This window comes from Anolis carolinensis, chromosome 6, assembly GCF_035594765.1.
Source record: "Anolis carolinensis isolate JA03-04 chromosome 6, rAnoCar3.1.pri, whole genome shotgun sequence".
Lineage (NCBI taxonomy): Eukaryota > Metazoa > Chordata > Lepidosauria > Squamata > Dactyloidae > Anolis > Anolis carolinensis.
This window is the reverse complement of record NC_085846.1, coordinates 74,307,254-74,429,149: the sequence shown is the minus strand read 5'-3', so window position 1 is coordinate 74,429,149 and position 121,896 is coordinate 74,307,254. Positions and strand designations below refer to the sequence as shown.

The 121,896-nt window shown below is 37.8% G+C and overlaps 1 protein-coding gene and 1 long non-coding RNA gene across 10 annotated transcripts; one reads left to right on the top strand and one right to left on the bottom strand.

Annotated features, from left to right (window-relative positions):
- Window positions 1-1,579: 1,579 nt before the first annotated feature.
- Window positions 1,580-94,942, bottom strand: slc4a7 (solute carrier family 4 member 7). Of its 8 annotated transcripts, none has more exons than XM_062958025.1 (27): window positions 94,728-94,941; window positions 56,858-56,939; window positions 51,610-51,753; window positions 47,386-47,524; window positions 46,373-46,533; window positions 45,317-45,505; window positions 43,730-44,086; window positions 38,125-38,240; window positions 35,932-35,991; window positions 35,241-35,398; window positions 34,581-34,668; window positions 33,178-33,324; window positions 31,350-31,453; window positions 28,394-28,568; window positions 25,861-25,994; window positions 23,705-23,950; window positions 22,813-22,918; window positions 21,768-21,929; window positions 19,189-19,302; window positions 18,434-18,595; window positions 17,590-17,841; window positions 15,021-15,089; window positions 14,095-14,268; window positions 13,807-13,938; window positions 12,600-12,700; window positions 9,710-9,817; window positions 1,580-7,967 (listed from the first exon to the last, which is right to left on the bottom strand). In XM_062958025.1, the coding sequence occupies exons 1-27, from the start codon at window positions 94,773-94,775 to the stop codon at window positions 7,886-7,888; spliced, it is 3,810 nt and encodes a 1,269-aa protein (XP_062814095.1). In that variant the 5' UTR covers window positions 94,776-94,941; the 3' UTR covers window positions 1,580-7,885. The 8 variants fall into 8 exon arrangements, with proteins under 8 accessions (XP_062814095.1, XP_062814096.1, XP_062814097.1 ...); XM_062958026.1 differs by lacking the exon at window positions 94,728-94,941 and adding an exon at window positions 78,738-79,616; XM_062958027.1 differs by lacking the exon at window positions 9,710-9,817 and having other exon boundaries at window positions 94,728-94,942.
- LOC134292589 (uncharacterized) lies at window positions 16,061-42,579 on the top strand. 2 transcript variants are annotated; one of them, XR_009999840.1, is made up of 3 exons: window positions 16,061-16,259; window positions 22,368-22,444; window positions 42,309-42,579. It is a non-coding gene; the product is annotated as an uncharacterized LOC134292589 (long non-coding RNA). The 2 variants fall into 2 exon arrangements; XR_009999839.1 differs by having other exon boundaries at window positions 16,061-16,666.
- Window positions 94,943-121,896: the final 26,954 nt, after the last annotated feature.

Here is a 121,896-nt window from a genome sequence, read left to right as displayed (position 1 = left end):
GAACCATATCTCAGTAGATACCAATGGCCCACTGTACCTATCTTTTGCCATTGTAATTGTGCTTTTCAGAAATTGTGTTTTTGTGACTGGTGATGCTGGCTTTCACCCTGAACAAGACAGAGTTGGCATCTGCTCCTTGGAGTAGGGAAAGGAAAGATACGTTCCTGAAATAGAATGAGGGTTTTTTTTGAAGGGTGTTCCATCTGATCTAAACAAAGGATGCATCACTGATGGCTATAGCAAAAACCAAGGAGCTTGAAAAGGTTGTTCTGGGCTACAGCTCCCAGAATCTCTCAGCCAAGCTTTCTGATTAAACCTGTTGGACATTTACACTCAGTATATTTCTTTCATTTAGAACTTCCATAACATCAGTTCTCCATGCATGCAACCTAAGGTAGTCGGCCGGGCTGTGGCGCAGGCTGGAAAGCAAGCCAGCTGCAACAAATCACTCTGACCAAGAGGTCATGAGTTCAAGGCCAGCCCGTGCCTGCGTCTTAGAATCATAGAATCATAGATTGTCTTGTCTCTTTCTCTGTTCTAGGTTATGGTATTGAATGTTTGCCTTTATGTGTGCAATGTGATCTGCCCTGAGTCCCCTTCGGGGTGAGAAGGGCAGAATATAAATGCTGTAAATAAATAGATAGATAAATGAGACAACCCCCTTCCTGTCTGGAAGGGCCCTCCGTCTTCCCTGTCCTAGTATGTTCTGGATGAAACATTAATTGATGCCATACATTATGTATGATGGCAACAAAGTATATTGGAATGAATAATTCTTGATATGCGTAAAACCATTGTTCCTGCAAATATTCCTCAGCATCTTTAAATGCTATTCATTCAGCCTTGTGGTATTCATTATGGTAATTCAGCTAAATAGTTGCATTTAAAGCACTTCTACACGAAAAAGGGATGAAATGTGCAATTAATATTTTTCTTTTTTTCTTTTTACTTGTTTTCAGAATCTGAGTAAACTCTGCTGAGGGCTATAATATAAAATAGATTTTTCTTTTGTACATCTAACATTTCTGTTCTTGCCTTTTCACCAGTCCTATGTCACAGGGAGATACTAGAAGTTGGGAACAAAAATTTCAATTTGCACTGTGAATCAATATTAAAATAGCATCTCAACAGTCATAGAAGAAATTCCAGTTTTTTTTCCACTTTTTGCATAACCAACAAATGAAATTTTGTGTGAGAATATAAGAGTTTCATGAACCATGCACATATTACAACTGGCAACTCTACTAGAAAAAGAGGTAGAAAATTATGGTCAGCTTAACCCATCAGCATACGTTGTGTCTCTAGAAAGGCATTCCATTCTTCAGATCCTTAAATATATATTGGTCATTTTACTATTTCTCCTGTTGTGTTATGTAATATTATAGTAAAACTGCTATGATGTAGAATCATTGTATTTTATGCCTTTATTTGCTGGTTAAAGCAATTCTTCAAACAGGAATTTCTAATCTGGAATATCTAGAGAAAAGCAACAAAAATATCATTTTTCTTCATTTATAGCAATATATTTAATCCTACAAAGCAATGTATAATATTAGAAATTAGAGATTAATTCAAACTGTTCCAAGTCAGTGTATTTTATTGCTTTTTTGTCAACATTTTAATACATTACAAAAAATAGTTTTTGCAACTGTCATTAAACAAATTATAAAGGCTGAATTTTAATGTTACATATTAGAGAAACATTTGTCACCATATAAAATAAAATATTGTATCCACATCTGAAGCAGTATTAACTTGCTCTAGATTTTTATTATAAAATGAAATCTTATGCATAATTAGAAAATTGTCATAAAAATTGGAATAAAGTGTAGAGTTACACCTCAAATCAAGGTACAGATTTTTGTTCAGCTGGATGTCCTGAACCCTGGAAGACATACTTACAAAATAAAACATTGGGAACAAAATATTAAAGGAGTTGTCTCCTTGGTAATAAATTCCATTATAAAAACGTGGCTATTCAATAAGTTACTCCAAGACTGCCAAATAGTGACAATATGTACTAAATATGAAAAACTATTTTTACACCAATTGTGATCATTTCCTATAATTGACTAGTTTACTCAAAAGTTATAAAATAAAAAATCCAAATAGTAAAATTACAAGACACATATTATATATTCAGAGTACAAGTATATAGTGACACAACTATGTGTCTATCTATTCACTAAATTAAATGTTTATTCACAATATTTGTACTGTATTAGGTAATAGATTGCACCTATGCCATTACCTAATTCTAAAAACATTAAATTACTGACCAAACTTAACAAAAGCAAAATACATTCAGTATGTTACACTAATATTCAACAAACAAACTGGTGACTTCAAGACAATCCATTTACAAAACATATGTATAATACAAACCATTTTAAACAATGCAGACCAGTGCATTTTTATAATGCATTATATCTATGCATGATATTTTACACTTGTAACTTACCTTTACAAAGGGCACATTTTATAAGACTATTGTACATATGGATCAATGCATTTGAAATAAAAGGGGGAAATACAATTTTCTTTTGGGTGCTATGTGATTGACATGCTTTGCACACTACTTTGTACAGTTTTTGTTGATTCTCTCAATAATCTGGAATAACGTGCCTTACATAGTTTGCCATATGGAATACTGTAAGAACAGGGTTGTGAGCAGTTTGTGCATATCTATAGCAGAGTTCTTCGGGTTCCTACATCAAAAAGCATGTTTTATATTCTAAATGTGATAATAAAAAATTACAGACGATGCCTACATCATATTAAAATCCTTCTTGTAAAACAGTTTAAATATTTTTTTTAAAAAAATCAGAAAAAGCATATTTTCTTGGAGGGAAAGTACGGCTACTTGAACAGTTAACTAGGAATGCTCTCAGATAAGGCTTTTATTTGTGCATTCACTCAAACACAGACTTGCAGAGAGATCTAGAAATCAATGGCTGAGATCCAGTATGTTGGCAAAACAACATTTTTTGCCAGCATATGCATGCTGTTATGTGGGGTGGATGTTGCTCCTCTTTCCCACTTCTTCCTAGATATGCCAAAAGAGCTCCCTTTCATGACCATCTCCATTCTCTTAGCCACTAATCTGCTAATGGGAGGGTGCTTAGAAGGATGAAAGAGCAGCCTATGTCTTGAGGAACATCCTAGATGTGCAAGGGCAGCTGAAAAATGCCCGGCTGAATCCCTGTGGACGGTCAGTGGCCAGAGGATATACTTTAATTTCCGAGTACAACACCTGCTGTTTAATGGCCAGGGCAGGGAGCACTGAGGATACCTTTCTTCCACAATGTTAAAATATATGTATACACAGGTATACATTTGGATATGTCACCAAGAGGATTCTAGCATATGTCTTCTTGTCTATTTGCCCTTCCCAATTTCTTTCTTCCACAAACAAAAAAATTGGAGGATGAAGACATCGAACAGCGGCACAATGCCTTTTGATTAGCAACATGAGGAGCCCTCTGTCCAGAAGCACCCTAGTTTATTACCCAGGAGGCAATCAAGGCATCTAAAAAGTGCTCAGCTATTTATTCCACTAGTTTAATGCAAACATACTGGCTATAAATTAGGTTTCACCACAAGGTGAATCAGTGCACAGTAAATTTATTCATTTACACCTTTTAAGGCAACATTTGTATACATGTACAGTAGAACCTATTTCCTTCACTATTTTACTTTAATACTATAGCTTTTAATTAGAGATTAGGAAATAATATTTAGATAAAATAAAAAAGCAGTAGACTACTTTAAACCTAAGTTACCACTAGGGTGTTCAGCACGTCACCAGAATTTATTGACAATCAAAGAGATTAAAATGTGTAACAAGACACTAATAACCAGCATCGGAGTAGTTACTGTTAACTACAATATGAGTCAGGATATTTCTGGCACTGGAAATATTTTTACATAATTAAAACAAATAAATATTGTGGTTCTAAATAAATTTCAGATCTTCGTTTAAATTAAACAAATTGTGAACCCCTTTGGCACTGAAAAGTATGAATGAACTGTTCAGCATTATGGAAGTCTGTACTCTGAAAACAAAGGGTTACAGTTCAAGGCAATCTGTTTGGGTCTTTGCAAATTACTATGCGCAGCTTTGAATACAGAAATCTTCAAGTAAAACAAGACAGGTATAAACAACTCCATAAAAGTCACAGATACTAGATATTGTGATTCTCTCTTGGCTATATCAGGTCAAAAATTTTGAAACGTTACCGCAAAAAACAGGCCATACATTTATAAGATGAGGATGGGTGACAGATGATCATGATTTTCAAATAAACAAAGTGCATATTTCTTGAAGAAAGAAACAGAAGAAACTATCAAACACCTAGGAAAGAAAATAACAGCTCTACTGCTCCCAGAATTTCACATTAATGCTAACTACAATGAAATGTTGATGGTGACCATAAACCAACTTTCGGTCTAACATGATTACCCAACCAGCTACATAAGACTCCTGATTTAAACACTTTTGTGAGCTCACTAAGCACCAATTTTGACAATGAAAATCATACTCACTATTCAATAAAATTGTAAGTTCTATTTCAAAATGTGTGTATAGTACAGCCCCTGTATCCGTGGGAACAATATCCATAGTGCCAGTATTCACAATTACCAAAAGATGTCCTTGGGCATTTTCAAGGTCCTCCAGTGTGACTCCATGATATTTTTGGGCTAGAAGTCCATTCCAATACAATTTGCTATTATAAATGGTCTCACACTGGTAAATAGCAAATGTATCATCCACGGATACAGAGGTGGTACTGTATAAACATTTTATGTTCTCACTTTTTTAGTTCAAATTTACACTTGCTTTTGGTATGTTGAAGAATTTGCTTTTACACTGCAAATCTTTTTTAAAATGTGTTTATGGCCAGTTGCAGTTGAAGTACCTACAATTTTAAAACCATATTGCTAACCATTAGCCAAGCAACAGAGACAACATAAATGATACACACTTTTCATAATCCTAGTGAAACACTGTGAGATTCCAGGAGATTGCCGAAAGAAGAGAGAGAAGTATTTTTTCTGTTGGAATTTCAGGGAGCGTTGGCATTTTGACTTTTGTTGTTGTTAAAAGTTCTTTATGCTGCAGTTTTATACTAATAGATTTCTTCCTCAACAGCAATTGGTGAAGTGGTTCCATGGTAGAACTAACCAAATTCCTGGAAATCACCAGGTTGAGGTGGAAACATACTGGAAAATATTGAGAGGTGGTCCATGCACATTGGTGGCTCCTAATAAGTAGTCTGATGTTTAAACAGTGTAGACCCTCCTCCACTATCACTTTGCCTTGGCTGTCACTAAAAATAAGTTCCAAATCTCAGCATCTCTGACAGTGGTGGCAGCTAGTAATTTCTGCCAGTGAACTACTTCCTTGGCTATTGCTGTTCCAAGTGATAGCAGGTATTATAGACATCATCTTTAGGCAAAATGATTCAAGTTCAAGTTGGCGTATTGATACTATTCAGCCACAATTAAAAGTTTAAAAGTTATTGTTAACTTCAGTGAGATAAATGCACCATTACTTCACTCTGCCATTGCAATATATGGGGAGTTTAGTGGATAAAACTGGATGGATGAAATCCTGATGCACCCAGCAAATTGACTTGAGTAAGATAATAAAGTAATATGTTTTGAAAATAGGTGATCCCTCCCATTTTAATATGCCCTTTATATATTGTTTGATGCTAGTGTGCATCATTCTGAAGAAGTACAAGTTATTCTATATTTATTTAGAACTTACTGATGTAAATGGAAACACACGCTTCACACAGAGAGTACTTTATCCAGTTCCTTCAGCCCAAGTTCAATGTGGAATCAGATCATGAAGTCCAAGTAATTAAGCGAAAATTTGTCACACCTTTTCCTCCAGCACCAGCAATGGTTCACTTAGCACTAGTTATTCTATCATTTGTGCCCAAATAAACAAGGGTTACTATGTACATTGGTTGGCATTCTCATGATAACCCATTAATGAAAGTCAGTAAAGTCTATTTAATTACTTAGCAGGTGATGAAATGTGGGTTATTAAAAATTAACAAAATAGATGTTTCATAGGGGAAAGTGAATGAAAATAGATTTACAAGAAAAGAAGCTTGTATTTTTGAAGTATTCAAGGAGAAACGAACAGTGAGAATACAACTATAAGGACATGGTGGATGTAACTAGCGATGGTTATATTTTACTTTTCATGGTATTTTTATGCACAGAATGAAAAAAAATGTTTAATATCCAATATATACAACTTCACATAAAATTCTTACATTCCCAGATTAACAAAAAAGGTATCACAATTCAGCTCCAATTATTAATATTATTAATAGCCTTCCTTAGTGTGTATGGGATTCTATGACAGGCACAGAGCTTCGGCCCAAGGAAGGCTTCACCAACTTCAATATTGGGGATCTCTTCAAATGCAGATTTCCAACATCAAAGAAGGACTGTATATACATCAGGCATGTGCAAACTTTGACCCTCCAGGTATTTTGGGCTTCAACTCCCACAATTCCTAACCGCCGGTAGACTGTTAGGAACTGTGGAAGCTGGACATTCAAAACATCTGGAGGGCCAAAGTTTGCACATGCCTGGTATACATGGCATAACTGTAGGATTTTAAACAGAATTCATTCTGTTTTCTTCAATGAAATTTGTTTCCATTTATGTTTACTCTGCAAGTTCCAGTCACTGCAACTTACAAATAAATGTTAGTTCCAAACATGGTAGCATTAGGACTGATATTCAATTATATGCCTTATGGATTAACTGTCAGTATAAAGTATTTAAATAATCTAAGTTACTATGTACAGTGGTTCTCAACCTGTGGGTCCCCAGGTGTTTTGACCTACAACATCCAGAAATCCCAGCCAGTTTGCCAGCTGTTAGGTTTTCTGGGAGTTGAAGGCCAAAACATCTGGGGACTAACAGGCTGCGAACCACTGATGTACAGCATTTGACATTAAAGTACCTCCCTTACTAAGGAAGGAATCTTGGACCACACAAGCTAGAGCTTAGGATCTTATACTACATCCAAAAAATACTTGGCCTAATTTCATACTCTAAATAAAATATGCAAGAGAACCCAGAGTACAATCAAGATGTGGAGATGTAACTAAAAATAGAACCATGTTTACAATTTAGAAAACAGGTACATTTGTGTCCCAATCCATACCCCAGAATTAGTGACCTTTCGTAATTTATCACACTGGACACAGTATAATCTATCTACAAATATGCAGTATGAAGAGGAAATCCTGATGACATATTACTGAATGAGGACTATTAGGCAACAGACTAGAAATTAATACTGAAAATTACACTCTTTTAAAGCGACAATGAAACACTGAGCGAATTTCGGATTTCAGAAATGGATACCTACAAATTTAAAATATATCCCACATAAAAATAACATTATGAAGTGAGAAAAAGATTTTAAAAATGCAGTCATTCACAAAATGGCACATTTGGATGTTTGTTCCATGGAAATGGAGACACATAACATTTTGCAAAAACCCAAACAGTAACTGCCTGAAACGAGGTTATACATACTGCAATAAATTATATTGTTTTAAAAAAAAACCAGCTACATACTCAAAATGTATACATATGGAGATCAATAATTTACAATTAAAGGTGATTTGACATGTACTGGTAACTAAAAGCAATTTTAATTTTTCTATTAAAAAGGAAACAACCATTCCATTAAAATAAATACTTCCCAAGTGATTGCCACTTATTACCTGAAACATTTGTTGCTTCATCTACATGAGCTAAAGTTCAGTTTCAGTACTCAAGAGAAGCTTAGAAGTCACCTTCTTACAGTATATCCTATAAAATGATATATATCCCTTGTTTGCTTCTATAATGAGGTTTCCGCATCTACATACTTCGTTTCTGGTGGCTTTTCAATTTCTATTTTCACAGCCTCTTCTTTTTCAGAGCTGTTAAGAATAATCCACAAAGTTAAAGAGGTATGATGAATACATAGACTAGTCAAACCTGATAAAGAAGCATCTGGATTTATTCCATACATAATATAATGCTTGTTATTAATATGTATGGTACACACACATGCACACATTTCTCATTGAATACATTTGCATAGCCTATACTACACTGGCTAAATTTGGCCCAAAATGAATTACTGTATTTATTTGAATCTACCACTCACCTTTTGAGGAGCTAAATTACCTTACCAAAATTAGAGTGTGTATTAGATTCAAGTAATACGGTAATCTTAGTAGTGAGCCAAAACCAGGGGGAAAGCTGCTTCAGGAGCACCTGGAGCTTCTATTTGAGTGAGGATCATCTGAATTTCATTGTCATAGCTCAATTCTATATAATACTGGAATGTGTAGTTTGGTGAGGCATCTGTACTCATTGGCAGAGCAGGCTCAAGGCCTTGTAAAACTACAGCCCCCTCGACTCCATAAAATTGAACAAAGGCAGTAAAACTGGATTCATTCTATAGCATAGATGCACCCCAAGGTTTATTTTCTATTGCTGAAAGCTTTGGTGTTCCAGCATAATTATTTTTAAAAGGAATTCTAAGCAGGCAGCAACTGTAATGAGCATATTACAAAGAGTATACCTTTTGCCGCTGTGCATTACATTCATCAGCAAAAACTTCTTTTGGTTTCATGGTTTTGAAAATTGAGGTGCGCATACGATTCAATGGTGCATTAGACTAAAGTAATTAGGGGTACTTTGATCCAAGTTGTTTTTTTACCTAACTAGAATTGAATTCAGGATTTAAACTCTAAGATAATACATAGTCATTTTCGCTTCCCCGTGTATAGAAGCATGTAAAATGTGTACAAATGGAAAGGAAATAGTAATTATTTAGTTTGGAGCAGCCATTGTTTGCACAGTTATTGAAGAATAAGTCCCACTCAATTTAATGCGACTACATTTTGAGTTAATCTTAATAGGATTGTACTTCCTATTAGATAACGGATTACATCTAATTCTTAGTACTAGTTAGAGTAGATTCATTGAATGAATGGAATTACCATATATACATTTGTATAAATTAAAATATTTTTTTATTTTAAAAGTTCCTAAAAAAAACTTGGATTAATTTATCAATGCTGGAAATGCCCTGAGCCCCCCACCACTTTGGGTACTTCATGTGGAGAAGCAACAGCAGCCATTTTAATGGGGTTTACTGTGTAAACTAGTCATTCTCAACCTGTGGGGTCCCCAGGTGTTTTGGCCTACAACTCCCAGAAATCCCAGCCAGTTTACCAGCTGTTAGGATTTCTGGGAGTTGGAGGCCAAAACATCTGGGGACCCACAGGTTGAGAATTACTGATGTGTAAGCCTTGAGAGACTAAGTAAACTCCTACTTAAAATGGCTCTACTTCATTCACCTCAAGCATCCAAGATGGCATGGATCATCACAAAATCCATTGTTTTGGTTCCCAAGCCTGCCTAACTTATACACAAGTATATATGGTAACTCAAAGCACTAGTTTACGATTCTTGGAATCTGCTTCTTGGGTTTAGAAACCAGTGCTCATCTACTGTTGCCCCACCTGTCTTTACTTTCCCCACCTTTTCACTGTTCAAGTGGCCAATACAGAAACTTCATTGTGTATTCAACATATAAATACAGACGAAATAATTTCCACAACACAACACACAAAAGCAGAATCAGAAAGTGTGAGTAATTATAGGCTACCTCAAGTTAGATCTTGCTACTTTGGCATTCTCTGTGTTCATGGAAAGAGCCTTCCACTGTGCAGTTTTGGCCATTTCATCTGATATGTTTACAACAGAAGGATCAACACTAAACAACAAACACACCATGATTAGTACTCCGTGCCTTGCAATAGCATTAATATCATGCTCTTTAGACCATTTGAGCCTTAGGTTTTCTATTTACACAGCCACTAGTGACATGCTATACGAAATACTATATTATGATCCTATATTAATAAGTGTAAGGATTACACAGTCTGATATTAGTTCTGAGCCTGCTGACTTCTAAAGATCTGAACATTTATACTTCCAATATTTTTCATTTGCATTAAATGAACAGCCAAAAACCTTTCACAAGAATGTCTGTTTATCTTCTCTATTTTCTTATCCTGAGTATATCAAACAATTTTAAACAATATTTTATAAAATCATTTCAGCATAAAAAGTCTTTAAACAGATTACCAATAAACCAAAGGATAATTCTACACTGTTTAATTAACTGTGACACACTTTTAAAATCTATCCCAATAATTGACTACTTAAAAAAAGACTAGCATGTGTTTTGTTTTAAAGAAAACCTGTTGAGTGCATGTCAGAAAATATTTAGGATAAGTTCCTAATTTATATGGCTAGCTGTGGGATAATCTGGCTAAGTACTACAGCTTTATTAGCTTATGTATTCTAGATGAAGCAAAATATGTATATATGTTAATTTCAGTATACTGTATATATTCATGTATAAGTTGATCTCACATATACATCAAGGGAAGGTTTGGGGGGAGGCAAAATTATGAATATTGATATGACCCATGGATAAGTCGAGGGTCATTCTGCAGAGAAGGGGAAGCACTGGTGCTGTGTTAGAGGGGCCAGTCACCCCTGGACACTACTGAAATTTTCACATCCAGGCATTCAAAAAGGTCAGAAGCAACACCATGATCGAGTGTGTGTGTGTGGGGGGGGGGGGGGGTCAGTGCTCCTTTAGGTTCTCTCGGGATATATTAATCTCTCATCTTTCATCATTCTACACCAATGGTTCCCAAACTTATTTGGCCTACCGCCCCCTTTCCAGAAAAAGTATTAGTGCCCCCTGGAAAGGGGTGTGTGGCTTAGAGAGGTGGGTGTGGCTCTTGCTCAAGAGGGCGGGGCTGAGCCTCTCCCCTAGTCCAAGATGCAGGGCTGGGAGGGGGAGAGGGCGGGGCCACAAATGGGCAGCCAGGACTGGGATGGGCAGAGTTACAAGCTCTGAGGCAGGGCTGAGTTTCTATCCTTGTCCTACAGCACCTGCCAGGACATAGGAGGCAGGGCTAGAGGAGGGGCGGGGCCTCTTCCCAAGTGCCTGATGGGGCTGAACCTCTATACTCTGCCCCTGTGTTCTAACAAGCGCCTCAGGGGAGGTATACAGAGGCTCAGCCCTGTCTCGTGCTCTTAGGAAGAGGCCCCGCCCCTGCCCCAGCCCCACCGTTTAGTCCTAAAAGGCCTCTCAGGAGAGGCTCAGCCCTGTCTCGGGCTCTTGGAAGGAGGCCCCGCCTCTTTCCCTAGCTCCGCCCTCTGTGTCCTAACAGGCGCCTCAAGAGAGGTTTAGATAGTGTCTTCAGCCCTGTCTCAGGCTCTTGGGGAAAAGCCACACCCACTCCTCTAGCTCCGCCCCGTGTCCTAACAGGTGCCTCAGGTGCTCAGCCCTGTCTCTGGTACTTGGGAAGAGGCCCCGCCCCTCCACTAGCCCCGCTCCCATCTCCTAATAGGTGCCATCACTGCCCCCCTGGATCGCTGTAGCACCCACTTTGGGAATCACTGTTCTACACCGAGAAGGAGATAGTTCCTTATTATGAATATATAAGAAGATATAATATCCACATTTGCCTATGGCTATGTTGACCCAGATTTTTGGGTTGCTATTTTAACTACAATTTCTAGACTTATACATGAATATATAGGGTAAGTGATGGGATGGAAAACTGTGGGTAGTTAGCCACATCTTTGTCATAACTGAAGGGAGAAATGAATAAATTGAGAATAGAGTTTGTTTCCATTAGTAGGCAACTGAAGTTACACGTTTTGTGCCTTTCGGGCTAATATGTGTTATTCTGCACAATATTCTTCCTGAAAAAGTATCCTTAGTTGTCTCCACATTTATGCAAGCCAATCTACAAACCACAAAACATTAACTGGCTCTTCCAGCAATTAATTTGATAATATAGCAAAGACCAACTAGAAAATTCATTTTACATAAATGTATGTTATTTAGAAAACACGTTAAATACATTTGTCACATTTTTCCATGTTCTCGGTACAAAAGGTTCATGTTTTTAGGTTCAAGCATATTTTGACTTAATAATGAATTGCCCTATGACACTGAAAATATTTTGTCTGGCTTTTAGTAGCTGGTAAATGTATGGCTCAGTTCAACTTCTATTTAGTATATTCAGGTTTTTTTATATTAGCCATGCACAGCAACACACTAGATAGAACTGACCAAAAATACTTCTTCTCCCTGAGAACAGCTGGTTGAAAGTGAGTCCTCTGATCTGTTCAAAATGGTCACATAAGTGAGTTGGGTGCAGTTTAATACAGATACATATAACTGTATTATAGACACAAAGAGGTCTCAATTTCTTCTTCTGTCCTTCTTTTTCAAGTAGTAGTTGTTGTTTACTGCTATCATATTGGCTTGAGTTATGACAACCCTCTGAGTGAGAGACCTCCACAGTAATCAACAACCCTTTTCAAGCCTTGCAAACTCATTCTCAAGTCGGTAAATTCCAAATGTATTTGTCAGTGGCCAGACAAAATCGTTAGAATGCATTAACTGCACTGAATACACAACAATGTAACAAAATAACAATAATTGAATTAATTATATGTCACACCTGTATTTTAGAGCTTTCACAGGAATCTGTAATACATCGCCTCTTTCAAATGGAAGGTGTACAATTTCACTGTCCACGGTTTGAAACATTCGTTCTGCTTCCTGAAAGTTACACATTATCCAATTGATATTTGAGAAACTATTTTAAAGTATAAGGAGAAAGGCTTTCAATACAGTTCTCTTATTATATTTTGGCTACTGTTGTGACAGTATTAAGCCCATCCCCCTGATATTTGGGGCATAAAAGTAGATGATTATCTAAAAAGTTAAGACACCAACAATGAAACAAGACTCACTTTCTGGAAGCTATTCCCAATACCATCCAACAACCATTTTTCAATACTTAGTTGAACTTCAATAAAAGTACTCAGTGCAGTCCAGCTTCTGCTAATTCAGTGGTAGTTCAACATCTCAACCCAAACCATTTGAAAGTTTGAAATCCTATTTGAAAGACACATGGGGCAATTCTTCCACTTTTCTTTTCCCAACACTTCGGACATCTACACGAAGGATGGGTGATGAATTATGAAAACAAGCAAAACTGTAGGTTGTTTCCAAACTGAAGGATCACTATATGAAGTCATCTAAAAAAAGCTTCCCCACAGCACATGTATTTTCCATGTTTACAATAATCTTGTAGAACCTCAGAAAATTCTGGGTCACAATATATAGAATATATAGTAGAATATATAGTAGTATAGAAAGGATGGAATTCAAAGTATTATAGTCTCTAGTCTGCTAATGGATAGGGATATTTCAGTTATCTTTTCCAGTGATAGCCTCCCTGTGCTCTGAAGACCATGCTAAATGGGGAAGAACTTGTAACAACTTCCAGATACTGTACCCAGATTTCACAGATATTGAAACAATTTTAGTGAGAGTATAAATGTAATTCTTGTATATTTTCTCTCTCAAACCAATCAGACGGCTAACAATCATACCTGATTCTATGTTTCCAGGCACAAATTATGTGTTGCAGGACTAGGCAAGCAAGTAATAATGACAATAGAAACATTAGGTTGGATCCAGATTTAGTCATAATTACTTGTCATCCATTAAAATCAATGGAACCTGTTAGCCATAACTAATTTATCCCAACAGCTTTAATGGGTCTACTTTAAGCATAAACAAGTCTGAATTCAACTCAGACTTTCACAGAACACTGTTTTAAGTTGTTTATTTTAGATATAAATTAATATTATATGCACCTCCTTTGCTTTTTTCTTTTTGTCATCTTCCTTCTTCTTCTTACTTTCAGGCATAAGATCATCAAGCCAACTGAGCTCCCGTTTGGTGAAACACAAATCCATAAGTTTGCGAATGAAAACAAGAGCTAAAACCTTTAAAACAATGTTTTAAAATGACATTAATCACAGAAAGGTCAGGAGACTAGTGAAAACAATATAGGTTGAGTTATATGAATAAAAATGATTTGACATTGCTGCACATTTTCAAATTGTGCATAGCATTCCAAAGAAACTTGAATTACAGCTTACCATCATGGGAAAAACAACAGCAGCAGCAGATGCTTTAATTGCCCACAGAAGGACAAGGCAGGTCAGCTGAACAACTGTAAATATGTGGACCTTCCAGAGTGGTACATAACGCAGATAGATCAAGTCTGGCTGATGTTTGGCAGGCATTCCAAACAATTTGATACGGTCAAAAAACTGAAAAAAATTGAATTAAACATTTTTCCCATGGTAAATTTAGGAAATAAAGATTAATTATAAATATAAATGGACAGAACTACAATGTATATAAGGTTGCTTATTTGAGTAATTTAAATACTTTATCAGATTAACAATAGGCAAAGATTTAAACTTGGAAAAATTGCAACTCATGACAGCTACAAAAAAAAAAACACCTTATTCCTAAACATAAAAAATGACTAAATATAAAATAATATTTCAAGAAAGGGACAGTTCTTCTCTCCTCATTCACAAGCTACATCCAGTATTTTTTTCCTGTTTAACTTGGCTCTTGGAAGGTGGAAGAAATTTCTTGTTGTGACTTCAAATCACTTCCAACTTACCTTTACCCCAAGATGAACCTATCATAGATATTTCTTAGCCAAATTTGTTCAGAAGTTTGACATTGCCTTCCCCTGAGGGTGAGTGAGACTTGTCTGAGGTTACCCACTGGCTTTCTATGGTGGGATAGGGATTCAAATATGGGTTTCCTGGAATCCTAGTCTAATACTACACCATTATACCATGCTGATTCTGTGGAAGAAAAGAAGTGCTCTCTTCCTCGCCATCTTTAATCTTCCCTCAAAATTCTGATTTTCACCCATTTTTCATTACACATTGTTACATGCTATGTATTTCCCAAGGTCCTCCAACCCTAAGAGGAAGTAGGATAACCAAATCATATATATTATTCAGTATTACTTCAGAACCTGTATGATAACAGTACTTACCTGGATGCCTTTTAGTGAGGATGCTCCCATATAAAGAAAGACACCATACAAAACTGGCATTGGAATAAACTGTGGAGAAATCATAAAATTAAAACACAAATTAACCAATAAGAAATGTAAAACATAAAACATGCAAAACACAAAATAGAATTTTCTCAGGCTAGGGTTTTTCATTCAAAAAGAAACAGAATTCAGAAACACAACATGCTTTCTTTCAATTAGATATGGAAATACAATTCCAACTGAATTTTTATTGAACTTGTGAGGGAACATAATTGCACACTATAACATATATTTATAGGTTAAACACAAGATTTTAAATATATATTTGCATTAAAATGTGAACAATTGTTAAATTAAGTAAATATAACTACTTCCCTACTCTCTTGACCATTTCATTATCTTTATATAAGGGAATAACTAAATGTTTCACACAAATAGTTTTAATCCAAACTACAGTAGTTTCCCTTTGTTACAAAAGAGTAACAGGGACCTTCAGAAGTTTTGGACAACTATAGTGATTACTAAGAAGTACATGATTTTCTCAGCCCTGGTGGATAGTGTACCACATCTCTAGAAACTGCAAACTCCGTATTAAAGGAAAGACATTTTGGGACAGCCTGGAGAAATATGTTGAAAACAATTGGTCTCAAAACTGGCTTGAAAACTTCAGAATTGAAGCAAATTTAGGACTAAGACTTATGCCCACAATCACCTATCAAGTTTAGTACAAATCAGTTTTATTGCATTAAGAGGTCTAGAGAAAAACCTTACAAAGTTAGCAAGTGTGGAAATATGGACTTTTTCTCTGAAAAAAAGGTGCATGTGTCATATTTTGGTTAATAAGATTGCAGTAGACCACCTTGGCTTCTTCTGCCACTACCTGAAGTAAGAGTACAATCTAGAGCCTCTGAGGAAGAGACAAACACCCCAGTACAGCTCCATTTTCACTTGGTGCCTGTGGATGGTAAGGACATCCCTTCTGTTTCCAAGGCCTCAAAGGGCAAAAGACCAACCAGGCACAGTTCCAATACACATGACTCAGCAAATAAATAAGAGGCCCTCTCTTCATTATGACTACCACTGCTCTGGCCTATAAGAGAAAGAAAAGCAGCAGGCACAGCTTCATTATGACTCAGCCCTGTGGTAATGGAGGTGATCTCACACACTTTCTTTACATTCCAGCTGCCACTGAGGGACAGATGTGTGGCCAGAATCTGTTGGACTTCCAAAGATAATGTAAGAAACTTCAACTTCAGGACCTGGCAAGTTCATAATCTCTATATGCTGCTGGACAATTTCTGCATACTTAAAGGAACTTTCCTAATTCATACTTAGTTTTTGATGAGCAAGCTTTGTCTCAAGATCTAACCACTATTTCCATAAAACATAAAGTACCCTAATTTTTTCAACAAAGTTTGGAAGTCTACACAGATGCAAGAATAAAGAAATTTAATGAGGCTGCAGTACTTGGGTTTTTCAAATACTGAGCCAGATCCATAAAACAAAGTAGGCACATTCAAAGGGAGCTGAGTCAGTACTGGAATAAATTGTTCATATTTTTAGATGAGAATGGGATTTTGTTAGAAGTTGTTTTTGGCATCTTCATCTTCATGGGAACACAACATCACTGCAAAGAGGTGAAGGTTGGTATCTTTTCAGCAAAAGGATTCAAATGTGTTAAACAACCACATGATGTGAAATGTATTATTGTAGAATACTGTTGGCCCTCTGTATTCACGGATTCTGCATTCACAGCTTGAAAATAATATTCTCCTCTCAAACTCCAAAAATCAAATCTTGAGGTTGCCATTTTATATAAGGGGTATAGTTTTATTATGTCACTGCATATAATGGGACTTGGACATCCATGGATTGCGGTATCCACAGAAGGTCCTAGACCAAAACCCAGTGGATACCAAAGGTTCATTGCACTACCATTAAGGAAGAAAAAACAGTCTTAATTTTTCATACATCTTAGTGGAGCCTATGTGCAATTAACTAAGTCCATCTTAATAAATTCAACTATTTTAACTGAAATGCGTTTCTGAGATACACATAAATGTTGTGACCAAAAATCAACTCCTAACATTATCATTTGGGAAACAAAAGAAGTCTCCCTTGAATAAGTAAGGTTTGTCATTTCAGTCATGATGACCTAAAATTTAGGACGTTCAAGAGAATCATGATGTTCTATATTCCTGAATATTCTTGTGATAAAATAGAACTAATGCAAGTGTTCAGCATTGTGATAAATGATCTCCCAGTTTGCTTCCTCCAGAATGTTTCTCCTCTTTTACTCAGCAACATAGTAACTACAGATGAACTCTAGGTTGTATTTCAATTGGAAGCAGTTCAAACAAAATATCATGGCCAAATTTTTCTTTCTCATTCCACCCTCAAAGATGAAGAAACTGAAATGTCAGACAGGTATAATTTTCTTTTCTATGCTACAACTTTCTACAGAGCCAAGATCAACTAATCCAAGCCTAACCAATGAGAATTTTAAATCTGTTAACCAACATATTAAATTTGCATGATTTTACAGCATGAAGGATTTCTGACTTACCTTTAATACAGAGGTCATGAAAACAGACATACCCATCAGAACAAAAATCATTAATCCAGTCACTCTCTGTTCACGAATTCCCAAGAACTTTGGCTGTTCTCCTGGAGCAGAACACTCAGATTCGACTTTTAAGCTGTTCACGTGACTTATCGAAAGAACAGTTGCAGCCACAAACCAAGGCAAGCCCATGATAGAGCATATACCAAGCATAACACCAACCATGAGCAGATCAAGATGATAACCACAACCTTTCTGTGAAGTGAAATAGAAACATGTTACATACTAATGAAATATCAGAACAAATACATATTCTGCTAATGAGGTCTTAGAAATTGCTATACAGACATTAATGTAAAAACACACACACTGAAAAACATTCCAGTGGCGGAGGATTTTCAGAACAGTATGACCTCTGTATCTATGAGGGATATGTTCCTGCACTTCACATGGATACCCGAAACTATGTATACAAGTGAACTCTATTGAAATGACCTTTGCTCTAAATCTAAACAACCATCTAAGTAGACTTTTCAGTAATTCCAAGTTTATTATCTACTTCCAGTCCTTTACATACTGCCTTTATAATGCACTATCTTTTTACGAAGATTTTCTCCTGTTTACCAGTCCTTTGACAGTCCCTTCTCATAAATTTCATCCAGAATATGATTTAACTTATAAACCAATTACTGATATGAATAAGTTGATTCCAGTCTCTGTATGCTGAACATAAGATATTAACTGCCAAATTCACCTTTTCATATCTACACTAAGCATACTGTGGAAGTTAGTACTGCAAAAAGTTAATTATCACATTTACAATAATAAAATGGAAAGACATTTTCACCTTGAGTTTATGCTCTTTTCTGTTTATGATAACTGCTGTAATTTGCTGGTCCATAAAAATGAGAATGGTACAGAGTAAAGCAGGAACTGCAGCTATCAGAAGGGTCCACCAAGGATTAGAACCTAGAGGATCTATAAGCCACCCCCGGTCTTTTCGTGTGGGCTGCAAAAATGGACATACATCAGAAAGAGTACTATTTGTTCTTTAGTTTTCATTAAAAACACTTTAAATTGCTAACCCTGTATGCATGCTGTTTTATATAGTTGCTATCATTTTCCACAATTTCCCCCCAATTTTTTAAGAATACTTTAGGATGATAATCAGACCTTTTTAAAATTAAGCAGAAGGTAAAGAATGGAAGAAGACTTCCACTGAAATGGAACACAAGCCTCCTCAACCTGATGCTCTCCAGATAATTCCCATTATTCCTGACAATTGAACATTCAGGCTAAGGCAGATGGAGCACTAGATTCAGGAAGATTTGATAATATAGCAGAATAGTGAAATCCTTTGTACACATGTACAAATACCAATGATATTTAATTATTTAAATATCATTTAATCATTTATTTAATTCTGTTTAAATGTTTGTCAATTGTTTGTGCAATCTATGTAAGTGAACAGTGGTAGAATGGGATTGATTTACATAGATTGCACAAACAATTGACCACAACTACAAGTGATTCCGAAAACTGAGAGATGTATCCAAAGAATATACATCAAGAGTTATACTTAGAATTAATCTATTTGCTTACCTCAAATTTTTCAGGCACATGAAGTTTAGGAGAAGGAACTCCTACAAGATAATCTATGATAACCATGATCACGATTGTTAAAAATACAGCAAAGTCACTTATTGTAGAACGCACCTTTAAAAAAAAGAGTTGTGTGTCGTAATATATTTTATTTCTTGCAAACTAAATTTTTATATTTACAGTGATAAGAATTTGTCCATTAATACTGTATTTTGTGAGATTTATACTTATTTAGCCCCTGATGTGTATATTAGCATTAATTTTAGAGAGATCTAAAATACAAATCTTATTCCTGTGTCTAAAATATTGCGACTAAAGACAAGACTTTACATTTAACTTATTGACAAAAGAGGTGGCTCCTAGTCAGGCAACAACAATCACATGATGACAATGTTACTATCCAGCACTGTACTAAGCAGCATCTAATAAAATTGCCACAGAACATCTGAATTAAAATAACACTGACCTTTAACTAGAGTTAAAGGAATGGGAGCAGGTTTGAGGAATGTAAACCTGTAGCCTCCTCTCATTATCATTGTTGAACAAAAAATCTGACAAATGTTAATTAATTAAACCAGTAACAGCTACTGGTTCCAGTGTCAGTGGGACTGTGAATTTTCACCAAATTCTAGTCCGATCTTTAAAGGAGCTATGCAAGGTGCCAAATCTATTTCAGGGAAATTATTTGTTACTTTAAATAGCTCATTTCCAGGTTGGACTAAAGGTCAAAACAAATGCACAAATCCACTAATGTGAAAGCCATCAGCTGACACTGCATTCAGATCCTCTCAAGTTTTAAATTTTGAATTTGCAATATGATTTAAAAAGACAATATGATTTTAAAAGTGTTGCATTACATCTAGACTGATATTTAAATAATTGCTACTATTAAACTAACATTAATATTGGTTCAAATGTGTATCTGCCTCATGTAAGAGGAGCATAACACAAGCTGTTAAGTTGAAACATCGGACTAAATCAGTCTACTTTGTTATGTCTGAAAATTTATGGCAATAGCATGAATTGAATAGGGCAGTGGTTCTCAACCTGGGATCCCCAGATGTTTTTGGCCTACAACTCCCAGAAATCCCAGCCAGTTTACCAGCTATTAGGATTTCTGGGAGTTGAAGGGCAAAAACATCTGGGGACCCCAGGTTGAGAACCACTGGCATAAGGTTTTCTTAGACAAGGAATTCTCAGAGGTGGTTTTGTCAGTTCCTTACTCTAAAATATAGCCTAGCGCAGGACTTCTTAAACTTTCCTACTTGGGACCTCTTTTGGCCTGAGAAATGTTTACATGACTCTGGGCATTTAGATATATTTACTGATTAAAAAATTAGCATTTGCAAGGCTTGCTAAACAGACCGATTTTCTTTTTTTATGAAGTACAGCTGAAACATCTTCTGCAGATTAAACACAGCACAACCAATTTGTGTAAATGTCTAAAATCGTCACTAAGTGATGTTCAGAAAACCTCTTCTGGACTCCAACATTGATTTAAGGGAACCTTGGGACCCACAGTTTAAGAAGCCCTGGCCTAGAGGATCCAATATGCTTTAGGCTAGGGTCTCATATCAGAATTCTAACCAGATCTGGTCCTGCTTAGCTTCCAAGATTAGGCAGTACCTGGTCTCTTAAATATTTCAGAAATTGTGACATATAAAGATGTTACTAAGTCGATTTCAACCATTTTCCTAGCAATTTATGCCCATTTGATTACTGTTTCTAATCAAGCTGGTTTCATTTACACATCATCTGTTTCTCCCTGGGATATCTGCTATTTTTGACAGTGAAAGTAACTTAATTGTAAATGTTCAATTTAAATTAGTGCTTCATTACTTTTATTTTTAGATGTATGTCTTCCAGACATACAATTTCGCAAAAAATGTATTTACAGGCTTCTATGTGTAAATGACTCTGCTAACATGCAATTAGGCTATCATTATTATGACAATAGGAAAGAAGTAGGGAACCACCACAGGCTCTTCACTTCAGAGTCACTTGCAACAATGTGCTGCATTTTTCCTCTTTTCCACTAATAACACAAAAATACTCCTTATGTGACTGGGCTCGACAAGCCTTTGTTTTTTCCCCAAGAATTATGACTGGATCACAAATATCAAAATGTACTTTATATGCTCATGTATAAGTCAACTTCATGAATAAGTTGAGGTCAATCCACAGAGAGGGGGGAAAACCCAATGTCCCTGGCTGCTGCCATCATTTCCCCACCCAGGCATTCAAAAAGGACTGAAATGGCACCATGGCAGAGAGAGTAGAAGGATTCGGTGCTTCTTTTAGATACTCTCAGGATTGACTAACCTCCACTCAAAGAAGAGAATAGTTATTTTTAAAATAAGAATTAAGGTACACACTGACTCCTGGACAGATCTATCCAGGGTTTTTTGGGGGGTTGATTTTTTGACCAAAAATTCAAGACTTATAAGTGAGTATATAAGGTATGCAATAAAATCAAAGTTTCTACCTTCAGCACTAATTATCCAATGTTTAGACATAAAATATGTTTTTCCCTTTAACGAAATAATATGGACATCCATGAAATTTGAAATTATGATTACCTTAGTTGGAAAATAGCGTTTGGTCTTAAATTGCTTGAGGAAAGAGGAGAGGAAAAATGTTGTAAAAAATAAAATGACAGACCAAAAAAGAACATCTGGATAATATGGACCATGGTGACCACATGCTGATCCAACAAATATTCCATGAAGATCATTACACCCCTGCAAATTAAGTCACACATAAAACACTTCAGTGTTATACTAAGTATTTTCAATTTTACAGTAAGATTTGTGCCTTCCATTTGATATACAGGGAATCATATTAATTATATCTACAAATGTATAGGCAAAGTTTAAGTAGACGATATTGCAAAGGCTGTTTAGATTCAACAAATTATCAACACAAGAAATTTCCAGTTCAAAAGATAGTAAGGAAATGAAGTTATTTGTTTTTCTTACAACATGTATTGTTTTCATTTATCTGTTTCATTTTTTTTTTTACTTTCCTAGATTTTTCTTCACAATTATTAAAAAATATTTAAGGAAAACCATTTTGTTCTCCAATAACTGTTTTCTGTCCCAAAATTAAAAAGATTATATATATATGATAGCACAACACTTTCAAAATCTGAATAAACAATATAATCTCCTGCTCCCTAGAATTTTGCAGCAAGACCCAGGCTTCTTTACTACATCTATTCCTGAGGCCCAAAGACTACCATAGCTGAATAAGTCAAGTAAGTGCAGCATTGTGTTTTGTGTGCTACAAGTCTCTCTAGGTCAGACAGGCAGAACACCTGATGAGATTAACCATCACTCTCCAAAAGAAGGAAGAAAAAGAGAGAAATGAATGGGGATTACTCCTTTGGAACCAAGATATCAACAGTTACTTTAAACTATCTTTGTGCCCACTCTTGGCAGAGGGTGAAACTTCACTAGTTAATTTCTCAAAAAAGTAGATAGTTATGAATCAAAACTAGTAATACTAATCTCAAACAATGTGAGAAAAAAAGAAAAGGATTAATATTGCTGTGCAATATTGTTTCATTTGTAATCTACTGCATTTTGGAATATCCAGTTTTCTGTTGTCTTCCACGAAATTCACCTTAACTGTGAGGTTAGCCCATTCTATAGACTCTATAGATTTGTTAGCCTTCTTCCATTCCATCACTGTCTCATTGCTGGGATTTGGAGGCTCTGCACAAACACATCTGTCAAGTTGAAAATGTCCAAATATTATTCAATGTTCTATCATACTGCTATAAATCTCCATAACATTTAACCTCATATTTTGATAGCAGAAGAAGTAATGGCTACATATATTTTGTTTTGAGATAATGTGTCTATCTAAATAGTGAAAAGAAATATAACACAGCAACAAATAGGTTTAATTAAAGTACCACAATATTAATTCTAAAAAGAATTCATTGTTCCCCCCTTAAATTGACAATTAAAAGAAAACAAGGACAAATAGAAAAAAAATATCAGAAAATTATCTGGATGCTAAAGAACTTCAATGTGAATATAGTAAATGTATACCCCCTCAATTTGTCATTCTCCCATTGACTTCTACGTATAAATGGCAATTTTCAAAAGAGGACAGCCCCTTCTAACTGTGGAGATGCTTGATGCAATTTTACATCTTGATCAAAAATATCCCATTCACATAGTTACAAAACCTACAAGTCTGACTAGGGCTAATACAGAATCTAGAATGGACCAGTTTAAAAATCAGGATTATTAATCCAAGTCAGTCCTAACCTAACCACACTCCACATGATCTAGACAGCAGTTACAAGGTTTCGAATCACTGGCTATACTAGAGGGAACAGAGGGGAGTTGAGGTCCAAAACTTCAAGCGATCATCAATATATGCAAGACTGCTCTTGATACATCACAATGTTCTTGATGTGTTTCTGTAAACATTTGTGAAGACCTATATTGTAAGAAATATTGACCATTCTCTCACACGTATTTTACTAAGAAAGCCAACTTACGAATACATTGTCAGTTTATTGAGGTCATTGTGCATGTTGAAAGGGTATACTTCTCCCAAGTGAAAAAGCTTTTCCAGCGCTTCGTATATAAATATTATGCAAATAAGAGCAGCAAAAGCCTCCTCAGTAAATCGAGTGATGTAACACACCAGGCTGCTAGCATCGGTTGCTACTAACAATATGCATAAAAATGATGTCCACAGGCCAATGCTGGTTCGTAATGAGAGATAAGAAAGCCCATAATCCCTGTATTTTTTAAAAAAGAAACATCCAATCAATTAATGGTTTAAAATATAAAATAAACAATCACAGCATCATTTGTGACAACACAATAATATTTTTTGACAGAGAAAGCCTTTCAAATATATGGTTCTTTATCAGCATTTCCGAGGAAGCCTGTATCACACACTGTTGTTGTTGCATACATTCAAGTCATTGCAGACTTATGGTGACCCTGAGACAAAGTTATAACGAGGTTTCTTGGACAAAATTTGTTCAGAGAGGATTTGCTTTTGCTTTCTTTGTGAAGCTCAGATACTATGAGTTGCCCAAAGTTGTTATATGCCTGGCCATATAAACAGCTCATATTCAATACTTCTATACTTCCCTGTAGGTAGGTAGGTAGGTAGAAGAAGCACACTGTGTCCGCTATGCTAACTCTGGATGTGCATCTAAAGAATTTCCAATTCAAAATGTTGGTACATATTTCTATTATGTGAATACATCTTCAGAAGCCCATTTTCTAAGTAGATTGCCAAGGAAAGTGATTTTAAAAGGTAAGATACACTGCCTTATCAAGCTGGAAGAAACTACATGAGCTTGCCTGGCTTTTTAAGATTGTCAAAAGGGAACTTTCTCCCGATCTTATTGCAATTTTTAGGCAGTTGGGTGAAATTCACCTTTTGTACTAGTAACTTTAATGTTTTTTGAGGCATGTAAGCCTTTTAACTCCACCTGCTCCTAGTTTATATTGTAATATATTTCTTTTAAAATGGGTTGTTGTATGTCTTTCGGGCTGTGTGGCCATGTTCCAGAAGTATTCTCTCCTGACGTTTCGCCCACATCTATGGCAGGCATCCTCAGAGGTTGTGAGGTAGTGTAAATGGCAATATGCATTACTAATCTTCTCTAACCTACTGCATCTCAGATGTCTTCAATTGTAAAGGCCATAATCCTGTTGGCTATGAGGTTATAGAATTTATAGACCAACAATTTGGGAGACCCCAGGTTGAGGATAGCAAAAATTAATAGGGACTATATACACCAGGGGTCCTCAAACTTTTAAAGCAAAGGGCCGGTCCACAATCCTTCAGACGGTTGAGGGGCCGAATTATCACTTGAAAAAGAAATACGAACAAATCCCTATGCACACTGCACATGTCTTATTTGTAGTGCGAAACAACAACAACAACAATGAAAGAACAATACAATATTTAAAAATGAAAACAATCTTAACCAACATAAACCTATCAAGATTTCAATGGGAAGTGTGGGCCTGCTACTGGCCAATGAGATAGTCAAGTTAATTGGGATTGTTGTTGTTGTTGTTGTTGTTGTTGTTGTTGTTGTTGTGTGCCTTCAAGTCATTTCAGAATTTGGGTGAGCCTAAGTCTGAAATTAATTATTTATTTACTTACTAAATTTATTTACTACATTTATATCCCACCCTTCTTATCTCGAAGGAGACTCAGAGCAGCTGTATGTACATACAATATATTATATTATTAGCATAGCACAATATTAGCATTATACATTACTATATTGAACTATACCATTATACTGTAATACTATATGTAATATATAACATATAATTATTATATATTATATTATATATAATAATACCACCATATATTATTATATGGTAGTATTATTATTAGTATTATAATGTATAACATTATAATATTTTTATCAATATTATATGTTTATACAATATATTATATTATTAAAACTGATATAAAATATATTATAAAACTGAGGGTGGGGGCCAGGTAAATGACCTTGGAGGGCCGCATCCGGCCCCCGGGCCTTAGTTTGGGGACCCCTGATATACACTTTCATGCACTTTAAATATAGGAAGGATTAACATTACAATAAAGATACTTTTTTTTTCAAATTACAAAGATAATTCAAAGCTTAGTTCTTATGAATACACTTACTTGCAGAATTTAAATAATATTTTTTCAAATACTAGGACTGGTCCAGTGCTTCCCAATATTGTTAGAGGTTGCCCAGCAAAAACAGAATAGGCAATCCCAGTTAATGATGCTCCAAATAAAGACTCTATTGCACTCTGAGGAAATAAAGAAAAATATTTTATTCACTGAACATATGATTAATATAACAGTTGTATTTTTAGAAATACCGATTTATAAACAGAAGTAAACGTCTGAATATTTTATATTCTTAGCAATGTCATGATCAGCAGCATTTGGAGTGCTTTACTTAAATGAAGTAAAGCTATCCAAAAACCATGAAAAGAAATTATGCATTGGCAGACTAAGAAAAAAAGCATATGTCAACCATTGCAGTGCATGAAATCTAATTAGAGGAGGGCAGAAGGAAAGCAAAGGGTCTTCTCCTGTATTAAGAAATGATGTTGCAAACAAACTTTTCACATTTGGGTATGGCATACTATATTGAAACTTCATTAATCAAACCTATAATAAAAAACAGAAACTGACTGAGGGCAAAAGAATAATGATGATTTTACATACAAAGGAAATGAAAGGACATAGGGTATAAATGAAGCAGATTATCATAATCCCACCTGGTAATGCATTTTCTCAGTTACACTGTGATATAACTGTCAATCTAGTTTTTTAAAATAATCATTTAGAAAAAACACCACCTGTGATATAACTCATTCACAGGAAATGGGAAGATTTGCAGTTTGTTTTAAAATATCAATATTAATTTAGAAATGCATAGATAGGCAACATATTTTCAGTAACCCCAATTCATTTCAAGATATCTGAGAACAATAAAAGGGCAGACAATAATAAGCACCAAGAAACAACAATTTTCAAGAAAACATGTCCAAAGAAGAACTATGTCACAAATGATCCACAACCTGCAGAATTTCATAGCACTTAAAATCAAACTAATATTTTAAACAATAGCTACAAGGTAGTCTTTTCATTGATCAATGCATTAACCTTGGGTTCTCAAGGCAGGATGGAAAGGACAGGATTACTCTGGAGATGTGGGGAAGTAGTGTGAACACAAGTGTGTACCTTACAAGTCAGTTACTGTGCTTGAACATATGTGTGCAGTAACTAATTTAACATATTCATTGATGCACACCAAGTAACTGAAGGCAGCAAACAATCCCAGACAGCTAGAAGAAAGAAGGCATTTTTTTCGAATTATACACCGAATGTAAACATTTTAACCAGCTGCTTGAAATATGCTTAGATACCTGCTTTAGTGTACTCTATTACTGAAAGACACTTTTCAACAAGCAAGTAAAGTATAAGTTTTCATTTTGTTTGTGTTTAAAGTCAGGACAATCTAATATATAAAAGTATTCAAGTGTGTGTGTGTGTGTGGTAAATAAACTGACAAAATGAGTAGTAATACTTTGTGGAAGCATATATTCTTGTTCTATTATACAGTGCTGACATTTTGAAAAAAACATTTGAGAATCACAGTCAATTGCACTTCACTCACACTGACATATTAAGATGTAAACAAACATTTCCTGAAATTGTATGATAGATGCCCATTATACAATAAAATGTTGGGCTGTATCAAAAAGCAACAAAAGTAACAAAAAGCAGTTAAGACTCTTATTTATTTCATCGTATAAGAATTAATTTAAAACTATTTTCTAGGGCATCAAATAACTGAAGAGCAAATGGCATATTACATATAAACATGTGCATTTAAATTCAGCCAATTTTAAAAAGCCATTGTAATAAGGGCAGCTTGGAGAGGAGAAGGGATGGGAAGGGGTGATTCACCTTTTCCCTGCACATCACTCCTGTAATGCACATCCCCACCCTATGTTTGGTTTCTCTCACCTTAATTGGAAAATACATGTCTAGAATGACTGCGAAGGGGAAAGATGAGAGAAAAAGTGCCTTTGGTAGAATTGCAGCAGGAAATTTGCAGGCAGGGAAAGATCTAAGCATCCTTTCTCCTCCATTTCTCTTTTCCAAACTGTGCCACCTTCAAATAGCTTTTTTCTAACAAAGGTACAAAACATCTGGATTTGCTTTCATCCACATGTGCAACATTTAGCTTAGACCCAAGTACTTAATTCTAAACTTTCTTCTCAAAACAATTTTCACAAGTCTTTTATACTATAACAAAAACCTCCATATCAACAATGCTAAGCAGACATTCAAAGTAAGTCTGTTCTGATACTGGACTTTTTTTTCTTCTTCCCAACCATTTTCAACTTTTGCAAAATAATGACAATTCAAGTTGTTTCTCGGTTCATGAAAAGGTTCATTAGGGTAGGATTTTTTTTTTACCTTAACTGTGCATCTTCTCCTGCTTGTACATACATGTCCTCCACATTTTCCACAACACTTATTACCTTAGGAACATCTACTATGTGGCAGGACTAACCAAAAGCTGTGGCTAAAGGTCTTCAGATACAGGTAGAAATAAAGGAGACAAATGAACACAGTCACTTGCCTCTGATAATCTAAAAGCCTGGCTACTACCATTCGTTGTACTCACTATTCTGCCTTCTGTAGCTTCTCCAAGGAGCCCTCCAAAAGTGATTACAGGAGACATACAGGCACAGTATAGGAAAAGAATCGAGGCCAGGCACTGCAGATTAAATGCATCCTTGATGTCACTCAAGAAAAAAGGTGCTTTCCTTTTGATGTCAAGTATCAAACCACCAAATAGCCTAAATAGGTGAGATGAAACTCGTCAAACTGTACACTAAAGGACTCCAGAATGCTTAAAACTATGGGATACACAAAACTGACAGTGCAATGTTTAGCACAAATTAGCCTTATTTTATATACTCCAAGCTTATTGACAAAACATTCTGCAAATATACCAATTTAATCTATTCATTTTCAATACATAAGACTCATTTAAGAATTTAATTCCATAAATACAGATACATATTTAAGAGCAAACTGATTTTTTTTATTTATAATTGGATGAACACTGGGAAAAACAGCCAATATTCTATGAAAATCATTCATAATTCAAAGTAGTATTAAATCAAGATGCAAACAAACAGAAAAATGTTTTATATCTAATATTTGTTTTTTTAATGCATTTACAACTTTGGTACTTATAGTAATGAAGTTTATCTCTAGTCATGTACACATTACCTGAAAGTCTTATTACAAAGAAAAATGCTTTTTCACATTAACTGCCAGAATCAATCATATCAACCATGTTCATGTGAAATGGTATACCACTATTCTTGAAAACCATCGCTTACTATGAACTAGTTGCTTCCTTAATTTCTTTGTGGCTCCTCTCATTAGGTCAAGTAGTTGAACAAATTAGAAATCGTTCATTCAGCAAGTCATCTGAGCTGAATATCCAGTTCCAGAAACTCTTACTTCCAAACAAACCAGGATTTCTTACTTTGGGATTATAGTGCTGGCCAGGACTCCCTGTTCATTTATCTTGTTTCTTTAGCCATATGATTAAAGAGACGCCAAGCAGAAGCAAACCAGTTTTGTGCACCAGCATAGAGCTCCTTTGTGGTAAGCCACGACTCATGGTAAACCAGGCTATACACAGACAAAGCTCTCACTGGCAACCTGAATCAGTTGGTTCACATTACAATGTTTCCAGCTTTAAATATTAGTTTCAGTTTAAAGGTATCATAATTACTTATTTTTATCTATTTATCTATCTATCTCACATTTTTACTGCTGTGACAACACTCAAGACATCTTACAATTTTTAAAGGGGGATCTGCCAGACCTTGCAGCTGGGCTTGATGTGCATTTCTGTCTAGTAAGAAGACCTTCCACCCTGACATTTTCCAAAAGTGGGGAGGGGAAAAAGAACACAACTTTCTGCCAGCTGGGACTTGTCAGTTAGTGAGAAGGCAGTTAGCCTGATAAACTACATGATTTGATTTGATCCTGCCCTTGTATCACATATAGCTGTTCTACTCTTTAAATAACCCTAGGATTATGGGTACTGTAACAAGAAATTGTAACCAACTTGTTTCTTTGAAGCTCTAATAATTATTCTATACTCCTATTTATTCTGCAACCATATATTTTTAAAGGATTTTGTTATAATTCTTGCTTTCTCTTTATTTGCAATTTCTTCCCTAAATTTCTTGTCCATAGCGCCTTACCACTGAATTTGGCAACAGGGTTCAGTTTTTAAAGTTAAGGAGTGCTCCAAGCCCAGATAAAACAATGGATGTGCTATGAATGGACGTGGGGGTAGGGGGTAGCACTGATATCTCAACTGTAATTTGCTATAATTTAATCATTCTTTTGACATTTGGGAGCTTCTAAAATCACAAGAAAATATTAACCATCAAACAGTAATTCTACAAAATTAAAAAAATAGAAAACAGTAATATCAGGGCTGTTGATACTTATATTGAACAATTCAAAAAATGTGCAATAAAACGTCTGACTCTTTGTTGTGCACAGAAAGAAGTACTGAGGTCCTTCTTTGTTAGTCCCTGTAGAATAATAGAATCAAAGAGTTGGAAGAGACCACAAGGGCCATATAATCCAACTGCCTAAATCATACTCAGCCCCATTTCTAGGTTCCTATATTCACCAGATATTCACCTATATTCATCCATCTGCCTTTGAAATCATAAGGGGCAGAAAATTCTGAATGCTAAGTTTTACACCTAGTACCAAATTCTACACTTAAACATTGAAGTGAATCACAAAAATACAGTGTTTTATAATTGAGGAGTCTGCTATTATACAGCTGCTGCAGCTACCAAGGGAAATTTCCAAATATTTAAGGAAAGCAGAAACAAGCTGCAAAAACCCGTAGCACTATTAACAGAAAAATATTGTTGGAAAGGAAACCCATGAGATCTGCAGAAAAAAATGAACAGAATGGTGAGCATAACATTGGGCTATCATTTTATCATATCTAAAATGTTTTAATCAAGTAAGGTATTCAAACTAAGGGGAACAACTTCCTATAATATTCCATTTTATAATATCATATTATAAAGCTTCACTGGTTTTTTTTTAATTTGGAATCTTCTATATGTTCAACCAGAGTTAGGATTTAGAGATATTTAAACAAAATATCCTTAGTGGGAGAAATTTAATTGAGGATAACTTTACTTCCTAGAAGACTCGTCCTACATGGAGGTTCCCCAAATTGGGAATTTCAATTTTCACAGAATACTTTATGGCATGTTTTAAATATGTAGCACTCCAAAGCCAACTTTTAGTTTTAAGCCACTCTAAGGATTAGCATAGGAAATTGTTTTAGAAACTTTATCTCAATATAAACAGATGTTTGGTTAAGGAACCACCACATACTAAATTCTTCCTACAACTGTAATGAAGGATTTTTAAAGTCTAAAATAAATCAGCATATATAGTGGGAATGAAGCATAATGATGTAAACATTTTACACAGAATATCCTGCAAATCTCTAAAGCAGGAATAATTTAGTTTGTTACTTCCAGACTGCTAGAATTCCAGCAAACAGTACAAACCTTCCAGTCCTCTGTAGTTCAGGTCCAGCATGATGACCTTCTTCTTTAAGAGACTCTCCAGGAGAAGGAGCTCCATTTGGAAATTTAGGAATCTTTCTTTTCTCCTGCATTATGAAATGAATGAGGTTTGCATTAAAGTCAACAATGATAGGCATAATGTCAAGGTCCTCTTATCATGGATAGGGAGGATCCTGCAAAATATTTGATGTTGTTTTCCTGCAAAATCAAGTTTAAAAAATCCTATATAAGAAATTCATGTTGATAAATGAGATGTAACCTTTAATACTGCTCCCAACATTGCAAGCAGTATTAGTAAAATCATGGTAATTAACATCATTTCACAGATTTAATGGATCTAGTAGTTTGGACTAACAATTGGATTCAGCCCAAAGTACATAACACACCAACAATTTGTACATCTCTGAAATAAACAATATCAATGACACACCCCTCATTCTAGTCAAAAATCTGTTCTGTGGATCATTTGGTTAATTATAATAATTAACTGAAAGAGCACTTTAGTTTTCTTGATGTTCAGCAAGAGGCCAAGCTTGTTTCTGCAAAAGGTGTTTAGAATGGCTTGTAGGTCTTCTTCTGAATGAGCACAGATTACATTATCATTAGCATATTGGAGTTCTATAACAGATGTTGCTGTTGTAACCTTGGTTTTTGCTTTCAGTCTGCTGAGGTTAAATAACTTGTCATCTGTCCAACATAGTTTACCATCTTTCCGACAGATGATTTCCATGCTGGTAGGAAGCTTCCCACCAACAAGGAGCAGTATCATAGTGATGAAGATGGAGAATAAGATTGGGGCAATAACACATCCCTGTTTGTCACCTGATTCCATCTTGAATGGGCCACTTTGGGAATCACATCATCATGGTTGCAGGATGTTCGTGAATTTGTCAGGGAATCCAATTTTTGCAGGATGGTCCAGAGATCGCTATGATTCACTGTGTCAAATGCCTTTGCAAGGTCAATGAATGCCATGGACAGGGGTAGATTTTGTTCCCTGTAATTTTCTTGGAGTTGTTGTGCAGTGAAGATCATATACCCATTCCTTTGGAGGGGCGGAAGCCACTCTGGGATTCTGGGAGGATGTCTTCTAAAATAGGGAGGAGGAGGTTTGCAAAGATTATTGCGAGAATTTTCCCGGCAGAGGTTAGAAGGGAGATACCTCGATAGTTTCCACAGTCTGTTCTTTCCCCTTTTTTGAAAAGGGTGATAATGGGGTTTTTTTCATGTCAGAGGCAAATTGAGAAGATACTGCTTCTGGTGTAAGAGAATCGGCTGTCTATAGAGACATTGCCCATCTTGTGGGAGGCTTCTCTCATGTCCCCGCAATGGGAAGCTGTGGGTGACAGATGGGAGCTCACCCCATCTCATGGATTCGAACCACCCGCCTTCGGATCAGCAGTTCAGCCAGCATTAAACAAGGGTTTAATCCATAGCGCCACAGCGGCTCCAGTGGTGATGGTGGCATCTTTGAAGCCTTCTTCCGCCTTCACAGTCATTGCAACATGTAGCATGTTATAAGTAGTACCATGGAATATGTAGAACACCACTGACCAGACCAATTATAGTCAGAGAACACCAGCATGACAATGTGTTTGCCTTAACCAATCCACAAGATTATAAAGTACTTACTGAAAACTCTGGGCCTAGTGAGTGCTGGCAATTTAAGAATCACTTCACCTGATTACAGAAGTAAGATTCACATACCAGTCTAAGGTTTTTGTTCTTCACAATGAATTAATGGTACCTGTTTTATTTTTAAGCATATAACCCTCACTGTATCATACCACTAAAGCACAAATCCTCTTACCTGAGAAGGAACACTTTTAGGTGGCTCAATTCGTATAGATGGATCCCACTCTCCTGGAGGCAGAACAGTCACTTGATCTAAAAATTCATCTACGCCAGATAACAGATCATTTCGGTCTTTGGCTTTATAAGCAACATCATGGAATACCTTCGGAAAACACATATGCAAGATTATCTCTGACTTCCTTGCATAGCAAAATAGGTCACAGAATTATTATTTCCATATTTTAAAGGTTCAAAATGAAGAATTAAAAGAAGGAAAGAAGATAAATTAAAGCTGCAATCCTGCATGCGTTTATATATGAGTAGGTCCAATATCTACATTAGGACCTTTAGTACTGAGGAAAATACTTTAAATAAAAAAGAATGCAAGTTATAGAAAGAACAACCCTGCTGTCCTGTTGTTCCTACAGGAAAAGGCCAACTTCCTACAGTTCTAAAAACACAGAAGTTAGATGCCCAAATAGCTGTAACCCAAAGGGAAAGGTTTCAGAAATGGATTCCTATGACACCACAGACTACACTAGTCTGAATATTTCCAGGTTTTGTTTTTCCATTTTTGAAGTCCACACAGTAGGGTCCTAGTGCAGAAATTTAGCCTCAGGTGCACAGCTGTCCTATCTCATCTATTCTATGGGTCAGCAAACCTGTTTAAGTTGGGGGCTACCTGGGATATCTGTCAGGTATGCCTCAGGGCTTCTGAAATTATGCTAAGGGTTATAAGAGATCAGTGCAAGAGTTACGTTTGTCCCAGCACTTGTAGGTGCCCACCCAATTCACACTTTTTTGATAATTAAGAAATCAAAATGCTTTATAAAATTTAGTCTCTCAGCATTGCCAATGAAAATCAAACCCATCAAAGTTGCTTAAACCAGTAAATATACTGCCACATTACATGACTGCCAACTTTTTACTATTATATGCTAGTTCTGACCTATAAGACGACAAGAGTAGCCTTTGAGGGTTGTACTAATAATATCACTTCTTTCTGAAGCGGTTAATTTCAAATAGACAATCAACACTATTCAATGAATGTAATATAAAGAAATCCACCATACTCTCCATATTAAATTAAGGCATGAAACAAACCAATTTAATCCAGAAGACGTTGCCCTATTAGTCTGTAATAGTGTTTCTCAAAATGTTCTCCTTCAGGTGTTTTGGACTTCAGCTCCCAGAAATCCCAGCCAGTTTACCAGCTGTTAAGAATTATGGGAGTTGAAGTCCAAAACATCTGAAGGAGCACAATTTGAGGAACTCTAGTCTACAGAAAAGAGAACAGAAAACTAGACTGTAGCAGTCTTAACTCCAAACATGGCATAAAATAAATACTGTGCTAATGGACCAGAATTTGGCCTAATCATTTTTGTGGCTGTTTCATTATATCACTTATATAGTACTCACATCATCAGTCATAAGTGTTGCTATTGATCGTCCAATTTCATGGTACTGAGGTGCTTTGCCTGCTGGACCCAACAACAAAAAAAGGAATCTGCAGAAGAATGAAGCAGATGACGTGACAAAGATAGACACCCTCCCTAAAGCTATTAGAGATTCCAAATGCAATTATTGACTCAAACATCTGTTGATACAAACATGTTTAAAATTTTAAAATCAAACCACTCCAAAGTAAGATTCCATGACACTGACCCTTTCAACCTGCAGCCTTTAGATCCCAGAATTCCTGACCATTGAACAAGATAGCCAGGGCTTATGAGAAATGGAGGCTCAAACACCTGGAGGGCCGCAGGTTGAAGAAGCCTGAACTAGAGTATGTGGAATAGTTATTTTAAAAAAATACATATCAATTCAAACAGTTTTAGAAATGATAGAACAAAGTAATTAAGTGCTATAACCAAAACACAGCTTTAAATTTGAAGAATTTACCACTAGTCGGAAGGAGAAAACATTTATGCCTTAATTTTAAAATATAAAGAAATATATCAAAAGAAATACATTATTTCAGAACAAAATTAAGATTTTTCTGCCCCAAGTCACATAGAACTACAACTCCCCCCACCCCAAAATATAACTCAAGCTTTGTTTTATCAAATATTCCCTCACCGTGTAGGAACAGGAACCTCTGTGAGACCTGTGAGAAGTACAGCAGGGGACAGCCTGATAAAAGCAATAATTGGTCTCTCCAAAAAATCCACTTCTCCCACCAACACATTTGATGCTTCAGCCCCTATAGGAATCTTCCGCATAAAGTTCATATCTACCTATTTACAAAAGAATGATTTAAAATTATCTTGGTTTATAGCTGTCAAAGCATTTCTGAAATTGACAATTAATGGTAAGGGACTGTGCTGCAAGCAAAACATATGGTGTTTCTACGTAAAAATGTGTTTTGAAACACATTTAGTAATGCTTCAATGTTGCCACATATACATATATTGTATTTAAATATTTTATATTTAAATACGTAACCAAAGCTACTTTCTAAAGTTATCTCTTGGGAGTGAAATATTTGTTTTTATATAAATCTACAAATGCCACTAAACAAGTAATTATATACATAGTGGTTTTATTTCATCTTCTAAATTCAACCTGTAAATGGAGCTTTACCTTTTTGGAGTCATATTTATTGATAAATTATCCAAATAAATTTATTGAATAAACTATGTATATAATTACAGAGGAACATCACCATATGATACAGCACATGAACTACTAGGTTCACATACAGACAGATACACAAAAATCACTGAAACTAAGACGCCAGTTATGTAGCTATCTAGGAAGGAGCACTTACAGCTGGCCTCTTGAGTCCCACACCAAGTGTGCCACAACTACAGTGCCAGGAGGCAGAGTCCTGCCCAACGGGAAACAAGGCAGGTGCAGAGAAGAATAGGCCAAGTAAAAACATAAAAACTGTGATAGAGGAGCAGGAATAGTGGCATCGGCCATGATTAAACAACCATAATGCAAAATAGCTTTGTCTGTACAAACATATGTGGTGCCCTAAGTCAACTTTCAAAACCAGCAGTCATATTTGTTCAGTTGATTAAAAGCAATGGGAAACAACCTTATTGTGTTGTCGAAGGCTTTCATGGCCAGGATCACAGGGTTGTTGTATGTTTCCGGGCTGTATGGCCATGTTCCAGATGTATTCTCTCCTGACGTTTCACCCACATCTATGACAGGCATCCTCAAAGGTTGTGAGGTATACCTCACAATATCTGAGGATGCCTGCCATAGATGTGGGTGAAACATCAGGAGAGAATACTTCTGGAACATGGCCATACAGCCTGGAAAACATACAACAACCCAACAACCTTATTATTTTGCAGGATGACACACTTGACACAAAGGAGAAATAGTGTATTAAATGGTACTGGGATATATATTTCAACAACATTTTTAGAAAACTATATGCACATTACACGATTCTACTAAGAATTCAATTATTTGAAAACTCAGTTGTGTCCTTTTTATTAGCAGCAGTAGCATACACAAGGTTGCACTATGCAACTGTACTGACTTCTTACAGTGTTCATAGGAGTACATTCTAGCCACCTGACCTATTTCTTATTTTAAAAGCTCCTTACCACACTGAAACTTAGAAGTCAGAGTGTGCTAATTCAGAGATATGCTGAATGGGCTTTTGCAAGAATCCTAACCAAAGCACCATTAGGAGTTTGCTAACATATTGGATGGCCCACCACACTCTATAAAGTAGGTGGTAATAGGCCCTACTGTATTTTGATCCATTTCCATTTGTATTCTTTAATTTATTAGAGCACAGATAGAGAAGGCTGGAACATATTGGCTATTGTAGCCAAGAGCAACTTGAAGTGTTTATATAGAGGAGCTTGTATTTTTTCAGTTGTCATATTTTCACTGTAATGTATTGAAACATTCAGCCTAAAAAAAGTTTTAAAACTTAGTGTACTACTATTGGTTTTGAGGCCTATATACTTGTGGAAGAATGATTTTTAATTTAAATGGATTCTCTTCTCCCATTGCACCCTACAAATGCAATAGCTTTCAGTTGCATTTGGGGAGAAATAGATAGATAAATCAAATAAATAGGTAGATGAATAGTGTTCTTGGTAAATAGGGAGCTGCAGCAGAAAGCGGGTGAGGAAGTACCATTTTTGTTGTAGTTTTTGAGAGCAGTAACTACTGGGGTTTTTTAAAAAAACAAAACTACTATTTTTCCTTCCCAAATTTCAACAACTGGGATAACATGTACCCATTCTCAAAAAAGTAGTAACTGAAGATTGTTAAGCATCAAAATAGAGAACAGATTTATGTCAGTATCTTACTAGTTTATAGAATTTTATTTATATTTTGTAGAAAATGATACTATTTTGGTTTTGCCACCCATTAAGCACACAGTTTTTGGGACTTTAGGAGATATCTTTGTTCATTTTTTTTCTAGGAAGTACAGAAATATCCAATGTTAATCCTGTACATTGGTATATTACTGATATATGCCTTGACCGGTTTCCATTTCTTCCAGGAAACATTACAGGTCCATTAGTCGCCTTGAATCGCAGCTTGGGTAAAAGGCAGAATGCAAAACAATTCAAACAATCAATGGATTACAACAAGAAATAAACCAGTATACTCAATAGAATACCTTTGAAAACTTTAGTAGCTGTCAATGAAGTAGCCAAATTAGTTTCTTGCAGTATAAAAAGATAGAGGGATTTGAGAGGCACCTTTAAGACTACTGTAATTGGTTTTATATTGTAGTGCGAGTTTTTATAGATATAAACCCACTTTTTAAAGATACAGTATCAAGTTTTATCACTCTGTACTGCATCTGAAGAACAATATCCATGAAAGCTCATGCTAAATAAAAACAGTTGTCTTAAAGGTATCATATTACCCTTTTAACTCCTTTCCTCCTTTTTGTATATTTAACAAAATAGGCATAATTGGATTCAGAATGAAAACAGAAACTCATCTCCTCAGTTAATGTTTTAAAATATTTTACCTTGCTAAAATCAACAGTGCTGTTTTCTCTACTTCCTCCTGTTCCACTACTTTTAACTTCTCCACTTTTTCCAGTATCCAAATTACCAGGTGCAGACTGTGGTGATGCTAGGAGCCCTACAAAGAAAATACACAGACACATTTATATATATGTGACATCATAAAAATATTTTTATTACATAATGATAGTGGCAGCTTTCTAAAAGCAAATGTGGAAGTTAATAAATAAAAGATGCATTAGTAGCAAAAATGTCACACAAACAAGTTATTTTTTTCTGAAAAATAATAAATGTTTGTTAAAAGTTAAAATTAGATTTTGCCTAAATGATGGCCTTTTGCAAAACGCATCAAGAGAAATGTTATTTGTTTCTCAGAGAACATAAGAATGTAAATCTAACCACCAATGCTTTGTGAGTGGGCCGTGCATCAGAGGAATTTCTTAATTTCTGAAAAACCACAAAACAGAACACAAACTTTAGAATGTCTCGCAAAACACCTAGTTTGATACTAAATCAAAATCTCATCCATTAGTCACAGAGGAAATGCAGTATCTTGCTTTTAAAAAAACATAACCTGAGATGTCATCCAAAGAATGTATTAAATCATGAATAATGAAGCCAACATTTTCATTAAAGGTGTTCCTAACACTCCCATGATGCTAGAAAATCTATTCTATATTAAAATGTTTTACCTATTTAAAACAATTCTCCCTGTGAAAGTAGTTCATTACATGCACACAACTGTCTTCAAACTACAAGCACAGTTAATTGCTCTAAAAATACTAATACATCATTACTGTTTGGAATACTCAGTGTACCCAAACATGAATGAAGCAGTCTTCAGATTCATGATTTGATAGGATTGGAACTGGAGTTTCTCACTTTAAAGCCATTACCTTATTTAACACAACACACACATTTTAACAGAAACTTTTCAAAAGACTGGCTCACAAAAGTGTTTCACATGCTTCAATTTAGGTTAGGTATTCTACACAATGGTTAAGCACAGGGAAGGAGTGCACCAGCCACACACTTCAACTTTTTGCTTATACATAAAGGAATGAGTATGAAAACGGAGTACTTATTGTTTATAACATAATCATGTAATTCTAAAATCTGATTTTGCAGGAGTTCACTTCACAAAAAGAGCCTCCACATGTATAAAAGGCTCTCTGCTTCAGTTGTGTTGCTTTTTATGTAGGCAAAGTGATGAAACAGAAGGCAAATGAAGTGCATTCATATTCTCACAGGATTATTTAAGGCATATGTAGAATGTCTGAACAAAGCTAGGTGTCAGTGATTCTTATATTGTCTATTCAATGTCTAATATGCCCCAGGACAGGAAAATGATTAATAGAGTTAATTGTAGCTTAAACTTCCAGAGGCAAAATTGTTCATTATTCATAAAAATTTATCATAGCAGAACCATAGCGTTATGCACTACCATATGAAATGTATTATTTCATAGCATTCCCCCTTAGTTTCATGCAGCTAGGTCATGATAGCTCATGTAGAATGCACACAAAAGTGAATAGGACCCTCTAAAACCCTTTGTAAGAAAACATTCAGGTACTGAAAATATTTTTTAAAAAGAGAATATGAAAAACAGAACAGTTTCAAGTATCTGTTTCAGATAAATTTCCCAACCTGATTTTTGGCCTTGGTGAGCAGCCGACACCACAAAGTGGACAGGGACATTATGTTCTTGTTGCTTCTGCTGTATTCAATGATAGTTCAAGACTATTGAGTTTTAAGAGGGAGGACTTCTTATTTATCTTATTTATATTACTGTCATACTGCTGAGAAAACTTTTTGGTAGTACAAAGTTTTTCAATTATTATTTTTGACCAAGGTTAGATCAACTCCAGGACTTTTCAAACTATTGGTTATTGTCACTCCAGCCCTAATCAATTTAGAACTAAGAAACGTGAAGGACTAGCTTTACCCATTAACATTTTTATGACACGTAGGAAAAGTCCTTCCTTGCATCCTGTTAATGACCTAAGTTTTGGCAGTGGAACTGCAGGTAAGCTACACTAGCATCCAGACTTTAAGACTCCTTATATTTATTATAATAAATTATAATTATAAATAACAAATTTGTTTTATTGCTGAATACGATGGGAAGGCAGCACACATATTTTAATGATTTATAAAATACATTAGAAGTTCTTTATTAAAATTGCTAGCACCCTCTAAAGTTACTATTGGTTTTTCTTGCAGATATGTATAAAAATGAATGTATTTCTTATGAACAGCATTAGTCTGGGATATCTGAAATGCAGCCTTCATCCTTATGACCCAGAATACCACAATACTTAAAACTGGAGGTGCTGCAATATATCCTTATGGCATACTTCCTTTGACTAGAAAACATCTCATTTACAGCATACAAACTATGACAACCCTTCTCTACAGAAATCAACTGGCTCCTTGTTTTTTCTGCCTCAACTTACTAGTTAAAACCAATTCTTAGCTGAATAAGCTATATGGCAGATCCAAGAGCAAAGGAGTTTTCTGAATGTGCACTGACTCAAACTCTGCAACGAATTCATAAGTATATTACATGTTTCCAAGGGAAGCCCAACCAATACTGGAAAACAATTGCTCAGATTCTTCAGAACAAAGATTCTTCAGGACAGTCTGTTTTAAAGCAACTTGTCCCCCTCCTTCTTTATAAGAGCACAGCATCAATGAAAGGAGATAAAATAACTGGCTTAAGTTGTCATCCTTGTCACAGATGGAGCCAAATGGCTCTTACAGTCACACTTATGTGAAACATGTTATGGCTGAAACGTTTGGAAAGGAGAAAAACCTTCCCTTTATTTTATGGGACCTAAATTTAGCTAGGCTGCTAAAGGTAGCACATTTTGTCTAATCTTGGAAGTTACACAGGATACAGTCTGGTTGCTACCTGGAAAGAAAACCACCAGGGAATAGAAGGAACTCTAAGCCATATTCAAAGTAAGGCAATGACAAGACTCATCTTAGAAGAAAGCCCTACGATAGGTTTACCATTAGTGAGAGTTCACCTGAAGGCACATAACAAGTTCAATTAACTTAGTCTAGCCAAATAAGTTTTAATTGGCTTTATTATGTTTTAATTATTTTAGTGGTAAGCCATTTGGCAGAGAGGGTGAGCTGCATAGCTGTGCATGTAATTTCATGTACATTTAGCTAATTTATATCCACATGGTATATTTTGAATTGGTAGTTATATACTCCACATAGGAAAGGAGCTTTAGCAAGAAAAGTCTAATTCCAAAATTGGAAAGTTTCCAACTGAAATTAAAAGCAGCCCTAACATTAGCAATTCAATATGTACAAATATGCATCTATGGAAATTGCCAACTCCATTAATTTTCTTTGCTTTTCAGGAGACTAACTGAATATTCAAGACCAGTTTTGCTCTAGCAAAAGTTTATGATGGCTCATTATGAACAGTCTTCATCTTAGCCACATATGCCATTAGATATCACTATCACGTGATCAAGTTAAAATCTGGGTTCTTCTGTTCTTGTCCCTGCGGCAGTATGGAGGAAAACTCTGTGTAAACTGATTTTATTGAAGGCAAAGTTCATCATCCTTAGATTATTAGCAAGTCGACTATGAATTAGAAATACAAAGGCAGGTTTTTGAAGGTCTTTAAAACATTAGCTTTTAAAGGTTAAGCATGGACTCACTGTTCCCATGAGCAACTTTGTGTTGCTAGACTAGTATTTAAAGTAATCAAACCATACATAGGGATTGGCATACAGAGTTTTCTCACAAAACAGACACACAACTGCAAGCAGAATTGCAGTCTAAGGAAATACATGCAACATTCACTTTCTGTAGTGCATAATTTTACTGTCAGCCCTCCACATTTGCGGGTTTGAAATGTACAGATGTGATAAAATGTTTTTTCTAGGAATCTCTAGGTTTTCTAGCGTGATTCTGCAATCAGCTTTCCACCTGACCCCAGCAAATGCGGAGGTCTGACGGTAATTGGTTCCCAAGCTTTATTGTCTGACCTAAATACTATGTCTTCCCCAGCACCTTATTGTCTGACCTAAATACTATTCATTTCCCAGAAACCTTCAGAACCAAACACATAGGACTAAGAATAATGCTCAGGGAGAAAAATTACAGAATCTTCATACAAACAAAATTTAGGTGAAGACTAATTCCTACTCTTTATTGCTAGATGAAGAGGTCATGTCTGAGTGGGGAGTGGAAAGAAACAGATACAACATGTTCAAGAAAGGAACAGAAACAACTGGAAATATGTGACAGGTAGATCACTTTGCAATGTCCTTAGCATATTCAAGCTGTAAAAGTAGAGTTTAAATTGTACTACTTTCTACTGAATTATTTTTATTGTTCAGTAGAATCTAGACTTGATGTTTATGGTGGGTTTTCAAATCTCACCTCAATGCAGACCCAAATGTACATTATCAAGAAAATGTCAGACCTATCACGACTATACCTTTCCAAAACTGAAAGCTTAACTAAATAAAAGTTATCAAGTGCCTCAGAATTAACATGATATAAAACAACAGGATAGAACAAATTCTCATGTCATTTCAAAGCCCCAGAGAAAATTTTAACAGGGAGGCGATATATTCCGAGATATAGCTTCCAATACATATTCAAGTAATACCAGTTTCGGCAACAATTCAGCAAAATATTTCATGTTAAGGAGAGACATGCATTTTCACTGCGTTCCTCTTCTATTTTATTTACTATCTTTATAAGCTGTCATTAGAGGGCTATACAAAAGAAAAAGTATACATGATCAGTTGTTAAGCTTCCACTCACAGTAGTTTGTCTCCTTACTTTGATGGTAACAGCTGCTCAACCCTATGCAAAAAAAGCAATTCCCCAACACAGAATAGCCACGTAAAAAGTACCTTGCAGAAATGAATGAAATACACCAGAATCACCTGGGATACTTAAAGCAGTCTGTCTACATTTAATTCACATAAACATCTCTTATGTTGCAGAAGCCTCTTTCTGTTACAATTCAAAAGGCTTGTAAAACAGATGCACATTTATATGAATTAAATTGAGAACAACTTTTTACAATCGTATAGGAGGAACCTAAAGTTGGGGTGCAGAATTATGCTGAGATTCCAGACCATGATCTGTCAAATGCCCTGACATTTTCTGGTACTAATAGTATATTTAGCCTATTAGAAATTACAGAGTTATGTATGTATGTAAAAAGAGGAAAAAGGCCACCATTTGGCTTCTCACTTTAATATTTAAATTTTATAACCCGCTTCCCTCTCGTCATGTTTTTTTCTTTTTCTTTCAAAAGGCACTTGCTGAATGCATTCATTTTGTTTATTAAACAAAGATGTATGTATGAATATTCAAAATATTTAGTTGCTTTCAATGTGTTAATGTTTGGGTTAATATTTCCGTGCCAACTTTTGCATCAAATTTCAAAATACTGAATAAAGTTCTCCAAAAAAAATATCACGCAAGAGAAATGAAGCATGCAAACAAGTAGCAGACTAATACAACTCATGGGTGCTAAAGCTGTGTGATAAAAACTTTGCAGTGGAAGTGATTCAGCTGCAGAAAGCACCACACAAGAACAATTTGAGTGCATATAGTTGCCTGATGTTATGTCATTATTATCCTCTGTAGTCTTCTCCACATTTTCCTGAGCTTCTAAATCCTCCTCAGGTGGATGGATTATTACTTTAGGTATATCATAATTACAAGGAGATACTAGAAGTCCGGCACCCTGAAGCTCAGGTGGCTGCACATTTGTGGTTGCCTCATGATCGCATCTAGGACTGGAGGGTGGGGTGCTTTGAGGGGTAGGTAAAGGGGTTGTTCTCCTTGAGGCCGCTGGAGATCCAGGAAGAAGATAATTGAGAAGAAGGGACAAACGATTCTCTCCTCTCAGGGAACTATGTGAAGCAGAGAGACCTGCTCGCAAAGAGTGGCGGGAGGCTGAAAGGCCCTCCCCTGAGACAAAACAAATAAAGTGATGAAAACATTCAGCAGAAAGTTATGTTACATTTTTTAAAACAACGAAGTTTATCAAGGTGAAACATCACTCAGTTACAGGTGAGATAAGCAAGTCTTGAATACTGTAGCAGAACATTGATATATTTAAAAAGTCAGCATATGTTTACAAGTATCTACCAAGCAATGTAGAAAGTAGGTAACTACTCAAAATCCAGAGAAAACTGATGATTCCAAAAAGAAATCTGTATATTTTAACTCAGAAATAAAAATAACAAAAGACTTTCTTAAAGCAAACTTCAACAAAATGAGGAAAAGTAACCCATGATGTAGAACATATACAATCATGTAAACGATATCAGTAGTCAGTATCCAAACTGTTATTGCTCCCTCCCCCTGAAAAAGCAAGTTCTAAACACAGTTTACCAGATAATGATACAGTAGGACATGCTTGGATTGGGGTTTTTTAATTCTCTGTAGTTATTATTAGCTTCTAATGATAGTTCATTAGCGTTATCCAACTCTGGGTCAACAACTGTCATTAAGTCCAGTCCTGAAATCAACATACATACCTGAAAAGCCAAATATGTGGCCATTAAATTGCAACACCCAAAGGACAGAAATATAAAAAAAGACAAACATTTAATTACTATCTTGCTTCCTATAACACTTCTGTTATGCACATATTCAGTAGACTCTGAATTAACCAGTACCTATGGGGCTTGGTAGATGCAAGATAAATGTAGTTTCTGGTTGCTTGAGAGTGTCTATTAAAATAGGCATAACTAATAATATACCCCAGGCATGGGCAAACTTCGGCCCTCCAGGTGTTTTGGACTTCAACTCCCACAATTCCTAACAGCCAGTAGGTTGTTAGGAACTGTGGGAGTTGATGTCCAAAACACCTGGAGAGCCGGTTTGCCCATGCCTGCTATACCTCATACTGTACTATACCATAAACTCTGTATTGACTTAATATTAAAATACAGTAATTAAATTAGGTTAAAATAAATACAAACTTAACTTAATGTACAATTTTAATGTGATTTCCATTTAAAGTAGTATTTCTTCAAGTGAAAGGGCAGAAATATGTTTAGTTTTTGTCTGTTGTTACTTAAGATTATATCTGTTTTTACAATTTATAACATATTTCATGTAAGTGCTGACTTTTCTCACATCTCTGCCTTATGTTAAAAGTTAAAATAAACTGGATGCCACAACTTATCTCACCATTTCTGTCAAGCAACAGAGGGTCAGAATGTTTCTTGCCTATATCTGCAAAAGATCGAACAAGGGGAATCCGATTACTGAATTTTTTTTCATTCTGATGATGGTGCCTTTTCAAAAGTGCCTCTCTGACATTCTCTCTCATAGATTCATCCAAATGACCAGAAGTGATCATGTTATCCAATACCATATCTATCAAAGGAAAAGAAACATTAAGTTAAGAAGTATTGTGATCTTCAATCTATATAGGATAAATTCTTAAGATAAATTCCACATTTAGACTCTCAATAGCCTCCTCTTTGTTAAATAATGAGACACCAAGATCTGCCATCTCTGGACTATCAGGTATACCATAATCACAAAACTAACATTTTAATTACATTGCAGCAACAGGAATTCTTTCATATTCCAAGCAGGAACATCAAGCTCACCTTGTGGGTCCCCAGGTGTTTTGGCCTACAACTCCCAGAAATCCCAGCTAGTTTACCAGCTGTTAGGATTTCTGGGAGTTGAAGGCCAAAACATCTGAGGACCCACAGGTTGAGAACCACTGCTCTAGTATTTATGGGCATTCAATGCTGGTACTCAAACATCAACCAGTGTTGCGACTTGTCCCTGTGGCCAGCATAGCAAAGAGAAGATGCTACCCAACCTATCTCACTCCCCTTACCAAAACTAACCATGTGCAGACTGCCACCTTAACATGTAGGCAAGCAAAGTACATGTTATCCATCTCGCTTCATAACCAGGCTTATATGAGAGACTGGGTCTTATTTTCATCAATGTGTTTGCAATATATGTAAGCTAATTGAACAAGTTGCCTTCTTTTCATTATAGTTAATAGAAGCAAGAAAGAAGGAAAATGTGAGCTAGCAACGAAAGTGCTTTGTCTTTAGTTTTAAACAATCTATACTTAATTTAGAAACACATTTTTATCAGTGCAGATAAATAATAAGAGTACCTAGCCTCCTTTTATCTTAGTTTCTACCTTGGACATGATAATGAAACGAATTCTTATTAGCTTTATAAAATTTATATTAGCCTAAAATTTGCTACAACCTGCTATTTCATCCAGTGAATTTGCTCTCATATCCAGCATGACTGTTCCATTCAAAATACAGCTCCTCAATTCAAACAAACTGTGGAGAGACAGGGTAGCCACGTAAGGTTTACTCCATCGTTCACCACCATCTTCAACGTCTTCTTCAAATTTCAGCCATCTGAAACAAAGATACACAAATAACACATACAAACATTCATTTTAATATATTTGTTAACAATCTGGAGCCTTTTCATACATGCTCTTTCATTTTGTCACCACTTCTCAAACCCTTTCTTCAGTGCTTCTTCCAATGCTACATAACATTTCAAGATTCACTTGTCTACTCAAAGCTCAACAAGCGTAAGGATAGCAATGCACTGTTCTTTCTTTTTTACCCAATTTTTAAATAAAAAAGGCTCTCACATTGGTTTGCATAATATCCTTGCAAACAGGATCGCAATCATAACCTTACTACTGTTATTCTGTGAATTACCTCATCAACAGACATACATAAAACTCTTACATAAAATATACTACTTATAAGATGTAGCATCATTGATCATACAGATAGAAGAAAAGCTTAAAGCAGGGGCTGTGAGAAGTATGCGGCCCTCCAGGTTTATTTACCTGGGACCGCCCTAAACTTTAGATTTAGTCTGAAATGACTTGAAGGCACACAACAACAACATCAATCCTAATTAACTTAACTATTTCATCAGCCAAAAGCAGGTACACACTTCCTACTGGTAAGTTGGTTAAAATTGTTCTTCATTTTAAATATTGTATTGTTCTTTCGTGTATTTTGCCCTACAAATAAGATATGTGAAGTGTGCACAGATTATTTTCATTTTTTTTTCAAACTATAATCCGGCTCCCCAACAGTCTGGGGGACCATGGACTGGTCCTTGTTTAAAAAGTTTCAGGACCCCTCGTTTAAGGGGAATAAGTCATGCACTTTCAAAACAATTATGCTATTTCAATGTAAATTTAGATTATATGTGAGCAGGAAAAGGAACTATGTATAAGTTACCTGGCAGTTTCTTTCCATTCATATTCTTCTCCTTCTCTAAAACAAAGTTCATCCATTTCAGTGAACAAATCATGAGGAATGTGTTCTTCATCATCATCTTCAGTACCCAGAATAAACTGTACCCTCTGAGATGGTGTGTCTTCATAAAAATTAAAATAGAGTGATTTATTTGTAAAAAATTAAATTTTTATTAATTTCACCATAGCACTAATCACAAGAATACAACTGCTCATGCTGGGTTGTAAACACAAATGACACTACTACTTTCTTCCAAAAACCACACTTAAGAGTCTTTAATGCAATGATTAGCTCACCATATCCCAGTTGGTGCATATAGTAATATTCCATGAAACTAAAAATAAAAACATTTCCTAAAGCATGCAATTAAGGGAAATTTAATACAAATGCCTTATTTATGGGAGCTGTCCTCTATATTAGTAGCTGAGTCCCCACAGAAATATAAGGTGGGATATAAATAGAGTATCATCATCATCATCATCATCATGTCCCATGAACAGGACTTCCTCATGCAAACAGATACAGGTTTAGTCTTTGGCTCATTATGGTAATGCACAATATATGTAGATACTGATAGCATAAAAAGTCATCGTTCATTCCTGCACATTTACAGCCCAATATTCCTATATACTCTATAACACATAATTAATCTTTCTCTAACCAATACTTAAGCCACTGAGACTCCTTGGATTGGGTCACAACAATATGAAGACTTTATCCTTTTATCATTCTTCCCATCTTTCCTTAGCTTGCACACTCCACCTGCAGTAAGATGTTTTTTAATTTCCAGTTATGTAATTAAAAAGGCTGCTGTCCCCTATGCAATACTGTTAGAATCTTACTCTGTGAATGTAGAATGGTACTTACATTGACCTATCATCCCAATTAATGGGGCATGTTGGGTTCAGTAAAGAATTAACTCTGTTCCCCAGCCATAATTTTACATTTGACTTAATCAGTATTCTAGCCACTATGATACTACACAGGCTAGACATTCAAATTTCATGCTAGCAAGAGTAATTGTATATAAAAGACTATCTTGCAAGTGATAAAATAGATGGCTGTTAGACTGTAAGGCGATGTGTCATCCTGGGGGTCTGCAAGGGGGGGGCTCCGGCCGTTTCTGCTGCTTTGCTGCCAGTGCTGTTGTGTTGGTCTTCCTCCTTTGGTTCAGATTCCCCTTCTGCTGGCTTTCTCCTGCTTTGCGCCCTGCAGGTTTCCTCCCACTTCCTGGGCAGGAGCCGGGCAAATGCCCCTCACCACCACACCATAGGCAAAGGCCCAGCTTCCACCTCCGATCCTGCTCTTACCCCTAGTGCTTCCAGCAGTGCAGGGTTGTTTTTGGCGGGATCTTTTGATTTCCTCCTTCACCATCTCTCCCTTGCCAGCCGCGTCCACCCATCCCATCAGGGTGTCTGGGCTGCCCCTAGCCAGCACCCATTCCAACAGATCTGACCTCAAGCCGTCCTTGAAAACTTGGACCCTGAAGGCTTCATTCCATTCAGGGAGCTGTGAGGCCAGTCTTCTGAACTCCAAGGCAAAGTCCTGAACAGAGCAGGAGCCTTGCCTCAGGCTCATCAGTTTTGCCCTGGCTCTGTCCTTGCGCAGCGGGTCCTCAAAGCAGGATCGTACAGCCACCATGAAGGCATCCAAGTTGTTGAGCTCTGGGGCACATATGTCATACAGAGAAAGGAGCCATTCAGAGGCTGCCCCCTCTAGCTGGTCAGCTACATGTTGGACCATGTCCATTCTGTCTGAGAAAAAGCCTTCCCACTTGGCCATGAAGGCAGCCACTCTTGTCAAAAAGAATGGCAATTTCTCTGGGTCCCCCTAAAAGGTGGCTCGCAGCTTCCTCTCCCCTCTGTAGTGCTGAGCCCTGCCCCCCTCTTCCTCACTCCTCTGCCAATGGGGGAAAGGGGCTGCTGCAAAAAAGCCGGGGGAGATTACCTGAGGAGAAGGAGTGATCGCTGGAAGACCGGAGCTAGTGTCCTGCCCCCTGGGGCTGCCCTGTTGTGTCAGGATCAAGGAATGGAGCATCTCCTTCACTTGTGCCAATTCTTGCCTCATCTCCTGCATTCTTGGCTGCACTTCTAGTGGGGAGGGCTATATTACCAGCCTGTTAGCATCTTGGCTCTGTGTGGCACCTCTGGCCAAGCTGGTGTGACCCTCCAACGGCTGGTCATGGTTGGGGGGGGGGGGATAGCTGCATTCAAGGGAGTGTGAGATTCTGCCATCTCTCCTCCTTCAGAGCTTGCTTCTTCCCCTGAAATATCTGTGAGTTGCTTCTCTCTCTCTCCTCCCTCCATGTTGGTGTAGGCAGAAGCTAGAGAGAGTAAAGGTATTCCGAACAAATTGTAAGGCTTCTCAGCTCCAGCTGTGTTGCTGTGGGTTAGTCTTCTTTGGAAGAATACACCAAGACACACAAGGAGTGAAGATACCATACGGCTTTATTGTTCGGAATATAAGAGTTTGCTCTACTGCCCATCTATATAGGCCCTAGCTACAGTGTTATAAATCATTCTTGGAGTCCTGGCGCCTGTAGGTTGCCCATTCCCACATTCCAGAGTCCCTTTCCACCCACCTCAGGGCAATTGAGTTTTATGGCTGGTTCATATGTCCTGTTCTCCCTTTTAGCCCATGGCCATGTGTTCTGTGTCAGCGCTCTGTGTCCGGGGGTGGCATGAGATAGGGATCATGACATAGACACTAGAGTACAGTGAAAACAAATTTCATCATGGAACTTCACAACTGGTCTGTATGACATGGGCTAATGTACTCCACCAAATTTATGTAATGCCAATATGTATAATATATTTGCATGCACAAAGAGGAAAACAATTGAGGTTTTTCATTTTGCAAATACATAAAATTTAACTTCCATTAAACAAGACAAAAAAAAGAAAATGTATTTCCTAATGTTGCCTTCATCTATTTAACAAGTCTATTCTTTTCCTCTATTCTCTGCCATTATACATCACTGATACAAGTCCAAAATTAAGGAATGTCAAACACTTTGAGATTAAATTTTATTTCAACACACACAAAATTTAATCAAAAATATCTTTGTCAACATGAGTATATAGAGTAGTTCAAAGATAATTATAACAGAATAATATACTTATCTGTAACTATAAAGGGTCAGGTATGCAAAGGGCAGGTCAGGTCATAGAACTAAAGTATTAAAACTAAAAAAAAACTAAAACACTGATGTAAACTTCATTTCACCTAAGGTAAAGTAAAAATTTCCCCCTAACATTAAGTCAAGTAATGTCTGACTCTGGGGGTTGGTGCTCATCTCCATTTCTAAGCCGAAGTGTTTCCATTGCCTGTAGCCGCCTCATGTGGCCAGCATGACTGCATGGAGCGCCGTTACCTTCCTGTCAGAGCGATACCTATTGATCTAGTCACATTTGCATGTTTTCGAACTGCTAAGTTAGCAGAAGCTGGGGCTAACAGTGGGAGCTCACTCCGCTCTCCGGATTCGAACCACCAACCTTTTGGTCAGCAAGTTCAGCAGCTCATATGCATAAAACTAAGGGTGCTTTCTCTATCTTGCATACAGGGTTTAAAATTATATTGACATTGTTATACAGGCAGTCCCTAAATTACAAACAAGATAGGTTCTATAGGTTTGTTCTTAAGTGGCATTTGTTTGTAAGTCAGAACAAGTACATTTGAAATTGTAACTCCAGCCTATATATACATAGCTTTGGATAGCACAGAGAAGGGTTTAACACCCCTATGGTGTTTTATTTTGCTTTCTGTGTTCAGAAGATTTCATCACACTTTCTGTCCCTGTGAAAATTGGATTTTGAAAAATGTGGCTTGTTTGAAAAGAAGGATTGGTGAAAAAGCTTCAGTGGAGCCACCTTTTCCCCATGATAACTATTCCAAGAGTAAATTTGCCTTCCTAGTGGTGGATTCCTCTCACTTCCTGCTATCTCAATCCCATTCTTAATTATGAGTCATTTGTAAGTTGAATGTTTGTAACTCGGGGACTTCCTGTAGTTTATTTTCTTAAGAAATGCTATGTTTCTAGCAGGCTGAAAGACAACAAACAAACCAATAATACAAAACAATACCACATTGCTTCAAATTAAAATTTTCAGGTCTCTCAAATAAAAATATAGTCAGAAGCAAAAACTGGATTTAAAAACTTAGCAAGTTAAGGAAATATGATTTAAAAATACCAACAAAACCTCTTACCGTAAGAGGGAGAATCTCGACCATCTTCTCTATCAGTTTCCTTTTCTCTTCTTCTTCTATGATGTTTATGTCCACGATGTTTATGACGTCGTCGACCTTGTTTCCCAAAGGGAACGTGCACACCAATATACACAGCTCTGTGACCTTGACCCCAAAAAGGTAGGCAACATGTTAGTCTAGTCTCCTTGATAAAGAAGATGCTGGTTAGACACAAATAACTGGTTTACTATTTAACTACAATATTTCCTGATCTGGAAAAGTCATATCAACTGTAAAGAAGAATGGACAATTTCTATGGGCTAAGCATCCTCCAATGCAACCCTGTCTGTGCGCGCACATACTACAGAAACAGACCAAGTCCATTTCTGGTTTTAAATATTTTAATACTTTTAACAGTGTTGAACAGTAGTGCATTCTATGAAAAATGCTTCCAGAAAGGGATTATATTATCCCCACAAATCCACTAGTTGAGGAATGCTATAGAAATGTTCTGTCTATGCAAGCATAAGCACAACCAATAGATACAAGAAAGATAATCATCACTGGAAGGGAAGGTAAAGGGGGAAAAGAAGTTTTGCGAGTGTATTTTTCCCAAACAGAGAAAGTCTGCTTGCTTGAATGATATTATGGTTGCATTTTGAACATACCCTGGTCAACAAGACATATTTCTTCATACACAACACCTATTTATTCTTATCTGTGCAACTCAATGAAATGCAAAAGAATCCTATTCTATTGGAACCAAAAACTATGGCTATCAGCTTTCAAACAAGTTGGAATCCTGGATCGGGATGGGGAAAGGGTTCTAGGCTCCACACTCTAAAAAATCTGTTTTTGTAACCAACCAAATGTGCCATACAACTATTTCATGAAAGAACAGATGGCACAAGTCATCTTTTTCAATGATGTTACCAAAAGCCAACTTTCAAATGAGTTACAAAATAGTATCATCACCTTCCTTCCAAATAAGACCTTCAAGGCCTTTTATCCTGGTAAAAAGACATGGAAAAGGTGAGCTGCCTCATCTAGCAGCTTCCAGGATTACAAATGCACTTTTTAATAGGACCGAGGTATCCCTTGAACTGTTTAAACATTAAAATATGTGCTTTTCAAGCTAGGACATTCTGTATTTCTGTGCAGCCCTGATGTTCTGGGGCAGAAATATTGCCCCCCCCTCCCCCCGCAAAAAAAAAACCCCTGTAATTCATATTCATGTCTGTCTTTGTTCCATTTCCAAACTCAGTTTAAGATTCTGATCTATTCCAAAGCTGGTAGTTATTCTGTCAGGTTCAGGTGAAATGAGATACTGTGCTTAACTAGATCCTGGATTTCAATTAAGCATACAGAGAAAGAAAGAAAGAAAGAAAGAAAGAAAGAAAGAAAGAAAGAAAGAAAGGAAGGAAGGAAGGAAGGAAGGAAGGAAGGAAGGAAGGAAGGAAGGAAGGAAGGAAGGAAGGAAGGAAGGAAGGAAGGAAGGAAGGAAGGAAGGAAGGAAGGAAGGAAGGCAGGCAGGCAGGCAGGCAGGCAGGCAGGCAGGCAGGCAGGCAGGCAGGCAGGCAGGCAGGCAGGCAGGCAGGCAGGCAGGCAGGCCTACACACATAGGCAAAAAAAGCTTCTATGGTTTATTAAACAAAGGAATGATCACCCAAAAAGTAGTCCAAGTGTACACCCATAAGAAGGTATACAAAGGCCATTGTGCCTGTGCAAAAATACTTTGAATAACTATATGACATTTTGCAATCTTTATGCTACAAAGGAAAAAACTAAATCAATAAATGACCTTCAAAAACCCCACTTGCAGAATGGCTCCACATGCTGATCCCAAACAAAGCTTGTTACAGAATTAGCTTAAACCAATCCTCAACAGCATTAATAAAGTGCAGGATACTAACTTTAGTACACACCGCTTCAAAGATAGTTGTTTAGTTTAATGAGACATGACTTTATCCAAGCTTAGTTGACAAAATCCACAAATGGTTTTTAATAGGTAAGGTCATTAGTGGTGTCATTTCAAAATTTCTTTAAAAGAAGCCCACTACTTATTCTATTTACCATACTGTTGCTCAGATCACACAACATGACACTCTTGTGATTTAGTGGGTTTTAAAATATCAAGTTCACTTCAAAAGAAAGTGTGAGTCTGTTGCTTTTTGCATATTATTAACTTTTTGAGATGTTAATAAAATAAAATAATTAATTTCAGCAAATGAATGCAGTACAAGTTTGCATTTTACCACAAAACAATCATGCCTGTTCCAGTTAATATTTTAGCCTTAATACTGCAACCGTACAGCTACATATTCCTAAACAATTCCTAATTATTTCTTCAGTCTAATTGTGGAGTATGTTAAACAGTATAAGAGGATTCTGTCAAGAGTAGAACCCATGCTAAAACACACATAACAGTTTAAATGCAATGTTTTCACTGTTAAACTACACCAGATGGTGCAAGTCATCTTTTTCAAGGATGCGGTCACAAGACAGGTTTCATAACATAACCAAGTGCTGAAAAGCCCACTTACTGAACAAATAGCATCACCGTCTTCCTCCCAAACTAAGACCTTCATCATTATAAAGTGGCCAGTGCCAAGTTCTTTTTCAAATACAAGTTTCACTTGTCATCTGTATGCTACAGTATAAGCCACTTCAATTAGTCTTGTTTATGTGGATATGATGTGCCCTCTTTTAAGTAATTCTCTCTCTAATCATTTAACTCCCTTTTCCACAACTATCTGTAAAAAATTAAGAGGGCAAGGAGATGAGTTTATATACAGACAAAATTACATTTAAAACTTATTTCTATGTTGCTGTCATGTCACAAGACCAACTGCAGGTTATAAGGCAATAACATGCTTCTACACTCCTCAGTACTATAGGTCCCTTTTCATTATTGTATTCTAAGATGGGCATGCATAAAATATGTACAAATGTGTAAAACAATACCAAAGCATTTACATCTGTGTTTGTCTGAGTTCCACAATAGCTGCAGACTTCCCAACTGTTTCACAATCAGCAAAATTCTACCACTTCCTGGTGGTTAAGGCTACTTGAAAAAGTAGAATATTTTCAAGCCTTTTTCATATGCAGATTGTGGCCCCTTACAGGCCATCCTCCCAGCAGAAAAAGAAAGCTTCTCCCAAAGTTATTCATTTCCTCATTGTCATATTTTGGAGAAGCATCCATTTCTTGAATGCTAAGCCTTCTTTTGCTCTTTTCCACCCAGAAACTTTCCACTCAGGAAACTCTCAGGAAGCAGTTATAATATCTCTAACTTCATAGATGGAAGTACAGAGATATGCAAGTACCAAAATGTGTTATCTGCATATTTCTATAATAAGTGTCAAGCTCCATTGCTCCTGGCCAGCAGTTTCATGAAAGTACTGGTCAAAAGCAATGAAGCTCAATTCTTACTATAAGGGGCCAGAGTAGACAGAAAGATGTGTATGTTATTGATCTAGACATCTAGAACAGAGATGGACAACATGCAGCCTTCCATGTGCTACTGGAGGTAACTTCCAATATCCCTCATCACTGCCTGTACTACCTGCAGCTGTATACCAATTTCACTGCATCTGAGGAAGATCAAAGTCTATGAATGCTTATGCTACCAACATCTTTCTGTTACTTTAAAATGTGCCACAAAAGACTCTTGGCATACTTAAATTCCAGACTAATAGGGCTACGTCTCTGAACATCTGGAAGACTTCACTTTGCTCATCCCTACTCCAGAAACTCCTCCTACCAGAAAGCAGAGATTTCTTAGAGGCCGATATATCTAGAATGATCCTTCATTTTCTCATGGGAGGGCCCTCTTGGCAAAGGTGTCAGCACATAACAGTCTTGTGCTATTTATTCTGCAGCTGTTGGGCTATGGGCCTTTCAGAAATATAGCCACACAAAATCTCAACTCTGGCCTTGCAGAATACCCTTCTTTGTTCAAATTTAATTGTATATCATTTATTTAATAGGATACACATGCTTATTAGTGACAAATATTTTCCAAATGTTCAGCAAATTAAAGAAAAGCGAATAAATTAGTAGCTACCCTAGCAACTCTATAAGCAATGCACAACACAACTGCAAGGATGTTCCCAGTCCACCTTTCCAGTTCTAAGACAGAGCAGAATACTTGCATTTATTTCACTGTTATATTCTCAAGTCATAATTGCTTGTTCTGGAGCCCAACTCTAACCTCTAACCAAAGAAACTCTAACCTCCCTTTGAAGCAGAATGGGTTTGGAGCTGGAAAGGTCTGTCTTGACTTTATGCAATGCCAGGTGGAAAGTTGCATTTTGAGGAGATATGCGGCAAACTTTATTTTGATTCACGACAGCAGCAGTTCTTACAATGTGTTCCGCAGTGCCCTTGGGGCTCTGTGAGGAATACTGAGAGGCTCCGTACGTCTTTCCTCCTGCTTCAACAGCATGTATCAGGCTCTCCTCCTCATTCCTCCTCCTTCTCCAAGGGCACTTGGTGACATTGCCATGCTGCTTCCCTACTCTTCTCCCCTCCTCCTCCTGCTCCAAGAACACACATCAAGCTTCCCCCTCCCTCCTCTTTCCTCCTCCTGCTCCAACAGTGCAAGGTGGCAACATTGTCCTCCCGTGGCACGGACCTTCCCCCCCCCCCCCCCCTTGTCTTCCTTGCTTCCAAAACCCTATTTCCCTCCCACCTCTCAGGGAGTGCTTTGACTGTGCTTTTACTGCATGGCAAAAGGGGTTAGACTGGATGGCCCCTGGGGTCTTCCAGTTAAGTTTATGTTGGCTAAAATTGTTCTTCATTTTAAATATTGTATTGTTCGTTACTTTCTTTCCATTTCTTTTTGCACTACAAACAAGATATACGCAGTGTGCATAGGAATTTGATCATTTTCTTTCAATTAGTTCACACAAACATTCTCCAGACATCTACATTGGCCTGGCCCATCTGTCTAATTTTAAAACACAATGCAGCCCCTGTGTCCATGCCTGATATATATACATTATATATAATATAATATATAACATTTCTTAGGGCTACACAAGAAACTTTTGCTTTAAGGGGGGGCTCTGCAGCTGAAAAAGTTTGAGAGCCTCCGCACAGAAATCTTTTCAATGTCTCTTAATTGCATTGGTGAAAATTTCAGATATTAGTGTAAATGGTACAAAAGTAATCACAATAGCCCAACTTAACACAGCAAGAATTTTTAATTTATGTTCCTTTTACATACTTGAAAAATTAATACCACTAATGGAATGAAAAAACTTACTTTCAAGCTCTTCTTTCTCAAAGTTTGTGGTGATTGTAGAGCTAATTTTACCTGTATCCACAACAGCTTCTTCATCATGACCCTAAAGTGGGAACAAGAAAGACGAAGAGCTTAATTTTCGTTGTCGAAGGCTTTCATGGCAGGGATCACAGGGTTGTTGTATGTCTTTCGGGCTGTGTGGCCATGTTCCAGAAGTATTCTCTCCTGACGTTTCGCCCACGTCTATGGCAGGCATCCTCATCCATACCTCACAACCTTTGAGGATGCCTGCCATAGATGTGGCCGAAACGTTAGTAGAGAATACTTCTGGAACATGGCCACACAGCCCGAAAGACATACAACAACCCAGCTTAATTTTCTTAATTTAATTATATTATGTTCATTTTTCTAAATATCAGTGTGATGAATTTTCTGAAATGCTCTGGTACAGAAATTACATACTGGTCAATGTCATATGAATCTATAGTAAGATAAGACTAATTCAAGAAGTTAGATATTCTTGTTTTCAAATTGAATCAAAATGTGGTACTGTACTTGCATAATAAGAATACACTAGAGCAATAAAGCAGGAGGTGATTGTCATCATCACATGTGCAAAGAAACCTAAAATGTATACCATTTCCACGATATATGCCAAAGGCTTATAGTTCACATCTCATTCATTCTCAGAAACCTTTCTCATATTTAGAGAAGAACCAAAAGAGTTTCCCTTAGTTTCAAACTAAGTCACTCACATCTTGGTCATATCATTTAAATTTAGAATTCTATAGCAAAATATTTTTGTTAGCTGGAATCCATATCATTTCAGCAAAAAAAAAAAGTTCACAGGATTTTGAAATGGATATTCTTAACAAAGGATTCCATGTAAACATATTATGTTGATGGTAAATAAACAAAACACAAGAATAAAAACAGTACCTCATTTTTTAGGAACAGAACATTTCATTTATTAATCCGATGCAAATACAGTAGAGTCTCACTTATCCAAGCCTCGCTTATCCAAGCCTCTGGATAATCCAAGCCATTTTTGTAGTCAATGTTTTCAATATATTGTGATATTTTGGTGCTAAATTCGTAAATACAGTAATTACAGCATAACATTACTGCATATTAAACTACTTTTTCTGTCAAATTTGTTGTAAAACATGATGTTTTGGTGCTTAATTTGTAAAATCATAACCTAATTTGATGTTTAATAGGCTTTTCCTTAATCCCTCCTTATTATCCAAGATATTCGATTATCCAAGCTTCTGCCGGCCCGTTTAGCTTGGATAAGTGAGACTCTACTGTAATTCAAGAGGGAGTCAGTTAACTGATAGAGGCAAGAAGGGAAGAAACTACACCCACAATACAAAAACAAAAATAAAATATTTTCTTAGAAATTATTTTCTTATAAAGTAACTGCTCAGAAAAAAAGTAAAGGATAATGGAATAAAGGGAGAAGGACTGAGATAAGACACATATAAAAGTGTGTCAAACTTTAAAAACATCACTTGAACAAAAACATTTTTAACCATTGGTGCAATCACACTTAAAAGAAAACTCATCTCAATAAAAGGGAAAGAACAATCTTACTATATAGATGGCATTAAGAGACTTAAATAGAAGGAAGAAGAATGGAAGTAAAAAAATTTCTTTTTTTCCTTTGTTTTACTCCATCCTTTTACTACTTGTTTTGTGCTTATGACTTTATTGTTCTATCTTAAAAATTCTTCTAATAAAATATTTATATATAAAAAAAGAAAACTCATCTCAATATGGTTCCACTTTACATATGGCTAGGGCAAAATAAAAACCTAGTTATTCATACCATCTAGCAAAACTTAAGATGTTTACTTCTATACACTTAGGTAAAAACACAGATTTCACCTTTGGTGAAAATTTCAGTACTGTTCCATTATCCAGGTAGACTGCAAAAGGAGGCCTCATTTTAAGGGGGGAGTTGAAGGAGGAAAACCATTTACCAAATTTTCACTGTTTATTCCCTCCTCCCCTTCCCATTTCATAAACGAGGGTTGTTTCCATGACAGCGACATGAAGAAAATAACAGTAAAACAGGGGGGGAATTGTTTTAGGCCTTCAACCTCCCTTCCCCTGTAAAATGGGCTATCTTTCTCTGTCTATTTATTTATTTACTGTATTTTTACCCCACTCTATCTCAACCCAAGGGAACTCAGATCAGCTTCCAAATTGGCAATAATTCAATTCAGCATTAAAACATAAAAACAAAATAAAAAATACATAGTGGATTAAAATCAAAATAGTAACATAAATACATTTAAAATAAGCAGTAAAAAAAAGCACATGGTCCCAAAATCATAGTTCAAGGCCGACCTAATCATATTACATTAACCTCATAGTTGTATATTGCACTGTAACTACTGTCCAAACACTTGGTTCCATAGCCAAGTATTAACTTGCTTTCTGAAGGACAGGAGTGAGAAAGCCAATCTAGTGTCACTGGGGAGTTCCACGGCTGAGGGGCCACCACTAAGAAGGTCTTGTCTCTGGTTCCCACCAACAGCATCTGTGAAGGGGGTGGAACTGAGAGCAGGTCCCCCCTCAAAAGATCTTACATCTGGGCTGGTTCATAGGGGGAGAAATGTTTAGACAGGTTAGTTGGGCCAGAACCGTTTAGGGCTTTATAGGCTAAAGGCATCACTTTGAATTTTGCTCGGTAATAATAATAATAATTATTATTATTATTATTATTTTATTTTTATACCCCACCCCATCTTCCCGAAGGGACTCGGGGTGGATTACATGGGGCCAAGCCCGGACATCAACAATATAAAAACAAAGCAATAAAACAGATCAATCAATAAAAACAAGTCATAAAAATCAGATTGGCAGCCAGTGGAACTGACACAACAGGGGGGTTGTATGTTCCCTGTACGCCGCTCAGGTGAGCAATCTGGCTGCCACCCATTGGACTATTTGGAGCTTCTGAACAGTCTTCAAAGGCAACCCCATGTAGTGTGTGTTGCAGTAGGCTATTTGAGATGTTACAAGAGCATGGACAACCATGGCCAAGTCTGGCTTCTCAAGCGAAGGGTGCAGTTGATGCACAAGTTTTAATTGTGCAAAAGCTCCCCTGGTCACTGCCAAAACCTGGGGCTTGAGGCTCAATGATGAATCCAGGAAGACTCTCAAGATGCATACCTGTGATTTCAGGGAGTGTGTAACTCCATCCAGCACAGGCTGTAGCCCTATACCCTGTTCAACCTTTTGACTGACCAGGAGTACCTCTGTCTTGTCTGAATTCAATTTCAATTTTTTTGCCCTTATCCAGATTGCCACAGCTGCCAGGCACCAGTTCAGAATCTGGACAGCCTCCTTAGCAGTAGGTGGGAAAGAGTGATGGAGTTGGACATCATCTGCATACAGATGGCATCGAACTCCAAAACTCTGGATGATCTTTCCCAGCGGCTTCAGGTAGATATTAAACAACATGGGAGACAATACTAAACCCTGCCAGACCCCACAGGAAAAAGGCCATGAGGCCAAGCAGGTGTTCCCCAACAACACCGTCTGGGAGTGACTCTCCAGGTACTGTTTGATAGTACTGTACCTCCAAGTCCCATTGCCGCGAGATGCTCCAGAAGGATACCATGGTTTATGGTATTGAAGGCTGCTGTGAGGTCCAAGAGAACCATCAGGGACACACTCCCCCATCAAGTTCCCTGTGTAGATCATAAACTAAGGAGGCCAAGGCTGTCTCGGCTCCATGACCTGTTCTGAAGTCAGACTGTGATGGATGTAGATAATTAATTTCTTCCAAGAACACTTTAAATTGCGAGGCGACTAGGCCCCCTTTTGGCCTCTGCCTGGAAAATGGAACAGTATCAAAATTTCATATTGCTTGTGTGACTTGAGTGGCCAGTACCCAAGAATTACAGGGACTCTTGTATAAGAAGAAAAGCAAACAGGTATGATTCAAAGCGAAGTTTGAAACTTCAATTCAAAACAAAATACCTATGTAGATCTTCAACAGATTTAGGCTTCAATCTAAAGGGGACATTACAGTGTATATAATATGAAAAATAATCTTCTGAGGAACAAAAAATTAAAATATTAATGTTTATAACTTATTAATTATCAATATATTTTGGTAGAATAGACTACTCAACTTAATTTTATATTGATGTTTTCTGTTTAGCTTCCACCTTTTAAAGAGTTAACCTGTAGGTATGTCTCTTTCTAAAAACTAAAGTTAATTGACAAAAGCATAGCATTGCAAAGAATTAAAAAGTACAATGGGGAAGAGTTGCACAAGAAAGTCTGGGCAGTGTGTTTTTAAAAATAGCTATTTTAAACCTTGCATTAGCCATAGTCTCAATGGAAGATTGAAGGCATCAACAGAATCTCTCATCAACTCTCTTTCGGGGTTGGAGAGAGAAGAGAATTAAAATCCCTACCATCATCAAGGAACACACAAGAGGGGGTCAGAATAACACAAGCTAACTCTGCTCCATACTGCTAACACAATTGTTTGGGTCACTGCATTGTGAGTATAATCTACATGAGGCTTCCTTCAAGCCCTGAGAGGGTAGAGTTGAGCTTTCTTTCATTTGTTCAGTCACAAGCTTGCTTGCTGGACACAAACATACAACCATAACAAGACTCTCTCTTCCTTCCTTGACTTGTATCTTGAGGTCAGGAAGACATGTGTCAGCTTGTTTCTATGTATCCACAGAAGGAGTGTTTTTGAGTGCCTTTGTCCTCATGAGACAGAGGAGGAACTAGTGACCTTTTTCAGGGCTTGACAAGAGCTATATTTGGGGGGGATTAACTTGTATTTACATTCTGCAGAATTCCCTTCATACTCCAAACCTGGAGGTAAAGAAAAGAGCAGAGGATTGTCTCTTGACCTCACAGCACTTTATAGAGCTGGCAGGGAAAGCAATAACATTGGCAGTAACAAAGTTGTGGTTTTATTACTCTGGATATAATGCTAGTAAAACACCAAAGCTGATCAAAATACAGTAGTCTCTCACTTATCCAACATAAACGGGCCGGCAGAATGTTGGATAAGCAAATATGTTGGATAATAAGGAGGGATTAAGGAAAAGCCTATTAAACATCAAATTAGCCTATGATTTTACAAATTAAGCACAAAAACATCATGTTATACAACAAATTTAGCAGAAAAAGTAGTTCAATACACAGTAATGCTATGTAGTAATTACTGTATTTACGAATTTAGCACCAAAATATCACGATGTATTGAAAACATTGACTACAAAAATGCGTTCGATAATCCAGAATGTTGGATAAGCAAGTGTTGGATAAGTGAGTCTCTACTGTATTATTATCTCCAATACAATACTAGTTCAGTCAATGTAAGTTGTTTTTACAGTGACTCATGAAGAATAAAGTATGCATAGTTACAGCAATTCAAGCATTATTTTGTTGTTATCTTCAAGTAATTTTTTATTGATGTTGACCCTAAGGCTATTAATGAAGGGGAAACTGGCAAGATTTGTTCACAGTAACTGGATAAGTTACATCATGTTAAAATCAGTGTGCTATTTTCATTGCCTTCCTTTCTCTTTACTAGAATATAAATTAGTTATAATTTAATGTTTATAAGAATTTAAGGTAAAAGTAAAGGTAAAGGTTTCCCCTGACGTTAAGTCCAGTCATGTCTGACTCTGGGGGGTTGGTGCTCATCTCCATTTCTAAGCCAAAGAGCCGGCGTTGTCCGTAGACACCTCCAAGGTCATGTGGCCGGCATGACTGCATGGAACCCCGGTGGCGAAGTGTGTTAAAGCACTGAGCTGGAGACCGAAAGGTCCCAGGTTCAAACCCCAGGAGCGGTGGGAGCGGCCGCTGTTAGCTCCAGCTCCTGCTAACCTAGCAGTTTGAAAACATGCCAATGTGAATAGATCAATAGGTACCGCTCCGGGGGGAAGGTAAGAATTTAAACAAAAGGATTTTCCAAGGAAAGCTTTAAATAAACAGCATTGAATGCAATTTGACATTACCCCCTTAATCAAAGATCTCAATGCAACAATATCAAGCTTTTGGGGAGGTATATTTACCAATAGGTATAGCTGGTTAAATTAACAGTGGAAAAATGTGAACGTTTCTTTGTTGCTTCAAATGCCAACTTTTTAGTAAAGGTATCACTTTTAATCCACATACACTGCTGCAACCAAGCAAAATGAAAATAGATGTGCATTTTTCTTATTCAGCACAGTCCTAATGCCCCTTTTCACTGTGAGTTTTCCCATATCATATTTTAGACAGCAGGCTTCTCAGAGCAGGGCTTGTTCCCTTGTACTTTGTAAAATGTGCACTAAATGAACTGTTTGTTCACATTATCTGCTTCTATTGCTACATTATTTGATACAGGCTGCATTTTGCCTTAGAATGGAATGCAGTCTTATCTATAAAAGATAAAGCTCTCCTCCATTAGGCGATCTGTCATGGAATCACATATTGCAAACCTTTCTCGAAAGCAACTGAATTTCTTTTCAATAAACAAAATACTGTGGTACGAAATGAGAGTCCGTTTGAAAGTAAGATACAAAATGACAAGGACATCCATTTTAATGTTAATAAATGTTGTAGTAAGATCATATTCACAGACAAAGTCAGATTTAATTATGCTAATATTTTAACTAGTACATGGGTTCACATTAGAGTGTTGTCCTCTCAACTTGGCAATGTTAAGATTGATTGCTATAAACTGACAGTCTCAAATGTAATATATGAAAGTTTCAGAAATAATTAAAAGATTTATTTATTACATTTCTATCCAATCCTTTCTTCTATCATGGAGACAACATGCATCAGTTCAGTTTTCAAAAATCAGAGACCAGCTTAATAAGTTAAGCCAGTCATCATCCCTAGTCAGCAGTGTCATGTTGTCTGATGCTGCGCCAATGTATCTAAAGGGCATCAGCTTGAGAGTGGCAGAGCTAAAATATACACATTATACAAGTATTGAACATCTAGATACAGCTGCATTGTACCTTCCTTTCTCTGAGGGAGCAAACATGATAGGAAGCCACTATTAACCACATATTCCTGCTATATTAATAACTTACAAAAAGCCTGAATATAAAGCCATGAATTGAACTTAGTCTCTATATCCTGGCTTCCACGTTAGCCACAATTCACCATTTCACTATGGCTAATTCTGGCTTCCTGGCAAGTGTCATGGAGGACAGGTAACTTTATTTATGAACTAAAATATTTATAATCTACACCTTATCAAATGATCTCAGGACAGTTCAGTGTGTTAGTGTATATACTCACTGCCCAATGATATAGAGAAAGAGTGATATGTATGGCTATTGGCCACTCAAACCAGAGATGAGATGTATATGTCCGCTTTGCTTATGAGATGATAAACAGAGATCTGATCATCCAGATGTAGTCTCATGTTTCAGCAAAATTGTGGCAATGGCCACATATACTTTGGGATATATGAACCCACACTAGTAGCAGAGAATAATGATTCTAAGAAAATGCTGAAAATAATTGCAGACTCCATCCAAACAGATAGCATCTTCCTTATTTAGGAACTCTTAACATTATAAGAGTCTGGTCTACAAATTAGTATTTCACATATCAAAAACAAAACAAACATATCAAAACAATATTAAATATTTTTCACATCAACAAATATTTCACAATCATGATCTAAAAAGACACAACACAAAGAGAAAATAGATGGGTGGAAAATAAGTTCAGCAGTTCCCAGATGCTCTCTTTCATACTCAGAGGCTTCACACAATGGCACCTGGAACATGCCAAGGTCTAGGCACAATGGAGCTGCTCTTCACTCCCTCAAAGGCTATAGCTTAGCAACTGGGATGGAGAAAGGGACTCTCACCAGCCTTTTCTTCCCTCTTCTCTCCCCACTGAGGACACAAGATTTCCATAATGTATTTTGGACAAGAAGCAAAGCTTGGCGGAGGCAGATGGAGAACCTATGATAATTACATGGTAATAATTAAAGGTTTCCCCTGACATTAAGTCTAGTCTTATCTGACTCTGGAGGTTGGTGATCATCACCATTTCTAAGCCAAAGAGCCGACATTCTCCATAGGCACCTCCAAGGTCATGTGGCCGGCATGACTGCATGGAGTGCCGTTATCTTCCTGTCAGAGCGATAACTATTGATCTACTCACATTTGAATGTTTTCGAACTGCTAGGTTGGCAGAAGCTGAGGCTAACAGCAGGAGCTCACGCTGCTCTCCGGATTCAAACCACCAACCTTTCGGTCAGCAAGTTCAGCAGCTCAGCGGTTTAACTTGCTGCACCAGGGGTTCTCAATTACATGGTACAGTATTAGAAATGTTAGCAAATTATGAAATTGGTAAATTAACTGAAACTATGCAGTGTGTAGGCAAACAATGTCTATTTAAGCTTCCTTTTAGACAGGAGCTGCAAAAACAATAATGTAATAATAAAACTTTATTTATATACCACCCTATCTTCTCAAGGGACTCAGGGCAGTTCCCAACATGATAAAAGCAATACAATACAATGCAATACACATAATAAAACCATACAACAATATAAAATAATACAAATGGAAAACAAAAAATGCATAACATACAATAAAAAAGTAAAAACTGGTAACAAAACTCCCCTGATTGGCCAGTTATGGAGACCCAGAGTTCAACAGTGGAATGACCGACTATAAAGTGCTATTCAGGACTTGTACAACACGAGGACTTGGGGCCAGCAAATATGCAAATATTTAATTATATATCAGTTGTATAGTTCAATAAGTTTTGACATGTGTGTGTGTATTTCTAAGTTTGGTAGGTATATAATCCAACATATGATTTGATTACGGTTGATGTGGTTTTGATTACTGTTGATGTGGATGTCTATCAGAAAAAATAGTAAAACAACTACTATGCATAAAATTAGCTCAAGTTTAGGATGTTGTTTATATTGTCACTAAAATTTACAGTCTTTAAGTCACTGATATGAAACATAGGGCCTTTGCCAGCTTACACGTAAGGCAGGAGAAAGTCTATAAAGATTAGATTACAGAAAGGCATGCCCTTGTAAACCCTACTCTTACATTGCAATGTATTCAATATGCAGGGACTATTCCAAGAATAACCACTAAAAGATATTTCTGTCTTACGTATCAATTGTTGGATCTCATTCCTTTGGGGAGGGGGGTTATATATCTGAAATTTAACAAGGTGGTAAAATGTATTAGATTTGGAAAATGTAAAAATCTTAACTTAATACTACAATCTATTATCTAAAATAAAATAAAACAGTTCTACTACTACTACAAACAGAACTTTTGAGACCCAGGCTTATAATTACTAATATGTATATTAATAAGCCTTATGTTGCTGGTTTTGCACAATATAAAGACATTCATCTTCTGTTGTTCTGCCTCATTTCTATATCTGAAAAATAGCCATCTAAAAGATACTATCATGTATTACTAAAACACTGCCTTAACCAAACAATATTATTAATCAATAAAGATGCCCTGCTAAATATGTTGAAACATCTGTATGCTGATGGTAAAAAATAACATGATCATGATAAAGCGGATTAGAACAACTGAGGTGAGATAATCACAAATTGAATATTTTCAATGTTACCTAAGCACCAGATCATGTCTGATATTAGAGGATAACAAGGGTCAACCCTGACAGTATTTTGATTGGAAACCTCCAGGTAATACTAGGTGACAGGTTATAGCTCGAAAGGAAGGAGTTGAAAGAAGCAGTCCTGAGTGCTCCTTGCTTAAGAAAACCCTGTACAGTTCATGTGCTCACCATAAATACAGCTGACTTAAAGGCACGCGTGCACACTCACACACACACAGTGTTTTCAGTAATCTAGTTTGTGTTACATTTCAGATGGAATCCTTGACATTTAGCAACTCTGCATACTGGAAATAACTGTAAGATTTATTTCTGTTAATTTCCCTTCTAGCTTGATTCTGTTCTAGTCTCCACCAGTTCTTTCACTGTCACTTTTTGAGGATTGACAATATGCACTCAAACATGAGCACTTCCTTGTAAGATCATACTCAAGGTTTAAATGATAAAAGCTATTTTTTGTGGCTCAACCATATTACTCTGCAAGTGGTTTATTATGCTTTCATTTAACTGTGGTGACCAATATCATACAAGCTTTCACTAAAGCAAAAGAGAATTATTTAAAATACACTTGTGACTACTGACCTGTACATCTCAGATGGTTGAGAATAGAGATTTTTAGCTATAATCTAGTGTCAACTATTTCATCTTGAAAGATGTTTGGACTTAAATGACTCTTAACCTAACAAATGATAGAAGTTATTCCTGTGTAGAGACAAAATCCCTTTTCAAATTTTATTTAAGAAACCATATAGCCCACCCTCCAAGTCATTTATAGCTTACAATATACACAGATAAAATAAAAATGAACAACATAAACATAGAGAAATGTTTACAAATCTGCCCAACTAAACAAATGCTAGCTGAATAGGAAAAAATTAATTCATCGGCAGAAACAGTAAAAGCTAAACAACTCTCACATAAGATATTATTGAAAATACAAAGGTGTCTCACATCCTGGCCAATCATGCCACATTCAAGAAGACATAGAAAGGAACTCTTCAACAATTGTGAAGGAGTGGGCATGATAGTGGTATTTTTTATCATGAAACATCCAATATGAATACATATGTATAATTTTGGGGAAATGATCTACAGTAGAGTCTCACTTATCCAACATAAACGGGCCGGCAGAATGTTGGATAAGCAAAAATGTTGGATAATAAGGAGGGATTAAGGAAAAGCCTATTAAACATCAAATTACATTATGATTTTACAAATTAAGCACCAAAACATCATGTTTTACAACAGATCGACAGAAAAAACAGTTCAATACACGGTAATGTTATGTAGTAATTACTGTATTTCACAATGTATTGAACATCACAATGTATTGAAAATATTGACTACAAAAATACTGACTACTAATAAATTGACTACAAATAAAGATAGAATTCCATCAAATGAACTTACAGTAACAACACTGTCGAAAATTAAATCCGTAAAAAGTTCAGTTCTTGCCACCTAGAGAAATAGCTGTGGATTCGGGTGCGAGGCAGATTGCACTGAATAAGCGAATGTTGGATAAGTGAGACTCTACTGTACTGATTCAATGTATTGTTTGGCATTTAAGTTAATATTGAAGTTAACATAATTGAAACCTGATCAATGACTAACTAAATCATACAGTCATTTAGGTGACTGTAGAACACATTAATTCTAAGAACCGAGTAATGCTTTTAAAATAATTCTTTCCCATAAAATAAAAGAGTGTTAATACAGTAGAGTCTCGCTTATCCAACGCAAACGGGCTGGCAGAACGTTGGATAAGCGAATATGTTGAATAATAAGGAGAGACTAAGGAAAAGCCTATTAAACATCAAATTAGGTTATGATTTTACAAATTAAGCACCAAAACATCATGTTAGACAACAAATTTGACAGAAAAAGTAGTTCAATACGCAGTAATGCTATGTAGTAATTACTGTATTTACGAATTTAGCACCAAAATATCACGATGTATTGAAAACATTGACTACAAAAGTGTGTTGGATGATCCAGAACGTTGGATAAGCGAGGGTTGGATAAGTGAGACTCTACTGTATTCTGTTTGGTGTTTTATTATAAAAGTTCATTCACCTGCTAAATTTTATGAGTGATACCATTAACTTTTAACATGCAGGTTAAATTATATATAAGACTGCCTTTGAAAACTTTTAAGAAATTTAATTTCATAATAGTTGTAATTAGCTGGGATCAGGCTTTAAACTGCTGCTCCACCAATTGCATAAGCTCCTTCTTTATTTGCAATTTCCATTCAAAGTATTGGTTGGGTTTTAAAAGGTTGGAACTAAACTTCTTATTTATAATGTTCCTGCTATCTCAGAGGTCTTTCTTCAGGTAACTCTGACACTATAGATGCAGGGGATAGCTAGTGATACATGTTACACAACTCAAGAATCTTTTCCCAAAGGAGGTTTACCCTTCCTTCAACACCACTGCAGCATTAAAAATCGCAGTAGGAGACTTTTATGCTGCCTTTCTCCAGGCAGACCCAAAGCGGCTCACAATATTATAAAATATACATAGTAGGATAAGATCATTAGCTAAAACAAATAATAAAAGATCCACGAATGACCCATAGCATTATAAACAATAAAAAGTTTAAAACAGAATTAAAATTCTCCTACGACCATAAAGTGCTGAAATCAGTTAAAGCCTTTTCCAAACAGGAAAGTCTTTACACCTTTTCTAAAAGATATTAGGAATATTCTACAGTAGCATCTGTTTTATCTCAACTACCTGTGCTTATGCTTCTCTAAACATTTTAATTATTTTATAGGGTGGTTGTAATTGTTTCTAACTGATTTTTTGTAAGCTACCCTGCGAACTTGATTGAATGTTGCAATATAAATCCCTAATCACACATATCTTTTTAAAATTACGAACTAACCTATCTGTTATATTAAAACCACTTTGTTTGGAATATCTGGACTTAAAGCTAATATAATTTTGCTTAATACTGGTCAGTTGACATACTTGATGCAACCACAGTGTTGCCATTTTCAGTTCTTTCCATTTTAAGTTCTGCCCATCTCAAATTCCAATATTGTAGCCAGTCTTTTAAGTTCATGTATCTGTTGACTTATGATGACCCTGTGTTTCTTTTTCTAAGCCACAAGTCAAAGGTCAGTCTCCAAAGATCTATTTCAAAGTTCTCTTGGCAGCATAGTCTACTTTTTGTCTTTGGAAAACCCATGTCAGGTTCCCATGGAATATTATAAGATGCCTTTAATTTCATATGTAGTTTACTGTGTGTTATGGGGCTCACTTTTAAGTGCTTGAAGGACTATTCTAATTGTTGTTGTGTTCCCAACCACAATTAGATATGCTGGTTTTTTGATAACCTTGTACAACTTGGGGTCTTGGTATTGAAAAACCTAATTTCCATCCATGTTTCAAGAACACTTTTGGAAAGCTACTCTGAACTGATTTTCAACAGCAGGCAAAAATCATTCTCTCTAAACTTCTGCTGCATTCAGATAACGTTACTACAGTAGCAAGTTTGCAGAACTCTCTGCTACAATGGCTTACCCAGCCTTTGCATTTGAATTTGTATCTACAACACAGCTTCAATTTGATTTGAGAAATGACTGGGCATCTCTTCTAGGAGTTACACAATCTTGACCACAACTACAACTCCCAATTATGTTTTGGAATATTTAAAGCAAGAAAGAGGATAACAGGAAGAAGAAAAAGATAACCACATCTCACGCTATAAAGATTTCACATATCATTTTGAACATTTGTATATTTGTTTTAATATTATTTTAATTAATATGGAATAAACTCCTTTAATACTTAGAAAATGAAAGCATTTTGCAGGAGTCAAATGCTCTAGATAACACTTAAACCGAAGATACTAAGAAAGAGATTAACCACAGATGAACTATTCCCTCCTCTTGTAATCCTAATTCTCTCAAGGAGAAGGCATTCAGAAATCTGTCTTTTCCAGCCATGGCATATTCAGCAGATATAAATTACATCTTTATGAAAGTATTTTTATTGTATGCCACCCTGGAACTAAGATATAAAAGGCCAATAAATACATTTTAAATGCTGACACGCACTACACATTTTAAAAGATGCTGAATCTCACCATAAACGTCAAATATTGCCTTTTCAAACTCACTCTGAACATTCAAAAATCATTTGTACAATTTCACATGGTTACAAAATCTCATATACTAGGAAAATATGTCAAAATTGCAAGGCAATGTTTCTCTATTTCATTCTACTTTCAGAGCATCAATCTAGATATTGTTTAGAAATTACATTATTGTGCATCCCCATGTTTACAACAAACCACTTACATATGTAGAAGAGTTCTCAGGGAGGGGAGTGTTTGCTGGACCACATATTTTATGGCAGATTATAAATTCCGCTTCAGGTTTGCTTTATCTTAACACAGGAGTTAACACTCCTAGTGCAGATTTGCAACTTTAAATGCAACCCTATTTTGAATAAAAACACAAAAAATTATATTGCAATACACTACTCAACAATATAGACTCATTTCAATATTAACGGTGAGTCTAATTTTTCACTCTGGCGCTTTTTAATTGAATGTATATTGCCTTAAGAATTGCAGCATTCAACACACTGCAATATAGGTCAATATTCCTACATTGTAGATTAGACTGTAGACTGTGAGAGAATGCCTTGCCTATGGTTGTTTAGTGCATGGTAGTGGTAAGACTCAAACCCTTAGACATTAGTCACTACTTAGCTCGCAGTATCTGCCTAAATAAAATCCACTACAGTATATTAAATATTAAAAACCTGATTTTTAAAAATCTGCTGTAAAGCATATTTGGTAAACATGGCTAGCAGGTTTTATATCCCATTTTAGTTCAGATGAGTTCAAAGTAGCTAATGCATAATACCAATCCCTGAAGATAAAGGGAAAGTCAAGACAGTAAAAAGTAAGTACTAAAATCAGTATTGTGACAAGACAATACTATTCATTGAATTCACTCATAGCATGAATGTATTCTGAAAATGGAAATTTCAGACAATGACGCATCAACTTGTTAATGAGAATCAAACTGCACATCTCTTCAGACAACAGAAGTAAAAAGTAGGACCTTACCGCGTGCACTTTTTCTTATCCTAATTATTATTATTATCTTTATATCTTGCCTTTCTCTCCATGGGGACTCAAGGTGGCTAACTATCCACACTAAACAATTTAAAAAGAGCAATACAAAAGTCAAAAACAATTAAATAATAACAGTGTGGTAAAAACAGAATAAAAATACAACAAATACATTAAAATGGCCTTTAAAACTCATATCCCTCCAATGCCACCCACCCTTCCCATATTTGCGTCACTACACCTATAGTAAAAGAGGACTTCTACCAAATAAATCAGAAGGAATGCAAAGTACAGTAGAGTCTCACTTATCCAACACTCACTTATCCAACCCATTTTTGTAGACAATGTTTTCAATAAACTGGTGCTAAATTCGTAAATACAGTAATTACTACATAGCATGATTTCATATTGAACTACTTTTTCTGTCAAATTTGTTGTATAACATGATGTTTTGGTGCTTAATTTGTAAAATCATAACCTAATTTGATGTTTAATAGGCTTTTCCTTAATCCCTCCTTATTATCCAACATATTTGCTTATCCAACGTTCTGCCGGCCGATTTATGTTGGATAAGTGAGACTCTACTGTAATAAAGGAGAAGCTGGTCTTTTAAATATCTTGATCTAAAGCCGCGAATGTTTAAGATCAATACGTTGAATTTGAAACATAATGGAAGCCATCACAGCTGTTTCAATGTTAGCATCACAGGTTCCCAAAATGTAGTCCCTCCTTATAGCTTTGATACAGCATTTTGTAATTTCTAGACACTTTTCAAAGCAGCTTTGGAACACACTGGAGTAACCCAGATGCAATACAGCTAGGACCTGTATCACCACAGCCTATATCCAAAACATAGGGCAATCCATTATACAACAAAGTAATATCATAAAGGACAATTCTCCCCTATAGGAATAAAAGAAATAATCACATTATATAATCAAGTTTTCACAAAGGTATTACTTCATACACTGAAGACATTTTAGTAAAAAAAAAATCATCTGAGCAGAGTGGCAAAAATCAAGAGCTTTGTCCTAAAAAAAAGCACCAACCACATCTATTATCTATGACAGGGGTTCTCAAACTTTTTCAGCTGCGGAGCCCTTTCTGAAGCAAAGGTTTCTAATGGAGCCCCAAGGTGTCTACGGACAATGCCGGCTCTTCGGCTTAGAAATGGAGATGAGCACCAACGCCCAGAATTGGACACGACTGGACTTAATGTCAATCATGGACAAACTTTTTGACGCATTGCATTTTAAAATTTGACAAATGGCCTGGGCCAGTGGCAGATGGATGGAGAGTGTTAATGTGAATTATTTAAAAAAAAAAGAGGGAGAAGGCTTTTGGTGCAATAGGGCTGAGAGAAAAAGGCTTTTGGTGGCAAGGGAAATGAGGGAAAGGCTTTTGGTGGTGAGGGAGGTGGGGAGGAGCACTAAAGAGGAGGTAAAGTTTGGAGGAAGAAGGAGGAGGGGGTGGGTTTAGCACAGCAGGCTAAACTGCTGTGTTGCAGAAAATTCCTGCAGATTGAAAGGTCAGCAGTTTGATCCTGGGTTGGGGTGAGCACCTGCCGTTAGTCCTAACTCACCTGCCAACCTAGCAGGTTGAAAGCAAAAATGTGAGTAGATAAATAGGTACCGCTTTTAGCAGGGAGGGAATAAAAGTCCCCTTACAGGCATTCAGAGCCAGCCCTAGGTATTTTTCAAGTGTAGGCGAACAGAATTTTGGCGCCCCCCCTCCCCCCAAACCAATCACTGAAAAATAAAAGCGTTGGATAAGCGAAAATGTTGGATAATAAGGAAGGATAAAGGAAAAGCCTATAAAACATCAAATTACATTATGATTTTACAAATTAAGCACCAAAACATCATGTTTTACAATAAATAAATAGAAAAAGCAGTTCAATACATGGTAATGTTATGTAGGAATTACTATATTTGCGAATTTAGCACTAAACATTGAACAGGGATATAGGGCAGTGTGGACTTAGATAACCCAGACAGCCCTCAGTATAAAAAAAAACTCTAAAATCAGGACAATAAATAAAGAACAACACTCTGAAAACAGAAAAAAATCCAGACAGTAAACAATCAGGGACAGCTAACTCCTCCCAAAAAAAGATTCTCCCAGGCAAGAAGAAGCCAGGCCTTGAAGCCACAGGGCCATTAAATGCTAATCAAGGTGATTAATTACAACATTCATGCCTGCTTCAAAGAAAAGTTCTTTCTCCCACTCTGGACCTTCTATAGATATATAAACTCCACATACCTAGCTTCCAAGTTCCCACAGACCTCACAATCTCTGAAGGCCCCAAAGGTGGGCTCGCGTGGTGTGAAGGTGGGTCCGCGCCGGCCGGAAGACCCAGCATGGGCACCGGGAGGCCCAGCACGGCCGCTGGAAGGCCCGAAAGAGAAGGAGGTGGAGAGTGGTGCCCTCCTCCCAGGACGATGGCGCCCCCGGGACGATGGCGCCACAGGCAAGTGCCTATTTCGCCTTATGGTTGGACCGCCTCTGCGGGCATTGATCGAACAGAGGAAGCTCCTTGGCATGGAAGATGGAGCAACAGCACCCCCTCCATAGGCCAGAGTCAAGCACAGCCTCCAAGATGCCAGAAATTAGATGGGAACAACCGACTTTACCTCTGTTTGTGTTTGTTTGTCCTTGTTAAGTGCATGATTGGCATTGAAAGTTTGCCGTATTTGTGTATTCTGTAAGCCGCTCTAAATCCTCTTCGGGGGGGAGAAGGGTGGGGTATCAATATCATAAATAAATAAATAATAGGAAACTGCGGAGCCCCTCAGTATGCTTCATGGAGCCCCAAGGGCTCCATGAAGCACACTTTTGAGAATCACTGTTCTATGCCATGATACTGCTTCTGGCATTTTTGAATGCCCTGACAGGAAAATTACAGAAGTGGCAATAGATCTTTTAATGCCTCCCTTGAAAGAACCGGTGCTTTGCTTTCTCCGTAGAAGAACCCTCAACCTTGAGATTAAACCTAAAAATCTGCCCTCAACTTATACATGAGTATGTACAGTAAGTATCTCTAACAAAAGATACTGGTAATTATGGACCTTGTCAGTGAGGACATATTGCTAAATAAAAAAAAAATTATCTGAAAGGACTCAATGAAGAGAGGTTGGCCCAAATAAATAATTCCAAACAGATTCACTTCAATACTAATTTCATACTATGTAGACTAACAAAAATGTATTTACTTTCTTACCTAGCAACTTAGTCTCTTAGGGGAGTTACAAACTACAAGAAAGACATAGCAACTATCAAGAACAGCATACCTGTATCTTTCCCATGACAAGCAAACATGTGATAGGATATAATATAATTATATAATATAATTAATATTAGAGCTTCCCATTTTACAAGTCCCTGGTAGCAAGAAAGGGAAACATGAAGCATGATCATACTACATAATATTACAGCTGATGTAATCCTGTTGGTTGAATGGGAGAACTAAATAATTACAAGTAATTATCTTGAATTAACTAAAGTGATAGAAGATCTGAATCTGAAGTTTCTTATGAATATATATATGAGCATATCATTTTAAAACATTGGATTGGATAGGAACTCTTTCTCTACTCCACTAGCATGGAACATCGCTGAGCATCATTTCAAAAGCCAGAAATATTTTTTTCTATCTTACTTGCAAATATGTAGCTATTATTGAGGTGTCAGGAAAGGACTAGGCATTTAGATTAGAATTATAACAAGAATGATTTTTTAAAATATCCACCTAATTCAGAATTGGGTTAAATAGGTTTTGTCCATCTCTGCCTTTTTCTCTTAGCCCCCTCAAAACAATATGCATATTAAAGTGAGATTGCAGAATGTCTTCAATACAACATCTGAATACAAATATATTTTAGTAAACAAGTGATAACCATTTTTTTAAAAAACCCTCAATCCTATGTCCTTAGATGAGTTTAGATCCATCAATCTGCCAGAGGGTTTAATCAGCTATGCAAATAGCAACCAGCTATTAAAATGGCTACCCAAACGCTATCTTAAAATAAGGGTAGAATATTATCAGAAAGCTAGGTTAATGCACCTCTGTCTAAGCCGCCACTGCCCCTCAACTGCTTGAGAGCAGGGCATGGCTCAACAAGAGGTGAAAGAAAGAATGTAGTTTTCCTCCTTGTCCCTGCAAGACCAAATGGAAACCATTTCTAAAACTGCTTAGTAGGAAAGATATCTGGAAGTGAATTTTGTCCTGATAATAGTACGAAAGAAAGTTTCTTTAAATATGCCGCCTATTCGCCCCATACCCCGAGCCTGTTCTAAATCAGGACTCTGCTACTGTGATTTGAAAACAATTTTAAGAGATGAAGATAAATTCAAGTAACTCCATTATGTTATATTGTATATAGTCCTCCCAAACTGAATTGCAGGCATGATGGCACAGTTTGAGCACTGGACTTCAACTCTGGAGGCCAGGGTTTGAACCCCTACTTTGCCATGAAAACCCACTAGGTGACCTTGGGCAAGAGAAGCCTCCAGTGGCCTAGGGGATAAAAGCCTTGTGACTTGAAGGTTGGGTTGCTGACCTGAAGGCTGCCAGGTTCGAATCCCACCCGGGGAGAGCGCGGATGAGCTCCCTCTATCAGCTCCAGCTCAATGCGGGGACATGAGAGAAGCCTCCCATAAGGATGGTAAAACATCAAAACATCCGGGCGTCCCCTGGGCAACGTCCTTGCAGACGGCCAATTCTCTCACTCCAGAAGCAACTCAGGTTGCTCCTGACATAAAAAAAATACCTTGGGCAAGTCATATTCTCTCAGCATCGGAGAAAGGCAAAGGCACAGTTCTGATAAGCATGTTTCCCCAAGAAACCATGTGAGAGGTCATCGTAAGTCAGAAAGGACTTTTTTGTGTCAAAAGCGACTTGGGAAACTGCAAGTCGCTTCTGGTATGAGAGAACTGGCCATCTGCAAGAACATTGCCCAGGGGATGCCCAGGTGTTTTGATGTTTTACCATCCTTGTGGGAGGCCTCTCTCATGCTCCCGCATGGGGAGCTGAAGCTCACAGTGGGTGTTCAACTGCTCTCAAAGGATTCAAATCGCTGACCCGCAGCAGTCCTGCCAGCACAAGGGTTTAACCCATTGAGCCACCACAGGCTTGAAGACACACAACAAAATATAGGCAGTCCTTGAGTTATGAAAAAGATAGGTTTTGTAGGTTGGTTCTTAAGTTGAACTTGTATGTACATTGGAACAAATACATTTTAAGTGTAATTCCAGCCAATTATTTTAGATTTGGGATAGCATAGAAAAGAGTTAACACTCCTCTAATGTTTGTTTGGCTATCTGTGCCCCTGTTAACAAGATTTCACCTGACTTTCTTTCCCTGTGACAACTTGATTTTGAAAATTTTGGGTTGTGCTGAAAACAAGGATTGGTGACAAAACTTCAATGGAGACCTCTTTTTTCCCAGGATAACACTTACCAGAGTGAATTTCCGTTCCTTGAGATAGATTTCCTCTCATTTCCAGTTGTCTCATCCCTGTTTGTAACCAAAAGTTTACAACTACAAGTTATATGTAAGTCAGATGTTTGTAACTCTGGGACTGCCTGCCAATTATTTTACTGCATATAGTCCTTCCAAACTGGAGTGTTATAAGTTGTTTCCTCAAAGCACAGTTCATTTGGAGAGACTATTTCATCAGCTAATACAGTTCTCAGATATTACTGTGACAGCAATCGAGTTTCTAATAACCTTTTTGGTTCCTACTGCCATAAAATAATGGGGTGCAATTACCAAACTGAATGCACTAAAAACCAAAATGACTGTGACAACACACTCACAGACACAAGGAACTAAAACAAACCTAAACATACCAACAGAATACTGGAACACCAATGTCTAACTTTCTACCAATACTGCAGAAGGTAAGCCACAAGTCTCTAAAGAAAAGGAAATTATACCCTCATCCAGTTTCTATATTCATTATCAACAAAACTGCAGTTATATTTTTGTTGGGAAAGGAAAGCTAGCATTTGAAAAGTCACATTTCACTTAATTCAAAACCTCACATTTAAGTGCCTATTAACCAGGATTTCTCTAGAGTGTAGCTTATGGTATTAAGTATTATTTTTGAACCATGAATATATTACAAACTAGTGTTTATTTCAAAAGCTTGGGTGCCATTTTTTCCAAAATTACAATTATAGACTGACCTTTAGAAAAATAAGTTTCTTTATTTTCTACTATGCTACAACTATTTGCTTAAATAAATACAGATTCATACAGACTACTAACATGCTCACAAGTCTGAAATTTAAGACCAATATCCTCATACGACCAACAGTGGTGTGGTATCAACACAGTCTGTTTTAATGCTAAGAAGGGTGAAGATTAGCTTTAAATCAGATTAAATCAGTATCCACGGTAGCAACAACTATATACACCATGGCAAGATAACGACTCCTTAGAAAGACAAAAACAAGGAATTGAATGTGTGAAGAGGAGAGATTCTAATGATATTGTTATACAGACCACTGGCATTATGTGTATCTCTGCTTTCAAGAAGCTATATTTAAAAATTTAATATTCAGCATCCAATGATATTTACTGAATGTATTATACTATTTCTAAGAAACTGAAACATAAGGAAGTGTCTCCAATTGTCTTCAGTCACCCTCAGTTTCAATTACATATCCCTACAGGGCTTAACATTGTAGTTTCACAAAGCATTCAGGTCACCATGTAATTAATGTCTTAGAACAGATATCTTAGTGGTCTTGGTACAGATATCCTAATAAAAAGATTAAAATACTGAATACGCTTAAAGAGAAAGCTTAATGGCATATTTAGACCATTTTTGTTGTCCATTTAAGTTACAATAGGACATCTGTAGTTTTTTCAGGAAAGAGGTGTCAGTTAATAAATACTATGTGGAGTTTTTGATCAAAAGTCTTCAACTACAGCACACATTCTACAACTAAAATACTCATTAAGTCATTTTACAACTATATAGTTGAAATCCCCTTTTATGCAAATGTAATTGCTTTTGAATGCCAACATGACAGAAGCTGGCAGCAAATGTTTCAGATATATCCTTTGAAATAAGGATAGAATAGCACACACATAAAAACACTTAAAGATAGCCATCAACTCTATTCAAGCAATTTTGAAAGGTAAACATTACTTTGAAATAAACATTTACATACAGGTAGCAGCTCTTTGTTGAGAACTTTTCTTTCCATGTTGACGTGGAACACAGAACGTTCTTGTACAAGACTACAGTGTAGCAAGCCTCAAGATACTGCACTGTCCATAACAACTCTAAAACATTAAACCCAACATAGATGTACACTAGTATAAAGCCCTCCCCTACAGCCAATTATCTTGCAAGGATACTTAATCCGCCAAGCCAGTTAGTACAACCAGCACAGGGTCACAGAACAGCAGAATTGAGGAACATGGCATGCTTTCAATTCCCACTGAGTGAACACCAAAAAAGGAGCTGAAACTATGTGGTTTGCGAGTTAACAGTTAGCTACAGCAGTAGCAAAGAAGAGTGTACAATGAAATTGCTTCTATGTTTTACTGTTAAAACACACATTTTATCATCAGTGAACATCATTCAAAACTGTAATGAAGCCTGAAATTCTGTATGTACTTATCTATTCTTAAAAGCAGATTTCCTAATGCACATTAATCTTCAAAATGGTACTTCAAGGACCTATAAAAAGTATGGGATGGAGAGTAATTCCTATAATTGAAATTATGTCACAAATATTCTTTATCTTTGTATTTTTGTTTAATAAAACATGCAGATTGAACATGCAAGTTCAGAGCACTAAACAGAGTAAGATGTTGCTGTGTGCATCCTCCTCTCCCAATTTGGCACACAGTTTGGCATACAAAAGCTGTCCTTGGAATCAAAAGTTTTTTGCTCTAATAGCAACCCAGCACAGGGAGCAAAAGCAATCTGAGGCCAATAAATAGACGACAATTGTGGGAAACTGGAGGGAGGTTTCAGCAACAAAGAGTGTAAGGAAATATGAACAGGGGGAATGGTGAGGTTTGGGAAAGTCCTGAGGCACCCAATAACTACAGAGTGCAAGTTAAAAAAGAAAAACCCTTTAAATGAGGACTCTGCCCAAGTCCCATTCACTAATCTCCACACAACAACCAATAACTAAATTTAGAATCACCTTGTTTTTTTCCCCTACCTCTGGCCTCCCTGCATAGTATGCTGATTCTTAAGAGATCATGCACACACATGTACAGTATATGTACTATGCATGCCTATGTGCCCCTGCACAGACTGTCACCAGCATGCATGAACACTAGTCAACTTTTTCTCAAGATAAGAATGTAAAGTAGGTTCACTGGCCATAATATGCCTCAGTCTGCTTCCAAATATTCCCCCCACACACCAAAGCTCTGGCTTACTGAAAAGCAAGGACTATTATAACCTTACTACATATCTGCTACTCCTTGCCCTTCTTCGTGGAGTAAATTCAAGAGTCATGACTGAATCTGGACATACTTCACTTGTAAGGAAAACAATCACAAGAGATAGCAGTAGCACTGGCAAGCCTACGAACATGTTACTGACTTGGGAACATAAACACATGGATTCTTATTACCGGAGCTGGAAGAGGGTTCTTTCTTGGGGCAGGACAGTTTGGAAAATATTGTCCTTCCAACACATCATATCTATAGGCTAGGAGCAATTTCAAGCATAGCATAGTGAATCAGATCCAATATTTATTTTTTTATTTTTACAAATTAAATTTGTACACGATTATATGTGGTAAATCTTCCATTATTTTAGTTCTCAGATGAACAAAGAAGGTGGATTCTTTTCTTCTTACTTAGTGGATGCATTTTAATCTCACATTGGATACCCCCTTTTACAGGGAAAGCATGCATCTCTTTACAGTTAATATTCATACCACCTGTCTCCTATAAGACCACAAAGGAGACAGAGAAAGCATAATTTACACTTTCTGTGTCCACTACTGTGGAAAACGCAACCGATGTACTTAACATAATGGTGTCTTATTCTAATCTGGCCTAAAAGGAGTAATATGTGTGATCAACCATGCTAGCCTCAGTTCCTAAAACATCTACGTATTTACTTTCGCTGTTTAACAGCATGTAACTGGATTTGTAAGAATCTGTCAACTGATTTTAACATCTCTTGAGTGGCAGTGAAAAGGAGCTGCTCATCATTGTCCTTCAGCACAAAATATGCCACTATCTTGTCTCAGGCATTTAAATATTGTCAAGAGTAATTAGAATTTGCATATCATATAATCTGACTTTAAGTGTCTATTTTTCACTATGCTAAGCAGCTTGCAATTTCCAAAATGGAGCTTAAGTGGCTTCTATTACAGATGATTAATTTAAAGCAGCAGTGTAACTTACAGATAATGCACACAAAAAAACCCAAAAAAACAAAGTAAAACAAATACTTTGCTTTTAAGAGAAGTAGGCCACGTGCAGAAGAATATTTTTGGCATTTCAAGCATGATCCTTTTTTCACCATTGTGGGAGCATGTACTACACAAAACTACTACTGTACATTTTTTTTTCAGAAATGGGTTTAAGTATTTGATTGTACCACTTTAACCTGATAGTTGAAGGAAATCAACATTACTCAGATCACAATACTATAGTATCATATCCTGAACTCTTCTTTAAAGTCAAAGGGCAACTTCAGAGCACTAGTTCTATTCTATATACTTTGTCATATGAAATGTGTGTACTAAACATCAGTTAGTGCAATGCACAGAAAAAGTACAATTCCTCACTGAACCAGCAACTAATTTCTTCTCAGTAAGCAAAGGTGTTAGTATTTGAACAAATAATAAATTGTATCTCACAGCTATTTTTTTTACAGCTGAAAAAATCACAGCAACATAAGTTCTTTGCTTGTAACTGTAGTTTTTTGGAGTGTAAACTCACTCATATGGGTTACTTGCGCCGAAACTTCCGAGAGTTCTTACATAAGCATTATGAGGGTAACCCCTCCACTCCCCATATACCATACCAATGTACATCTTGCATAAACCATCAGTTCCCTGTACAGCAATGCAGCAATCAAGAATATAAGGATAGGGAACAATACAGGGAAAGGATGGGAGGGATTGTGAAAATTCACAGATGACCATCCAAAGAACTATAGCAAGAGCAACCTGTCTATAGTCTTCATGGTCCCTGTGACTCAAACAAATTGGGGACTAGCAAGCGACCAACCATAGGAAGAGATAGTGCCATGTCTCACAGGAAAAAAGCACAGCCCTCCCAAACAAAGCCTCTGTCTGAGTCCACGATGAGAAATGAAAATCTGAGGCCATGACTAGTTAGCAGCTTTACAGATGCCATGCAGAGGGACCCCTATCAAGAAAGCAGTGGACACTGCCATCACCCAGTTGAGTGTCTTCGCAATCTGCACAGGAGGCTGTTTGCCTGCAAATTCATAGGCTAGATTAATGGTTGCTACAACTTATTGCGGTAAGACAGGAAGTCCTTTCTTGACAGATGAATAACACCAATTTTCTGTGTATTCTTGGAAAAAGAAGAACTATCAGTATAAAAGGCTAGAGTCCAGCAGGCATCCAACAAGTGGAGAGAGCATGGTACCATGTACTTGAATAGTCTCTGCGGGGCCATCTATCCTGCCATATAATGCAGTTTGAAAGTGTAGACTCAAAATGCAGTTTAATGCAGTTAAACTGTATTATATGAGTTATATGACCATATAATGCTCTTCCAAACTATTATATGGCAGTGTAGATAGCTGAAACAGAAGTAGCTCCAAGTTACATTAGAAGTAGTTCAAATCACAGGTGAATGTAGGTTTTTATATCCCTTCAGGAAAGATTTAACCAGTGGGTCCTGGAAACATGAAGATTTTCAGGTTACTGTACTGGAAATACCAAGAGAAATCTAATAAGTAACATTTAATGGTTATGGTCTGGCCTGAGACTTACTGGGAGTTCTAACTAGAGTAGAATCAACTGTTTAACAGCAAGTCAGAATTATGTAAATCCAGTTAATTCAATAGGCCCACTCTAGATGGGGCTATAAATAAAACTCAGGCCTAAACCCAAAGTTCCACTGAATGAATAAAACTTCTTCTCCAACCTTTCAGAAACTCAGACCACCCAAAAACCAGCTGGGGGAAGTGACATCAGCCTTCCTCAAATGGATTTTGTAGGTACATGGTAGGGAAGCAAGAAAAATCAGGATCCTCTTGCTCATCCTGCCTTTCACAGTCACTATCACTAGAAACCATCCTTAATACTAAAGTCTGCAGATGGCCCAACCCCATATTCACATATACTGGGAATAAATATGAAAAAGTTTATAACATATTAGTCGAATGCCTATACCATATTGATCGTATTCCAGTTTGTATGTTAAACTGATCCAACTTTTTAAATCCAGATATTGAAAACGTTGCTAAATTCCCAAATCCTTGCAACATAGTTTCTAACATTAATTAGAAAAGCAAACTTCTATTTATGGTGTAATCCACATAACTCATTCAAAACCATTTAAAGTAAATCACATCAGCAATGGAACCTACTACTTGGCCAGTATAAGAAACACAGTTTCCTTAAATGTTATCCACTATTAACTTCTCAGTTGTATCTTCATGCACACATTCATAGCACAAATCCTTTCTAAACAAGAGAAGAGTGCCATCTAGTGTCATTGAAGTAGTAGTCCTTGCGTTTTAAATAGACAAAAATGTATCATCTCAGTAAAGCAGCACTTGTAAACTATGTTTCAATATGAAACATAGTATTGTACAATAAAGGTTTTGTATCAATACAGAAACCTTTGCGCACTGTATATTTAAGCAGATCCAATAAAAACAGAATTGACATTTCCAGCTTCACTTTTAAAGATACACATTTGGGTGGGAGGCGCCCACTTTAGGACTGTATTTATATTTTTTTTAAATGGGAGAAATAGAACAAGGCAACATTTTCTCTTCATTTAATAAACATTTTAAAACATATTTCATACATGTTCAAAAGCGAAACCGTGTCTGCTATCTCTTCTCTGCACACAGACTGCCTCATGGACATAAAAGTTTGGATGTGCATGGGAGCCTCAATTCTGCTTAGACTCCTATTCTGTTGTTTTTATCTGGGCCTGAATCAGTCTGGATCAACCCAAAATCTGGATGTCATTCCTTCTTCTACTGACTTATGTCAAACTCAAAACAGTTGTAACTTTTCTTTTTTTGCTTTTTACCTTTAGATTATCGAAAATAATCTAAAGGTAAAAAGCCAGACAAATTCCAGACAGGTAATTTTATGGTACATTCATCTTTTTCTGCAAAGCACCCGCATATCTGGGGTGATTCAAACTACCTGCCTTCCATCTCATGGGTGCTTCTGTCATTGTATCATCGTTGTTGCCTCCTGCATGGATTTGATCTTTAGATTCAGATGGAGCCATCATGATATGAAAAACTGACTTGATGATCCTACTATCCTCACAGGTCTTATTATGAGTAAAGGTGATTTGCTCCTACTATTACCCAAATGATTGTTTTTTAGAAATCAAAGCAAATTGGTTTGCCTCCCTCTGTCTAGAGAGACACAAGTATGACTTCTATAAACATTCCTCATGACTAAGTTGAGCCACTGGTCCAATAATAATTATTAAGACTTCATATGATAAGTTTAACTAATGGTAAAATCTAATGGAAATTGTGTTTTGCTTTTCTTCACAATGTGAATTAAACTAACAATAACAAAAAATATTAAATAAATATGCTTGTTAGTAGACCAAAATGGTTAACATAGACAACCAGACGGAATATTTTTTTTTGGACATGAATTATACTGAGAAGACAGATCAAGCACCTGACATTAACTAGGGGCAAATAGTGTAGGAAGGGGTAAGTTTTACTACTTTAAAATATACAAAGAGATCCCTGACCAGCTGATTTATCAAAATAACAAAAGAAAGTTAAACAGAGGTGAGCTAGGTTATTCTACAAGGCCCCAAACCTTACCACAGTTTTGATGATGATTTGCTACTAACAAGATCTGGCAAATAAATGAAGAAATGCAGGAGACAAATTACTATTTGACTTCAAAGTTCTTATACCATTCTACCTTCTTTAAAAACAAACCCTTTCACTCCATTAGTATCATGCATGTGTGATGATTCTGTCCAACGCAAACTTACACAACCCATTATTTTTATGACTTCTATGGCATTAGCTTATTTCACCTCTCCTGAATGTTGCATTTGATATTTCATTGAGTAACTTTTAATTTTTCATTTTTCCTACCTCTCAGATTAAAAGTTGCTATATTTCAACCTGGTCTCAGTCAGAGTAGACTTGTTAAAGGTAATGGGAATGAAACATAACAAAATATTTCCTCACACTCCTTCTATGTGAAGGTTCAGACCATCAAACATTTTCTCATTATTTCAGTAACCTCTTCGGAGAAATAAAAAATAAATTATTTGTGAAATAATCATCCTCATTTTACAATTTAAAGCTATTTTTGGAATTGCAAAACATCTATTTTTTGTTTACCTTCTTGCTTATTTTCAAACTACCTAAATTTATCTGAATTCCCTCTGCAAAATAAATATATTTGTTATTCCTACTTGTTGAGTTGTACATTTAGTTGATATCTTAACAGTTTAAATTCTTTGTTTATACAACTTATAATGAGGGCAATTTATTTTGTAATAAGTATATAGAATGCATTTTAGATGTAGAAATTCCCTTTAAAACTGAGATTTTTTTCAAGGTGCATAATTGAGATGAAAGAGGAAGGCCTGAGAAAAGTCAATGTGTTCAAACATGGCATTTCAACAGAAGCTGTACAACGATCCAAGTAACACCAGCGAAACTTGTTTATTATGGCGGGCTCTTGGTATCCATTGGTTTTTGGTTTCAATGCCACAAACATCTTTGGAAACCAAAACCCATGGATGCTCAAATATCATTATATATAATGGTCTAGTAAAATGGAAAAACAAAGGTTTGCTGGGGGGGGGGGGTGAAGCATGTGTGTGTGTGTGTATATGTGTGTTCAAACCATGGGTGGTTGAATCTGTGGATCCAAAAGATTGACTATATTGTGTTGACATTTTCCATAGACCAATCATCTGAAAATAGTACTACAGTATATGGTATCTGCAAAACTCATTTTTAAAAACATGAGAAACTCCCAAACTACATTGACTAAATATAAGCCTTCGTAATGCAAATGGAAATGAAGGATAGATCACAAAGGAGCTTCCCAAAGTAATTAAGTAGGTGCAAATGAACATTTGACTTTTAAATGAAGTGGACTTTAACTTGAAATAGATACAGGAAATAGATACAGGCTTAAATCTGGTTCATTATGTGAACATTTTCACACTGAAATAAATGTGAACTATTTTATGTAAAGACAGAAAAACAAAACTAGGTAGAGCAATCCAGATTCTTATAAAAGAATGGTGACAATTAACCTTTTCCATTATTATAAAAACATAACTTATGCTAAAGAAATGTTGCATATTCTGCAGAAATAACATATAAAATTTAAGTTCTTTAGACTTTCTTCTCTTCTTCTCAAAAGATTAATGGATTATCTAGCTCCATTTCAATCTGGATTCAGGCCTAGTTATGGAACAAAGACAGCTTTGGTTGCCTTAGTGGCTGATCTACTCAGAGAACTGGACAGGGGAGTGTGTCGCTGTTGGTTCTCCTGGACGTCATGGCAGCTTTCAATATCATCAACCATAGTATCCTTCTGTGCCATCTCGCAGGGATGGGACTTGGAGGAACTGTTTTACAGTGCCTCAGTTCCTTTCTAGAGGGGTGCACCCAGAAGGTGGTGTTGTGGGAATCCTGTTCAAATCCCTGGACATTGACCTGTGGGGTTCCTCCGAGTTCCATTTGGTCTTCCATGCAGTTGCTTTGGAGTGTGGTGACATCTATATGCAGATTACAGCCAATGCTATGATTTATTCTACCTAAATCCAAGGAAGCAGTTCTGTCATCAGTGATGAACTGGATGCGGGGAAACAAACTGAAAAGCTAGACAAGATAGAGAGGTGCTCATGGTCAATTGGAAGTCAGAGCAGGAAATAGGAATCAAGGCTGAGCTAAATGGAATTACACTCCCCCTGAAGATACAGGTCCGCACTTTGGGGGTATTCCTGGACTCAGCATTGAACCTAGAGGACCTGGCTTCTGCAGTGGCCAGGAGTGACTTTGAACAATTAAAACTTATGTGCTAACTGTGCCTGTTCCTAGAGATGCCAGATCTGACCACGGTTGTATATGTCTCAAGTTACATCCCATTTGGATTACTGTAATGCACTCAACGTGGGGCTGCCATCAAAGAGTGTCCAAAGAGCTGTAGCCAGGTTGCTAACTGGGAATGGCGACAGGGAATGGACAACCTCCCTGTTGCAGCAGCTCCACTGACAGCCAGTTTATTTCCGGGCACAATTTAAAATGCTGATTATAACCTGTAAAAACCTAGGCAGCTCAGGCCCAGGCTATTTGGCTGACAACATCTCCTTTTAAAAGCCTGCCTGGGCCCTGAGATCTTCAAAAGAGGCCCTTCTTTTTGTTCCACTTCGATCGCAAGCTCTGTTGATGGGAATGAGAGAGTGGGCCTTTTATCTCAGTGGATGTCCCTCAACTATAGAACTCCCTGCCAAGGGAAGCCAGAATGCCCCCATCCCTGCTATCCTTCTGGAGGCAGGCTAAAACAGACATTTAGAGAAGGGGGGGGGGGTGGTTAAAGATAAAGTCAGTGGTGCTGTGGTTTTAGCTTTCAATATGTATTTAATCAGTTTTTAAATATTTTAACTGTTTATTTTTTAATACCATTAATTTTAACATTATTTTAATGTTTGTATATTTTTAGATTTAAAATTGTATTGCACTGGTTTTATTGTAAGTCAGTTTGAGTCTCTTATTGGGAGAGAGAGAGTATAAATAACAACAACAATAATAAATGGACCTCCATCTCCATCTGGATCCAGGATCTTACTCGCTCATTTCCAAAATAGAGATGGGGATTATATGGCCCTCCAGATTCTGTTAGGCTACAACTCCTAGCACTGCCTATGCTGACTACAGTTGCTGCAAATAGTAGTCCAACAACCTCAAGAAGGCCACATGGTTCCCTGCCTGCAATTCAAAAAGTACAAATCATTCACTTTAAAGAATTCTGACCAGGATATAAAATGATACCTTCAAATAGAATATATATATAGCTCTACACTACTCAAGCAGTATGAAGACAAGAAAGATCCACGCCATCACAAGAATCTTCAGAAACCACTACACATTCAGCAACCTGACTCTATATTATCTCCTAACAAAGTCCCTAAGGAAAACATTATATGTCCATTTGGATGCTTATAACATATATACACAAAAACACAAATTGGGCTTTAAAAGGTTAAATGAATGAGTCTTATGAGCTGGTCATTGACTGTAATAAAGTGAACTTGAAATGAATGAGTCTTCTTTCCATAAGGCTATCTGTTGCATGGGGAAAAGCATTTATTTATTTATGTATGTATGTATGTATGTATGTATTTATTTATTTATTTATTGGTAGGTTATAAGCCAAACACAAAAACTCAAGACGACCAGAAGTACACAACTCACTTTATGATGTTCAGCACTATAACACCACTGAGCCAGATTCATAACAGTGACCTGCACTGCAAAAATACTGCTTATTCCACTTTGCATACGCTCTTGTAAATCTCAGGTGTATATGGAGCTGAGGTGATCTCTGCCATGGCCTTTCTGTTGACACTACTGTCAGGGCCAGCCCCACCATTGAGGCCACGTGACGCCGCCGCCTCGGGCGCAGGTCCCGGGGGGCGCCGTCAGGCTGGGCGGGAGGCGGGGCACCGCTCTGACAGTGCCCCGCCGCCCGACCAGTGCGCCCTGGCCTTGTGGCTCCCTCTTTCACCGCCCGGGAAGGGGAGGAGGGATCCCATCCTCCCCTCCCCGGGCAGCGAAGCATCTCTCTTTCGCCGCCCGGGGAGGGGAGGAGGGATCCCCTCCTCCTCTCCCCGGGCGGCGAAGCCTCTCTCTTTCCAACCCTGGCCGTGCCTCCCACGCTGCGTGGGAGGCGGGGCCAGGGCACGCTGGGTGGGAGGCGGGGCCAGGGCTCAGGAGGCGGGGCCGGCGGGGGCGCTTTTCAGCGCCCCCGCTTAATATTTAAATTTATCTCCGACCGGCCCTGACTACTGTGACCAAGATTCTAAATGAATCCTTGACTAGGTGCCACAAATTCTAGGATGCCTTCCTTTTGCTTAGGTTCAGATATACCCCCCCCCCCCAAGTATATCATAGTGTTTAGTACTTTAAATAAGGAACTGTTTAAATGATGAGGTTTTTGCACACTGGGTGTTACTATGTTTTGTGAAAAAGAATCACTGAAATGCATTTTTCTAAATCAGATTCAAAGTTCATATTCTGGCATTTGGTCAGGGGTTTCTAAATATGAAACACTCACGTTGACATGAACATAATTACTATACTACTTTTCCATCTATCCATTAATCTGTATTCTACAAACCAGAATACAGGTGTATATCAGAATGAGAACTTTTCTAGTTTTTCATAAGAAAAAATATGTCAATACACTACCTTTTAAAGTATAGATGACCAAAAGGCTTTTTATGAAGCCGAATATGTAGCTTCCTCCACAGTACTAATACTCTGTGGGGATGGGGGGAGAACAAAGTATATACTGGACTGTTTGCTCACTTAACTTCCTCTGCTAAGAAAAAAGCTTTTCGCTACCTTGCAGCTGCCTACATGACACATTTGAATTGGATTAACTACCATAGCACTGCCCTAAAGACCCATCAGAATTCACACAAGGTTCCCATCAGGGTAAATCAAAGAAATGCTCAAAAAATATCCACATTTAAACATAAAAGAAAGAAAAAGGAAATATCATTGTGTGTGTCAGAGCGAGCGAGAGAGGTGCTAAAAAGGGCCATGTCTGCTTCATTCCATCCCTGCCTTGAAAGGAAGTAAAGTGAATCACTGTAGTGTTATCCTTCTCTGTCCACCTCCATAAACACCGGTAATGAAAAGAGCCTAGAAATAGCCTACCACTTCCTTGAACTCTTAGGACTGCAAAATCAGAGGACAAAAGAGCCTGTCGCATGTATTTGCACTCACAGTAGTAATAAGGAAAGGAGAGGCAAAAGCAGATACCTCCAATGATTTGACTCCTCTGTTATGCTTTGTGCAAAAAGGGAGAAGTATATGTTGATCTTACATGTTGTGTATTTATGCCTTTTACCCTCTTTGACATTTCAGAGTGTGTGCTGGAGTGCATGAAGAGAGCATGTAAGGGCCAGGGTGAGAGTCAAGAGGTGGGGAGAATCCACAACAAGAAGGGAAGGGGGAAGCAAGCAGCAGCCAGACTCGGAACAAAAGAGCTCAAGCTCCCCGTCTGGCCTGCCCTCACCTTATCAGGAGGAACAAAAGCCATGAGCTACTACAGCAGGAGCCCTTTTTGGAAGCAGGCAGGAAAGTAGACAGACAGATACAGACACAGTGAGCAACTGGAGGATTATAGAAGGTGCTGACAAGAAGAAAAATTCAGAACAGGGAGGGTAAAGAATCAAAGGAAAGAACACCTTCCTCTCTGGCCTTTCCCTCAACGGGTGACATCTGTTTCACAAGCCTGTGATGAAAATACTTTTTTCCATATTGTCATGTATTTTGAAGTGCTGAATTCAAAAAACACAAAAATGTTGAGTCTCACACAGGTCTTTCACAAATTTCTGCACTAATTTCAATACTAATTTTATTCAGTCACATCTTACAACATAGAAACAACAAAGCAAGTTGCCGGGTGTGGGCTGTATTTGATGGAGCCAAATTCCTATAAACAAGCATACTTTAAAAAAACAATATGGACCTCAATTTTGCTGGTACACATTGAGCATCCCTTATCTGAAATACTTCAAAATCCCAAACTGTCCACATGTGCAGCTGAAAGTGACAGCTTTGCTTTCTGGTGGTTCAGAATACACAAACTCTGTTAAACATATAAAATAAGTAAAAGCATTTGTATAAATTTACCTTCGGGATGTGTGCATAAGATGTATGAATTCCAAAATCAAAAACTATCCACATGGATGACTGAAACAGTGAAACATTTGCTTTCTGATTGTTCAGAGTGCACAAACTTTGTTTCATGAACAAAATATCTATAATGTTGAGTATAAAATTACCTTCAAGCTATATGAGGGTGAGATGTATGTATATGCAATCAAGGTGGGTTCAATATTTTTAGACTTATCCAGAATCCCAAAATACTCAAAATCTACAACTATCCACATGGGTGGCTGAAACTGTGATACCTTTGCTTTCTGATCATTTAGAGTACACAAACTTTTCTTTGGGCACAAAATAACTGAAATTATATATCCATGTATGTTTCATGTATTTCTACAAACTTTTCAGAATGTGTGTAGAAGACATACATGAAATATAAATGGATCTAGTGTTTAGACTTGGGCCCCAGCTCTAAGAGTGCATCTACATTGTACAGTTAATATTGTTTTGACAACACTTGAACAGCCATAGGTCAATACTATCAAAGAATAAGAATTATAGTTGTATTCGGTTACATTAAATCTTCTCTGTCAAAAAGTGCTGGTGCCTTACCAAAATACAAATCCCACTATTCTATATTACTGAGTCGTGGTAGTTAAAGTGTTGTGAAACTATTACTTTTACAGTGTATATCTGTTTCCCAAACTCTGGTCTTCCAGGTGTTTTGGACTTTAGCTCCCAGGTTGCCTGATCATTGGTCAAAGCAGCAAAGGTTTCTGGGAGTTGAAATCCAAAACACCCGGAGGACTAGAGTCTGGAAATGAGTGATGTAGATGGACTCTAAGATACCTCATAGCTTATATGAGGGTATCCAAAATAAGGGGAGGGGATCTAACTTCTGGTCCTAACCATTTTGGATAATGGATGATTATTATGATTACTACCTGTAAACTGCATTAATTCCACAAATGCATCCAAAGCACTCAAGGGATGTTAAAATCCCATGATACTATATCATTGAGCCATGGCAGTCAAACTGCATTAATTCTTCAAATGGAGATGCACTCTGAGATACCTCGCAGTATATATGCAGGTATTCCAAAAACTGAAAAAAGCCCAAACATTTCTGGTGCTGAGCATTTTGAATAAGGGATGCTCAACTTGTACAAGTATCACTACTACTACCTATATTACCCCTTTCCTTTAAGATTTCCTAACAGAGCCACAAGCTGCTAGAGCAGGCATGGGCAAACTTGGGCCCCCAGGTGTTCTGGACTTCAACTCCCTCAATTCCTAACAGCCTACTGGCTGTTAGGAACCGCAAGTCGCTTCTGGCATGAGACATTGCCCAGGGGATGTATGTTTTACCATCCCGTGGGAGGCTTCTCTCATGTCCCTGCATGGGGAGCTGGAGCTGACAGACAGGAGTTCACCCCGCTCCCCGGATTCGAACTACTTTCAGTCAGCAAGGGTTTCAGTCAGCAATGAGGCTTCTCTCATGTACCTGCATGGGAAGCTTGAGTTGATAGACGGGAGCTTACCCCGCTCATTGGATTCGAATTGCTGACCTTTTGGTCAGCAGTACTATCAACACAAGGGTTTAACCCAGTGGTTCTCAGCCCGTGGGTCCCCATGTGTTTTGGCCTACAACTCCCAGCCACTTTACCAGCTCTTAGGATTTCTGGGAGTTGAAGGCCAAAACATTTTGGGATCCACAGGTTGAGAACCACTGGTTTAATCCACTGCGCCACCATGACGCTTCTCTCATGTCCCAGCATGGGAAGCTGGAGTTGACAGATGATAGCTCGTCCCACTCCCTGGATTCTTGAACCTCAGAGCCTACTCCCAGCATTGGAAAGGTAGGAAGTAAATAAAAGGGGCCACTGAGGAAGAAAGGGAAAGGAGATTAGATTGCTGCAATGTACTCTATGTGGGAGTGCCCTTGAAGACAGACTGGAAACTCCAACTGGTACAATGGTTGCTGGCCAAGTGGTTAACAGGAGCGAATTATAGAGAGTGGACAACCCTCCTATTAAAACAGCTCCACTGGACTACCGATAAGTTTCTGATCCCAATTCAAGGTGCTGGTTATCACCTATAAAGCTCTAAGTGGTTCGGGTCCGGCTTATCATTGTGATCACATTTCCTACTACGAAACTACATAATCCCTGAGATTTGCGTGGGGTGGCTCCTCTCATTCCCATAACTGTCTCAAACATAGTTGGTGGGAGTGAGGGAGAAGGCCTTCTCGGCGGTAGCTCCCCTCCCCAACTCTGAAATTCCCCCTAAGGGAAATTAGATTAGTCCTCACCTTGGCCACATTCCAAAAAGAGCTGAAAACCTGGCTATTTCAATGTGAGTTTGACTGATTCGGCACAAATTGACCATCGTCCTATCACCTCCACCTATACCCAGCCATTACACTTTATTCTGGCCCAGCTCAGAGGTTTCAAGATATTGCACATAACTAATTTTACTGCTTTACCTCCAATCCTGATTATGTTCACTGCGCCTAGAAGGCTATTGGTTATTGTGAGTACGTTTTTATTGTATTTTATATGCCTTTGATGTTATATGTTTATATATTTTAAATGTAGGAACCCCAGTGGCGAAGTGCGTTAAAGCACTGAGCTGGAGACCGAAAGGTCCCTGGTTCAAACCCCGGGAGCGACGGGAGCGGCCGCTGATAGCTCCAGCTCCTGCCAACCTAGCAGTTCGAAAACATGCAAATGTGAGTAGATCAATAGGTACCGCTCTGGTGGGAAGGTAACGGTGCTCCATGCAGTCATGCCGGCCACATGACCTTGGAGGTGTCTATGGACAACGCCAGCTCTTCGGCTTAGAAATGGGGATGAACACAAACCCCCAGAGTCAGACAGGACTGAACTTAACATCAGGGGAAAACCTTTACCTTTATCTATGTTTTAAATGTACCTTGTTGGTGTATTTTGTGGTATATTTGGGCTTGGTCTCCATGTGAGCTGCCCCAAGTCCCTTCAGGGAGATGGGGCGGGATACAAGAATAAAGTTATTATTATTATGATTATAAGTCCTTCTTGAACCTCCCAGAATTGGAAGAGTGGGAATAAAAGGGGCCACTGAGGAGGAAAGGGAAAGCCCTTCTTGAACCTCAGAGCCTACTCTCAGCACTGGAAGGAAGAGAAGTAAATAAAAGGGGCCACTGAGGAGAAATGGGGAGCCATGACTTTCCTCAGAGCCCACTCCCAGCACAAGAAGGAAGTAAATACAATAGAGTCTTACTTATCCAAGCTAAACAGGCTGGCAGAAGCTTGGATAAGCGAATATCTTGGATAATAAGGAGGGATTAAGGAAACGCCTATTAAACATCAAATTAGGTTATGATTTTACAAATTAAGCACCAAAACATCATGTTATACAACAAATTTGACAGAAAAAGTAGTTCAATGCACAGTCATGTTATGTTGTAATTACTGTATTTACCAATTTAGCACCAAAATATCACGATATATTGAAAACACTGACTACAAAAATGGCTTGGATAATCCAGAAGCTTGGATAAGCGAGGCTTAGATAAGTGAGACTCTACTGTAAAAGGGACCACTGAGGAGAAAGGGGAGAGCCCTTCACCGACCTCAGAGCCCACTCCCAGCACTAGAAAGGAGTAAATAAAAAAGGCCACTGAGGAGGAAAGGGAAAGTCCTTCTTGAACCTCAGAGCCTACTCTCAGCACTGGAAGGAAGGGAAGTAAATAAAAGGGGCCACTGAGGAGGAAGGAGAGAGCCCTTCTTGAACCTCAGAGCCCACTCCCAGCACTGGAAGGAAGTAAATAAAAGGGCCCACCGAGGAGGAAGAGGAGAGCCCTTCACTGACCTCAGCGCCCACTCCCAGCACTGACACCTGTGAGGAGCAGGGCCGAGAGAAGGGGCGCCTCCTCCTCCTTCTCCCTTTGTGTCGCCTCCTTACTCAGCGCGAGACCCGCCTCGCCCCGCCCACACAAAGAAGAGCACTCTGCACCCCCCCCCCCACCTCCAACGTTTTACAAGCCTCTCAGGAGAACGGCTCCAATATGAAGGGAGGGAGAGGGGGAGACTCCCTTCTCTCCTCGTCCCCACACAACTTCTCCATTTACCGTCGTGAGAAGCGGTCTCATCTGCTCCCCCGCCCGCTCCTCCTCCATGGTACGCTCCACGGCCGAGAAAGGGGTTTGAAGAGACACGCTGAGAGAGAGAGAGACTGAGAAAGGGAAGCGGCTCCGGCTGAGGGCTGGTTTTGGCTCTCTCTCGCTTCCCTTCGAAAGAGCGGACCCGGCTCGCGCGCGTGGCCACGCCCACCTCGCCTCCCCCGATGGGCAGCGGCTCGGACCAATCGGAGTGAGAATACGACTCCTCCTCTAAGGCTCCTGAGAGGCGGGACTGATTTTTGTGTGTGTGTGTTTCTCTCTCTCTTTTTTTTCCAAGTGGGTGGGGCGGGAGGAAGGAAGGAAGCAAGTAAGGGTCTTTTGAAGGGGTTGGAAAGGACTTAACCACGCGCCTCCTTTCTTTCCCCTCCGAGTCCACAATAAGGACAAGGGCTGCCCGCGTGCCCCGCTTCATTGTAACGAGGTTTTCCGCCTCACTGCGGGCGCCAAATATTGAACCAGCCCCACGCGCGGCAGGAAGAAAGTTAATTAAAACTGTTTCCTGTCGAGGCCTTTTTTTATAGTAACTTCCAGGAAATGTGTTGTCGAAGCATTTCCTGGCCGGAATCACTAGGTTTCTGTGAGTTTGTATGGCCATATTCCAGAAGCATTCTCTCCTGACGTTTCGCCTGGATCTATGGCAGGCATCCTCAGAGGTTGTGAGGTCTGTTGGAAACTAGTCAAGCGGGGTTTATATATCTGTGGAATGTTCAGGACAGGAGAAAGAACTCTTGTCTGCGGGAGGCAAGTGTGAATGTTGCAAATGGCCACCTTGATTAGCGTTGAATATCCTTTCAGTTTCAAGGTCTGGCTGTTTCCTGCCTGGGGGCATCCTTTGTTGGGAAGTGTTAGCTGGCCCCGATTGTTTCATGTCTGGGATTCATACAAATATGAGTAGATCAATAGGTACTGCTCCGGGGAAAAGGTAACGGTGTCTACAGACAATGCCGGTTCTTCTGCTTAATAATAATTATTATTATTTTATTATGACACAGCAAACAAGATAGATATGCTGGATTTCATATCACAAAATCACAAGTCGGACACTTCTCAAGTGTCTAGGACTGTGTGATGTATTTTCGGATGATGCACGCAGATCCCAGTAGGGTGGCCTTTTGCAGTTGGCAGATCGTAATTTTGTCAATGTCTATTGTTTCCAAATGCCAGCTGAGATCTTTTGGCACGGCACCCAGTGTGCCCATCACCACCGGGACCACCTGCACTGGTTTCTGCCAGAGTCTTTGAAGTTCAATCTTGAGGTCCTGATAGCGGCTGAGTTTTTCCTGTTGTTTTTCGTCAATGCAACATCAATGATCCAAACCTTTTTCTTTTCCACAACTATGATGTCTGGTGTGTTGTGTTCCAGAACTTTGCCAGTCTGGATTCGGAAGTCCCACAGTATCTTTGCATTATTATTATTATTATTATTAAGCAGAAGAGCCGGCATTGTCTGTAGACACCATTACCTTTTTTTTAATCTTTTTTGTACCAGATAAATTAAGGAGAAATATCGACAGAATGCCTTTTGATTGACACTGCTATGATTTCACTGTCTGGAAGTACCCATATTTTCCCTAAGAGCATTGTTAGGTCGGTCAGTTTTATTTCAGTCTCAACAGAAAGTTATCATTATTATTATATTTATTATTATTATTATTATCTGCCAACTGCAAAAGGCCACCCTACTGGGATCTGCGCGCATCATCCAAAAATACATCACACAGTCCTAAACACTTGGGAAGTGTTCGACTTGTGATTTTATGATACGAAATCCAGCATATCTATTTTGTTTGCTGTGTCTTACAATGTCGTTGTGTCAATAACCATAATAAACTTTATTTCTATTCCACCCTGTCTCCCCAAAGGAACTCGGGGCGGATTCCAACAAATGATGGCATACATTCAATGCCTTCATAAAACATAAATATTGGCATGAAATCCCCAACAAGACCCCACATATGAATACAGTTTTAAAATCCTAACATCAAATTAAACCTAATATCAGTGAATTGAGTATAAAATCAATAACACAAATCAGCATAGTCAGACAGAATCAGACAAGAATTACGTAGTGACATAAAATCTAAATAAAATTTCACAGTAATTTTAAAAGCCAACTGAAGTTTAACAGTTGTGTGAGTTGGATTATGTGGTCTACAGTTGTAAATGGGCTGACATAGACTAACAGATAAAGTGTAGTTCTCAATCAGGGTCTGGAAGTGGCTTAGAAATGGAGATGAGCACCAACCCCCAGAGTCGGACACGACTAAACTTAATGTCAGGGGAAAACCTTTAACTTTACTATAAGGGACACCAATAATTTTTTGTATATAATGGGACTTGAGTATCCAAGGATTTCAGTATCCATAGGGGTCCTGTAACCAAATCCCAGCAGATATCAAGGGCCCATTTAGGATCAGTGAAGAAGTGTAATTATGAAAAGATATCTCCACTGTCATGTAATGATGCCCATGGGGTCAAATTCCTGGAGCAATGTCATTCTCTGCCACCTATTAGTTCCTTTTGAGTTTTACTGAAGAACTCACAGTAACCAAAATGTGATGAATTATGCCTGCTGTGCTCCAAAATGCTTAGTTGGATATTGAGGTGGCAAAACCATTTTTTTTTGCTTTAAAACCAGCCTGAGAGAGATTGAGAGTACTAGATTTTTTTAAAATCAGTACATCCACCTTTTGACTGGCTACGAGGGTGTTGCTATGAGGATTGTCCTGCTGAGGGCCTATAACTTTAAAAATTTATAGCTACAGTAGACTCTCAGTTAACCAGCACTATGGGGATTGATAGATGCCAGTTTTTGTAATTTCCTATTGGTTGAGAGTTAGTATTAAAGTAAGTTTTATTAATACTGTACCCCATAAATTTTGTGTTTACTTGATATTAATATTGAAATACATTAAAAACAAACTGTTTTGCTGCGTTATAAAAACAGGCGTTTTTAATTTAAAATACTGTTTTTGTTTTTCTGCTTGCGTAAGAATTTCAGTTACTTGAGTTCAAGTTAACTGAGAGTCTACTGTACTTATATAACACAATACTAGATTTTTGGTTGAGTTTATTGTTTGTTGGCTAAAAAGAAATGAGATGCTAAGGATGTTGTCAACTGCAGTCAAGTTAACTGAATAAGTTAATTCAATTAACATCATCACTGTGTCACCTCGTTTACTGAATTTTAGAGGACATCCTGTTCCAGTACTAATCCTGTCCTGTTTTCCACTACCTTTTTAACTAAGAAAAATGTATTAAGTAAAAAAAAAAAAAAGCAAAACAACTTCCTTTCTGATTGATAGTGAGAAAAGACCACCATCTGAAGATATCTTGAGAGCCTGAATCATTCACAGTAAGAAATGTATCAGGTCAAAAATATTTCCAGGTGGAGGGCTCCTCAGACTAGCACTATGCAACTATTCTATCTATTTTCTCCTCCTTAGCAGAAGCAGTAAGGCAAAAAGACACATTTTTTCGTGTCAGAAGCGACTTGAAAAACTGCAAGTTGTTTCTGGTGTGAGAGAATTGGCCAACTGCAAGGACATTGGCCAGGAGACGGCCCAGCAGTGGGCTGCGAGAATGAAAATCTGGTCCACAAACCTCCTTCCTCTTTATTTATTTATTTTATTTTATTAATTTTACTCCCGTTCCTTTCTGCAGAGTTGATGATTGCATTGGATAGACCACATCAGCTCTAGATTATTAAATATGGTTTTCTGTGGGTGAATAGATGGCAACTACTGAATGGCATATGTCCTGTATTAGAAACTAGAGCTGATGTGGTCTGTCCAATGCAATATTCTGAATCAGCACCCCCAAATAACCAAACCAAATCTAAAGTTGACCAAAACTGATTTGTAACCCTTTTGGTACTAATGTTGGAGAGCAATCCCCCTGGTCAAAGTGGTCCCCAGTCAAGTGGTCCCTGGTTAAAGTTGTCCCTGTTCAAGTGGGCCCTGTTCAAAAAAAGGTTGGGAACCACTGTGATAGAGGGAGCTCATCCGTGCTCTCTCCCGATTGGATTCGAACCGGCAATCTTCAGGTCAACAACCCAACCTTCAAGTCATCTGTCCTGCCAGCACAAGGGTTTAACCCACTGCGACACATGAAAAAGGCTTTTTAAAAGGCAGAGGAGTGAGATAATGACACCTAAACAAATAAGGTGAGTTGATGGCCTTGTGGGAAACATGTCTCAACTTTCTGTTGAGACTGAAATAAAACTGACCGACCTAACAATGCTCTTAGGGAAAATATGGGTACTTCCAGACAGTGAACTCATAGCAGTGTCAATCAAAAGGCATTCTGTCGATATTTCTCCTTAATTTCTCTGGTACAAAAAAGATAAAAGATGCTGTGAGAAACTATGGGGGAATTATGTTTGGACATCTATAAAATCCTGTCTTTGAGGCAGGATGATTGAAGAATAAAAAGACTCACCTGGAAGCACCCTTTGTTTGTGAAGCACTCTCCACAGTTTGATGAGAATATGGTAATTTGGGTTATATAATTTTTTGATAGCTCTGCTGCCTTTGAAGTTGGAATGAGTGGTGTATGCATGAGGCCCTCACAGACTGCAGGATCAGATATAAGTGCCACTAGGTTAAATGGCTGGCATTTATATCTAAAAATAGTGCATGTAGGATCATAGCCTTAGAAGTGAAGGAGAATAATGGTAAGACTGTAGATGACACACTGGGATCCATTTCACAAAGTATACAGATGTGAACATTGCTGGTGCCCTTGAGATGTTTTGGACTATTACTACCCTAACATTTGTATTCAATGGGTGCACTTTAGTGGGACTGCCAGTTGGGTTTAGGCCTAAATTTTGTCCATATGTTCAAATAAATATGGTAGAGAGTGTTTGGGCTCTTTGATTCTTTAAAAGACTATTTCTTTTAATATTGGTCTGTGCAGAAAATAGAGTTCTGTTTTATTATACACATTTGATGTGCTGTATTATTTATATACATATGTGAAACAGTTTACAAGAGAAATTCCATTGCCTATTACTATATTGTAAAGATTTTGTTAGTAAACCAATAAACAACTACAATAAACATTTCATGCAAGACAAGAAGTTTTTGGTTTCTGTCCATAATAATTAACCATTAATTCTTCCATTAACCACTCACACCAACCTGCCCGCTCCTTAAGATCTTCAAGGGAGGCCCTGCTCTTGCTTCTGCCATCTCAAATATGGTTGGTGGCGATGAGGGAGAGGGCCTTCTCGGTGGCTGCCCCGAGCCTGTGAAATGCCCTCCTCAAAGAAATCAAAACAGCTCCAGCCCTTTCATCCTTTAAGAACAGTTAAAAACGTTTTGTTTAGACAAGACTTCAGCAAAGAAAATTAGTCTGAAGTGCCAAAAAAAATGCCATAAAGTTATTGACTCGAGCAAAGCGTAATATAACTCGACATGGTGCCATGTGAATGTATCTTGTCTTTTTTAAAAATTGCTCATTTTAAGAAGTTTTTGTTTTTATTTATTGTCTTATTGGTTTGGATTTCTTTATTTAGATTGTTGACATTAATATATTGTAAGCCGCTTTGGGTCCTATGAGGGAGAAAAGCGGCATATAAAGATTTATTATTATTATTATTATTATTATTATTAACTTTATTAAAATTGCCCAGAATGGGAAGGTCAAGATGAGTTTGCGCTGTGGTTTACATGCGGTCCCGATGTTACAAACAAGGTCAGTTCTGTAAGTTTGTTTTTAAACTGTAATTTGGAACAGGTACATTTTTAAGTATAACTCCAGACACACACACACACACACACACACAAGCTTTGGATAGCATAGGGAAGATACAAAACAAACACTCTTGTGGTGTTTGTTTTGTATCTGTGCCCCTGTTTAGAAGATTTCACTTCACTTTCTGTCCCTGTGATAATTGGATTTTGAAAAATTTGGCTTGTTGTGGAAAAGGATTGGTGATAAAGCTTCAGTAGAGACAAACAGTGGAGACCTATTCCCCATGATAACTTTTTCAGGTGTGAATTTCCCTTCCTAGTGGGAGATTTCTCTCACTTCCTGTTGTCTCACCCCCATTTGTAACTGTGAATCTTGTAAGTTGCATGATTGTAACTTGGGGACTGCTTGTACTTGAAATAACTAAAGATGTGTGGACAAATGTAGTGTCTCAGAGGACCAAATGTATGCCTTGAGAACCTCCAGCATACCAATATACTCACCCGCTTGCTAACCAAATTCAGATTCCCTAATTTCCTATTCCTTAATTCTTTTCAAGACTCTCTTAGGCTCAGTTGTGACCTGAATTCAATTAAATAAAAGTTCAATAATGTACCTTTTGGGTCTCATTTTTGCATGTTGTTTTTTTCTTTACAATATAATATCTTTTCTTCACTAACAATTAGCCTACAATCCTAAATACATTTGCTAGTAGGCTTCAATGAACCCAGACTTCTGCCTAAATTTGCATAGGATTATACTGTTAACGTGAGAATTAAGTCATATTCCTGGGTATAGTGAAAGAGAATTAGAAAGTACCTTATACATCCTACACAATCATTTTCAACTGGTGAGATTTTTTTTTAAAAAAAAATCCTTAAGCCCGTTGCAGTTAATAGTTTGAGGTTGCCAAACTCATTTTTTCTTATATTTAATGCAATTTTCAAGTCATTAATAAGTAAACCTATCAAATCTGATACAATCAAATGATAAAGTACACTGATAAACAGTCAACGCTTCACATTCAAGAAGTGTCTAATGTAGTTTAACACCAGCACAAAGAAGGTCTAAGCATGACTACTGACAATTTGGAGGCCACCAGGAAATCTTGTACTACTTCTTGAATTCTTGGAAGATATGACTCTCACAAAGATTATCAATTGTGTTGGTCGTGTTTGGTCTTTTAATAGAACAAAAAGAGATGAAGAAATATCAGTGCTTAATTTTACGTAGAATCCACCCATGCTAGGTTCTGAAATCTGCTTTTTAAAGCTTCTGAGACCTTGCATAATTTCAAATTCTTGTTCTCTACATGTATTTGCTGTGATTCATGGTATGGTCGGCCTTTTCTGATTCTACTCCATAAAATAATCATAGCCAGATTTTGCATTCAGAATGAGGGAGCAAAGCTTTCAAGGATAGTTTCCAAATAATCCGAAGGGCTTCCATTTGACAGAATTTGCAAATTGTTGAGAAAAAGTACATCTGTATCAACAACTGGAGCAAGCAAGATCTATATGCAGCGGTGTGGTTTTCTTTGAGCCAGCATGGAGGAGAGGAGAACTCTGGGAGGCAGGGTTTGAATTTCTGCTTTGCAATTGAAGCCCACTGGATAACATAGGGAAAATAATACTGCCTCAGAAGAAAACAATGGCAAAACCCTCTGAACAAATCTTACCAAGACAACTCCATGATAGGCTCACTATAAGTCAGGAACAATTGGAAGGCACACAACAACATTTAAAAATATTTTTGGTTTAATAAATGGGACGTGAGTTTAGATCCTAATAAAAGAGTCTACCTCATCTTCTGATATTAAGTCTAGAATCATAGAATAGTAGAGTTGGAAGAGACCTCATGGGCCATCCAGTCCAACCCCCTGCCAAGAAGCAGGAAATCGCATTCAAGGCACCCCCGACAGATGGTCGTCCAGCCTCTGCTTAAAAGCCTCCAAAGAAGGAGCCTCCACCACAGTCCGGGGGAGAGAGTTCCACTGCCGAACAGCTCTCACAGTGAGGAAGTTCTTCCTGATGTTCAGGTGGAATCTCCTTTCCTGTAGTTTGAAGCCATGTTTCCGACTCTCGGGGTTGGTGCTCATCTCCATTTCTAAGCCGAAGAGTCAGTGTTGTCTGTAAACGCCTCCAAGGTCATGTGGCCGACATGGCTGCATAGAGCACCATTACCTTCCCGCCAGAGCGGTACCTGTTGATCTACTCACATTTGCATGTTTTCAAACTGCTAGGTTGGCAGAAGCTGGGACTAACAGTGGGAGCTCACCCCACTCTCCGGATTCGAACCGCCGACCTTTTGGTCAGCAAGTTCAGCTCAGCAGTTTAACCCACTACGCCACCAGGGGCTCCTTTAGATCCTAATAACTAATTTAAATAACTAAGGAAAGGGATAGTTTTAGGTTTTCGACTGTCTGTTTACTCTGTGCTATTGAAAAGTCTAGTATCAAATTCCTAGCATCTCCAAGTAGGCCTGAAGAAGAGTCCTGTATTATCAAAATTCTGGAAAACTTTGCTGAATACTCTGATCTGCTGTAAGGCAATGTCCTGCCATCTAGATTCATACATTTTTTGGTCATGTATGCATATCAACTGCTTGCTTTAATACATTTTTTGAAATCTTTAGGCCATGAAGACCAAGTATGTATTGCACCATAGAGTCTACCTCATCACATTGGGCTAAAATCAGTGACATGCACCGGTTTTAGACCAGCCACAGAACCGTCTGTCTCCCATCACATGGCATCGTGCCAGCTCCGTGGATGAAGCAGGGTGGAGCCAGCGCATGCTGCCGGTAGAGCAACACGGAAGAGCTCCCGTGTTGCCATACAGTCTACAGGGGAAACCGTGTGCTCATGCTTCCCCCCATGTCATTGCCATCCGGGCAATGCGGGGCATTGAGCACCGGTTTCCCCACACCCCACCAGAGGTTTGTCGAGGTGGTACGTCTGCTTAGAAGCAAAGTAATGAAATAAAATATTTCTACACACACAAGATACTAAGCAAGATAACTTCAATGGTATTTCAGTTTAGTTTTCTGTAGCTGGGTATAGGATTGCAGCTAAAATTACTGAAATGCCTTTAAAATCAGATTTAAATCTAAATATAAAATTATTAAAATAAGAACCAAAACGAATTTTAAAAACATCCCTTTTGCATCAATCCTCCTCAGACATTATATGCAATTTGTATTTCAGTAGTTTATTCCACGTATAGTTGACTCTGTCAAGGAAATATTGAAACGTAAAACTTAGACAAGAAAAAGAAAATGCCTCACAGTGTGCTAACAAACTTGGAGGGCTACTCCTTAGCCTAAGGCCAGTTCATAAAGAGGAGATTTGAAGCATTACTAATGAGAGCAGAATGAAAAACCTGTTTGTAAAAGAAGGCTATGACTGATGTACAGTACATGAAATTACACGTCATCTTGAAGATGGACTCATGTGAGCCCAGATGGAATTCACAAACATGAACTTGATCACATTCTCTGGAACCATTGTTGCATAACGGATATAGCAGTAGTACCATCTTTCATGACTGGAAGCGATCTCAGGATGCTTTGATCGAAAGTTCATCTCTGCCAGAATAGCGTCAAGTTGGACCAACTGTTGAACAGAAAACCCCCACGACGACTACTAGACACTGATGCAGCCTTGACAGTTTTTCACTGTTTGCCTGACATCTAAGAGGGCTACAAACAACTTATTGGAACGCTTGCCAGAATCAACCAAATGACCACAACCCATGCCTCTGAGGAACTACCGCCCAATAACTCTCTTTCCAGTTATCTATAGATTTCACTAGGTATATTCTAGCCCACATCAGGAGAATATTGGAAGAGGCACAGACAGTTGAACAAGCTGGATTCCATCGCACATTCTCTACCACTTATCACATCCTGACTGTTAATAGAATATTGGAAGCCCCCCCCCCCCCCCATGAATACTATATGCCACTCATCCTCACCTTTGTCACCTACGAGAAGGCATTTGGCAGCATGGAACCAGAATGTGTATGGAACAGTCTGAAGGAGCAATGAGTACAGACAGAGTACATCAATATCATCCAAGAATGCTATAACAGATGTACAGTAATACCATTAGAATGAGAAGTTGTAATATCTACTGCTCTGGAAAATGTAATAGCAGGCTGTAATTGGTTGGACAAAAGTATACTTATTGATAGGAGCAGGCATAATCACCTGTGCTTCGCTGACAACGTCGTTTTAATCACACATACAGCCTCAGAAGCCTCCTGCTTAGCAAACTTTATAGCAGAAGTCTGTCAAATGGATTAAAGATGAAAACACGAAAGATGAAGGTATTCCAAAACAACTTCGCAGATGGTGCTGCAGTGACAGTAGATGGCATTGACTTTGAAAATGTAGAAGAATGTGTCTACCTCGGAAGACTGTTAACATCAAGGAATGAACTGAAGCCAGAGTTGAACAGACATAGGAAAGCAGGATGAGCTGCTTACAATTTTATTAAAGCCTCTGCAGACTCAACCAGAAGTACATTTCTACAAGTTCATATTTGACTATGCTACCTGCCCTATGTAATGGTATAGAGACATGGACAATGAGGAAGGCTCTCTCGGAACAACTATGGTTCGCGTGTGCTTCCCTTGAAAGATGGCTCATTGGGATGTCTCTGAATGCCGAGAGAACACAGACTGCACAACAAGGGTGTTCAAAAAATATCAAAAGTGAAAGATGCTCTAGGCCACGTTGCCCGACTCAAACCTCACCTAGCAGGCCACATGATGCACAAAACAAATAGATGCTGGAACAATGTTAGGGCAAGATGGTATGCACGGGGACGGACAAGACCTCTTGGTCATCCTCCCACCCAATGGTCTGATGCATTCCGTATGGCATATAATGTGAGAGATGAATGTAGTCGTACACTGGTCAACTCATGCTTGAAATAGATACAAATGGAGGCGATTAGAGAAAATGTTGCGATCCACATGAAAGCTGAGGAACGGATCGTCTAAATGACTAAGTGACTAAGTGAAGTGGTATCTTGTTAATAAGTAACCCAATGAATTAATGACCTTTGTATGATACCATAACAGTAAAAATATTAATCCTTCATGATTAAATTACCTGCATCCTTTTAATAGTAGCATTCCATTCTCTGGTCTCCAAAGGACACCACTGCTGATTGTATGGTCTATAAGTAATCAAACCAAGATATTTTAAACCACAAAGCAGGCCCGTAGCCAGGATTTTGATTTGGGGGGGCTGGGATTTTGGTTCGGGGGGGGGGGCTGAGTCTGAGTGAGAGAGGACCTACCCTAGCAAACCTTTTGTATTGTTATCCCAATACCCCCATGCATATGGGATATATTGAGCATGGTGATCAGATCATGATATGAATAAACATAACAGTTTAAATAATAAATGCAAGGCCTTCTCGTGGACCACTCTGAGAATTTCGGGCGGGGGGGCTGAAGCCCCTCAAGCCCCCCCCCCTCACATGCCTGCCACAAAGTGATGGCAAGCTACTGATAAAGTTAAGGGAAAAGTAGATGGATGAATCCAAAAGGAGAAGAAAATAAGAGTTTGTTTTCATTAGCTTCCCCTTGCCACATATACACCAAAGAATTTGTCAGTTGTATGAGTAAAGTTTTAGGATAGTGTTTGGATGCTGAAGACAAAATTTAGTTATGGCACTGCTGTTATGCCCTGAGCCTTTAGCCCAGTAATGGTAAATGCTGTATATTGCGTTTCTTGTGTAAAAATGGGAGAATTATTTTCAGCATCTAGAATCAAATGATATTGAAATCAAATGATCTTATGATTATAGCAAGGACAGCTTTGTAAGCCTTTTACAATGTTTGCAATTTAGACAATTTAGACTTGAATTTATGTTGAGTTACTTGAGTAAAGCAAATACAAGTTTTAATGCTGTTTTAAGTCTCATACTTATCACTGTTTTCTTAAACTCACCTTTTAAAAGTTGTATTTTAATGCCTAAAACATACATGCCTAAATGTATGTTTTAATCAAGTTCTGTTAGCTTTTTTAATGCTGGTCACTGACCAAAATAAAAATCTACTGAGTTCTGAGCACAGCAGTGTCAGTTTCCAAGTAGTTTGAGATTCCTTTGTGCTAGTGGATAACAGAAGTGATTCTCAAAAATAGATAAGGTAAAGAGCTTTAATTAAGCTGTAACTGTATCACTTGAAATAATTTTACTTGAACAGCTTGGCCTAACTGATTTAAATACAATTGCAAGTACAATTTTCAACTGTTCAATGTACTGTTAATCATTCTACTGTACTTTTCAACAAAGTTAGAGTGGTACTGTTATTCAATAGTATTTACAGGATTTTAGTATGATTCCTATTCCCCATTTTCATACTGATTTCACAACACATAGAATCTATCTATGGATAGATGGAAAGCAGTTGGATATATAATAGTCTAATTTTAATATGGTGGTTGCTCTCTCATGAATCTGCAGCACTTTATCAGCTACCTCATGTCTACAAATTTATATGGTGCACTTTACCCAGTTCCGGCGGGAAGGTAACAGCGTTCCATGCAGTCATGCCGGCCACATGACCTTGGAGGTGTCTATGGACAACGCCGGCTCTTCAGCTTAGAAATGGAGATGAGCACCAACCCACAGAGTCGGACACGACTGGACTTAATGCCAGGAAAAACCTTTACCTTTACTTTTTACTTTACCCAGTACGTTTGTATAACTTTACTGTGTTTCAATCATGTTTTATTAAGTCTGCTATTTTATCTTTATATGTTAATACAGTAGAGTCTCACTTATCCAACATTCGCTTATCCAACGTTCTGGATTATCCAACACATTTTTGTAGTCAATGTTTTCAATACATCGTGATATTTTGGTGCTAAATTCATAAATACAGTAATTACTACATAGCATTACTGTGTATTGAACTACTTTTTCTGTCAAATTTGTTGTATAACATGATGTTTTGGTGCTTAATTTGTAAAATCATAACCTAATTTGATGTTTAATAGGCTTTTCCATAATCTCTCCTTATTATCCAACATATTTGCTTATCCATCATTCTGCTGGCGCGTTTATGTTGGATAAGTGAGACTCTACTGTATTTAAAATTTTGTAACTGCACTTGTCTTTTTTCATTTGATGTGTTTTACTTTGTTATTGTTTTTATCTGGGCATGACCCCATGTGAGCCACCCCGAGTCCCTTCGGGGAGATGGTGGCGGGGTATAAAAATAAAGTTGTTGTTATTGTTGTTGTTGTTGTTATTGATTAATTACTCCTGGGTGCTTTGGAACTTAATTTAGCACTTCTATCATCTATGTACCAGTACCTATGTGCCAGAGACCATGTAGGCTGGAGGGTTCTGGGAGTAACTTTTCAGTGCTTTGCCATCTTAACAAAATTAGTTCCAACATTCAGGCCCCTTCTGCGCAGTGATATAGTTCAGATTATCAAAGCAAATAATCCACATTATCTGCTTTGAACTGTCTACACTGCCAAATAATTCAGTTCAAAGCAGATAATCTGGCAGTGTAGAAGGGGACACAGATGAAGGGTAAGAGCGGGGGCAAACTAATGTGAAGGGATATCTTTACAGAGAAACAGGAACTGAAAAGGCAGAAATTATATCCTTTCAAACCAAGCAAAACCAGAAAAATTCCTGAGCTTGAATTTCATAGATAAACAAAGGAATGTGCAGGTACGATGTGATCACACTACATTCACATTCATTCTGCTCAGTTAACTCAAGGAACCATGTACCACATGACTTAAGATACTGTTTCATCAGGAAGACTCTGGTGAAATGCCATGTGGGGCCCCTCTTCATGCACTTCTAGAGGAAAGGGACAGGAAGAGCAGAGTTTAGTCCAGGGGTCCCCAAACTTTTTAAACAGGGGGCCAGTTCATGATCCTTCGGACCATTGGAGGGCCGGACTATAGTTGGCCACCGAGCAACAACAACAACAACAACAATAAAAAAGAGTGTTGGAAGAGACCCTTTGGGCCATTGAGTCCAATCCCCTTTGTGCCTTTGTGCACCGAAAGCACAAGCAAAGCACCCCTGACAGATGGCCACCCAGCCTTAATGATGATGATAATAATAATAATAATAATAATAATAATAATAATAATAATAATAATAATAATAATAATAAAGAGGGTTGGAAGAGAAGAAGAGACCCTTTGGGTCATTTAGCCCAACTCCCTTCTGCCCTTGTGCCGTGGGGGCCGGATAAATGGCTTCGATGGGCCGCATCCGGCCCCTGGGCCTTAGTTTGGGGATCCCTGGTTTAGTCAGATGAATTTACAAGGCTAGAACCTGCTAGTAAGAATAGTAGAAAGGAGTCAACTTGTCCTGTCTCTGCTCCATGCTGGAAAGGGGCTGAAGATCTCAGCCAGCACTTGGAATAAAAAATGCAGAAAACCTGAAATAGATCTTGGCTTCCTTGTGGACAACAAGTTAAACATGAGCCAACAATGTCATATGGCGGCAAAAAAAAAGAAGCCAATGGGACTTTAGCTTACATAAATAGAAGTATAGATCCAGGGAAGTCATGCTTCCCCTCTATTCCGCTTTGGTCAAACCACACCTGGAATACTGTGTCCAATTCTGGGCACCACGATTGAAGAGAGATGTTGACAAGCTGGAAAGTGTCCAGAGGAGGGCAACTAAAATGATCAAGAGTCTGGAGAACAAGCCCTATGAGAAGTAGCTTAAAGAGCTGGGCATGTTTAGCCTGCAGAAGAGAAGGCTGAGAGAAGACATGATGGCTATGTAAAATTATGTGAGGGGAAATCATAGGGAGGAGGGAGCAAGCTTGTTTCTGCTGCCCTGGAGACTAGGATGTGGAACAATGGCTTCAAACTACAGGAATAAAGATTCCACCTGAACATTAGGAAGAAATTCCTAACTGTAAGAGCTGTTCAGCAGTGGAGCTCTCTGCCCCGGAGTGTGGTGGAAGCTCCTTCTTTGGAGGCTTTTAATCAGAGGCTGAATGGCCATCTGTTGGGAGTGCTTTGAATGCGATTTCCTGCTTCTTGACAGGGGGTTGGACTAGATGGCCCGTGAGGTCTTTATGATTCTATGTATTCTTTCCCCAGTGTGGGAGAAACAAAGCACTTTCAACTGATGTTGCAATTGCTGAGAGCTACTGATTGTATATCTTACTCCTGACTGGAAGGAGAGAGCAGCATGCAGAGAGCATAGTAGATGAATTTTCTTTTTTTAAAAAAAACCAGCATGCTTCTGAGTAGAACCTAAATACCCTAAAGATACCAGAAAACTAAACAAGGTCAGTAGTGACTAGGATTTGAATGGAAAATCCCTAATGAACATCAGATACTGTAGGATATATTTCAAAGGAAGGAACTAGCAAAACCATTCCTGAGGATTCGTTGCCTAAGAAAGTTCTATTCAAGTCATGGGTTCACCATAACCACACTGGTGACATGAAGTTGCATCCATACACAAACAACTGACTGGGTTCTATTGCTAAAACTACTTTGAAATGGCTACTATAAACCATCTAGATCAGTGGTTCTCAACCTGTGGGTCCCCAGATGTTTTGGCCTTCAACTCGCAGAAATCCTAACAGCTGGTAAACTGTCTGGGATTTCTGGGAGTTGTAGGTCACAACATCAGGTGGACCACAGGTTGAGAACCACTGATCTAGATGGTCTGACTGTATACTTCATCTCCTCCCTACAAAAATGTCTTAAATTGTAATTTGCACTATGGCTCAGCAGGAGGAAGTAGTCAGAATAGGAAAACAGTGAGCTTCCTCATCACCCGCATCCACTCCATTTGACATTACCAGGGGCTGTCCTGAGGTCTCAGATTTTGATTTTGACATCCCAGAGCCTGGGATACTCCTACCTTTGCAACTATAATATGATACAGCAAAAACAACCTAATTGTGAATATCAAATCCAAATCCATATGTTAATGCATCTAGGAATAGATTTACATAGCGAAATGCAGCCCTTGTTTGAATCTATTTGAGTCACAGACAAAGGATGTCTTGCTGTCACTTCATGGCACATCTGAGCTTGTCAAGAGGAACACAGAAGTTACTTCTAACATAATGTTAGATGTGTTTACTCAAAGGTAACATTATTTGGATTCAGTGGGGGGTGTTTTCAATATATCAATGAGCATCAGATTGCAGCCTTCCAGTTTCAAAGGCAAAATCATTCAAAGATGTAGAGGATTTTATACGCATAAAGATGTAATGGAACTGAAGCTACCAGAGTCAGAACACTCATCACAAATCTTAGCAGGGATAATGGCACAACTACTGCACCATTTGGGATTCCCTATTTGAATTTCTCATAGCAGTTGGGATAAGAGTAAAAACAATGGGATGTGGGTTTTCCCATCAATCGCGTATTTTGAATTCTTCTTGTTAGAATACATGCAGCAGTTAGAGATTGTGATTTAAGAAACAAACATACCAATGCCATGGGGAAAGAAGCTAAGCTTTACTATAAGAACTTCATCTAAGATATGGTACTGAGGACTCCAAAGAGGTAGAAAAACACCCCAAAAGGGTATCAGCTTATATCACAAAGCTGTAAATAGACATAGAGTGAAGACACTTTAGTCACATAAACTTCTACCCTTGCGACTTCTGCCCAGTGTGGGCATTCTTCACTCTTCAGTGCTAAGCACTGTTGCATTTCCAAGACTTCTCATCTCAAATATTTAGTAGTTGTTTCAAATGGGTTGGGAATTCATTAGTTTTACAAGGAAGCCATGTCTGAAAACTTCTACATCTTTCCTTCTGGATATGGGAATCAACAATGGCATTTCCCTATGGGGAGTGTCATGAATGCCCACACTTCACTGGTTAACACTGCTATGTGTTATATCCTATGTGGTAATGTCTGGCTCCTTGTGAAATACGGAGATATATTGCAAAGAAAAGTTGTGGATTTAAAGAAAACAGGATTGCAGAAGTTCATGGAGAAAGTTACCTCTTTCACAGTGCTTTTCTAGTTGAGGAAGATGTTTCCATGCAACCGCCCATCTACTCCTTAATGCAAGTGAGCAACTAAATGTGTGAAGCTTTGGCTTTAAGGGGATGACTGATATCAAATTAAGTCAGTACAATTATTTGGCTCACAGCATTTCGCAAAATTAATAAGAACATCAGCTCTGGCCTTGTCTTACCCAACTGCTGAGTATGCCAGTCCTGTTTGGCACAAGTCTGCCCATGTGAAGCAGGTGAACATAGCATTGAACGAAACATGCAGAATAATCACAGGATGTCTCAAATCAACACCTGTTGATAAGCAAAACAAGCTAGCTGGCATTGCCCCCCCCCCAATGTGCGACAGGAAGTTGCTAACTGTGAGAGAAATAAGGTTGAACACTGTGTGAAAGCCATTCACTGCATAGCTATCAGCCTCCTCCCAGCACACTTAAATCAAGCAAAAGCTTCATGAGAACCACCACTCCTATTGACATTCCCTCAGCAACAGCAAGGGTGTCCCTCTGGACAGCTAAGCCAGGAAATGCCAGTTGGCTGGCCCCCCATGAGGGTCTGCCTTCAGGGGCTAACCAAGAATAGGCAACTTGGAAGTCCCTGAAGAGACTCAGAAGTGAAGTGGGCAGATCAAAAGACAACCTGGCAAGATGGCACTACCTAAAAGAATCTTCCACCTTGTGCAACCGTGGAGCAGAACAGACAACTCCGCATCTGTATGCTTGCCTACAATGTCTTGCCTCATCTACAGGCAGGGTTTGGAAAAATATTTATTTATTTATTATTTATTTACATCACTTTTACCCTGCCTTTCTCCCCGAGGGGACTCAAAGCGGCTTACAATGCTGCTGCTGCTCACTCGTTCAGTCGTCTCCGACTCTTCGTGACCTCATGGACCAGTCCACACCAGAGTTCCCTGTCGGCCGTCACCGCCCCCAGTTCCTTCAAGGTCAAGCCAGTCACTCCAAGGATACCGTCCATCCATCTTGCCCTTGGTCGGCCTCTCTTCCTTTTTCCTTCCTTTCCCCCCAGCATCGTTATCTTTTCCAAGCTTTCCTGTCTCCTCATGATGTGGCCAAAATACTTCAGCTTTGCTTCTAATATCCTTCCCTCCAGTGAGCAGCCGGGCATTATTTCCTGGAGGATGGACTGGTTGGATCTTCTTGCGGTCCAAGGCACTCTCAGGATTTTCCTCCAGCACCAGAGTTCAAAAGCGTCTATCTTCCTTCGCTCAGCCTTCCTTATGGTCCAGCTCTCGCATCCATAGGTTACTATGGGGAATACCATTGCTTTGACTATGCGGACCTTCATTGTCAGTGGGATGTCTCTACTCTTTACTATTTTGTCAAGGTTGGCCATTGCTCTCCTCCCAAGAAGTAAATGTCTTCTGATTTCCTGGCTGCAGTCTGCATCTGCAGTGATATTCGCGCCTACAAATATAAAGTCTGTCACTGCCTCCATGTTTTCTCCCTCTATTTGCCAGTTATCAATAGGTGTAGTTGCCATGATCTTGGTTTTCTTGACATTTAACTGCAACCCAGTTTTTGCACTTTCTTCTTTCACCTTGGTGATAAGGCTCCTCAGCTCTTCCTCACTTTCGGCCATCAGAGTGGTATCATCTGCATACCTAAAGTTGTTAATGTTTCTTCCAGCAATTTTAACTCCGGCCTTGGATTCCTCAAGCCTCGCATGTCGCATGATATGTTCTGCGTACAAGTTGAATAGGGAGGGTGAAAGTATGCAGCCCTGCTGTATTCTTACAATAAATACATTACAATATATAGGCAAAAATTCAATGCCTAAAAACAATGTAAAAACAACAATTCATATAAAACAGATACCATTACAAAATAAAATCACATCATATAAAATTTTAAGCATGTCCAAGATTAGAATCCATTCATCCAGAATCCTCAATAAGTCTTCGTACAGGTCATGTGAAGTCCATTTTCTCATTCATTAAAAGCTTGCGTGCACAACCATGTCTTTAAGGCTTTCCTGAAGCCTAGGAGAGTTGGTATCTGCCGTATGTTGCTGGAGAGGGTGTTCCATAGCCGAGGAGCCACCACCGAGAAGGCCCTGTCCCTCATTCCCACCAGCCTTACCTGTGAGGCTGGTGGGATCGAGAGCAGGGCCTCCCCCGATGATCTAAGAGTTCTAGAAGGCTCATAGGGGGAGATACTTTCGGACAGGTAAGATGGGCCAGAACCATTTAGGGCTTTGTAGGTCAGAACCAGCACTTTGAATTGGGCTCGGTAGCATATCGGCAGCCAATGGAGCTGACTCAACATGGGAGTAGTACACTCCCTGTAAGCCACTCCTGTTATTAATCTGGCTGCAGCCCGTTGTACTAGTTGTAGCTTCCGAGCTGTCTTCAAAGGCAACCCCTACAAAATGATTTTGTGAACTACAACTCCGGAAACAGATTCCCTTTGCTTTTATAATTTCCTGTTTGATGAAAGGACCTGGAAATCTTTAATGCTTTTTGTTCTCTAATATGGATATTGGAATTAAACATTTTGTGTAATACTGTTAGCTTGAGGCATGACACCAGTGGTTCCAGCTGTAGTCTTCGAATAACAGATATTAAATGAAAATAGAGGCCCTTTTGGGTGCATCACAGGATGTAGGGGGAGTGTTATTGTACACACTGTAATTTATCAATTCTTAGGCCACAAATGATCATTTGGAAATATTGAAAGAACAGAGTTATAAGAGTTGCTTCAGACAGAAGATTTGTGAAGTATCTACAGTAGGAAAAAATGCAACAGTGTCCAGATACAGATCAACTTCAAACGGGGTAATAAGAATTCCTGAAGTTCTCTTTATACACTGGGGTGTTTATATCTGATGTGAAAGAATTCTCAAAAGAGTCCTGTCTTGTATTTCTCATGTCAGATGTTCTGGCTCCCACGTACGAGCAGCTAGAAGGTGCACGTTTTTATCAAGCCATCATAGAATGCATTTTTCAGACAGCAAAAAGTGGCTCACATGATTGCTCCTGTGTAAAATAAATAATAATAGTAATAATAAAATCAATTTACAGAGAGGAAAATGAATGTTAATATGGAAAGATTATATCTTAGCTTTCAAATTGGATTCACACACACACACACACACACACACACTGTTCATTTTCTATGTGTATGAAGGAACAGTATGATCAAGTCATTTTAGACTCTGTATATGGAAAAGTAATATAAGGCAATGGTTCTCAGCCTGTGGGTCCCCAGATGTTTTGGCCTACAACTTCCAGAAATCCCAGCCAGTTTACCAGCTGTTAGGATTTCTGGGACTTGAACATCTGGGGACCCATAGGTTGAGAACCTCTGCTATAAGGTAATGTATAGTCTTTCACTTATTTCAACCTATGTATTGAGCAAATCAAGCCACAAACCTTCCTAGAAGCCAAGATTTCTAAACTGAAACTTCCATACTTTGGACATATTGTGGGAAGATAAAGCTCACTGGAAAAGACAGTAATGCTTGGGAGCGTAGAAGGCAGTAGGAAAAGAGGAAGATCCCATTCCAGATGGGTAGACTTAAAAAGAAGGCATGGCCCTGAGTCTGCAAAACCTGGGCAAAGATCTTGATGCTAGCATGAATTAGAGGTCTCTCATTCATAGAATCACCAGTATTTTGGACTTCGGAATTCTGGATAGAGGAATTTCAACCTGTACAATTACAGCAAACAAAATAACATATTGCCCTTTTGTGACATCCCAAGTCTTCTCCCATCTAAAGGCAGGAATGGTCCTGGTTACTACTTGACTAAATACTGTCCTGCCTCCATGCTCTGAATGTTTAACTGAAACACTGAAGAGCTCTTATGACAGCCACTCTTCTCAATGACAATGTAGAACCTTCATATACAGAGGCAATATGTCAACAGAAACAACTTGCTAAAGAACAATAGCAGGAGAGATCTGTTGCTTCTTTCAAGTCCTTCTAGTTGGCTTCTTGGAAACATCTAGCCTCCTGGTCTCATCCAACTGGGTATTTTTCATGTTCTTTTCTTACTTAGCTTAGGTAGCTTTTAGAGTTTTAGAGTTTTTTAAATACTGGTAGCCAGATTTTGTTGATTTTCATGGTTTCCTCCTTTCTGTTGAAAAGCACTGCAGACTAAGTCAGCCATGGCAGAGCACTTGATGAACCAACCTGGACACAGCATATTATTTGAGAACACAGAAATGCTGTACTACTCTCACAACCATCTTGTCAGACTACACAGAGAAGTCGTTGAATCGACAAGTATGTGGACAATCTCAACAGAGATTAATTAATACTTCATTAACTTGTTGTCCCAATTCATTTAAATGCTCAAGAGTGACATTACAATATATCATTTTCATTCTTAGATGCAGATAATATTTATTTTTGGGCAATTGATAACTTTTCGTATTACAGTGGAGTCTTGCTTATCCAACATAAATGGGTCAGCAGAATGCTGGATAAGCAAAAATGTTGGATAATAAGGAGGGATTAAGGAAAAGCCTATTAAACATCAAATTACGTTATGATTTTACAAATTGAGCACCAAAACATCATGTTTTACAACAAATTGACAGAAAAAGCAGTTCAATACATGGTAATGTTGTGTAGTAATTACTGTATTTACAAATTTAGCATCAAAACACAACAATGTATCAAAAACATTGACTACAAAAAGGCAGACTGCATTGGATAATACAGAACACTGGATAAGTGAGACTATTATATTTTAATTGGTTACTCTGGAGAGCAGTCTGAGGGGGTTAGTCTTTTTTATATTTAAAATTTAACATATTTTATTACAATCGAATTGGTAGTAGCAGTGTTTCAAAGCTTTCATTAATATGTAATACAGTAGAGTCTCACTTATCCAACATAAACGGGCCGGCAGAACATTGGATAAGCGAATATGTTGGATAATAAGGAGAGATTAAAAAAAGTCTATTAAACATCAAAATAGGTTATGATTTTACAAATTAAGCACCAAAACATCATGCTATACAACAAATTTGAAAGAAAAAGTAGTTTAATGTGCAGTAATGTTATGTTGTAATTACTGTATTTACAAAATTAGCACCAAAATATCACGTTATATTGAAAACATTGACTACAAAAATGCGTTGGATAATCCAGAACGTTGGATAAGCGAGTGTTGAATAAGTGAGAATCTACTGTATGTACAACTATTTCTAGCCTGATGAAGGCAATGTTATGCCTGCTTTGCCATATAGATGTTCAAGATGAGGCATCTCTTTAAAAAAACAACAACCTTAATTTAGCATTCATATATGTTTAAACCTGAACATTATTTAAGTTTTGAAAGAACTGGGATGCACAAAGTTGACAATTTTAGCCTCTTCCACATTCAATATTTGAGCGATCTTTAAAGAATTCTGCTATATCTTAGCTAAAATATATTGAAGACTAAATTCTCACCCACTCCTAACTACTCATCTCTCTACCCACTCAAAGTACAAAAAAACGGTTGTATGAAAAGTTATAAAACAATGATCCCTTATAATCTGGTGTTTCTATATCACATCTAAAATTACCCTGTCATTTTCTAACCTCGGTTACTGCTGTTAAATCATTGCAACAATCTGTTCTTTTAATGGCCTGGCCACCCCTCCCTACATCAACCCATTCCCCAAGCCTAAGCTTATAGAAAACCACTTAAAATATTTCTACTCAATTGGAGGAAATCGTTTTGTGCTCCAGCTTAATGAGGATACAGAAAAGAAAGAGGAAAGGGAGGAAAGATTTTCATTTTAAAAAGCCGGAAGTAGAAAATAGAAAGATATCATGGGAAAGAGGAAAACAAGGCATTCAATCACACAGAGGGAAAGTAGCCTTGTTTGTGAAAGTGGAAAGGTGTGGTGGTAATTGTTGCCCTCTACGTGACTAACAGAAAGAAACGAAGTCATTGACTTGCAAGTGTTAGTTAAGAGTGCTAATTTAATACACATTCATGAGAAATGGAAAATGTCATTCTGTGGAATCAGATTTTCCATATCATTCCCTTGTACAAATTACTTTTCAATTGTTACATATCTACACAAACAGAACATTAACTATTATTTCCAAATCTTTCATACTAAAGTATATGCAAAACATACATTGATCATTTTTGTAGAGCCTTGTCATTCCAATAATGCAAAAATAAATACAGTTTCTAAAATTCTTTAAGGTGTCACACCTTTGTTGTTTTCACGATATGGATTATCATGGCTTCCCTTGGGAAATCTGTATGAATACTCACTCACTTTTCTATAAAAAGTTGCATTGTTTTCTAACTTCTTTTTCTCTATTATAGATTACCATATATGCTTTATCCTGTATATCCATTCTGTCTCCATTAGTGTAAGATATTTCTTCTAAGTACAGTAGAGTCTCACTTATCCAACATAAACGGGCCGGCAGAACGTTGGATAAGTGAATATGTTGGATAATAAGGAGGGATTAAGGAAAAACCTATTAAACATCAAATTAGGTTATGATTTTACAAATTAAGCACCAAAACATCATGTTATACAACAAATTTGACAGAAAAAGTAGTTCAATACTCAGTAATGCTATGTAGTAATTACTGTATTTACGAATTTAGCACCAAAATATCACGATTTATTGAAAACATTGACTACAAAAATGCGTTGGATAATCCAGAACGTTGGATAAGCAAGTGTTGGATAAGTGAGACTCTACTGTAGCCATATTTACTCGAGTCTAATGCACTATCAAATCTAATGTGTACCTCAATTTCTAAATCCCTGAAATTAAAAAAAAAGTATTTCCTGGCGAATGTGATACGAAGTCGTAAAAAGTAATTTGTAATTTGGTCAAAAAAGCCATGCATTACATTTGCTGTCTACTTAAAATTCCTTTTGTAAAAACAAAAGTGTTAGAGCACTAAAACTTCCAGGAATGAAAAGGAAAACCTTGGGATGTATCTATGCTACGGAATAAATCTGCTTTAACTGCCTTGGTTCAGTGCTATGGGGGATGTAGTTTGATAAAGTCTTGAGCCTTCTCTGCCAAAAATGTGGATGCCTCACCAAACTATAAATCCCAGGATGGCATAGCATTGAGCCGTGACAATTAAATTAGAGATGAGGTCACTTAAAGAGGAACTCTAGGCTCTTGAAACAGCTTCTCCTTTGGCTTTGGCTGCGCTTAGATTACTGTATAATGTGCACCCTAAATTTGGAGAGGTAATTTAGCCAAAAAAGTTGAGCATTAGATTTGAGTAAATATGGTAGTCGAAATACACATATATGCACTACAATTAACTATCAATTTCTGATTTCACTATGCCATTTTTACTCAGGAAAATACTATTTTATTGGACTAATAACAAACTATTTTAAATATTGTCCAATATCAAAAGGAAAAATCTTGAAATTTGCACAACTAAATATATGGTTAATATTAAAGTTGTACATTCATGTGGAATTGCTGTTTGTTTTGTGTAGTTTCATTCGTGTCATCTCATCCCACTGCCTCAGTTTTTGGGCTTAGAGGGGTGAAAATCGCCACTCACGGAGGGCATTTCTATCTTTTTTAGCCCACCAACTTTTAAAGTGTTTGGATCTTCCCCAGAATACTATTGTTATTAATAATATTATTACATTAGCCCACATTTCCACAAATCAGATCCAATGCGGAGGCATTTCCCTCTCCCAGGCTCAGGACAGATTCCCAGATCCTTCTACCCCATTTCCCCTGAAAATAAGACCTAGTTTTTGCTGAATTGCTAAATATAAGGCTTCCCTTGAAAGTAAGACCTGGCAAAGTTTTTGTTTGGAAGCATGCCCGCCGAACACAATACCAGAGCATGCAGGATTGGTAAATGTACGTACCATAGATTGTTGTACATGGAAATAGTGGTAGTAATAAGAAATTCTTGATAGGATTCACAGTTTGACTGGTCATGCTGGTTTGTGATGACAACTACAGAATAGTATATAATAAATGCTCTTTTTTTTTGGTTCAACAATAAATGTGAATTCTTCTTGATGGAAAAATAAGACATCCCCTGAATGGGAGCAAAAATTAATATAGGACACTGTCTTATTTTTGGGGAAACACACACACACACACACACACACATATATATACTAACCAAGAAACTAACCAAGGATACAAGTTGTAATGTATTTGAAAACACAAAGTTTTTTTTAAAAAACCTGGCAATATACTAAATTTGCTTTGACCAGTAGTTGGCCACTTGGAGTGCCTCTGGTGTTGTTGTAAGAAGGTCCTCCATTGTGCATGTGGCAGGGCTCAGACTGCATTGTAATAGGTGGGCTGTGGTTTGCTCTTCTCCACACTTGCATGCTGTGGACTTTTCTTTCCCATGCTTTTGTGGGAGTTTGTTATCTGGATGCTGCCATTTGAAGCTGGCTTTGAACTGCATGAAATGGTCAGTGTAGGTGGGGCCTTAATCTACTTCCTCAGATGCATGGAGTGAAGTGCTTAAGAACAGACCTTTTAAGCAGACTATATGTGTGAATAGCCATAGAAATGCAAAAATTGCAAATAAGCAAGCCAAGATGAGTAGATAACCTTATGATTGCTGAAGGGAGTATTGATGTGTGCTAGCCAAGAGGGGCCCCATGAGGCTGGACTGTTAACTAGTGCTATACTAAGTGACTATGTCAGAAGAGAGGTTTGAACAGAGATAGTAGTACAGGCAACCCCCAAGTTACAAACACATGATGTACAAATGACTCAAAGGACAAGAGGGATCCTCTCACCTCTGCATGAGTCTACCGTATACCATGCAGCTGTGGACAAGTCTACATTGGGACGACCAAACGCAGTATTGCCCAAACACGAATCAAGGAACATGAAAAGCACTGCAGACTAATCCAACCAGAGAAGTCAGCCATAGCAGACCACTTGAGGAACCAACCTGGCAGTTCAGGACACCGTTCAGCTGTAAGGTAGTCTGGAAGCAGCATTTTTCTTGTCTGTATAGAACGGACCTATATTTCATATACTATTTCTGTAAATAAACATTTAAATATTTTTGTTTCCCAATGAAAATTAATGGGCAATCCAAAACTTAAATTTGGATAGGATCTGAACCTGTTCAAATTGAATTGAAGCCCAAACTGAGGCTCTCATCAGAGGATCCTAGCAAAGTTTGGACTATGAGAAGGCATTTTTTGTCTCTTTCTCCAAGAGGAGAAACATCTTCATATTTCTTCTGAAGAAAATGACCTGAGGATCAACCATACTGGAAACTTTTGTAGGCTTGCTCCCCCCAACCCCCGACTCACACCCAAATTTCAAACAGTGCAAAGCAACAGAGATGTTTGTACATTAAAACTTTATAAACTGTTTATTTATGAATGGAATCTAAGTGCTTGGCTTTTTGAAAATGATATCCTGGAGCTTTCTTTATCCATATCAAGTGCTTTTGAACTTGAGATCCTTATGGCTTTCTTTAAAATGGTAAGTTGGTTTACAGTAGAAAAACCATACAAAGTTACACTTTAGGGGACAAAAACTTTTGTTTCAACAAGAAACAAAACCATTGAAAGCTTTATATTCTGCTTTATGGCCAAAAATATGTTCCTACTTCGTTGAGCTCTCCTGACAATGTAATAGTCAGGATACTCTGATGGCTAGAAAAAGAGGATGCATCTTTGCACTCAGCAATGCATTCATAGATCATAGATCATAGATCATAGATCATAGAATAGTAGAGTTGGAAGAGACCTCAAGGGCCATCTAGTCCAACCCCCCGCTAAGAAGCAGGAAATCGCATTCAAAGCACCCCCGACAGATGGCCATCCAGCCTCTGCTTAAAAGCCTCCAAAGAAGGAGCCTCCACCACGGCCCGGGGGAGAGAGTTCCACTGCCGAACAGCCCTCACAGTGAGGAAGTTCTTCCTGATGTTCAGGTGGAATCTCCTTTCCTGTAGTTTGAAGCCATTGTTCCGTGTCCTAGTCTGCAGGGCAGCAGAAAATAAGCTTGCTCCCTCCTCCCTATGACTTCCCCTCACATATTTGTACATGGCTATCATGTCTCCTCTCAGCCTTCTCTTCTGCAGGCTAAACATGCCCAGCTCTTTAAGCCTCTCCTCATAGGGCTTGTTCTCCAGACCCTTAATCATTTTAGTTGCCCTCCTCTGGACGCTTTCCAGCTTGTCAGCATCTCCCTTCATCTGCGGTGCCCAAAACTGGACACAGTATTCCAGGTGTGGTCTGACCAAGGCAGAATAGAGGGGGAGCATGACTTCCCTGGATCTAGACGTTATTCCCCTATTGATGCAGGCCAAAATCCCATTGGCTTTTTTAGCTGCCGCATCACATTGTAGGCTCATGTTTAACTTGTTGTCCACGAGGACTCCAAGATCTTTTTCGCACACACTGCTGTCAAGCCAGGCGTCCCCCATTCTGTATCTTTGATTTCCATTTTTTCTGCCGAAG

What these genes read in the sequence shown, in the direction of transcription:
- slc4a7 (XM_062958025.1), bottom strand. Translation starts at nt 94,775, where the DNA reads ATGGAGGAGGAGCGGGCGGGGGAGCAGATGAGACCGCTTCTCACGACG. An exon ending in TAATAATGACATAACATCAG is followed by an intron (nt 38,241 to 43,729) that starts GCAACTATATGC and finishes TTTTCTTTGTAG; the next exon opens with GGCTCCTAGCATCACCACAG. An exon ending in AAAAGAAAAAAGCAAAGGAG is followed by an intron (nt 12,701 to 13,806) that starts GTGCATATAATA and finishes TGTAACTTTCAG; the next exon opens with GAAGCAGAACGAATGTTTCA.